The 119,808-nt window shown below is 37.2% G+C and overlaps 1 protein-coding gene across 2 annotated transcripts; it reads left to right on the top strand.

Moving 5' to 3' along the window:
- Positions 1-60,771: 60,771 nt before the first annotated feature.
- On the top strand, positions 60,772-95,732 carry LOC141497646 (ceramide synthase 4-like). Of its 2 annotated transcripts, XM_074200402.1 has the most exons (11): positions 60,772-60,887; positions 61,034-61,207; positions 65,053-65,170; positions 68,819-68,937; positions 69,167-69,224; positions 70,466-70,516; positions 88,482-88,574; positions 89,434-89,562; positions 93,998-94,104; positions 94,366-94,519; positions 95,001-95,732. In XM_074200402.1, exons 2-11 carry the CDS (start codon positions 61,035-61,037, stop codon positions 95,055-95,057), a joined length of 1,059 nt encoding a protein of 352 aa, XP_074056503.1. In that variant the 5' UTR covers positions 60,772-60,887; position 61,034; the 3' UTR covers positions 95,058-95,732. The 2 variants fall into 2 exon arrangements, with proteins under 2 accessions (XP_074056503.1, XP_074056504.1); XM_074200403.1 differs by having other exon boundaries at positions 60,772-61,207.
- The last annotated feature ends 24,076 nt before the right edge of the window (positions 95,733-119,808 follow it).

Here is a 119,808-nt window from a genome sequence, read left to right as displayed (position 1 = left end):
TTCCATCATATTCATGTACCACAACTTTTTCAGTCATTCTTCAATTGATGGACTTCCCCTCAATTTCCAATTCTTTGAAAAGGTGACTCTTCTAACAATAATTGCCCCTCCTCCCAAATCATCTCAGGGACATCCCTAGTCATGGAAAAAACGAATTATTACTAACAAAGTGAGCAACTCTTCTTATCAACCCATCTTTATAGACACCATTCTGGGGAGAAATTATTTGAGTGTTTAGAACAGTGTCAGAGTATTAAACTGGAAAAGCGAAGGACAATAATGGAGGGATCCAAATTTGATATTATGCATAACCCCAAATCACAGAAATATCAGGTCAAGATTTGAGAATGTTTTTGTGGCCCTAGTCTCTCATGGAATCCTTTGGTTGTGTGGCTCTGCTCTCTAGAAAGAAAGCACATCATTGAATTAATTATTCTGAAAAGGATTTCAATTAGTGGCCTGCAATATACCCATTGACCATCAGGTGACACTCTGTATAAGCTACTCACTCCGTTGTGGTAAATTGTTATGTTTTCCTAAGAGGTTGCATTATCTTATCTGGCCACCCGATGGCGATAAAATTCCAATCACCTCCCCAACATTACGTGTATAAATGAACATCAGTAGCACAGAGGCAAAAATAGTTTTGATCAAACCTTTAATAGGTCTCATTTGGATTCGATTCTAGGGTAGAAAATAGTATGTTACTCAAGATTTTGAAATATAAAATATTCCATCTCCCTACTTTAGAGCCCCTACTCTATGTTAGAATGCATGCTCTCAGGACACATCCAAATGTTTTCATTGATTTTAAGATATAGTAATAGCAATTTGAAGGACTTATTAAATGTTTATTATGTGCCCAACACAGTGTAAGCATTGGAAATGCAAATATAAGCAGGAAGAAAAGCAACCTTTCCCTTTAGGAGTTTGCAAAATAAGGGGGGAAGGAAGCAAATCTCTATAACTACCTAGGTTCCAGACATTATACTTTTTAAATATATACACTTATATTTGTAAATGTATAATTATATACTTAAATATATAATATATTTAAATGTATATAAATATGAAAATCATTTTATAAATTCTCATTTGATCCTCACAACAGCCCCTGAGAGATAGGTACTAATTATTATCCTCATTTTACAGTTGAGGAAATTGAGGAAAATAGAGGGTAAGTGACTTGCTCAGACAGTCAGTAAGTTTTTGACACTGAATTTGAATTTCAGTCTTCCAGACTCCAGTTCCAGGGTTCTGCCTATTGTGTAAGCTAGCTGCCTCAAGGCTCATAAAAGGGAGCTGAAAAACAGAAGTGGGGGAGAGAGTTACATGTTGGTGACCTCTGGAGAGTCAAGAGTGCAGTCCAGAGAGGAATGATATGGCTGGCTTGGACATTTTCTCTTAAAAAATGGAGGTTTGGGGGAGCCAGCCAATCAGAGGAAGAGGTCTCAAGAGTGAAAATGTAATTACAGAATGAGAAGTCCAGGTGAGAAGTGAACTTCAAGGATGAGGAAGATTCAGTGGTTTTAATATTTAGTATTTTACTTGGCAAAAGAAACCAGTACAAACATGCCTATTTGGAGACATTCTTGTCCAATTTCATTTATTAACTGTTCTCCCATTTCCCTCCCAGATCTTGCATTTTCCTTGAACAGGAAGCTACATCTCGCAACTCTTTGTCTTTTCATCAACTTTCCCCCATATCTGAAATTTTTATCCTCTTCTTCCTTCTCCTAGCTTCCTTTATGATTCAGTTGAAATCTCATTTTTCATCCAGAAACCTTTCTGGGTCCTCCCTAGGTCTTTCCTCTCATTTCTTCTGTTCCTATGCACCTGGTTATTTATAGCTTGCCTCTTCTCTAGAAAATATCATGACTTTCCCTAGCGAGATGATTCCCTGAGAAAGAGATTAGCTGAAAGGTCTCTAATAATTCTATTGTGTGGTTCTCTACTCTATACCTCCTCACTATATTTAGGTTCTGGTGAGTTTTTGTTTGTGGCAGAGAAAAAATAACAAGATAAAGTAAAAGGGCACTGTGGGCAGTGCATTTTCCTTTTTTCCTTTTTTGCTCTTCTTTTGCTTCCTTATATTTCCAGCTCCTGGGAAGAGTGATGGAGTGGTCCAACTTGGTACCAGGATGTCTGTCGCTAAGATCTCTCCTGCTAATAGAGATGTAGCAAGCAGAAAAGAAGCAACAATGATATTTTGGCCAGGGCTGGCCAAAACCAAGAACATTATGAGGGCACAGGGACTGAATACCAATATACCTGAGACATCTCTGGTCCTGGAATGCAGATTGGGACATACACTAAAGTGACAGAAGCAGTGTGAGCTGGGAAAGCTAGTACAGACTGAAGGAAAATATTCCATTATGTTCATACACCATAAATTGTTTACAGATTAAACAAATGATGGAAATCTATCTTGTTTCTAATTCTTTTTGTATTACAATCTGCATTGCAATGAATATTTTAGCATCTATTCACTTTTTTACATGTGATCTCATTAGGAATATATGTATTTAGCATTGATAGAATCATTAGGATAGAATCTCACAAAAGATCTTCAAGATTATCTCATCTTATCAATGGGATATTCAATCCAAGACCTCGTTTCATTGCTTCTCCTTCATCTTCCCTTTCCATCACAGTCTTTTCCCCCAGTCATCCATTGGGGCCCTACATTAACTTCTCACCAATTGACCCTTAATAATTACCTATTCATGCTTTACACGCTTATCATAACTCCCCAGACATTCAAAACCTTAAACAACTTAGATGATATACTATTAGGTTGCTTTCCCCTTCATTTCCCCTGGAGACTATTGACCTATTCCTAATTACATGTCATATGTTTCATCTTTTCTTAATTACTTTATTTTTTTGCTATGAATTTGGCCTACACCAATATATATATATATATATATATATATATATATATATATATATATTTATATGATAAGCCAAAAAGAATGGGAAAAGAGAATTTTGCATAAAGCCATGAATCTTCATTACATAAAGCTTGATTTTTTATAATATATTCAGTAGCTTAATTTCAAAAGTTTCCTAAATGTATTTCTTTTTGAATCTCCCTTTGTTTCTTCTGTACATTTAAAATACAGTGTCACTGATGCTTCTCTCATACTTTTTTGGAATCACTATCATTCCTCCTTTTCTCCTCCTCAGTTTTCCCCTTCCAAAGAAAATTAAAAAAACCCTTCCTTGTAATAAACATGAAAACAAAACAAGCCCACACATTACGCATTTTCACAAAAGTGTCTCTCCTTCTATACATCTGTTTCAGGAAGTGGAAAACAGATTTCATCATCTGTGCTCTGGAATCATGATTGGTCACTACATTGATCTAGTTCTGAAATCTTACAAAATTATTTTTCTTTACAATTTTTCATCATTGTTTAAATTGATCTCTTGGTTCTGTCCACCTCAGTCTATAGAATTTCATTCATATCTTTACAGGTTTCTCTACACCTGTGCCTTCATAATTTATTGCACTACATCACATCAATGTCTTTGGGGTATTTGCCCAGTAACAGAACTGCCTGATTAAAATATTGTATTTTCCCATGTATAAGAAGCACCCTTTTTTGAAAAATTTAGGGTCTAAAATCTAAGAACACCTTATACAGTGGTTGTAGATTTTTTTACTTGTATTTCCTTCTTTTTTCACTCTTGTCTTTGTGATCATTGTTTTTCATTTGTTACCAGGAAATTAGGTTATATTTTTTTCACATTCTGCACAGAAATGGCTCAGAAATGATTTTTGTACAGTGCTGAATTCAAGTTTAAAGTGACCCAGTTTGCCAAAGTGAATGGAGGTTTCTTCTTCCCAAGGCCAATCTCAGATGTTTTCTCCCTTGGAGGAGGAACAATTTGATATTATGCATCATAATTTCCATTCACTTTGGCAAAGTGAGTCACATTGAACTTGAATTCAGTTGATTTCAAGAGGGGATTGAAGAGCAAAGGGCAATGGGAATTCCCATGCAAACAAAGATGGTCCAGCAGGAGGCCAGAAGAATTACTGATGAAAAGAAGTTACTGATTTCAAAGGATGACACAATTGGTGCATTAGGTTCATGAAAAGGATTGGACTAGGTGTGCGTCCATGCATCAGATTTGCCCAGGGAGTGCTTGTGGTCAACCACAGATCAGAGCACAGGCAGGAAAGCAGTTAAAACCTCTCCTAAGACAGTGATTTGTCATCAAACACAGATGGGGACAAGCTAATGGATGGGAACTTTGATAGTGATGAGGAGTTGCATGAATTTTATGATGAATAAAATGAGTTCAATAACTTTATATAATTTTTATTCAAATTTCAGTCCTCAAAATTAAGGTGCATTTTACACTTGGGAGCATCTTATACTTGGAGAAATACTTTTTAAAATAGTTATACCAGTTCACAACTTCAGCAGCCATTCATATGTGTGTCAGTCTTCCAACATCCCCTCAATAATTGTCATTTTTCTTTTTTAAAATCTTTGCCAATCTGACAGTTGCAATTTGAAATTTCCAGTTGTTTTCATTTGTTTCTCTATTCATTAGTGTTTGAAGCAGCTTTACACATAGCTTTGAGGACTGGTTCTTCTTATTTTGAGAATTTTTTCATAATCTTTGACTCCACATATTTGATTCAATCAGTTAACTAGACTTTATTAAACACCCTTTATGAGTCAGATTCTGTGCTCAAAAAATCCACTTCCTGCTCCCAAGGACCTCACAATCTAATGTGAAGACTACATGTGTACAATAAGATACAAAACCTTAAACAGGAGAAAATCTCCAAACAAAGTCACTAAGATGAAGGAGGACTGGAAAGTTTTCTCACACAAGGTGAGATTTTATCTGAGACTTGAAAGAAACAGGAGATAGAAATAAGGAGAAATACATTCTAGGTTTGGAAGTCAGACAATGAAGATGCTCAGAGTTAAAAGATGGAGTATCTTTGTGAAACAGTAAGGATGTCAGAGTCACTGTTTCATAGAATACAACAATGGGAGTAAGTTGTAATAAAGTTGGAAAGGGTCAAGCTATGAAGGCTTTTAAACGCTAAAAGATTTTATATTTAATTCTGAAGATAATAGAGAACTATTACAATTCTGTTTAGTTTTGTTTTTAATGGGGAGGGAGATGATATAGTCATCCTTTTATTAAAGGAAGATTGATTTGACAGTTGAATGAAGACTGTTGGAGTGGGAAAATACTTGAGTCAGGGAAACCAAAAAACCAGCTATTGTGATAATTCAAGTGTGTGGCAATAAGAAAGGGAACATAGACAAGGAATATTACAAAATAGAAACAAGATTTGGCAACTGATTGGATGTGAGGTATAAGAATGAATTAAACCAAAGGTAAAAGAAAAGAAGAAATATTTTGATAATTATGAGTAAAAGAGTTCTCACCAAAGAAGAGAATAAGAGATTTACTGGAGATTAAATGGATAGTTTTAGTTAGATAAAATGGAAAAGTTCCTTAGCAAATAAAAATTCTATTAGAATTCAAAAGAAAACAATTAACCGAGAGAAAACTCTTTACAGAAAGTTTATCTAATAAAGATCTGATCATCCTGTCAGCATTATTACGATTTAGGTATGATATTTTAGTCTTAATTTAATTTCTATAAGACTCCTCTTTCTCTAGCAGTTTTTCCATATCATAAGTGTTTGTCCCAATAGTTAGGGATAGGCAGTTTATCAATCATTAACCTACTATGTTCATTTGCTTCTGGGTTTTCAGTTTCAAATTTACCATCAAGTCATCTTTCCTTTTTTTCTTTTTAATCAAATTATTTACTTGATTATTGCTTTATAATAAAGTTTGAAATATTGTACTTCTATAACTTCTTCCTTTACACTTTTTTTCATTATTTCCCTTCGAGAGATTTTCAAACATGTAGTGAACTATATCAAGATGTAGTCTATGTAATAATGGATAGTTATCTATTTTACCTTTGGTTTCACTGGAAAGGCCTTTAGCATTTCTTTATAAAATGCTGGTTCATGATTATAGATAAATTCTATTTATAATATTAAAGGAAAATCCACCTATGCCTATAATTTTTAATATTTTAACATAAATTAGTATTATATTATATCAAAGATCTTTTTTGAATCTCTTAATAAATAATTATAAGATTCAGGGTATTTTATTGTTAATGTGGTATATTATGTTAATAGCATTCCTATTTCCTATCTTCCTGGTATACACCTACATGATCATTGTGTATAATCTTTTAAATTCTACCATTATCTCTTTGCTAACACTTTATTCAATATTTTGACATTCATATTCACTAGGGATATTAGTTTGTAGTTTTCTTTCTCTTCTTTTTCTCTCCCTGGTTTAGATATCTAGATAATACACTAGTAGGAATTTAATTCCTACTTTTTCTATTTTTGCAAATAATCTTTATATAATGTTAAAGGTATTCTCAGTAACTTGGAACAAACTAAGTTCAGTTATTCAAGATTGTCATCTAACCCAGAGATAATAGATTCAGCTAAAAGCAGGGACTATATACATAAAGATATACATAAACTATATACATAAAGATCCCTATAGGCTGCATATTGCCTTAGAAAACCATATACTAACATTATCTATTTTTTTGTAATTTATTTTGTGAATTATTTTGCCATTACATTTTAACCTGGTTCAGCCATAATCATCAGTCCACCTGCTGCATATTTCTGCTTTTGCATTAAAATGTTTCCATTCTTTTCCATTTGCTATACAGGTCTTGAATGCCATCCCATGTCCTAAGAAAAGAGAATGTAAGACCATAGTATTGAAAGTTGTGGGGCGGCTAGGTGGCACAGTGGATAAAGCACTGGTCCTGGAGTCAGGAGTACCTGGGTTCAAATCTGGACTCAGACACTTAATAATTAAATAAGCTGTGTGGCCTTGGGCAAGCCATTTAACACCATTTGCCTTGCAAAAAAAACCTAAACAAAAGAAAGTTGTATAGTTATCCAAAATTAAGAAAAGCCTATCAGAAATTGATTAGATATTCTTTGAAAATGAAGGAGTTTGATTTAACAGCATGATCTGATATAAATATTTCTTTGCTTGCTCTTTGTTTTAGTACTGAATTGAAGTTAAACCCTAGACTAATGTTTGTGTCAGTGAGAAGGATTCAACTGCTCCCAATTTCTCTGTGAATTCCACCTACCTTGTGGTTCCCCATTCTAAGTGTCCAACTAGAAGTAGTGTGAAGTAACAGTGGACTTGGGGAGGATGAAAGGAATAAAAAAGGAGGGATGGAAGAGAGGAATGAAGGAAAAGAAATTGGGGGGATTAAAGAAGATAAGGAATGGAAGGAGAGAGAGAGAGAGAGAGAGAGAGAGAGAGAGAGAGAGAGAGAGCATGAGAGAGAAAGAACAAGAGAAAGCATTTTATTAAACTTTTACTTTATCCTAGGTGTCAAGAAGTCCTGAAATCAACCAGCTACTTACTTACTGTTTATATTACCATTTAACTCATCCACCAAATAAGGAACATAAATCCAATGGCCTCCAAGTCTTTCTAGATCTAAACCAATGATGTGGCGAACTATTAATTTTTCTCCCACATCATTTGTTGTTGCCTTTTTCTCCCTGTATGTCAACTAGTTTTATGTCTAAATGCAAACTAGTCTTGAATGTAATATTGGACAGGAAAAAAGAACAGACAATATGTTGCTATGCCAAGTTAGAAGCAAATATAAAATTCTTTGTTTGTATTTTTAAATTCTTCCTATTAGAGGTGAAGCCAAATTGGTGGAGTGATAGATAGTGAAATGATGGTTCCCTCTCCAAAAACTCCTCAGTAGAATCAGATCTAGAAAATTCACCAGACCAAATTCTGATAGGGAAATCCAGAAAAAGACATAAATTACTTGTCCAGGCTAGCTCAGTAAAGGTTAAAAGGGGAGACATATGCAAATACTGGTAACGAAAGCTGACCAGAAGCACGCTACAAAGCATTCTAGCACTTGCATCAAAGCAAGAAGTCTCAGAATCATATTGAAATTTATCAGTCATTTTTTTCTAGACACTGTAATTGGGACAAAAGTGAACTGGAAGCTTTGTCACCCACTTTCCAGTACCTAATTGCAAATCTTGCAAATCTAAGGTGGTATGCTGGTTAGGGAGATAATTAGTGGTGAAGCAAATAAGGAGGAAGTTCAGAAGTCAGAAGTAAACAGTATTGTGTTCCACACCCAACCACAGAGTAGGGTGTCATTTCTACCATCTAGTCCAGTCTGCAGAGGAATAACCAGGACAGGAATCTCAGACCACAAGGGAACCTACATTTCTGCTACTCTGAACTAACAGAGCTTTTCAGCTGGCTGATAATGGCAGAGTCCAATAGCATTCTATTCTTGTTCAGACCCAAACCCAAGTCAACAACTTGAAGAGCTCAGACAAGGAGGCAGAAATTAGACTTTGCCCTGAATCAGACCACTTTGGGAGCACTAAAATCTTACAGGTTCTCATCCTGTCCCTGAGATTTGGAAATGACACAATATTCATTACCTCCCCCCCCCCAGCCATGGCAATAGGATCAGCCCAGATGTTCCATAGACCTTATTTATCCCTAACATGAAATCTGAAGTCAGGAAGTGGGCTGGAATAAAGGGGAGAACCCACCATAATGAGTTATTGTGGGTCAGAAATATACTAAACAGAAATCCAGAAGATAGGATTGACTGTACAACATTTACAAGCATAGCCTCAGAGAAAAACACAGCATGAGAAAAAAAAATGAAAAAGAAGTGAGATGTATGGGGAAAAGAACTGGAAAGAGAATGAACTGCTTGGAACAAAGAGTATAAAACCTTGCCCAAGTACTAAACTCCCCCCTAAATTAGAAAAGACCAAATAGAAGCTAACGATTCCATGAAAAAACAAGAAACATTCAAACAAAGTCAAAAGGTTAAAAAGAAGATAAAAGAAAATGTGAGATATCTGATAGATAATACACAGATGACATGGAAAACAGATCTAAGAGAAAAAAGTTTAAGAATTATTGGACTATGTGAATGCCATTACTGAAAGAGATAATGAGACAGAAACAGAGACAGAAAGACAGAGAGACAGACAAAGAGAGAAAAACAAAGACAAGAGACAGAGACTCAGAGAGGAAGATAGAAATAGAGACAGAGAGACAGCCAGAGACAGAGTCAGAGAGAGACAGAGGAACAGAGAGTTTAGACCTCATATTTCAAGAAATCTTAAAACTGCTCATATCTCTTAGGACCAAAAGGGGGGGAAATCCAACAGTTACGTTTGGGGGGAGAAAAATAAAAACTACTAGGAATGTCTTAGTTAAAATTCAGAGCTTCCAAGTCAAAGAAAAAATACTGCAAGCTGCCAGAAATAAAGAATTTTAAATACTAAGATACTACAGTGAGTGATTTAGTAGCCAATACTACATAGGTGATAAGAACCTGGAATATAAAATTCCAGCAAGTAATAGGTAATGGTTTTACAATAAAGAATTACCCAGAAAAGCTGATTTTAATGCAATGGAGAAAATGAAATTTTAATGTAATAAGGAGTTCTGAGCATTTTTTATGAAAAGATTAGAGCTATGGAGAAACTTTGAAGTTTAAAAACAAAAGTAAAGAGAAACATTCAAAAAACCATGAATGAGGGGCGGCTAAGTGGCATAGTGGATAAAGCACTGGCTTGGAGTCAGGAGTACCTTGGTTCAAATCTGGTCTCAGACACTTAATAATTACGTAGCTGTGTGGCTTTGGGCAAGCCACTTAACCCCATTTGCCTTGCCAAAAAAAAAAAAAAAAAAAAACCCATGAATGAACAATGATAAAGGACTTAATATGGATAAATTACTTTTATTCAAATATAGGGAGATGATACACATGTCACTTCTGAACCTTATCATCAAAGTTCATAATAAAGAGTCAGAGAATCTGAAAGTGTTTCTATAGTATTTGTGGAATGAGAAAATATTAATAGGAAAACAAAAAGAGAAAGGAAGAAGACTACGTGGAGATGGGGGAGAGGAAAAGAAAGGAAGATTAGGAAAAATCATCTCATGATTAGGGTCTACAAGGAGAAATCAATACAATCAAAGGGAAGGGGAAAGGGGACCATTTAAGCTTGCACCTCACTCTCATATGAACTAGTCAAAAAAGGAAGACAAATATATAAAAATATAAATATATTATATATACATACATACAAACATACATACATACATACATTCAGAGTTGGATACAGAAATATATTTCACTCAAGAGGGAAATAGAAATAAAAAGGAAGACAACTGAGAGGGGATTTGGAAGTAGGCTACAATGAGGGAGGAAATAGTTCTAAGCAAAACAAACTCCAAATAGATAGGAAAATGTGCACAACTCTTTTCGGGTGACAAAGAATGGGAATCTCAGTAGGTACCAGTAAATTGAGGGCAGCTAGGTGACTCAGTGGATAGAATTCTGGACCTGGAGTCAGGAAAACCTGAATTCAAATGTGACCTCAGACACTTGGTAGCTCTATGACCCTGGACAAGTCACTTAACCCTGTTTACAATAGCTTCTCATCTGTAAAATGAACTGGAGAAGGAAACAGCGAACCAGTCTAGTATCTTTGTCAGAAAAAACCCCAAAGGGGATCATGTAGAGTTTGATGTGATTGAAATGACTGATCAAAAACAAACTGGTAAATTGAGGAATAGATGATGGTAAATAAATGTGATGGAATACTATTATGTTGAACTCTGATCATTATAAGGATCAACCAGAGGACTGATCTTGAAACATATTACACACCACCTGGAAAAGAGATAAGAAACTCAGAGCGCAGAATGAGAAATGTTTGGATATGACTAATTTGTTTGATTGAATACCTTTTGGTAATAGACAGTTTTTTGTGTTCTCAAGTGGTGGGGGAGGAAGAGTTGGAGTGGGAGATCTTCACTGATTAAAACAAGTGAAGATATATATATATATATATATATTTAAGAATTTAAGAATTGCTTTTAAATGTGTGTATATATATATATATAGACACATTTAAAAGCAATTCTGTTACCACCTCACATTCTTCAGATTGGCTACTGAAAAAAAGAAAAAATGACAAATAAGAGGAAAACTATGGGGAAATAATAAATTTAATGAACTATTAGTGGAACTATGAACTGATTCAACAGTTCTGGAAAGAAACTGAGACTATACCTAAAATATTATTAAAACAGGCACACACTTTGAACCCTTGATACTACTACTGATCCTTACTCCAAAGAAATCAAAGAAAGAGGATAGGGACCTATATGTTCTAAAATATTTATAGCAATATTTTCTATAGCAAACATGTGAAAACTGAGAGTATACCCATCAATTGGAGAATGACAGAACAAGTCCTGGTATATAGATGTAATGGAAGACTATTATGGTATAAGAAATGATGCAGAGGATGGTTTTAGAGAAATCTTGGAAAACAAGTATAAATTGATGCAAATATTGAGCAGGAGAATAATTTATACAAACAACAATGTTATAAGAATAATCAACTTTGAAAGACTTAGTGACTCAGTGATGCTATACCCAACACACTTCCAAACAACTTATGACGCTCTCTTTCAAGAGAAATGACAGACTCAGAATACAGATTGAAACACAGATGCTTTTCTATATTTTTTCCTTTGGGGGGGTATTTAACTGATACAGAAATTTATCTTGAATGAATGTACAGATTTGCTATGAATTTGCCTTTCTTGCCTTATCATTAAGTGGATTTGGGGAGGGGAAAGGAGAGAATTTAGAACTGAAAAAAAGTAAAAGTTAATTTAATGAAAGCAATAATGAAGTCAAGCTTTCAAACTACTGTAAAAAACTGCAATTCAGACGGGCTGGCTATATTGCTCAAATGCCAAATGACTAAAAGACTATTCTATGGAGAACTCACACAGAGCAAGTGCTCACATTAAGGTCTGAAAAAGCAATACAGGACACACTCAAAGTCTCAAGAACTTTCATAGTGATTCCATGACACAGGGGACAATGGCACAGGTGCACCCTCATTAGAAAAGTGCTGTGCTCTGGGAGCAAAACAGAACTGAAGTAGCTCCAAAGAAATGAGAAATACATAAATTTAGAGAATTCACTCCCAAATGATCATATGTACTATTTGTGCTTAGCCTGTGGTAGAGCATTCTGAGGCACAATCAGTCAAATTGTGATTTGATTCTAACATAGTAATGTCATTTTGGTCCTCTCAAAGGACAACTAACCAACTCATTACTTCCAACCATATACTCTACAATACAATGACATTGGCTTCCTTGCTGTTTCTAAAACAAAATAGTTGCATTTCTCAACTTCAGACATTTTCACTGGCTGTCTCCTCACCCCAATTTATTATATATATGTGTGTGTGTGTGTGTGTGTGTGTGTGTGTGTGTGTGTTTTATTTATGTGTATTATGTATACATATTCCTGTATCTTATTTGTACATAGTTGTCTATCCTGAGGGTGATCTGATTCTGCAGGCATTTTCCAACCATCAGGGGAAGCTAAGGAGCATTAGGTAGACTTCGGAGTCAGGAGAATTTGAATCCAGCCTCAGATATTTGACACTTACCAGTTGTGTGATCTTGAGCAAGTCACTTAACCCTGATTGTCTCATGTCCAAGACCATCTCCCCTCATCCTGATTCATATTTGACTACTGGTCCCAGATGAGTACAGAGGACAAAGTGAGGCTGGTGACTTAGTATAATCCCCACCCACCCATTTCATGTGCTTATCCTTGCATCATCTCACTGTTGTCACAGTCTTCTTCAAGAATGAAGAATAAGTTGTTATTCAGTTGTCTGCATGTTGTCCCCTTCATTTTTCCTTGAGATCAAGGATTGTTTTTTACCTTTATTTTTATCCACACAACTAATTACAGTGTCTGGTAACCAGATAATCTTTAATAAATGTTCATTGATTTTATTTATACAATAGTAAAATTGCAAAAATTATTCCCTTTGAGGATTAGACCAGACTACTGCCAGTCATCAAAGTCTAAGAACAGATTCTTCCATGGGTACAGCTTGAAGAAGGTATTAGCTGATCAGTGAGAAATATGAGCAGGTACCCCATTGTTCCAGAGAAGTGAGAGCACAGTATACATTGGCAAGATGGCAGGAGCCTCCAATCTAAGATTCCTATGTTTTATAAAATAAGAATAATTCTATACCTTATATGTACATCCACTGTAGACATGAATTTTGTACTTTCTTAAATAAATGGAACTTATATACTAGTTTACCAGGGGAAACAGTTTTCAAAACAAGGATCCTTTGTTCTAGACAAAAATAGAGCCTTTAAAATATTTTTCGCTGTAGGAATGGGTGGATGCTGGCAGTAGATGTTCATTTTTCCCCCTTTGATGTGTATTTGTAGTGGAGTCTGTTCAGCTAAGGAAGTGTTCAGGCTTAACAGATTTAGAGTCATTTTTTAAAAGAAAGGGGAGTTTTTCAGTGACTCTTAAAAACCCCAGAACCTTTGCTACCACTGCAATGTTATCTCATGCTTGATAAATTCTGCCCTGAGTGTGAACATTTTTGTCTTCTCTCCTCTTCATATTGGAGAGGAAACGTCTTGCAGCCTTACAAAAAAGGAAGTCTGGATTTAAGGAGAAGGGAGCAGGGAAGGAAGACAAATTTCTTCCACTGTAGAAATATTTTGGGGGGAGGGGAAAACAATACCTTTTAGCAGTATGAATGTGATTTGCCTTAACACATGGGCCAGTTCAAGTGATTTGGCAGAATTGAGTCATTCCCTAAATTAAACATGCACTTTATGTATATAAATCAAATTGTAATTATCTAAGGACCTAGAAATAAGTGAAAAGGAAGAAAGGGAAGAGATTTGAAGGCACCTTATAGTTATAGATTTGTAAGCAAGAAATCAAATTAGAATAATAACTCATGTTCCAAAATTTAAAACTGTGTAAAACTGGCAATTACCCTTCAGATGGCCTGCTCATGAAGTTATGTAATGAATTCAAGACTTTTCAAAAAGAGTAGAAGCTGTGTTGAGCCAAAATTAGATCACAACTGGAATGTGCAAAACATGATTGGAAACAGAGAAGTAGTAGAATAATCCAAGTTCCAAAGATTACTGATATGGGATGCTATCCCATATCAATTGATCAGCAGATCAATGCTCTGCACCTGTGTAAGGGATAGTGCAGAGTTGGCAAGAGTGGAATGGAGGAGAGCTCTTTAGGTCTCTTGAGTCTCTTCAAGTCTCTGGGCTTCAGGCACTTCTGACTGAGAGAAAAGAGGAATAATATCAAACCCACTTGGTGAAGGGAAAAGACTAAGGAAGAAGACAACACAAGAGGAATCTGCATTCTCCATCATGTCCCTATACCGAGTTTGCTCTGTTAGAAAATTCAGAAAATTCTGTTAGAAAATTTTTGTTCGGACCTGGCATTCTCTCTCTCTCTCTCTCTCTCTCTCTCTCTCTCTCTCTCTCTCTCAGTTGAACTGAATTACCTTACTCCCAATGAGATCCTTCACTCTGTATTATCTAGTGTGGCCAAGTTGATATGATGTTTGCCATCCAATAATTCCAGGAGAAATGCCAGGAGCAAAACAGAAGTCAAGTACAATATTGGTAACTCTGACCAAAGCCTTTGGTACTGTTAGTTGTAAGGCTTATGGAAAATTATGTCAAAATGTGGTTGTCTGGAGAAGTTTCTTAGTATTGCACATCAATTTCATGGCAGAATGCTTGCCCAGGTCCTGGATAGTGGACCATGCTCTAGCACATTACCAGTCACCAATGGAGTGAAATTAGACTGTGTCTTTGCTCCCATGCTTTTTGGCATGTTGTTTTCAGCCAAGTTGTCAAACGACTTCAATGAGAAGGAACACAACATCAAGGTTAGCTACTACACTAATGGTAAACTCTTCAACTTGAAAAGGCTACAAGCCAAAACCAAAGTGGAGGGAGTGTAGGTGCATGATCTTCTGTTTGCAGATGATTGTGTACTCAATGCAGCCTCTGTAACTGCAATATATCATGGATCAATTCTTGGCAGCTTGTGCTCATTTTGACCTAACAATTAACACCAAGAATACACATGTGCTCCATCATTCAGCGCCCTAACATCCCTATATGGAACCATTAGTTACAGCAAATAGAGAAATTCTGAGTACCGTGGATAAGTTCTTTTACCAAGGTATACTTGGTATACTGTTCAGTATACTTTCCTGGTAGGTACGCATTGATAATGAGATTGACACATATATTGCCAGAGCTAATTTCCAGTATTTGGGAGGCTTCGGAGAAAAGTGTGGGGGAGAAGAGATATTGGCCTGATTACCAAACCGAAGGTCTATAAAGCTATTGTGTTGGCTTTACTGTTGTGTGACTGTGAAATCTGGACAATCTACAAGCACAATATCAGGAAACTAAAGTGCTTCCATTTAAATTGTCTTAGGAAGAGTCTGAATATCACTTGGCAGGAGAAGATACCAGTCACTGACGTCCTTTCTTGAGCTCTTTTTTTTTAAGAATTCAAACTCTACTGTAGAGAGTGCAACTTTATGAGCTGGCCATCTTGTTTGAATGCCAAATATATGCTTGCCAAAAAAGACTTTTTTATGGAGAACTCACACAGGACAAATGCTCTCATGGTGGTCAGGAAAAAAAACATGAAAGGATATTCTCAAAGTCTCTCTTAAGAACTTTTGGAATAGATGGAATGATATAAAATTCACTGGCAAAGGACTGACTACCCAGCATATATGCCCTCATCAGAGAAGGTGCTGTGCTCTATGAGCAAAGAATAATTGAAATAGTTCAAATGAAATGAGAGATCAGAGAATTCAACCCATATGATCACATGGACTGTTTGTGCCCAACCTATGGAAGACATTCTGATTAGCCAGTTAGACACCCTTGACTATAATACAGTGATGTCATTTTGGTCCCCCTGAAGAATGAAGGACAGCAACTACTAACCAATCAATTATCTTGGGTATATTTTCCTATGTGTATTGATTTCTTTGATTTCTTTTTTCTTTTTAGGGGAGAGCTATCAATTTGGTTAAATAGGTCCCTTGGCTATGTGTGTTCACTGTGTAACTGATATTTGGTAGGAAGGGAATTAAACATTGCACATAAATCTTTGAGTCTTATTTCTTATTAATGAAATAGTCAACAGAAGTTTAAACCTGGAAACCAGAGTCTCTAAACTAATAATATTTAAGGAAGCAAATTGATATAATTTTTACCTTATTCCCAGGATGTGGGGGGGGGTGTTTAAGGACTAGTACCTTTATTGTGAGGGCTTGTTGAACATGTGCAGTAACCACACCCCAGTAAACTGTCTTGGTAAATGGACCAAATCAAATTGAGGGTAGCCCACAGACTGTCCTCCCTGTCAGTAAGTTAAGGGGATGTATACCCAGTGAAAGAATTCATGACTCTAATGTAAATTGATAAGATATGTATGAAGAATACTCCAACAATGTAAATTTCTCAGAGCACCCATTTTATCAGCAGATTCTGGCTTGGCAGTCAACAATGCACCTTAAAGTGATCAGTTCTGACGCAGTGGATAGAGCACTGGCCCTGGAGTCAGGAGGACCTGAGTTCAAACCCAGCATCAAACACTTAATAATTACCTAGCTGTGTGACCTTTGGCAAGTCACTTAACCCCATTGCTTAGTAAAAAAAACAAAACCCAAGGGATCAGTTTTTAACAATGTAGACATTCTTGTCCTATACTGTGCCTTTGTATGTTAAGTGAAACAAATCAAAAATTGTAGAAACTGGGGGGCCCAAGCCAAGATGGCACGTGAAGGCAGAATTTCCCAACAACTCTGACCCCCCCAAACCCCCAAAATACAAACAAATGAGGGCTCTAGTCTAAATTTACAGGGGCAGAACCCACAGAAAGACTGAGTGATACATTTTCCCAGTCCAAGATAAGTTAGAAGTTCCAGGGGAAAGGTGTGTTTCACGAAGACCTGAGGTGGGGAAAAAAGCCACTGTACAGCCCAGCCCAGCTCAGCAAAGCCCAGTCTAGCCCAGCCCAGAGATCACCAACAACAGCTTGAAGGGGAGAGGAGAGAACTCTGCTGCACCTGGGTGTGGAGCGAGGAGCACCGACGACAGAACCTGTAGCAAGAATGGGGAGAAAGCAGCCTGCACCCCAAGAGAAGGTAAGGGAAGTCTGCAGAGATCTCTCTGCTCTCCCTGGGGCAGGACTCTGCTGTTTGCCTACACTCAGACTCAGGGTGCAGTTTAGGCTTCCTTGCTAAGATAACTGGATCCTGTCTTATAGCCTCAGGGCAGAGGGCAGTGTTGTGGTCATCTACATATCAAAGCACGTGCTGGAGAGCTTAAGACCTTGGAAGAATAAAGGTCCCAGTGGGGTGTCCCCCCCCAAAAAAACCAACCCCAAAGCCTTGGAAGTTCTGTAAATAAGCCTTGGGCTGAGTAAATGAGTAAACAACAGAAAAAGAAGGATCTGACCATAGAGAATTACTTCAGTCCTATGGAAGATCAAAACACATACTCTGATGATGACAAAATTGAAACTTCTGTACCCAAAAACCTCCAAGAGAAAGAGAAAATGGGCTCAGACTGTGGATGAGCTGAAAAAAAAAGACTTTGAAAAGCAATTCAGGGAGGTGGAAGAAAAATTGGGAGGATAAATGAGAGCAATGGGGAAAAATCATGAAAACCAAATCAAAAGCTTGGGGAAAGAAATACAAAAAAATACTGATGAAAATAATATGTTAAAAACCAGTTTAGGCCTAATGGAAAAAGCAAAACAAAAGGCAAATGCAGAAAAGAATGCCTTAAAAAGCAGAATTGGCCAGCTGGAAAATGAGATAAAAAAGCTCTCTGAAGAAAGTAACTCCTTCAAATGCAAAATGAAACTAAAGGAAGCTGATGACTGCAAGAAATCAGGAAGAGATAAAACTCTTCCAAAAAAGCCGCAAATTAGAAGAAAATGTGAAATATCTCATTGGAAAAACAACTGACCTTGAAAAGAGATCCAAAAGAAATAATTTGAAAATTATTGGACTATCTGAAAGCCACGACCAGGAAAAGAGCCTAAACTTCATTTTTCAAGAAACTGTTCATCTCACAGAACTGTGGTTCTGTGCCCATAGGAGAGAGGGTTGATCATGACCCACCCAAATTTTAAATAATCACTTAGAATTGTTGTATTTGTCTTCCATTTGTGATCTTATAAGAAACCATTCAGGCCTTGTTTTGTAATCTACCTTGCCACTTGTGATTTATGCATATAACTTCTGCCTTTACAAGGGAGGGAGGGAAAGGTCTCCTCAGAAGAACTTCTCATTTGCAAACTATATTCCTTACTCTGAAATTAATTCATTAAACCACCATTTGATTTTGACAACCTCCTTCTGAAGATGCTTTATTTTCATCTTCAGTTTCTCATGGGTCAGTGACCAGTCCTGTCCAGGTTACATTTAAAATTTTTTTAATAATCCCAAGTAATACATCCCCTGATGGAATAAGTAGATGAGAATAATTTGTTCCAAAGACCATGAAGGAGGCTGAAGTAGACACCATGGAGCACTTAGAGCTTGGTCAGACATTAAAGATGCCAAGGTTATCCACTGCATCCCCAACCACAGAAAATCATCTTGACATTTATCTTACCACTCGAATTCAATGACTCTGGAAGAGAGAGTGGATCTGATGATTTTGCACAACTCTGCTTCAATTAAATCCAAACCACATGCAAATCAAAACATGACCCTCTGATGTCAATGAACTTTAAAAATGAAGGACGAAGAACAACAAGCTGGCAGCCCCCTCTTTCTTTCTCTTTTTTTTAGGCTTTTGGAAATATTTTATTTATTTTGAATTTTAAAATTTTTCCCCCAATCTCGCTTCCCTCTCCCCATCCCCCACAGAAGTTTGTCTGTTACTCTATATTGTTTCCATGTTTCTGAGTTGACTATGAGAGAGAAATCATATTCTTAAGGAAGAAAAATAAAGCATGAGAGAGCAAAATTACATAAGATAATGTGGTTTTTTTTAAAAAAATTAAAAGTAATAGTCTCTGGTCTTTGTTCAAACTCCACAATTCTTTCTCTGGATACAGATAGTATTCCCCATTGAAGAAACCCCCAAATTGTGCCTGATTATTGCACTGATGGGATGAGCAAGTCCATTATAGTTGATCATCATCCCTATGTTGCTGTTAGGGTGTACAATGTTTTTCTGGTTCTGCTCATCTTGCTCAGCATCAGTTCATGCAAATCCTTCCAGACTTCCCTGAGTTCCTGGTTTCTAATAGAATAAAAGTATTCCATCACATACATATCCACAGTTTGTTAAGCCATTCCCCCAACTGAAGGATATTCACTTAATTTCGAATTCTTTGCCACTACAAACAGGGCTGCTATGAATATTTTTGAACAAGTGATATTTTTACCCTTTTTCATCATCTCCTCAGGGTATAGACCCAGTAGTGTTATTGCTGGATCAAAGGGTAAGCATATTTTTGTTGCCCTTTGGGTGTAATTCCAAATTGTTCTCCAGAAAGGCTGGATGGATTCGTAGCTCCACCAACAATTTATTAGTGTACCAGATTTCCTATATCCCTTCTAACATTGAGCATTGAACTTTCTGGTCATATTGGTGGCCCCTTTTTTGGAAGAGAGTGAAGTAGCCAAGCCTCTGATTTCAAACTCTTACTTCCCTTTCTAGCAAAAAATTAGTAGTTGTAGTCATAGTAGTAGTAGTAGTAGTAGTAGTAGTAGTAGTAGAAGAAGAAGAAGAAGAAGAAGAAGAGGTTAGAGATGTACATTCTGCCTCTTTATTGAGTCATACAATGACACTTCATGTTCTCTGTTGAGAACAGCCCTCCAATATGATATTTAAAAATTCATGTGATTAATCCAAAAAAGAGAAAAGGAAACAAATAATTATTAAGCATGTGTAAAGCATTGTCCAAAGCACTTTAAAATATTATCTCATTTTATCTGTCCAACAACTCTGCTATTTTGAAACCCATTCTACAGGGGAGGAAATTGAGGGAGACAGTGAGTAAATGACTAAGTGCTCAATAATAAGTGTCTCAAATGACATTTGCTTTAAGAGCTTCTTGACTTCAGACCCAACCCTCAATACACCACGCCACCTAGCAGCAAAGTATCACATCAAAACGAAATGTAGGAACTTGCAATGGAGATGATCTGGGTTACAAGATAAGCAATGAGAGAGAGAGAGAGAGAATTCAAAGGAAGTTCGATTGGCACAACTAAGCTCAGTAAATGAGATGAAGGAATATATAGAAATTATCTAGTCACAAAAAAAGAAAATCCCAATAAACATCAAACTAAAAATTAAGGACAATGATAAGACCTGTGATTTTTATTGGTATTGGTGTAAGTGGACTGGATTGATTTTTCCAAAGAGATAGCTAGTGTAGGGAAGCCGTCAATGAGAAACACTCTAGCTATGTGGGGTAGCATCTTTATTGCAGTTCTGTGGTCTTAGAAAGATGCCTAGAACAGTTATTTCCAAAGTGGAGACAGGAGCTGTGGATTGACCCTAAGGGGCATGTATCAACAATTAGAAAGTGAAAAGGCATCTGATGCTTGCCCATTACAATCAATCATTCTACCATCTGCTCCCACCCCAGCTCATGTTGTAGATGTGATTATGTCCTTCAAAGAATAAACCTAGGGGTATTGTATTAACTTTTGTTAATACATTGTATTAACTTTTCCCTTCAAAACTGTTCTTCTGATAAACTTTCCTATTACCATCAGGAATGCCACAGTCCTTCCTTTAGCCTAGGTTCCTACAACTTTGAGAATTTTCTCATCAATCAGATGACAAAATTCCATTGTACCTAATCAGTTCTATATGTCAGTCTCTATACATCTTTCATATCTGTCTCTTGCCTTCACACAGTGAGAGATATTACATGAAGTCCTCACCTAGAATAAGAAGAAGTGAGTTCAAATCTGGCTTCAGAAATTTACCAGACATGTATTGAGGGCAAGGAATTCTGGGCAAATCATTGAACCTCTATTTATCTCAGTTTCCTCATCTGTAGGATGGGGGTAGTAACAGTATCTTCCTCACAGGGTTGTTGTGAGTATTAAGTGAGATAACATTTATAAAGGGCTTATCACAGTATCTGGCACATGGTAAGCAATAATGAGTATTTCCTTCCTTCCATCTTCCAAACCCACCACCCCACTACCTTTCTTGACTATAACAATAGCCCTCTAATTGGTCTCTCTTACTCAAGTCTCTCTCTACTCCAACCCATCCTCCTTGAGATATGAGATACCTCCAGTTAGTGGGATAACAAAACCCATAAGTTTCATTTGGAGGAATGCTTGTTTCAAATATGGGGTGACTATCTTGTAACAAGAATAGCCTCTACCACTCATTTGAAGCATATGAGAAAATCTAAAGCAAATTGGAAAAGAAAAGTTCCTTAAATCAATGAAAAGGGATATATCTATTTGCTAGAAACTGTCTCATATAGAATAATGTAACTGAAAACCCTTTTCAGGCAGTGGGAGAGACTTGATATTTTTAATGACTTTCAACCTCAGTTTCACCAATACTAATATCCTGATGTAGATTTGGAAAAGACAGATCCATGGAATAGTATTGAAGGGTGAGCAAGTCAGACTCTGATTCATATGATTTTTTGAATAACTGATTAGGAGCAATTAATTACTGAAAAAGGTTGTAATTAATGGATAATTGTATATAAATATATACATATTTATAATTATGTCATTGATGACTAGTCAATATTGGTTTTGCTTTTTGGGTTGTTTTCTTTTTTAATGCAATCAATAGGAAGTGGCAACATGGGGAAACACATGCATGGAGTAGTTTTCCTTTTCCATGCAGATAATTTGGAATTATGTTCAATTGAATTTATGTTATTGGTTCAAGGAATGGCAAAATTGGAATATTTTATGTTTGAATTCCTTATGAATGTTTTATGTTTGTCTTCTATCTAAGTACATGGAGGAGAGAGAGAGAGAGAGAGAGAGAGAGAGAGAGAGAGAGAGAGAGAGATTACACATCCTAATGACTTTGGGTCATCTACCTGGGGGCACCTTTTGCAGGCCATAATGAGTAGTAGATTTGCTGTGGGAATCCTGTCCTGCCCCTTTAGTGTCACATAATTATTATATAAGGACCTGAACTCCATAAGTCCACATTATTAACCAACAGGTCCTCCCACCGGGGGCAATAATTCCCTCTGCCTCACTGGACTTAATTCACTATCAAGTCACCTCCTATTTCAGCCCCTGACTAAGGATGGGAGACAGAGAAGAAGGACACCTGCTCATCTCCTAATAAATAAGTGCTAATACTTGGAGTGCAGAATGAAGAAGAGATATTAGGTATACATCTTCCTACCATTTTGTTTTGCTTGACCTTGCATATTTGTCACAAGGGTTTTGTTCCTCTTTTATCTTTTTAAATTGCAGGGTGGGGCTGGGGGGGCAAAAAATGCTTGTTCATTAAAAAAATAAATGAAAATAGTTTCTTAAAGGAAGCTGGTCTAAACTCCAAAATTAGAATGCTCTGTGGAAAGAGTTAGTCCTGAAGGAGTGCCCAAGGAAGAGATGAAAAGAAAGACAGTTGCCAAGAGTTCCCTGAGGACACTCTCAGCTCCCCCAGAGATTCTAACATCTGTTAGGGAGTGAGCTAGGGGAAGAAGAGGGGAGGGGAGGACAGGAAAGAGAGGAGGACAGGGAAGGAGGAAATGGAAGAGGAAAAGAAGGAAAGGAGGTGAGAAGGGAGAGAAAAGAGAAGAGGAGAGGTAAGGAGATGATAGGGAAGAGTAAAGAATAGAGGGGAGAGAAAGAGAGGTGGATAGGGGAGAAAAAAGAAGAGGAAAAGAGGGTAAGGAGGGGAGAAGGGAGAGAAAAGAGAAGAGGAGAGAGAGGGGAAGAGAGAGGAGAGGAAAAGAGAGAAGGGGTGAGAAGATAATTTCTTCACTCAATATCCCAGTCCCATCTCTTCTATGATGACTCAGTCTACAAGAGTATCTGCAATACAGCAGGAGGAAGTTAGGAGAAAGCTTGGTGTCTTGTAGCTGGGATCCTGCTGCTCAGAAGATGACAGGCCTCAGAGTTGAGATTCCAAGGAAACAGCCAAAAAATCTCTACATTGGTCCAAGGGTAGGGGCTCTGACTCCATCTTAAAGGGCCTAATTATTTCCTAGGCAAAGATTTTACCTTAACCTGAAATCAGACTTTGGACAACGAGAGAAGCAATGTAGCCAGCCAAAAGCAGGCCCTGCCAGGATGTTGCCCTGGGAGTCTCAGGGCAGGAGAAACATCAGAGGACATTGGCAATCTTGCCAGTAGGACATTTTGCTCTTCCACATGTGTTTCTCATGTGTAATTCCCTCCTGCTCAGACTCTGTACTTACTCACTGTCATGGTACAAACAAGACCCATGTCTGGTTCATTGCTGATGTTTATTTTCACAGCTCTGCAGCTGAGGGATTCATTCCTTGTAAGCAAATATAGTGATCTATTTATAGAGTTCCAGACCTGAAGGGGCTATGGCCTGGATGCTCTCCTCACCTCCACCTCCTGGATGCTTGGGATTCCTTCAAGGCTTACCTTATTCAGGTCTTTCCTAGTCTTCACCCCCTACACACACACACACACACACACACACACACTCACACACACACACACAGACACATACACAAACACAAACACTGCACCCTGACATTACCTCTCTGTTTGCCTTATATGTATCTAGTCATTTAAATGTCATCTTCCTCATTATTATGTGGACCCCTTGAAGACAGGGGTCATATATTTGCCTTTCGTTGTTTCCCAGTATAATATCTGGCAAACAGTTGAGTGCTTAATAAATACTTGTGGACTGAGAAACAAATGGGTTTAAGTAAAGTCAGGAACAGGGTGGGAGAGGGTGGACTTCAAGAATCCATCTAGAATACACTTCAGGATCCAGATTCCTGGGAATTGGCACCAAGAGAGGATGGAGACAAAATTAGATTAATCAGCAGCCAAGATGAGATGTAACTTTAGGCACTCAAGTGAATGGAGGGGAGGCAATTATATCTAAAGGATTTGCTCTTCAAAGGCAACATTTAAAAGGAATCAAATAAACTGGACCCAGTGGCCTTGAGGATTCTGGGAACGCTAGTTCTGCAAATTTTGTAAAATTTCTCATGAGATATTTTTAGTCTTTTCTCATTCCCAAATGCAATCAAGTCAACAAATATACATTAAGCACCTATTATATAAAAAAATAACAATTCTACCAAAATTTAGTACTAACTTAGATTGTCAAATTTATTGGCAGAGTTGGGCAAAACAACAGTTTTCCTAATATTGAACCAATGCTGCATTCCTTGGATGAATCCTACTTGGTCAAAATGTATTATCCCAGGGATAACTTGTTGTAATCATTTTGCTAAGATTTAATTTAAGATTTTTTCATCTATATTCATCAGAGAGATGGGTCTATAATATTCTTTCTCTGTTTTAACTCTTCTTGGTTTATGTATCAGCACCATATTGGTTTCATAGAAAGAGTTAGGCAGAGTTCTGTCTTCCCCTATTTTTTGAAAGAGTTTCTATAGAATTGGAACCAATTGTTCCTTAAATGTTTGGTAGAACTCACTTGTGAATCCATCAGGCCCTGGAGATTTTTTCTTAGGGAGTTCAGTGATGTCTTGTTGAATTTTTTTTTATGAGGTAGGGTTGTTTAGGTATTTAATCTCCTCTTCATTTAACCTGGGCAACTTATAGTTTTGTAATTATTCATCCATTTCACTTAGATTGTGAAATTTATTGGCAGAGTTGGGCAAAACAATTCTGAATTATTACTTTAATTTCCTCCTCACTGGTAGTGAGTTTACCTTTTTCATTTATGATACTAGCAATTTGGTTTTCTTCTGTCTTTTTTTTTAAATCAAATTGCCTAGAGGTTTATCAATTTTATTAGTTTTTTCCTAAAACCAATTTTTAGTTTTATTGATTAATTCAATAGTTTTTTGCTTTTCTTTTTATTAATTTCTTTAATTTTTAGAATTACTAATTTGGTATATAATTGGGGATTTTTAATTTTTTCTTTCTCTAATTTTTTTAGTTGCATATTCAGTTCATTCATTTACTCTGTCTCTAATTTATTCATGTAAGGATTTAAAGATATAATATATCCCCTGACAGCTGCTTTCAGTGAATCCCATAGGTTTTGGTATGTTGTTTCATTATTGTCATTATCTTGGAAGAAATAATTAATTCTTTCTATAATTTGTTTCTTGATCCACTCATTCTTTTTCTTTTAGGTTTTTGCAAGGCAAACAGGGTTAAGTGACTTGCCCAAGGCCACACAGCTGGGTAATTATTAAATGTCTGAGACTAGATTTGCACCCAGGTACTCCTGACTCCAGGACCGGTACTCTATCCACTGCGCCACCTAGCCTCCCCTTCCACTCACTCTTTAAAATGAGGTTATTCAGTTTCCAATTAGTTCTGGGTCTATTTCTCCCTGGCCCAATGTTGCATATGACTTTTATTGCAATGGGATCTGAGAACTATGTATTCACTATTTCTGCATTTTTGCAGTTGATCTAATGCCCTAGTACATTATCAGTTTTTGGATATGTGGCATGTACTGCAGAGAAAAAGGTATATTCCTTTCTATCTCCATTCAGTTTCCTCCATAAATCTATCATACCTAGTTTTTCTAACAATCTATTTACCTCCTTAACTTCTTTCTTGTTTATTTTATGGTTCGATTTAATTAGATCTGATAGTGTGAAGCTGAGGTTTCCAACTAGTAAAGTTTTGATGTCTATGTCTTACTGTAGTTCTTTAATCTTCTCCTCTAAAAATTTGGAGGCTATCCCATTGGGTGCATATGCATATATACATATATATATTAAGCATTGAAATAACTTTATTGTCTATGGTACCTTTTAGGAGGTTATTGTTAATCCATTCTGTTATTTGCTTGTGTTTTAAGAGAGAGTTCATCCCATTCACATTCAAAGTTATAATTACTCTTTATTGAGCTCCATGCTATCTTCCCTCTGTTTGTATTTTTCCTCTTTTGCCTCCCTTTATCCATATTCCCCAGTATTTTGTTTCTGAATATCGCTCCCTTCAGTGTGTTTGCCCTCCTATATCCACCCCTCCCCTTTCTTTCCCCTTTCTCCTTTCCCCTTTCCCTTTATCCCTTTCACCTTCCCTTCCTTTTGTTATTTCCCTTTTTCTTCCCCCTCCCTTTCTCCACCCCTCCTTCCCTTTTCCCCTTTTAAATACGTGAAAGGTAAGATGTTTTTTAAGTTAACTTAGTATGTGTATAAGTTAACTTTAAGCCAAGTCTGAAGAGAAGATGATTCAGGTGTTTCTCATCTCCTCCCTTCTTCCCCTCTATTACCATAGGTATTTTTTACCTCTTAAAGTAATGGGATTTACCATATTCAATCCCCTCTCTCCTCCCATCTCCTTCCTGTCCCCCTTTTTAAGGAGGTGTTTTTAAATCATTCTATCTGAGTCACAGAAAATTCTGAGTATTCATCTTTTCCAGCTAAATACATTCTATCTAATAGAGTTACAATTCTTGAGTTATTAGAGTCTTTCTCCCAAGTAGGGTTATAGCCAATTTCACCACATTGGATAACAGTCTCATGGATAAGTCATGAGTGTCCATCACTTCTGGCTAGGTATATTCTCTCTGTTTGAGTTATGATTCTCAAGAGCTGTGAGAATCATTTTTCCCATGCTGGTATATAGCCAGTTTCAACTTATTGAATAGCAGTTTTTTTTCCTTTACCCTCCTTTTTTTACCTGTTCATGTATCTCTTGAACCTCCTGTTTGATATCCAAATTTTTCTATTTAGCTCTGGTCTTTTCGTCAGGAATGTTTGGAATTCTTCCATTTTGTTAAATGTCCATCTTTTCCCCCTGAAGGCTCAGCTTTGAGGGATAGTGGATTCTTGGCTGCATTCCAAGCTCCCTTGCTCTTTGGAATATCTTGTTCCAGGCCCTTCGATCCCTTAACGTCAATGCAGCCAGTTCTTGCATCATCCTTACTATGGCTCCTTGGCATTTAAATTGTTTCTTTCTGGCTGCTTGCTGGATTTTCTCTTTTATCTGACAGTGCTGGAATTTGGCCACAACATTCCTTGGTGTTTTCATTTAAGGATCTCTTTCTGGAGGGGATCGATGTATTCTTTCAATAAATACTTTGCCCTCTAGTTCCATGATACCAGGGAAATTTTCCATCACTCAATACTGTAACATTAAGTCCAGGCTTTTTTTTCCTCTTTAATGTTTTCAGGAAGTCCAATAATTCTCAGGTTGCCCCCACTCGATCTATTCTCGAGATCAGTGGTTTTGCTGATGAGGTATTTTACGTTTTCTTCTGTTTTTTCTATTTTTTGGTTTTGATTAACAGGTTCTTCCTGTCTCATGAAGTCATTAGTTTCTGCAGACTTCATTCATTTTAAAAGAGGAGATTTCTTCATTTACCTTTTGCAGCTCCTTTTCCAATTGGTCAATTCTATTTTTGAAAGAGTTTTCCATTTGTCCAATTGAGGTTTTAAGAGCATTATTTTCTTTTTTGCATTTGCCCAATTGAGGATCTGAGAGAATTATTCTTATTGTATATATTTCCAATTGTATTTTCCAATGATTTGTTTTCTTGTTGCAAGGTGTTAATTGACTCTCCCAAATTTTCCAATTGATTTTTAAACTCCTTCCTTATTTCTTCAAGGAAGTATTTCTGTGCTGGAGATCAGATTATATTCTCCTCAGATATTCTAGGTCTCTCTGACTTAGGGTCTTTTCCTTCCAAGAATTTTTCTATGGATCTACCTTTCTACTAACCTTTCTTCATTTTGGTAAGACTTTGAGTTGGGGAGGGCTGGTTAACAGAGATTTGGTGTTGGGATCCCTAGAGGCTTTACTCATTCCTACTCACAGTAGGACATGCTGGTTGCTTTCTCTGTCATGACTGCGACCTTGATTAGGCCTTTTTCCTTAGTCTGGAGGGAGTGATTGAAGTTGTTAAATACTTTTGTCTTCAATCAGTGGTGGGCTTTCTCCTGGGGTGAGGTCATCCCTCTCCCTATTATCAGCTGGGCTGGTTCTTCTGCTCACACACCTGTGCCTGGGGCAGAAGAAGTCTGCAACTGTGTTTCTTCTGGGAAGAGGCTTCCTGGACTGCGAGTTCCTCAGACTAGAGGAGCCCAGGATGATGTCCACAGCTCTCCTGCACTGGAAATCTCCCCCAAGACCTGTTGGCAAGCCCCATTGGTCAGGGTGAACCCCAATGCCTCTGCTCCCTAGTTGACCCAAGCCCCCACGGTTGGCCAGGCTCTAGCACTGTGGATCAAGCAGATCCAGCTCTCAGGCCCTCAGTCTCCTGGTGATCCAACCCCACTGCTAATCAGGCTGATCTTCTGCTGATCCACCCTCTGTGCCAGAACTCACTCATGATTGCAGAAAACAAATCCTGAGTTAGATGTTCTTTCTCCTGGCTTTTCTTTCTGGGTTTTGTAGATTGGATTTCTGTTAAGAGGTTTGTTTCATATTATAGATAAGAAAAGATCAGGAGACTTTAGAACTGTGCCTGTATTCTCTCCACCATCTTGGCCGGAAGTCCATTCAAACTTTCAAAAATTATTTTATAGAAAAAGGAAAAAATGATAACAAAATTCATCTGGAAAAACAAGAGGTCCCAAATATCAAGGAAATTAATGGAAAAAATGCAAAATGCAAAAGAAGGAGACTTAGTTGTACCAAATCTAAAATCATATTATAAAGTAGCAATCATCAAAACATTAGATAATGGCTAAGATATAGAGTAATGGTTCAGTGGAATTGATTAAGTACACAATACAGAATAGTAAATGACTATAGTAAGCCATTGTTTTGTGTGGGATGAGTTTACCCACTTAAATAAAACGTGGAGGTTACTCAGTGTATGAAGAGAAAAGTTTTATTCACTTCTTGAGAATTGGACCCCTTGCTCTGCCTTAAACATGGAGAGAGAAAAAGGAGTGCAAGAGCAAGAAATCCAAGATCTATTTATCCTAAAGCAATTTTGCCCCCCTCCACTGACCCATCCTTGTTAGTGAGGAATGTGGTCTTCACAATCTATACATGTAAATTCCTCTAAAGTAAAAGCATATAGGGGCAGCTAGGTGGCATAGTGGATAAAACAACAGCCTTGGAGTCAGGAGTACCTGGGTTCAAATCCAGTCTCAGACACTTAATAATTACCTAGCTGTGTGGCCTTGGGCAAGCCACTTAACCTCATTTGCCTTGCAAAAAAAAAAGTAAAAAAAAGAAAAAGAAAAAGCATATAATTCAAACAGAGACAGGTTTCCCCCCTACAGAACAGGGAATGTAGAACCATCTAGATTTCAGTCCAGATAAGACAGGGTCAGTTTACTCTTTACATTCTGGGCATGGTAACATTAAATTGCTTGTCAGGGGAGGAGGGGCATAAGGGATATAACACACAGCTTAACTATTTCTTATCTATAATATTCTACTGAAGAAATCTCAGAGTGTGTTGCATTCAATCCCACATCTTTATTTTGATGAGATTTCTTCAAATTTCTGTAATATAGACTCATATTGCTGGACCATCTGATCATCATCCTCATTTTCCTTGAAAGTCCACATTAACTCATAATCATCGTTTCCCTTAACAAGTCCCCTTTTTGTGTATCTTTACAATGTATCCAAGTACCATCATTAATCGCACATGAGTCTGAGGTCACCTATCTCTAAGTTGTACAGTCCAGAATATATTTACCCTGATTCTGAATATGTCTAGATATTTGCTACTCCCCAGGCAAATATCCTGGCCAGTCAGTTATCAACAATAGTCACCCTGAACTGACTTAGCCATATGGCACTAGTGTTTCTCTCCTCTGGCTCAGAATTGGTTTTCTAAGTGAATTCTTTCATGTTTGCTCAACCCCTTAAAACTTTTAGCTGGCCACACTTTCCAGAGTAAAGGGGAAGTTACAGAAAATGTGTACATAGTTGAGAAATTGTGCTGATGAACTGAACTGGTCCAGTGTCTCTCCTCTCTTCTCTTCTCTCCTGGAGACATTCAATGTCCTTCTGCATCTTCTGAATCTGTTCCACAAAGTCCTTTCCAGCTCAGGTGACTGGTTGAGACTTTGTCTTCTGGTAAAGAAACTGCTTAACATTTTACTCAGATCAAAACACATGCTTTCTTCACAAGACAATGAGTTTTGGAGCCTATTGCAATTTACATTTTGCTTTATTGCCATACTGATACACATACTTCACTTTAACACAATAAACCTTCATTAATGTTGTACAATATGAGCAAACTCCCAATGAGAATTATCATACTGACTTAAGCTTGTAACATACATTCAACAATCATCTTAGTTCAGAGTACTCAGCAAATGGTTTAAAAATAAAACAATCTTAGCCTTTGCTCTTATTAAAATAATGGTTCAAACATCCTCAACCAAAATAAAATTTTTCAAAATATTCCCAAATATACTATTGATTTTCTTTTTCCTGATAGACTTATCTGACTCACATTCCTTTCCTTAAGCTAGGTCTTAAAATGTAATTATCCTAAGAATTTTCCATTTTTCTTCTTACCTAAATATCCCTTCTAAAAATTAAAGGAATTTAATTTCTATCTTAACATGTAGCTGTTAGCAGGTGTCAGAGCCACACACCTAACACACCTAACCTATTTCTGGCTATTAGATCCAATTCACCTAAAACTTCTTTTTTCTGTTTTGCTTAGTAGCCATAAAGATCCAGGACATCAAAGGGAAATTCCTTTATAGGTACTGAATATCAGTGTCCAGGCAGAGGTCATGTGGGTAGTCAAATGTCTTAGGCTAGATTTAGTCTTCCAGGAGACATTATCCAAATGTCATTCTGGGGAAATCAAGTGAAAAGGGTCCAACATCAGGCCATACTGAGAAGTCGCCCCTTTGACTTCCCATCCCAGTCACTTGACATCTTAGCTTCCTTGGCTGCAAGAATATGACATTTACCCAGTAGCATTTCCTTTTGCTGACCATCCTGGTATCTGATCTAAAAAGAAAATTGATCAAAAGTCCCATGATCTAAAATAGTTGTTTTACCTAATTAGATCTCCAAGTGAATCTACTTCACAATTTAGATTGGGGCAGGGGGTGGGGGTCACAATCATTCAGCTCCCTTCCTTACACATATAGCACATATGTCTACTCTGAATGTCCCTGTCATCAGAATACATTAAATAGCGTTATTTTCTAAACATTCAAAAAGCAGTCAAGTTCTCCCAGCATCTGGACTATTCCTTGAGAGATTTCAGCTGTAAAGGCATGGCCATTGTCTGACCTGATTCCTTACAGGAGGTCAAATCAGGAGGGGGCTCTGTTGCGGTCCACTCGGGGCAGCCGGGTCTCAGTTTAATTCACACAACTCTTCGGGGAGCTCCGCCGGACATGTCCCGCATGTTCAATAATGAAAGTAAGCCAGTGAGAGATAAGCAAGGAGTTTATTGCAGGTATATGCTACATCTCTGACTCACATAGTTGAAATAAGGGTATATATAAGCCTAGCCCCTTGTATCAGCATCCCTCATCTCCAGGCCTGTGGAAGTATAAGGGGCATGCCACAAAAGGTCTGTATCCTGGAAAAATGTGGAATCTTCAACAAGATAAAGATGAAAGGTAGAGAGATAAGGACTAGAACTCCTTCCTGGGACAGTTGAACAATATGAGGATGAAAGGCAGAGGGATAAGGACAAAAGGTCCTTCCTGAGAATATTCAACAAGATAAGGATGAAAGGCAGGAGAACAAAGAGAGAGAAGGGCCAGAGCTCCTTCCTGAGTTCAGAGCACTCTGGTATGGACATTCCTGTTGTCCCAGGTCTCAATGACTCTCAGGATGAACTCCTCATGGCCACATACTCTGTCTATTATCCCCTTACAGGGCTCATTCAGAATTTTTAAACTACTTCCAAGGCTGTTTCATTGGCTTCTACCCATTCTGAAAATGTGTCAACAAAAACCAAGAGATACTCAAAACCTGCTGCAGGTGTTTTTACTGTCTCTCTTTCTATTGTTTGTGAGATAAGAATTTTTCTGCCAATTCTCCACCATCCTCTTGCTGCCTTCTTCTCCCCTTTTTATTCAGTGAAGGAATCTTCCAAGGGCGACAGACAGGACCTGGTGACAGGGGTGGGGGATGGGGTTTGGGAATTCAGGGACTGAGATCTCTAAATTTAACAAAACAGTGAGAATTGTAGAATTAAGAACTAGATTTCACAAAATAATCTTTCCATTATTACAGTTATACCTGGACCTACAGATCTAGAGCAAGGTCCAAAACATCATTTAAAATTTCAGGGACCCCAGAGGGTCATGAGCTTTGCTAATTTCCCCCATTAACAATCATTAAGTCCAGCTTTAATATCATTACAGTAAAATACTTTATATTTCCAAAAGCAGATCATATGTTTGATAACACCCTTCAACATCTTACTTATTTTTTTTAGTTTTTTTGCAAGGCAATGGGGTTAATTGGTTTGTCCAGGGCCACATAGCTAGGTAATTATTAAGTGTCTGAGGCTGGATTTGAACTCAGGTACTCCTGACTCCAGGGCCAGTGCTCTATCCACTGCACCACCTAGATCCCCCAGCATCTTACTTATTGATAAGTCATCCAATTAGGGTTACATAATTTTTTATTTTCTAATCATTTTCCAAAGTCCCTCACATTTATTCAACATCATTAGAAGGAGTATCTTGCAGTTAAGATATAATGTAAACATTAAATTCTTAACCTACAATGAAACATAAAAGGCTGACATTTCATTCTCTTAAAGCAACATAAAACAACAGGTTCTCTTAAAGTTAAACTTATAATTAAGTATCTTTTACACACAAACCTCTTCTGAATTTTTGCTTTATAAGCTTCTTCCAAGTACACTTCTATTTTCAAAGAAAATAAGATCCTCTATCAATGTTAGTTTTATACAATAATTTCCAAAGCCCAATGTACACTTATTACCAATGACATTGTTACAGTTATATGTATAATTTCCTCTTTTTAACAGATAATAAATAAGCTACATTGATCTCACATATCAATATTCCCTTTTATAAACATGAGGTGAAAAACAAAGCCTTTCACAGATTTTCTGGGCCAAAAAGACCTTTGGGAAGGTATTCTCTAGTTTTTCTCTCATAATAAAATCTTTATAAATGTGATAGATGAAACTTCAATTCATTCATAATTTGTTATTAGAAAACAATTTTAAAATCTCAAAAAAGTATAGCTTAAATTGTTCTTATACAAAGTTTACTGATTGTATGCAGCATATTTCAATTACATGCGCTTTCTTACTCCCTAAAACTTTAAAATACAAAGAATTCTTAAGACCAATTGTTGCTAAAAAATTCCTTCTTATGACTACAAGATTTTATTTATAGTTCTCTTAAATTCCAAAAGTCATATTCAAATTAGCCTTAAATCATTTTCTTTTAAAAGTCTAAAATGTTTGCCAATTCTTTTTATCTTTATCAGGGAAATTCTAACTTCTCAATGCGCTCACTTATGAGAGCTTTCTATACTCGCTGACCAACATTTCTTAATATTAGAACATTCTATGTTCTGGGAAATGGAGATTCCCCACAATTTGAGATATCAAAGTAATATGTACTAATTCTTTACCTTTACTATTTATCATTATTCACTTATTCCAGATTTTTCCCAAAGACATGAACTACAACCCAATCAGTGTGAAATATTACCTTCCCCTTGTTTAGTTATTCTAAAGCTTAAGAACACAAAATTCACAAGGCAGCCCTGATTCCCATGACTCTGGAGAGGACATAAACCATCAGAATCCAAATTCAAACATTTTTTTAAATTATTTATTTATTTATTCTTATTTTTTGTAAGAATTTTTGTACAAATGGTGGTTTTTACACATTACTAAATTAGTGCATAATACCACCCTCCAAATATAGACCCACATGAGCAATAAAGTAAAGGAAAGATGAAAAAAATTAAAATTAATAATAATAATAATAAGGGCAGCCAGGTGATGCAATGGATAGAGCACCGGCCCTGGAGCCAGGAGCAAATCTAGCCCCAGACACTCAACAATCATCCAGCTGTATGACCCTGGGCAAGCCACCCCAACCCCATTGCCCTGCAAAAACAAAAAAACCCTAAAATAATAATAATAATATAATAAATAATAATAATAATAATAGTAGTAGTAGTAGTAGTAGTAGTAGTAGGGGTGGCCAGGTGGCACAGCAGACAAAGCACTGTCCCTGGAGCCCGGAGAACCCAGGTCCATCTCTGGCCTCAGACACCCAACAATCACCCAGCTGTGTGGCCCCAGGCAAGCCACCCAACCCCATTTGCCCTGCAACACCTTCGCCCCAAAATAATAATAATAATAATAACAACAACAACAATAATAATAATGATAAATGTGCTTCAGTCTGTGTTCCAACACCTCCAGTTCTGCCATGGATGGATCACATCCTTTATGATAAGTCCATCACGAAAGCTACTTCCATATTTTCCCACTGTTGCCATTGCTGATTGCAACTCCCTCCAATTGTACTTCCCTACTACCATATACTTTATTCTCTCTCTCCATTCACTCTGTCCCTCTTCTTAAATGTGCTGTAGGGTAGCTGAGTGGCGCAGCAGACAGATCCCCAGCCCTGGAGCCAAGAGGCACTGAGCCCACATACCACCCCTTAGGCTCAGCATCCAGACAGCCCTATGGTCCCAGACAGGCCATCCAATACCAGTCCCTTGCAAGAAGTAAAAAAGAAAATTTGTTATATCTGACCACTCTCCCCCCAATGGTCCACCCTCTCCTCCATCACTCACATCTCCTCCTTCCCCCTTCTCTCCTTCTTACTTTGTATATACCCCATTGAGTATATATGCTGTTTCCTCTCCTAGCCACCTCCAATTTCCATACTTAACAAATGGTTAAAAAAAAAGCCAAATGTCTCTGTCTGGATTTTCCTTCCAGTACTTTCAGAACCTCTAACTCAGACTATATAACTCACATGTTCCTCAATAAACTTTCCACCATTCTGTTTTCTTTTAGGTTTTTTTGCAAGGCAATAGGGTTAAGTGGCTTGCCCAAGGCCACAGTAGGGCTAGGTAATTATAAAGTGTCTGAGACTGGATTTGAACCCAGGTACTACTGACTCCAGGGCTGGTGCTTTATCCGCTGCACCACCTAGCCACATAGCCACCCCCCCACACCATTCCTTTTCATTAGCTATTCTTGACTTTAATTCATACTATTCTGAACTAGAATCACATAGCTTATACAGCTATATAAACCACAGATATGAATCAACTTTTCACAATACATTTTCCATTCCAGGGTTTTAATATTTAACATTTCTTGATTATAACTGCTAAAATCCTGGAGAAGGCAAACAGTCGTTCAAAAATCCCTTAGCCTAATTAGAATATTCCCTGCCCCCTTTCTTCAAATAAACTGAATAACTTTTATAGAGAAACTGTCCTAGATTCTTTCTGGGGGGGGGTGATCTACTATTCTTCAATCCTTACATGTCCCATAATTTTCTGTAATAATTAACAATATCTGAATCTATATTGATAGACTCCTGAAGCTCTAATGATGCCATATCATTCTGGAAAAAGATGAACTATTTAGTTTCCCCTATATGGACATATCTTGGTAACCACAGTATATACTTTAGGATTAACCAGACTCTCTTGTCTTTCTGAAATTTATTTTACATGTTTTCAAATTAAAATAGAATTTCTTACTTTAATAATTCTTCCTGAAGTAACTCTCTCTCCTGAAAGGGGGAGGGAGGGGGAAACACTCCGGCAGTAAAAAATCAAGGAGAATGGGGAAGAGAAGGGAAGATAAACAAGGAATGGGGAGGGGGCCTTCTCATAATAATAAAATAACAAGATGAGTAGTTTGGCCTCAGTCAATTTAACACCATAATCCATTCCTTTTTAAATAAAAAATTAAAAATCCCTCTAGGAAGTGCTCAAGAGACAATGCAGGGGTGAGTAGGGAAGAATCATATTACCCATTGTAACACAATCAGAAAGCAGGTTCAAGGGGAGAGCCACTGAGGGCATTAGATGCATAAAGACTAAAAATAAAGAGCAGCAATTTAAATGAGGCAACCCAAGGAAATTTTTAGGGGAACTCACTGACTCCCCCCCCTTTTCCCCCTTTTAACAAATCAATAGAAGAACCAAACACACAAGTAAATAGACAATCTAAACACATAAAGACAGATGAGGCACAAACACAGAACACACAAAACACAACAAAATTTTCCAGACTGACAATTTCAACACATATCAACAAACACAGGCCAATGGCAAATTCCTGACATGTCAGGAATGCCATCAGGGGAGATTTTAGTGTTGCATCTGACAGTCTCTCCCTTCCAAAGGCCCACCAAATATGTTCCTTCTCCTATATCCTTATTTCCCCATACAAGACATCAATACTTAATGATTTTCTTCTTTCTTTTCCCTTTTATATTTTAGTCTTATTTACCTTATTTACCATGGGGAAGGCTAGGACTGGGCTCCCATTTTAAATATTGACAAAGACCTCTCAGGATCAATTGCCCTTAGATCCAAGTCTCTCACACCCAATATGGCAGGGTCACCCCCAACCCTCAGTCACCCAAATAGTCCTGACCCTCCAGGAATCTAGCAGATTCCAGGGTCTTATCTTGGGCCCCATGCACAGAGTTCCAGACTGCTGTCCCCACTGATTGATCAGGTTTTTTTGTTTTGTTTTTTTGCTGAAGATTTGCTTTTCTCTTCCTACCGAGTCTCTCTTCTTCCAATCACTTGCACAGAGAGGAAATGAAGACTCCCAGAAAATGACAAATTTTGGGCAGGGGCGCCTTTTTGTCAAGTTCTGAGAGGGCAATGGTCCCCAATGGGCATATAATCCTGAGACGAGCCCCCAACTGTGTGGAATGAGTTTAACCACTTAAATAAAACTTGGAGTTTTCTCAAGGTATGAAGAGAAAAGTTTTATTCAATTCTTGAGAAGTGAACCTCTTGCTCTGCCTTAAACATGGAGAGAGAAAAAGGGGTGCAAGAGCAGGAAATCCAAGATCTATTTATCCTAAAGCAATTCTCCCCCCTCCACTGACCCATCCTTGTTAGTGAGGAATGTGGTCTTCACAATCTATACATGTAAATTATAATTATAATTCAAACAGACAGGTTCTCCCCCTCCAGGACAAGGAATGTAGAACCATCTGGACTTCAGTCCAGATAAGACAGGGTCAGTTTACTCTTTACATTCTGGTCAAGGAAACATTAAATTGCTTGTCAGGGGAGGAGGGGCAGAAGGGACATAACACACAGATTAACTATTTCTAATCAATAATATACTACTGAAGAAATCTCAGACTATATCCCATTCAGTTTGATTTACCCACAGACTCCAGCTTCTGGGCTAAGAATTCAGTATTTGACAACTACTGCTGGGAAAACTGGAAAACAGTCTGGCAGAAACTAGGTGTTGGACCTGTATCTCACACCCTATACCAAGATAAGGTCAAAATAGGTAGAGAATTTAGGGGTGATACCATAAGCAAATTAGGAGAGCCAGGAATAGTTTATCAGTTAGATCTATGGAGAAGGGAAGTATTATGATCAAACAAGAGATAGAAAACATTATGAAATGCAGAATGAATAATATTGGTTACATTAAATTAAAAAGGTTTTGTACAAAAAAATACAATCAAGATTGGAAGGAAAGCAGAAATATGGGGGAAAAATTTTTATAGTTAGTGTTTCTGATAAAAGCCCTATTGCTAAAAATATAGAGAACTGTATGTATAAACAAGTATATAAGAAAAAAAATCATACCCTAGTTGATAAAGGGTCAAAGGGTATGAACAGAATGGTTTCAGAGGAAGAAATTTAAGTTATCTATAATCATATGAAAAAATGCTCAAAAATCACTATTGATTAGAGAAATGCAAATTTAAACAACTCTGAAATAACACCTCACACCTATCAGATTTAACCAATAACAGAAAAGGAAAGTGTTAAATATTGGAGACATGGAAAAATTGGAACACTAATGCATTGCTTAATGGAGTTGTGAACCATTCTGGAGAGTAATTTGGAACTATGCCCAGAGGTCTATAACACTGAACATATCCTTTGATCCAGCATTACCACCATTACGTCTCTATCCCAAAGAGATCATAAAAAAGGGAAAAGGATCTACATATACAAAAATATTCATAGCAACTCTTTTGTGGTTGTAAAGAACTGGAAAATGAACGAATGTCCTTCAATTTCGGTATATGAATATAATGGGAAATTGTTCTATAAGAAATGAGGAGCAGACAGATTTAAAAAAAAAATAACCTGGAAAGATTTACAGGTACTGGTGCTGAGGGAAGCAAGCAGAATCAGGAGAACTTTATACTTTGTTCAATGATCAACTGTGATAGACATAGTTCCTCTCAGCAATAGGATGATCCAAGATAATTCCAAGACTCTTGATGAAAAATTTTAGCCACATCCAAAGAAAAAACTATGAAAACAGTTCAAAACATATTATGTTCACTTTTCTCTTGTTTTTTGTTCTTTTTTTCTTGTGGTTTTTCCTTTTCGTTCTATTCTTTCACAACATAACTAATGTGGAAATATGACTAACATGATTGTACATGTATGACCTACAGAAGATTAATTGATGGAGGGAGGGAGGGAGAAAAATTGGAACTCAAATCTTACAAAAATAAATGTTGAAAAATATATTTACATGTAATTGAAAGAGAAATAAAATACAATTGAGGAAAAAAGAAATTAATGTCTGCATGTAGATATAGAGCACCTCTTCCTTATCATGAATTACTCCAAATAATTGTTAAGAATTACTCCAAGTCATTCTCCCAAGTTAGAGAGACAGCTCTGTAAATATTCTGGGGAAGGGGTTGACGAGGTGTTGCACAGAGGTCAAGATAGCAGATATGAACATATGGATCTAGGCAGGGGAAAGGTTGATATTTAGTGACAATAGTCTAGCAGATGTCAGTTGAAAGGTGGTGCTGGGTGGATTCTTCTAAAGGCATTTGACATCTTCCCAGACAAGAAGAGCAAAGATGAGAAGTAATAGATTTTCTGACTCATATCTAGTGGATGGAATTACAAGGGAGATGAACTATAAGATTACAGAGTAATAAAAATTAGGAGATGAGACAGAGAGAGAGAAAAAGAATTTAACATTCCTCCCACAACATCTAGAGCGCCTTCCCGGTTTTTACAACCTAACCAATGAGCACCAGAGATTGAGGTAATCTGGTGTACATCCTCATGTAATTCTCCAAGACTTCAATCTACCCCCACAGATAAAATATTATAGAGCTCCCAGTCACAGGGGAATGAGCTGCTTGTTTCACCTTTGAGTTTTCTCCCCTTGTGAATTTTATAGTAATTAGAATTCTCTGCTTATCTCAATTAATAATATTATTTCAATTATATTCACCCCTGCACCTTGACTCCTTGCTCATGACTCTTGTGTAACAAGTATGACCTTGAGAAGAGGATGGGGCAAAGGTGTTTTGGTATAAGTTTACACAGGTCCTTAGCGTCCCTTAAGTGGGCTGTCTAAGACTCACTTGTTAGTTCCTTATAATAGACTCTATGCCCCACCTCAATTTCTTTGAACTAAAATTTGGTACATTCAACAATTAATTGTCTGATGTTTATAAGAAAATTCCAACCCTCAATCTCCATCTTTGTGGATTCAAGGATATACAAAGATAGTGAAATATAATAGAAGATATTCCTCAGTCAGAAGATTTTATTCTAAAAAGGGAAGTAAAACATGCCTATGTCAGCTTTGTGATTTGGTTAGAGGAAGGTCATCAAGTTTGTGAATGACTTCTCCATGAGACATGCTGAAACATTTTCTCAGTTTCATTTGATGTCAAAGAAAAGCATGAAAAATCATCTTCTAAGGGTGCCTTGCCTGAAAATCCTTCCTCAGTGAGATTTTCAAGGCTCCCCCAAACAAAGGGTCCATAAAAAGTTTAATAATCAAAGTGGGATACTCACATGGGGCAGCCGGGGGCAGCAGTTAGACAATTTTGGAATTTCTGCAAAAGACTCCTCAAAAGGTCTGTGGTGATTTTAGAAATCAGACAAAGGGAGGAGGAGTTATAGAGTATGTTAGTGTAGATTGGCTATTATTTCAGGGTTTATTCTGCGCAGAATTGGGTTGGGTCCCAGACACCTGGGTGCCCTATCAGTGCTATTTGGGCTAGAATCCTGGAACTACAAGTCTATGGACTGAACAAATACGGGTCATGTCCCAGTCATGTTCTAGTCAGTGTCTTCATTTACATTATTCATGGTTTCATTGATAGGGATTTCATATTATTATTACTATTATGGATTTTACCAATAGAAACTTTTGCCAGAAAATCCACATTATTCATGACTTTAACTTCTAGAAATTTTTGCTAGGAAATTCACATTATTCATAAATTTTACTGCTAGAATCTTTTACTAGGAAATCCATATTATTCATGGCTTTTACTGCTTAAGGGATTCATGTTATAGCTTTCTCCAATAAGAGCTCAATTTATAACTTCACCTTCCATAAGGGAATATGATTGCTGAGGCTTTCCTTTATCAGCTTTCCACCTTGAATCTAACAATGAAGCTGCCTGAATCCCCATAAGACAATCAAATATCACATTCAATTTATTGTCAAAGAAACTCCAGCTAATACAACCAGTTTTTTTCCCTTTAAATTTTTTCCCTTTATTTTTCCTAAACTTAACATCAAATGCAATGAGCATTCCATGTACACTATAGAACTAGCAGGAGGGAAAAATAATTTATTAAGTGACAGACACTGTACTCTGTTTCTTTACAAATATCGTTTAATCTTCACAACAACCTCGTGAGGCAGGCACTATTATAATTCCAATTTAACAATTTGAGGAAACCAAGGCAGATAGGGGTTAAGTGATTTGTCCAGGGTTATAGAGCTCAGGTCTTCCTGACTCTAGATACAACAATCTATACAGTTTACCACCCGATTGCCTATATGCCTTTGTAAACAAAGTGGGAGGGGGAATTGTACATGAAACTAAATCTTTATTATTTTTTTTAGGTTTTTGTTGCAAGGCAAATGGGGTTAAGTGGCTTGCCCAAGGCCACACAGCTAGGTAATTATTAAGTGTCTGAGACCGGATTTGAACCCAGGTACTCCTGACTCCAAGGCCGGTGCTTTACCCACTATGCCACCTAGCCGCCCTTTAAATCTTTATTAATTCAATTATGTAATTAATTCAACATGTAAAGTTATCTTTAAAAGTTACCCTGGGGGTGGATAGGTGGTACAGTGGATAAGCACTGGCCCTGGAATCAGGAGTACCTGGGTTCAAATCCGGTCTCAGACACTTAATAATTACCTAGCTGTGTGGCCTTGGGCAAGCCACTTAACCCCATTTGCCTTGCAAAAAATCTAAAAACCTAAAAAAAAAAGTTAACCTGATCATTTAACCTTCCTACTGATCTTCTATTTTCTTAGATTTTTTTTAAAAAGAAGGTTGAGGTAGGAACTCTACTCTTTGTCCCACCTTCCCTTTCCACTGTATTCCCCATTGGAAAAAAGAAAAAAAGTGAATGTAAAATTACAAAGAGTATTTTAAACATTACTCAATGATGAAATATGCAAAGATAGCCCATCTAACCTCTTTGCAGAAGCAGGAGGTCCTCAAAGATTGTACACTATACATATTTTCAGATTTTTTTTCAATGTATGGATCAGTTATGCTAATTTTTTTCCTTTTCTGTTTCTTTCTATCTTAACACATTTATTGTTATATGGGATAGTTCTCTGGGAGGGGAAGAGAGAGATACCAGGGGAGAAAACAATGGTATTAAAAAAACCTAAATGCAGCAATAAAAACTTATTTAAAGTAAAATAATCCTTGTAACTAAAGTATATAATCAAACAAAACAAGTTTCTATATTGGGTAAGTTTAAAAGTATATGTTCTCGAACTTCCTGACAAGATGGCAGGGAGAAGACAGGCACAGTTCTAAAGTCTCCTGATTTCTCCCCATCTATCATATGAAAAAAACCTCTTAACATAAATCTGACCCACAAAACCCAGAAAGAAAAGGCAGAAGAAAGAACATCTACCTCAGGATTTGTACAGCAGATGGGTGAGTCTGGGCTCAGAGGACAGTTCAGCCCTGAATCAGCCAGATTAGCAGCTGAAGTGTAGCCAGGAGTTTGAGGGCCTGAGAGCCAGACCTGCTGGATCAGTGGTGGGGCTAGATGGCAGGGGCTTGAGTCAACTAGGGAACAGAGGCACTGGTGTTGGTGCTGTCACTCTGAAGCTTGCCAACAGGGCTGGGGGGAGAGTTCTGGTGCAGGAGAGCTGCGAATGCCATCCCTGGGCTCCTTTGGTCTGAGGAACTCTGAGCCCACACCTCCCTTACAGCTGAGGCCTCTTCCCTGAACAAACATTTGCAAACTACTTCTGCCTCAGGCCCAGGTATGTGAGCAGAAGAATCAGCCCAGCTGACAATCTAGAGTGAATGACCTCCGACTACAGTAAAGCCCACCATTGATTGAAGGCAAAAGAATTCAATAGCTCCAACTCCTCCCTTCAAGCAAAGGGAGAAGGCCTCAATCAAGGTCACAGACACTCCAGAGGAAGCAACCAGCACCTTCTACTGGTCAGCCAGAGAAATTGCAATCAGTGAGTAAAGCCTTTAGTGATCTCAAGCCCCTGTGAACCAGCCCCTCCCCAACTCAAGGTCTTAGCAAAATGAAGAAGGGTCAGCAGAAAGGTGGATCCATAGAAAAATACTTGGAAGGGAAAGACCCTAACTCAGAAAGACCTGGAACTTCTGAGGAGAATACGATCTGGTCTTCAGCACAGAAAGACTTCCTTGAAGAAATAAGGAAGGAGTTTAAAAATCAACTGAAAAATTTGGAAGAGACAATTAATACCTTGCAACAAAAAAACAAATCCTTAGAAAATACAATTGGACAAATACAAAATGAGAATAATTCTCTCAGATCCTCAATTGGGAAAATGCAAAAAAGAAAATAATTCTCTCAAAACCTCAATGGGTCAAATGGAAAGCTCTTTCAAAAGTAGAAGTGACCAATTGGAAAAGGAGTTGCAAAATATTAATGAAGAAAATTCCTCCCTAAAAAAAAGAATGGAGTCTGAAGAAACTAATGACTCCATGAGACAGCAAGAGCCAGTTAAACAAAAATCAAAAAATAGAAAAAATAGAAGAAAATGCAAAATACCTCATCAACAAAACCACTGACCTTGAGAATAGATCAAGGAGGGGCAACCTGAGAATTATAGGACTTCCTGAAAACATTGAAGAGAAAAAAAATCCTGGACTTAATATTACAGGATTTAGTGATGTAAAACTACCCTGATATCATGGAACCGGAGGGCAAAGTAGTTATTGAAAGAATATATCGATCTCCCTCCAGAAAAAGACCCTAAAATGAAAACACCAAGGAATGGTGTGGCCAAATTCCAGAACTATCAGATAAAAGAGAAAATCCTACAAGCAGCCAGAAAGAAACAATTTAAATATCAAGGAGCCACGGTAAGGATCACTCAGGACCTGGCTGCATCAACATTAAGAGATCTAAGGGCCTGGAACGAGATATTTCAAAGAGCAAGGGAGCTTGGAATGCAGTCAAGAATGTACTATCCCACAAAGCTGAGCCTTCTCTTCCAGGGGAAAAAGATGGACATTTAATGAAATGGAAGATTTCCAAAAATTCTTGATGAAAAGACCAGAGCTAAATAGAAAATTTGCACATCAAACAGGAGGTTCAAGAGACACATGAAAGGGTTAAAAAGAAAAAAGAAAAAAAAGGAGGGGTGGTAAAAGGAAAAAAACTGCTATCCAATAAGTTGAAACTGGCTATATCCCAGCATGGGGAAAAAGATTCTCATAAATCTTGAGAATTGTAACTCTAACGGAAAGAATATATATAGCCAGAAATGATGGACATTCATAATCTATCCATGAGACTTCTATCTAATGGGATGTAACTGGCTTTAACCCCACTTGGGAGAAAGACTCTAATAACCTTCGAGAATTTTAACTCTATTAGATAGAATGTACTTAACTAGAAGTGACAGATACTCAAAATTTTCTATGACGCAGATAGAATGATGTTAAAAAAACACTACCTCCTTAAAAAGGGGGACAGGAAAGAGATGGGAGGAAGGAGGGGATTGAATGGGGTAAATCTCATTACACCAAGAGGTACAGAATACCTATGGTAATAGAGGGGAAGAAGGGAGCATATGAGAAAAACCTGAATTTTCTTGTCTTCAGACTTGGCTTAAAGTCAACCTACATATTCTCAATTAACTTATAAAACATCTAACCTTCCAAATATTAAAAGGGGAAAAGGGAAGGGGGGATGGAGAAAGGGAAGGGGAGTGGGGGAAAAAAGAGGAACCAACAAAAGGAAGGGAAGGGAAAAGGGAAAAAGGGAAAGGGGAAAGGGGAAAGAAAGGGAAGGGGGTGATATAAGAGGGAAAACACACTGAATGGGGAGGTATTCAGAAACAAAATACTGGGGAATATGGATAAAGGGGGAGAAGGGGGAAAATACAAACAGAGGGAAGATAGCATGGAGGGCAATAAAGAATTAGTAATCATAATTTTGAATGTGAATGGAATGAACTCTCCTTTAAAGCATAAGTGAATAGCAGAGCGGATTAAAAACCAGAATCCTATAATATGCTGCTTACAAGAAACTCATTTGAAGCAGAGAGATACATATAGAGTAAACTCAAAAGTTTGGAGCAAAATATATTTTGCTTCAGCTGAAGTAAAAAAAGCAGAGGTAGCAATCCTTATCTCAGACAAAGCAGCAGTAAAAATAGCATTAAAAGAGATGAGGAAGGAAACTTTATCCTCCTAAAAGGTACCATAGACAATAAAGTTATTTCAATACTGAATATATAGGTATCCAGTGGGATAGCATCCAAATTCTTAGAGAAGAAGCTGAAAGAACTGCAGGAAGACATACAGCAAAACTCTACTAGTGAGAGACCTAAACCTCCAACTCTGAGGTCTAGATAAATCGAATTATAAAATAAACAAGAAAGAAGTTAAGGAGGTAAATAGATTGTTAGAAAAATTAGATATGGTAGACTTATGGAGGAAACTGAATGGGGATAGAAAGGAATATACCTTTTTCTCTGCAGTACCTGGAACTTATACAAAAATTGACCATGTACTAGAACATAAAAACCTAATGATCAACTGCAGAAAGGTAGAAATAGTGAATACATCTTTCTCAGATCACAATGCAATAAAAGTCACATGCAATATTGGGCCAAGGAAATATAGACCCAGAACAAATTGGAAACCGAATAACCTCATTTTAAAAAATGAGTGGACCAAAAAACAAATTATAGAAAGAAGTAGCCATTTTATCCTAGATAATGATAATAATGAAACAACATACCAAAACCTATGGGATTCATTCAAAGAGACTCTCAGGGGATATATTATGGCTTTAAATGCTTACATGAATAAATTGGAGAAAGGAAATCAATGAACTAGACATGCAACTAAAAGAATTAGAGAAAGAACAAATCAAAAATACCCAATTAAATACCAAATTAGAAGTCCTAAAAATTAAGGGAGAAATTAATAAAATCTAAAGCAAAAAAACTATTGAATTAATAAATAAAACCAAAAGTTGGTATTATGAAAAAAACCCAATAAAATTGATAAAGCTCTGGTCAATTTGATTAAAAAAAAGAAAGAAGAAAACCAAATTGCTAGTATCATAAATTAAAAAGGTGAACTCACCACAAATGAGGAAGAAATTAAAGTAATAATTTGAAATTATTTTGCCCAACTCTATGCCAATAAATTTGATAATCTAAGTGAAATGGATGAATAGTTACAAAAATATAAGTTGCCCAGGTTAAATGAAGAGGAGATTAAATACCTAAACAACCCTATTTCAGAAAAAGAAATTCAACAAGCCATCATTGAACTCCCTCCCTCCTCCAGGGCCTGATGAATTCACAAGTGAATTCTATCAAACATTTAAGGAACAATTGATTCCAATTCTATATAAATTTTTGGAAAAATAGGGAAAGATGGAACTCTGCCTAACTCTTTCTATGAAACCAATATGGTACTATTGCCTAAACCAGGAAAAGTTGAAACAGAGAAAGAAAATTATAGACCTATATTCCTGAAGAATATAAATGCAAAAATCCTAAATAAAATCTTAGCAAAATGATTACAACAAGTTATCAAATGCAGGGTTGGTTCATTATTAGGAAAACTGTTAGTATACTCAATTATATCAACAACAAACCTACCAGAAATTATATGATCATATCAATAGATGCTGAAAAAACTTTTGACAAAATACAGCATCCATTCCTACTAAAAACACTAGAGAGTGTAGGAATAAATGGACTGTCCCTTAGAATAATTAGCAGTATCTATCTGAAACCATCAACAAGCATTATATTCAATGGGGAGAGGCTAGAGGCATTCCCAATAAGATCAGGGGTGAAACAAGGGTGCCCATTATCACTACTATTATTCAATATTGTATTAGAAATAATAGCTTCAGCAATTAGAGAAGAAAAAGAAATTGAAGGAATTAGAATTGGGAAGGAAGAGACAAAACTCTCACTCTTTGCAGATGACAAGATGGTCTAACTAGAGAATCCCAAGAAATCATCCAAAAAAACTACTGGAAAAAAATTAGCAATTTTAGCAAAGTTGCAGGTTATAAAATAAACCATCATAAATCCTCAACTTTTCTATATATGTCTAGCAAGATACAGCAGGAAGAGCTAGAAAGAGAAATCCCATTCAAAGTAACCTCAAACAATATAAAATACTTGAGAGTCTATTTGCCAAGACAGACTCAGAATCTTTTTGAAAACAATTATAAAACACTTCTCACACAAATTAAATCAGATTTAAATAATTGGGCAAGTATCAACTGTTCATGGACAGGTAGAGCCAATATAATAAAAATGACAATTCTACCAAAACTAAACTATCTGTTTAGTGCCCTACCAATCAAAATTCCAAAAAAAAATTACTTTAATGAGTTAGAAAAATTTTTAAGTAAATTCATATGGAGAAATAAAAAGTCAAGAATTTCCAGGAGCTTAATGAAAAAAGGTGCAAAAGAAGGTGGCTTAGCCCTACCTGATCTAAAATTATATTATAAAGCATCAGTCATCAAAACTGGTATTGGCTAAGAAATAGATTGGTGGACCAGTAGAATAGACTAGGTGTAAAAGCAGGAGATGATTATAGTAAGCTGCTGTTTGATAAACCCAAAGAGTCCATCCATTGGGATAAAAGCTCCCTCTTTGATATAAAGTGCTGGGATAATTGGAAGTTAGTATGGAAGAAACTGAGATTAGACCAACACCTCACACCCTTTACCAAGATAAGATCCAAATGGTTACAGGACTTAGACATAAAAAAAAATACTATAAGCAAATTAGAAAATCAGGGAGTAGTTTACCTGTCAGATCTATGGAAAGGGGAGCAGTTTATGACTAAGGAAGAGTTGGAGAACATCACCAAAAATCAATTAGATGATTTTGATTACATTAAATGAAAAAGCTTTTGCACAGATAAAACCACTGTAACCAAGATCAAAAGAAATGTAGTAAATTGGGAAACAATCTTTACAACTAATGATTCAGACAAAGGACTCATTTCTAAAATATACAGAGAACTGAATCATATTTTTAAAACAAAAAGCCATTCCCCAATTGACAAATGGTCAAAGGATATGCAAAGGCAACTTACAGATGAGGAGATCAAAGCAATCCATAGCCATATGAAAAATTGCTCTAAATAATTAATTATTAGAGAAATGCAAATTAAAGCTTCTCTGAGGTTCCACCTCACACCTCTCAGATTGGCCGATATGACCAGAAAGGATAATAATCATTGTTGGAAGGGTTGTGGGAAATCTGGGACACTATTACACTGGGGGTGGAGTTGTGAATTCATCCAGCCTTTCTGGAGAGCTATTTGGAACTATGCCCAAAGGGCAACAAAAATGTGCATACCCTTTGACCCAGCAATACCACTACTGGGTCTATATCCTGTAGAGATGATGAAAAAGGGTAAAAGCATCACTTGTACAAAAATATTTATAGCAGCCCTGTTTGTGGTGGCAAAGTATTGGAAATCAAGTAAATGTCCTTCAATTGGGCAATGGCTTAGCAAACTGTGGTATATGTATGTCATGGAACACTATTGTTCTATTAGAAACCAGAGCAATTTGCATGAACTGATGCTGAGTGAGATAAGCAGAACCAGAAAAACACTGTACACCCTAACAGCAACATGGGAGTGATGTTCAACTTTGAAGGACTCACTCATTCCATCAGTACACCAATCAGGAACAATTTTAGGCTGTCTGCAAAGGAGAGTGCCATCTGTATCCAGATAAGGAGCTGTGGAGTTTGAAAAAAGTTCAAGGACTATTCCCTTTTATTTGGAAAAAAAACAACAGATATCTTATTGTCCGATCTTGATACCTCTTAGACTTCTTGTCTCTTCTTTAAGGATATGATTTCTCTCTCATCATACTCAATTTGGATCAAGGTACAACATGGAAACAAAGTAAAGACTGACATATTGCTTGGGGGAGGGAAGTAAGATTGGGGGGGAAATTGTAAAACTCAAATAATATCTTTAATAAAAATAAATTTTAAAAAAGTATATGTTCTCATTCTGCATTATGAATTCATTACTTGTATGTGTTTGGACTGGAGCAGGGAAAAGATAGCATAGCTTCATCATCATCATTAACTGTAGTATGAATCATCACACATTAAGTTTCAGAATTTGCAATTAAATTAAAACACACTTTTCTTTGGAGCTACCACCAATACCATCATAAGTACCACCGATGCTACACTTTTAAACAATATGACATTTGTAAATGTCATTTCATATATATATATATATATATATGTATACATATACATATATATATATCCCTCTTTCAAGTTTGTTGGAGTTCACACAGTCTTTGAAAGCTGTGGTTTTCAGTTTCTTCCTTCCCTCCTTTTTCCCACCTGATATGCCTCAGGCTATTTTTGATGTAAAATGCTATCCAAAGTAAGCATCTGTAACATTGTGAACCTTTGCAAAGTAGTAAAAGTTAAGATTAGCAAAGTCTCCAAGACTACAATGACTATGCTGTTCTTGCCTCTTCCTGCAAAGAAGTAATTTGCATAAAGCAATCTGCCTCTCTGTTTTAATCCTTACTTCTAAAGAGAAAGAAACATCTTTGAATGTGGTCCTGAGGATCCAGAGTCGATGGTCCTGACATTTGACACCAGGACTAGTGATCTTGGAGTATCTGGTAACGATTCTTTGACCAAACTTTCCGAAAGTCTCACTCTTTCATGGTCTAGAATAGAAATTCTAGTCCTGAGAAAGTCTTTAACCTTAATGTAGTCATCTAAGATCTTCTAATGGGTGTTAGAAGTCACTATAAGATACTTATAAAAGGGGTGTGTGACTGGCTACCACCCATACTGAAACATTTCACTCTTCTCACGTTGTATCTTTGGAGATCTAAGTCCTCCCTAGGCTGACTTGACAATTCTAAACACTCTCATAATTCCCAAAAGGTTTATTTCCCAAAGAAGCACTATCTTTTCATGATTGCATTCAAACTCTTTCAAGGTCCTTGGGGTAACCCTTTAGTGGAGATATATATTCCTCTTACCATTGTTTTCATGTATTCAAACTATCCACTTACAATTATGATACTTTCTGCTTTTAAACATAACCATTGGGTGTGTCTAGGTGGCTCAGTGGATAGATCACTGGCCCCGGAGTCAGGAGTACCCGAGTTCAAATCTAGCCTCAGATACTTAATAATTACCTAGCTGTGTGGCCTTGGGCAAGCCACTTAACCCCATTGCCCTGCAAAAAAATAATAAACATAACCATTTACTTAATAATAAAGCAAAATAAATAATAACCACTAGTAGTTACATAGTAAAATAAATTCAGGAACAATAAATACATTGAAGTCCTGGATCACATATAACCACTAATGCATGTAGTATCTATGGAGGAAAGTGAGCACATCTTTATGAAAATTTATCACAAAGGTCATGAATGAAGAAAACTCAGGTAAAGCAAATCACAAATCTGGAACTAAAAACTTAAATGTCCTCTTTCTACCTCAGGATATTTCCATAAAAGTTTTCTGCAAGGTGATTTCTCTGATTTTATGCTTCCCAAATGGATTCAAATAAGCTTAAAGCAGAAATAAGCTAAGATACAAATCAACAACCTAATAAAATTAAGTTACCTCTTTCTTAGTATACTTTGTAAAATCATGATAATGGGCTGAAACTGATTATTTGGGGTTGGTCATGAATTTGGAAGAACTGAGATAAATATTGATTGATTTCATCTCTAGATCACTAAGAATATACATTGTTAAATACAATCCCAACTGAACAATGCAAGAGTAGCATTTATCATAAGAGCAAAAGACTTTAGTTTCACTACATGGATATACTTAGTTATAAATGACAATTTTCCTTTTGAATTCCTAGTAGATTATCTTCTTTTGAATTCTTAATAGATTATCTTCCTTCTTCTTCTTCTTCTTCTTCTTCTTCTTCTTCTTCTTCTTCTTCTTTTTGGTAAGGCAATGGGGTTAAGTGACATGCCCAAGGACACAAGCTAAGTAAGTATTAAGTGACTGAGGATGGATTTGAACTCAGGTCCTCCTGACTCTGGGGCCAGTGCTCTATCCACTGTACCACCAGACTAGCCCAGAGATTATCTTCTTAATGATATAGTGAATTACAGATCACATTTTGATAAATTCATTATATAATAACCAGAATTCAACATATTTTCTACATAATAGTTTAATTTATACACTTCAACCCTAATCAAGAAAACAAGTTACAATCACATAATTGAATTTTTATGCACAATATTTTTTAGAGTCAGGTCTATAATGGCTAGATAAAGCTCCTAGCAAGGAAAATATTCTAGAACTGAGCTCTGGTAAATGAATTTTATTGCTTGTGTGCCATCTAAAATGAATTAACTTTTCATAATTATCTATAATTATGCACAGCTTCAAATATATAACAGTAATAAACAGGAAAAGAGGGATGCAACTCTATTAAAGGATTAAATATTGGGGAGTACTTATATTTGTGTGATCCACATACTGTACAAGCAAATCACTTAATCTCTCAGTGCTCTGAGCCAGGGGTGTCAAACTCAAATAGAAATGTTGGTCACTAATCTGTACATGAGTATCCCTGTAGACCTCTTATTGACTTAGTTTTAAAATGTAATGTTATCTGTTTTGTTGTGTTTTTATTTATTTTGTAAAAATTTCCCAGTCACATTTTTATCCAGTTTGGGACATGCTACAGGGGCAGCTGGTCCACTATTTGACATTTCTGTTCTTTAAACCTTTAACCTACCTATAAGACTATAAGTTTAAAAAAATTGGAAAGAGGACAAAATGCATGTTTAGATAGAGCCCCCTCATAGAGTCATTCTCTATGCCAATGAAATCACAAGTTATTCTGATTCTTCCTACTGATGACAAGAGTTTTTCATTCTGCTAAGAAGACAAATACACTGTCATTTTAAAGCATGTAATAAAATAAATTTTCATGGAAGGCACAACAACAATGTCATATTGTTCAGTATTAATAAAAGTCAAATTCATAAATATTTTTCCCAGTAATTCCTTTCTCCTAAAATTCAGGGAATTTATTTGATAAACTGTGAAAACAAATATATGTGTATGTGTGTATATGTAAATATACATTCAATGTTAATTATCCTCAAATTCTATATTTGGGAATTCACTCACTTTATAAAATTTGCCTGTAACCCCACAATTAATACTTACAGTGATTTCATAGTCATTCACAGACATGTGCAGAATAATGAAAAATTTAAATTACCAATGCACAATTTCTCAATTGAGATAGAACAAGGTGACTTCTGCCTTGCTTCTGTTTGCATGCTGTTTCCTCTTTATTATCTATTTAGAACTACTTTTGCATTTTTGTTGGTGTTTTTGTAGTTTAAAATGACCCCATGTAGTGCTAAAGTACTGTTTAGCTTCCCTAAGAAGAAGAAAGTGTCATATCATATGCCTTATGGAAAAAAAATACATGTATTAGATAAATTTTGTTCAGGTCTTAATGATAGTACAGTTGGCCATGAGTTCAATGTTAATGAATCAGCAATATGGTACATAAAGAAAATTGAAGAAGGGGGCAGCTAGGTGGCACAGTGGATAGAGCACCAGCCCTGGAGTCAGGGGGACCTGAGTTCAAATTTGACTCAGACATTTGATTATTGCCTAGCTGTGTGACTTTGGGTAAGTCACTTAACCCCATTGCCTTAAATAAATAAAAATTAAGAAAAAAGAAAAGGGAATTCACTGATCTCTACTCAAGGTTGGTCCAGAAAGTGATAAAGTAAATGTTGTGACTAGAGGCTTCAAGAAACCTATATTTCCTTTGTAATACTGGTTCAATATTTGTTAATCCAGTGTTCATGGAAACTTTATATAACATGGCTACCACAAATGAAAATCAACTATCTAGCTGTCTTTCTATCTATCATCTATTTCTGTCTTTCTATCATCTATCTAAATTTTTATCCATCTAACTATACTCTATCTGTTTATCTATTATTCTTGAAAAATCCCAATACACCAGGGAGATGATGCCATGACAAGTAAGTGAATTGGATTTGAGTGAGGGGTGCTGTGCTAAGTCATCAGCCTCATTTTCTCCTCCAGAATCTTCTGAGTGCAGTAGACAGACAAATCATGACAACTGGAGATGACCCTGGATGCAGTGGGAGATGCTGACCTTTCTTTAAGCTAAGGTCTTTAACAAGTCTCACTTTTACTGTAACAACTATAGGCAGCTAGGTAGTACAGTAGAGTATTAACTCTTGAGTGAGGAAACTTGAGTTCAAATTCAGCATCAGACCCTCACTTGCTATGTGACCCTGGACAAGTCACTTAACCCTGTTTGTGTCAGTTTCTTCATCCATAATATGAGCTGAAGAAGGAAATGGTAAACCACTTCAGTATCTTTTCCAAGAAAATACCAAATGAGATCATGAAGAGTCAGATGCAACTGAACAACTGAACAACAACTATCTACATACACATAAGGGTTAGTTTTTTAGTCACTGAAAAAAGTCAATCTAGAAATCCAAGAGACTTGTTAAGCTTTTGAAGATTGGTTCACAAACATAAACTTGTCATCCTAGCAAGGTCGAATTCAGTTGAACAAGAAAAACAAATCTCAGCAAAAATGCAAAGCTCTTTAATATAAGGAAATCATTCTTCTAACACTTTGATGTGCTTTAAAATTTTCTCTTTGTATTTAACACATAGATTGGCAATCCCAAATCAAATCACCCTTGTGCATAGGCACAGGTCATCATTTCAAGATTACTATGTAAATATAATGGTAGACTGGACAATAAGCCCAGTTCTTACAAGCAGACAAAAACTGTATACTCATCTGATACAATCCTTATCCAGACTTTTTAGTATGTACTGATCTTCTGTAATTGCTTCTGGTTCACTAACCATGTGGTGAAGAGAAGTCTGTTTTGATCAACAAGCGTGTTATTCAAAAAGAATCATTTTTTGATGGTGGACTGTCAATTTTCAAGTGAAAAGGCAGGAATTAAGTTTTTGCATAGGAAAGATAACTCAGACATTTATCTCCTCAACCAGGCCATGGGTCTTGAGGGTCTTCAGAGTAAGATAATATTGTTGCTTCTGTCTCTTCTGTGTATTCTTTCTTTCTTTTACTTGAAGAAAATTAGATATGGCTCTAATGACAGTAGGAAGCATGAGAAATAAAAAAAGGATAGTCCCACTTTCTGTTGTATTTTATATAATACAAAGCAGTCACACAGGAAGTTAGGGAACTGGGATATGATTATGCCCAAGTTTCCATCTCTAATGATGTGCATTTTTCTTCCTATTCCTACTTCCTGTCTCCCAATAGAAAGAAGGTTTCTTGACTGAAGGTGAGAGAGCTGGGGTGGGGAATGGGGGTTGAAAGATAGGTCTCTTTGTGGTCCTCTTTGTATATGAAATAGAGCTAGACTGTGGTTAGTTATTTGGAAAGGAGAGAGTCTGTGAGTGAAAATCAGGGAGGATATCTGGTTTTAGGGAAGCCAGGTGGCTGAGTAGACTCCCAGAAGCATCCCAAGGGATCCAGTGGATGTGACAGAAGGTAACAAGGATATGGCTCCCTCCTTATTATATAACTGGAAACAGTCTGGCCCACATGGGATAGATGAGATCCAATGATGAGTTTCTTCTCAGAGCTCTTGGCACCCCAACTTCAGAACTTGACCAATCTCCTCCATCTTCCATTTCAGTCTCTTCTGAAGTACCTGTTTCTGATGCCTCCTCCTTCTTGAATCTTGATGCGCAGCTCTACCCCTCAAATTCATTTGAGAATTTCTTAGCACCCTCTCCTAAAAGGTGATGGAGGTCAGCCCCCTCAACCCTACAGTCCCCAGATATAGGCCCCATTCTCTCACCCCTAGAGCAATACCTGCCCTCCTCTGCCCTCCAGGGCCCAGGCCCACCCGGCCATGCTCTTCTTTGCCATTCTTTCCCAGACTTTATAGTTCTGAGTCCCCAGAACTCTCCAGGGTCTTCCAGTCATCTCCCATCCCTCTGGTGATTATTCATGGTTTATCATTTCTGTATCTTGTTTGTTCATAGTGATGTGAATGTCTTCCCTCCATCCCCATTAGACTGACATCTCCTTGATGGCAGAAACTGTTCTTGCCTTTCTTTGTGTTCCCAGAGCTGATACTGTTGGCTGACACATAGAAGGTGATTAATAAAACTTATTGAAGAACTAACTCCTACCCTAAGGAGTTCATGATCATCCTCCAACTCCTTCAACCTATCCAATGCCCAAACTTTACCTCAACCCTTCCCACCTTCCTTTGTCACTGCCTCTGAGAGGTAAGCAAAAGTTTGGTGATTTATAGGTTTGCTGCTCATAAAACTGGGAAGTTAACTTATAACTATGTGACTTGGAGTCAGACTCACAAAAACCCTGCACCAGCTAGACCAGGAGAGCCTCAGGAGACCTCTGTCCCAACATCTATCCATCTGTCTGTACAGGTAAGTGCATCCCCCTCCCTAAGCTAGATTCCTCCTGCCCATTTGACCAGATCTTTCTTGTCCAGGATAATTCTGCCAAAGGGAATGGAATAGTTAAAGCCAGTAAAGGTTTGTTCCATCAGCGATACACTCCCACCCAAGGGAGACTTTCTGGTAAATGTCATTATTTTTCATTCAAATCATTCCTTCCTCCAAAGGTCTTTTCTACTACCAACTTCCAGTCATCCAGACTCATCTACTTAAGTGTCATTATCATCTCTCCACTTTCTCTCATACCTAATATCCCAAAACTCATTAAATCTTGACCTTTCTATCCCTAGAGCATGTCCTCTTCTCTCCTCAGACACTGCAATGAACCATCAGCTCATGTTTAGATTATTTCATGGCCTCTTTTTGGTCTTCTTACCTTAAGTCTTTCCCCATTCCAATTTGTCCACTTCTTTGTTGTCCAACTGATCTTCCTAAATTCCCAATCTGACTATGTCAAACACTCCTTCACCTAGTTAATAAACCACTGGCTCCCTATCACCTCCAGGATAAAATATAAAATCTCCTGTTTACCTTTGAAAGTCCTTCAGAACCTTCCTTCAGCCCACCTTTCCCAAATTCTTTCACCTCACCCAGAAACTCTGGTCTTCTTGCTCTTTCCTGAATAAATAAGACATTGCTAACATTTTCACCCCTGTCCCTCTTGCCTGGAATTCCCTTTCTCAACTCTACCTCCTAGCTTCCCTGCCTTCCCTTAAGTCTCAGCTAAATTCCCCTTTGGAATTTTTTGGAAAAAAATTTTCTGGAGCCCCCTTAATTCTACTTCCTTCTCTCTGAGATGAACCCCAATTTATCTTGTCTATATCTCATTTGTAAGTAATTACTTGCATATTGTCTCCCTTGTTAGAAAGGGAGCTCCTTGAGAGCAGGAACTATCCTTTGTCTTTTCTTGTATTCAAAATGCTTAGTACAGTGCCTGGAAAAGGTACCCTACTTACTCTGTTTTTCCCTGTCTACCCTAATATTGTGCTAGTCCCAGTGATGTCTCTGCCTTTGTCTCTCTATCTCTCTGTCTCTCTCTGTCTCTCTCTGTGTGTCTCTCTCTCTGTCTCTCTGTCTCTCTGTCTCTCTGTCTCTCTCTCTCTCTCTCTCTCTCTCTCTCTCTCTCTCTCTCAATCTCTCACCCCCCACACACAAACACATACTTCTCTATCACACAGAAAACAATGTCAGGTAGCCCATATCATAAATACATCAGTATCAAACACACACACACACACACACACACACCCCTATCACACACATCTCTGTCACGCTTTGTCAAATTTAAAGAAGGAAAGAGACTACTCATGGTGACAGGAAAAAGTGAAACCTGGTTAAGAGAGAGGTAATTGTACAAAGTCAGTAGATAATAGGCTCTTAGTAAATACTTGTTGATTGTTAATTGAGGCAGATAGGTGGTGAAGTGGATAGAGCAATTCTCTGGATTTGGATTCAGAAAAACTAAGTAATAATAATAATAGTCTAATTCCTGGGACTTTTGTGAGGATAAAATGAGATTATGTGTTTAAAACGCTTTACATATCTTAAAGCACTTTTATTGTTGTTATTAGAGTCTACAGAATTTTCCTAGAGAAAGAGGTTTTGCTCTTGTCCAAGTGAGGTTGATGGGATTTGATATGAAAGAACTTTTTTGATTTGAGATCAACTGAAGCATTTGTAGTACAAGGTCTTTAATAAGTATTTGTTTCCTTCCCTCTCCTTTCCCTGTCTATTAATTTGACATTTCTAAAGTGGAACCTTGGCCCCAGGTTACCCAAATAAGGACTTGGAGGAAAATCAAGATAAAGCAGTAACCTAAGATAAACCGAGGCCATAAATAAACACGAATATTAATTGGGTCTATTTTAACATTTTTCAAAGAACAGAACAGTTAATCTATGAAATAAATGTCATAATCATTTTTATCTCCTATTTTATAGATGAGGAAACTGAGGCACAGAAAGGTTAAGTGAGGTTGTTGAAGTCTAAGGCAGAATCTGACCCAAGATCTTTCCAATGGCAATTCTAGCCAACCTTCTACCCTATCTTTTCCTCCTTCACCCCCTCCAGTGCACACCTCACATCTCTTCCAGGCTAAACATTCCCACTTGCTTCAGTAAATCATCATATAACATATATTTCAGGCCCATTCCCATCCTTGTTTCTGCTCTCTGGTCACTCCAGCTTATCCATTTCCATCTCTGTCTCCCATGCTAGGCTGCCTCAAGAGATGTAGAGTGGGGTATAAAGAATCAGATAGGACTGTTTTGAGGAGGGAGAGACTGGCTGAGAAGGGTGGAATATCCTAAACCATAAAATTGAAAGTTAGGAGGAGTTTTAGAGATTTTTCCATCAATCTACCTTGCACAGAGATAGAGCCTGAGGTTCAGAGAAGGGAAGTAATTTGTTTAAGGTCACATAACTAGAAATCAGCAGAATCTGGAATTAATCCATGTTCTCTGACTACAGATCTGTTTCTCTTTGCAATGAGCCTGGAGGGATTAGAGATGGTGGGAAGGAGGCCTTTGAAAGTCTGGAGACAAAGTTTGGATTGGAGACAATTTGACAGACCTTGAGGGTTAAGAAAATGTGGCTTCCAGCTGATTCAAAGAAACAATGTAATATGGTAAAAAGGATTTTGGAATTGGGGTGGGGGATAGGGTAGGAGAGAGAGATGGAGTAAGAAGACAGTTCTAATTCTTGCCAGGATATTTACTAGTTATTTACTAGCCATGGAATGTTGGTCCTCACATCCCCTTTCTTGTCTTTTCTTTTTAAATATATTTTATCTTTCCCCGGTTACATATAACAACAATTTCTTTTAACATTTTTAAGTTTCAAATTCTATCCCTTTATCCCTCCTCTCATCCCTCCCTTAGATGATAAGAAATCAGATATAGATTATAAATATACAATTCTGTAAAATCATTCCCATATTAGTCAAATTGTACAAGAAGATTCAAATGAAAAATAGTATGCTTCAGTTTGTATTTAAACAATTTGATTTCATTCTCTGGAGGCAGATAGTATGCTTCATCATTAGACCTTTGGAATTGTCTTGAATCATTGTATAGCTGAGAAGATCTAAGTCATTCAAAATTCTTTTATGTACAATATTGTTGTTACTATGTACAATGGTCTCCTGGTTCTGCTAACTTCACTTTGCATCAGTTCATGTAAGTCTTTCCAGGATTTTCTGAAATCATCCTCTTATCATTTCTTAATGCACAATAATATTCCATTTCTATAATATGTCACAATTTGTTTAGCCATTTCTCAATTGTTAGGCATCCTCTTGACTTTCAAATCTTAACCACCACAAAAATTGCTGCTATAAATATTTTTGTACAAATAATTCTTTTCCCCCCTTTGTTATTTTTGACATGTATAAAATATGAATAACCAGAGAAAGAGCATTTATTTTGAAAGATCTAAGTTCAAATGGTAAAGTTGTCTGTGATAGATAAATTACCTTAGGGCTTGCCACCTGGTTATTGTGGGCAGGATGCATTTGTATTCAATCACTTATTAATCATTAAGATATCATGGCCCAGAGACAAGTTCATTACTGCCCTCTGAGACTAAGGAGAACTGGTCTAATGCCTTTTCTAATTTGCAAAATTTTTTAATATCTGTTGACATTCATATCCTGTCATTCATCCTGTCCTTTCCTACTACCCCACCCCCAACATGTTTTCTGTTATCACACATCTCCAGACTGAACATCCCCAATTACTTCAAATTTCAGAGCCTGGTTCCCCTTCTCCAGTAACTCCAACTTGTTCATTTCCATATTCTTCCAAAAATGTGGTGTTTGAACTGGATGTAATACTCCACTTGTTTCTCTCCCAAACTGTGGGCTAGCCTTTCCGTTAGCTTAGCTCAGCTTAAAAGACAAGAGAGTCAGAGAAATACAGAGAGAGAGAGAGAGAGAGAGAGAGAGAGAGAGAGAGCTCTGTCATCTTGATCATTTATCATTTATCACAGGCTTAAACTCATTCTGAGCTATGATCTTCCTGAGACAAGTCTCATGTCTTTCAAATTCCTCCTCAGCTACACTCCCAAGATTCTGACTCTGGTACAGGAACTTTTAAGAGCCCATGTAGTTATGCTGAGATCACTGGGAAGCCTTCCCCTTTGTTTTCAGGTCATGGATTTAGAATTGGAAGATAACTTGAAGATGATCTGGTCCAATTACCTCATTTTACAGATAAGCAAACTGATCATCAAAACAAGAGCAAACAATTAGTGGGAGAGTTAAGATTTGAACTGACTTTTGATTCCAACTCTGAGTTTCTTTGCTACCACACTGTATCTTCCTCACCTTGAGCCATCCTCATTACAGAGTCTCCAACAAGATATTAGACGCATCTTTTCTCTGGACTTTGAAAATAGATCTTCCAAAGTCTGGCTACAACTCAGATAGACAAAAAATAAATAATACTTTACAAATATTATATTGTTTTATCCTTGCTATAATGCTGGGAAATAAGCACTATTATTACCTTCATTTTAAAATTGAGGAAATTGAGTTAAGCAGAAGTGAAATGACTTGCTCAAGGTCACACAGCTAGTTTGAGAATTTGAACTGAGATTTTCCTGATTCCAGTCTAGTACTCTCTCCACCAGCTGCCTGGAAGTAATACTACCAGCAAACAGTAGAGGGAGGGGCATTCATCCAACATAAGGAAAGTCAGGATGTTTCTCTGGCAGCCAGATGCTGGGCTCCCCAGTGACTGGTCCCAGATGTTTTTCTGATCTCACCACTTCTGGATATTTGGAGATATCAGGAGATTCAAGGGAAGGAGGCGCCTTGCAGGGAAAGTAAGGTCACAGAGACTCATATATTTGCCCCAGTAGCAGACCACAGAGGGGTCACTACACAAAGATGGTATAAGTACTCGGCAAGCCATAAGGCAAGCCTAGACTGCCAGTGCTGCAAGGACCCTCCAAAAGTGTCTGCTACCATCCTCATTTGAAACTGAAATTCCCCCCTAAAGCAAAGAAATCTCTAAGCTTTTCACAAAAAACTTTCAGTAATGGGGAGCTGACTGATTACTCATGGTAAGATCTATTTAGTTCTTGCTAACTCCACCAGTCTCCAAGTTCTCTAAGCTCTGACCATTGTGTTTGATGGATCCTCCTAACTCTGATATTCTGGGTTCCAAGGGGCCTTCTAGCTCTGACCTTCTGTGTCTGAGGGCCCTCCCAGTTCTGACATTCCTTGTTCTAAGGTTCCCTCCCTGGTTCTAGGATCTATTTTCCTGACCTGGGAGATGCCTTTCTCACCCCATGCTATCTCCCTATCCAACAGCTCTAGACTGGGCTAGGCCGGGGACAAATTAATGAGTAAAATATGAAACACCTGAGTCTCTTGCCAAGAAAGATTCAGGTATAGTCAATTTGTTTGAAATGTACCATCCAGCCAATTGCCTCCCTGTTACCTGGTGGTGGCAAGGTGGAGTAGAAACAATTCTGGACAGAAAGTCAAGTTGATCTGGACTCTGTGCCTAGCTCTTCCATTGCCTTGCCACTTGAGCTCAGGTAATTTCAGCTTGCACATGTGGAAAATAAGGAGATAGAATTTCCTTAAGACTGCTTGAAATTTGACATTGTCTACTTCTAAAATTGTTGATCTATGAAAAACCTCTTAGTCATCTCTACTAAGATTCTGGATCCTTTGTTCCCAGGATGCTGGCCAAATTGTACCAATGGTTTTGGAAGGATGAGTATTGGTTGCCTGCTGGGTACACATGGGCTGACAAGGAGGATTCCAATGGGGTCACATACTCTCACCCCAAGGACCTTCTGGCAACTATTCCTCTGGCATTCATCTTTGTAATCATTCGATATGGCTTTGAGAGGTAAGTCAACATGAGCTTTTCTCCTTTTCTCTCCATATGTATCTCTCCTTTTCTCTCTGCAACAAAATTAAAATTTTGTCAATCTTTTTTCTTTTAACACAAGTCACTAAGGGATATATTTGTTTCTCTCCCTCCAACCCTCCACAGCCCCAGATTGAGCCCTCCTATTGAACAACAGAAACAAAAAATATGGGACCATGTCTGACAGCAAATGTAATTAATATCCTAAAGTCATAGTTCCCCTTCTCTGTATTGGCTCATCTCTTCTCAGAAACCAAGACTGGGGCATTGCCATTACATAGCATTTGGGTTCTTGCTAATAGAACATTAGCAACATTAATAAAACATTTTTACTTAGATGACTGTAATTATCTCTTGGTTCCTTTTCCTTCCTTCCACTTCAGTTTATAGGAGTCTTCCCATACTTCTCTGTATTTCTTGTAGTATAATAATATTCAATTATATTGATATAATCAATGAAGATTTATTACAAACCTATCATCTAATTTGCTGCTGCATCTGAAAGACCTTCAGACTTTTCCATGTAATTTTCCATGTAACTTGCAAATTGAAATCTTTCATGTGTGTTATTTCCACCATTAAAATGGGAATGAGAATGACTTCCTGCTGTATTTATATCTCCAGTACTTAGCATATAAGTTTTTAATAAATTCTCTTTTCATTCATTTTTTCATTCATACTATGTGCTAGACCTTGGGTTAGTCACTTGGAATACAAAGGAAAACATAAAAATCTTTTCCCTTCAAGAAGCTTACATTCTTTTGGGATATACCACATGTTCACATAACACAAGTTTTATTTTCAATTACTGGGGAATCGCTAATGCTTCCAATTTTGCTTTCCAAAAAGTACTTTATGAAGATTTTATTATGTATGGGATCTTTTTTTCCTGCCTTGGAGTTCATTGGAATATATAACTAGTTAGTAATAGAGATATTTGGGTAAAAATTTATGCATAGTTAATGACCTTTCCCATCCAAATCCAAATTATTTTCCTTGACAGTTAAACAAATTCATAGGTTTATCAACATTGTATTAATATAGTTGTCTCTCCCTGGCCTCTTTAAAATGGAGATTTTACATCTTAGGTCATCTTTGCTAACTTGCTGGGTTTGAAATGCAAATTCAGAGATTTTTTTTTGACTTGCATTTCTCATTATTAGCAATTTGGATAATTATTTCATATAGCTTTTGATAGCTTAAAATTCTTCTTTTGAAAGGCAAAGAATTTGTCAAATGGTTAAGACATATCAATCACTGTCTACCAAACATTTTTGAGAATTATGTCCTTTGGCAATATTAGATATTGGCAAATTTTTCTTTATCATTAAGTATATCTTTTCCTCCATTTATTTCTTGTATATTGATTTTCATTCCCATCCTAAGATAAGATTATGTTCAGCCTACTAACTTGATCCTTGTCTAGCTTTTCTGGGTTTCTTCTTCTTCTTAAACTTAATAAGTATTTGTCTTAGTCCAGTCCCTCATTTGCTCAGAAAATTGAGCCCCAACAAGTCAAGTGAATTTATGAAATAAAATACTGATCCTTAGACTTCAATTCCATTGCTCTTTTTACTGAATCATGTTGTTTATTTTCCAAATTAAATCTTTTCAAATTAAGCATTTTTTTCTTTCCAAGATAACCAAAACCTATTGTGAAACATATGTATAGTCAAGTAAAACATATTCCCTTATTGGCTATATCAAAAAAAATGTGTCTCATTGGAGTGAGTCCATCATGATTCTGTCAGACTAGACAGCAAACTTCATTATCAGCCCTCTAGATTATTGATTATTTAATTGATAAGAGTTTTTCAAATTGTTTATTTTTACAGTGTTGTTATAGTATACATTGTTCTTCAGGTTCTGCTTACTTCTGACTGCATAAGTTCATATGAGTCTTCCCATATTTCTCTAAAGTTGGCTCCATCATTTCTTGAGGCAGAAGGATCTTCTCATATTCATATATCATGATTCCTTCAGCCATTTCTCGATTGATGTGTTCTTGAGTTTTCAATTCTTTTCCATCACAAAAAAGAACTGTTATAAATATATTTGTACATAGGAATCCTGTTTCTTTTATTTCTTTGGGCTATGCATCTAGTTGTGTTATCTCTGAGTCAAAGGGATGCACAGTTTATATATAAGGTGATTTAACAAAGCTTGCTAGGTTGACAGGGTATTTTCCTCATAATAACACTGTGAAATTGTGGCATATAAATATAATGGAATACTATCAAGTCAAGGGAAATATCATGTTCTATTTTCTAGCATAATAATAATAATAATAAATAATAATTAGCATTTATATACCACTTACATTGGGCCAATTACTTAGCTAAGTGCTCTTCAAGTATTCTTTGACCCTCACAACAGTCTTACAAGGTAGGGGCTATTGTTACCACCATTTTTCAGCTGAGGAAACTGAAGCAACAGAGAATAAGTGACTTGTCCAGCGTCCCAGTTAGTGTCTGAGGTTGAATTTGAACTAAGGTCTTCCTGACTCCAAACCCAATACTCTCCACTGTGCTGCCTAGCTGCCTCAACTGGATGATCCTGCGGACCTTACTCCCCTTCTCTCTAGACCTTTTACCCCATACACTCCTATAACCTTCTACTTCCTTTCCCCCTCCTATATTCTCTCTACCTGCAACTCATCTTCACCTGTTAAATTATGTTCAACCCTTAAAAGCCAAGTTCAATACTACTTTATCCAGAAAGTCTTTGCTGATCTGCTTTCTCTCCTTCCCACTATTGATAATGATCTCACCTATCTGAAGGTGCCCTTTTATCTTTGTGTATATGTGAATTTAAATTTTTACTTTAGACTTAAATAATAAATGAGAAAAGAAAGCACTGCCATATACATACCAGAACATAAGAGAGGATTCAATATAAAGCAATAAATTTCCATTTCAAGAAAACAAGAAAGCCTATATAATAACTACCATACACTGTTTTCAAAACTGCCCAGCTTTTCTTTGCTTCCTTGTAAGCTTCTTTTGATCTCTGCTATACACTTTTTACTATATTTCCCCTTCCTTGCACTCTACTACCCTAAAGCACACACACATATATATATATAAATTATATATAAGCACATATATGTGTATACATATACATATATAAATATACATTTATACACATATGCACTCAAAAATATAGTTTTCTTACTTACTATGCCACCTTTCCAGAATCCTTCCCTTTTATTTTTCAAGTGTTCTGGTGAACATATCTTGAAATATTATGAGTATCTATGTGGGTATCAAACTCTTCCCCCGACACACTTAGTAGACTGTGAACTCTCTGAGGACAAAAATGATGTCTATCTATATTTCCAATATCTCAGCATCAAGAACAGGATTATTTTATACAATAAGCACAAAGTTAGCTGGGTTTGAGGGGAGGAGAATATTGTCTCTTTGGCTGAGGCGCATCTTCTCAGGTGGCCTTTCTAATCAGGATATCATTTTCAGGGATGTTCCTACCCCTTCCTGAGAGTCTGAAACTCCCCACCCACCCATAAATAAGAATGATGACTTTCTTTTTCCCCAGATTCAGCACCCTATATGTGCTCCCATGGAGACACCTCTGGCCCTTCAAATAACCTCTACACATTTCCCCCACTCTCTATCTCTTAGGTTGTGCCAAGTTATCTTGATTTGGTCAAGTGATGGGTAAGATTGGAAAAAGGAGTTCCCAAATGGCTAGAGATGAGGTGCTGGGGTCGGGGTGGAGAGGGTTGACATGAGTTTCTGACTCAGAGATGATGGAGAACTGACGTAGGTTTCTGGATAATCATATCCTTCTCTCTCTTCCCACAGGAACATTGGTATACCTCTGAGCAGGATCATGGGTGTTCGTGATCACTTTAGATTAAAAGCTGCCCCAAACACCATCCTGGAATCCTTTTTCAAGACTCAGAGTCGAAATCCAAAAGAGGTGAGCAGGATTGGATGCCATTAAGGAATAAGAGATCCTCCAAATACCTTCAGGAGCAATTATTTTACTGAATAAACTTGAATAGGAAATTCCTTGAATAGAAAATCTGTGCCCAAGACTGGCTCAACCTGTACTCCTTATGATATCATCTTCCCTGGGAGGATTTAACTTTATCTAATTGACAACAGGGAGAGTTGCGATTTCCTAAGACCTGGGTTCTGTTCTCAGCTCTGCCATTGACTTGTCATGTGACTCTGGTCAAGCCTCTTCTCCTATCTAAGAACTAGTTTTCTCACCTGCAAAACTAGGGGGTTGTGGGGCAGCTAGGTGGTGCAGTAGATAAAGCACCAGCCCTGGAGTCAGGAGTCCCTGAGTTCAAATCCGACCTCAGACACTTAATAATTACCTAGCTGTATGGCCTTGGGGAAGCCACTTAACCCCATTTGCCTTGCAAAAACCTAAAAACAAAAACAAAAACAAAAAGAAACTAGGGGGTTGGACATCATGATTCCTAAAATCAACAGATCTGGCATTCTATTGCTGTGGATATGTTTTCTCATTAAAAGTCATCCTTGATTCTTCACTTTCATTGACCACCATATTCAATTAGTTGTCAAGCCTTGATTTCATACACTTTGAATGTTTTACTTCCTTCCCCTTCTTCCCACTTGTACCACAACTACCCTTATTCAGGTCTTCATTTATCTTCATTCTTGCAGAAGCTTACAGAATGATCTCCTTGCTTCTAGTCTCTTCCCTCTAGAATCTGTTCTCTACCAAACCGATATTCTTAGGACAGAGTTATGACCATGTCATTTCTTCATTTGAATAGTTTTACTGGCTTCCTAATGACTCTAGAATCAAATGAAAACTACTTTTGGTATTTAAAAACCTTCTTAATAGGGCTTCATTCTGTCTTTCAAGGATGATTACTCATAATTCCCACTCTTAACATTCCCACTCTTAACATTCTAGAGTCAAATGAAAACTACTTTTGGTATTTAAAAACCTTAATAGGGCTTCATTCTGTCGTTCAAGGATGATTACTCATCATTCCCACTCTTAACATTTAGAGTGTCCACTAAACTGGTCTATCTAATATTCCCCAACACAGCTTTCCTCTTCTCCTCTCCATCCACCTTTGAACAGTTAGTAATTCAACATTTATTAAGTGTTTATTCTGTATAAAGCATCTACTAAATCTAGGGGGAAAAATCTGTCCCAAGGAATTTACATGTAAAAGAGAAAACAGATAAATAACTGTCATACAAGATGACATTGGTACAAATGGATGGTAATGTCAGAAAGAAGACACCAACTGCTAGGGGATCAGGAAAGGCAGGCCTCCAAAAGTGTAATTTGAGCTTTGTCTTGAAAGAAGCCAACAAAGTTGGGAGGTATAAGTGAGAGGAAAAAATATAACAGGCAAGAAAATCATCTAATGCAAAAGGTTCAAAGTTAGGAGATGGCATTTTGGTTAAAGAATAGAACAAAGTGAAAAAAAGAAAAATAAATGTACATGTTTTATTATATATTTAAAGGGAATAGCAAGTTGTACATAATAGATCTGCAATTTTATGTGCAATCATCTTTTTATTATACTATACTATAGAAATGCTTATTTTATTTCAAAAATTAAAAGGAATTTTAAATTGAATCTTTCTAAATGGAGCCAACTTAGAAGTGAAAACAGTGAAAAAAATATAAAGATAATAATATAATTATAAAGATATAGAGCTTAAAAAAGAATAGTAGCAAAAAAACTAAAAAAAAGAATAGTAAAAAGGACAGTGTCACTCTATTATAAAATATGTTAAGTAGTGTAAAATATTGGAAGATTGGAAATACAGCAAGGAATCTGTCTGTGAAAAGTCTTAAATGTCAGAGGAATTTAGATTTGATCCTAGAGGAGAGGGCAAGAAGATTTTGACAAGCAATGTTGTGAAAATAAAAATAAAACTTGGCAATAGGCTGGATGTATGGAATGAGTTCAAGAAAGGAGTCAAGGATGAACCTGATATTTTGAGCCTGGGTAGATGACTGGCATGTAGAATGGTATTATCCTCAATAGTACATAGGCCAACATTTCATGATGTTTGGGAGCTGAGTGAAGGATGTTCAAGAAAACGTACCAGAAGGCAACTACAATACTTCTACAGGAAGCCTTCCCTAATCTCACTTAATTCTAGGGTTTTCATCTATTAATTATTTCCTAGTTTTCCTGTCTATAATTATTTGTATATATTTGTTTTCATGTATTTATAGTAGAACTTTGGTTTACAAATTTAATTCGTTCTCAGATTCAGTTTACCATGTGACTTTTTTGTATTGAAAAAGCAAATTTTCTCATAGGAAATAATGCAAAGTTGGATGATCGGCACCACATCCCCAGAAATAGTCATATAAAAACAAATACTTATAATTTTAAATGTTTTTTGTTCCTAATGCACCTGAAATATGATTAGTACATGATATAAACCAAAAATAAAACAAATTAATTTGCATTTTACCTTTGAGAAGAGTCATGGCTGGGGTGAGGGAGACAAGAGGAAGGAGGAAGGGTTATTGCTTGAAAGAAGAATTTCCTTCCATGAGCACATCAGGGATTTCAGCATTGGGTGTATTCTCTCTTATGCTATTTTCACTAAAAATAAGATTAACACTACCAGCCTTCACTTATTTTTCATTTTTTAGAAATACTTTCATGTTTTTACTCAGTGATTTTTCTTCCTTTATGTTCCCTTCTAAGAATCTGTCTAATGACACTTATTTTTGATTTTTTCAAAATCACATAGAAATGTGACATTGCATTATCATTAAAAATATTCATGATGCTCATTGCTACAGCCTTGTTTGAGTGATTTTTTCTACAAAATTTTGCACTTTTTCCAAACACAATGTTTGTATTGTGAATTTCTGATTATCTTGCAAGACGAATTTTGCAAAAAAATTTTCTTCTTCCAGAGCAGAATACATAAACCAGTTTACTCATAAACCAAGTTTCTAATTTGTTTGCATGTCTCCCCCATTAGATTGTATGTTCCTTGAGGACAGAGATCATCTATCACCTCTTTTTGAATTCCTAGCATCCACCATAGTGCTTTGTATATAGTAGATGTTTAATAAATATTTATTAAATGAATTCATTGAATGAGGGCTTACACAAGAGTGGTAACTGTGTGAGTGGAAAGAAGATTTCAACAAGCAATGTTGTGAAAATAAAAATAAAACTTGGCAATAGACTGGATGTGTGGAATGAGTTCTAGAAAGGAGTCAAAGATGAACCTGGTATTTTGAGCCTGGGTAGATGACTAGCATGTAGAATGGTATTATCCTCAATAGTACATAGGCCAGCTGACTTTCACATCATGTTGTCTATTCACCTCTACCTCTACAAATTTTTAGCTAGTATCACCCCTGATTTCCTCAGTAATTTATGTTCTTCCTAATTTACTTTATGTTTATTTTGCATTTTTTTTTATCATACATGTCTCCCTCCCCACCCCACTACCCCATAGCAAACAAGCTTGAAGAAAGAGAATATTTGATTTTGGTTTCACACCATACCCAGAAACAAAATGCACATTTGATGTTTGCCGAGTTCCCTGTTTACTGAAATTTGAAGTCTCCCCTTTCTATAATCCCTAGGCTCAGCTGAGTCACCTGGCCAATCAGTGTGGTTTCTCTGTGAGGCAGACCCAGCGGTGGTTTAGACGACGAAGGAACCAAGAGCGACCAAATCTGACAAAGAAGTTCTGTGAATCTAGGTAAACTGGGGTAGGGGAAAGAATTGGGGCTTATGAAAGATTGGCACCAGGTCCTGGACAGTGCAGGGAGCAAGTTAAAGTCAAGGAGCTTTGGGACCAGACTTTACTGGGAAAGTAGGGGATTCATTTGTTTGTCTGCCATTCTACTTCCCTATAATAGTGGTTCCACCTGGTATACCTTATCCTCACAAACTTCCTTTATCCCCTCTCTTTTGTTTTGTATTTCCAGTTGGAGATTTTCATTTTATTTTTTTTCTTTCTTTGGTGGCCTACTCTCCATTTATAATGTAAGTACATACTATCCCATCCCCACCATAGAGTCTCTCCATCCATCTCTGTCCTTTTATCCTCTGTTTTCATCTTCATATCCTCTTTATCCCTCTGACTATACTATGTCAGCTTTATTTTTTAATTATTTTTTCAATTAACATTTATTTTTTTTTCCTTCCCACCCTGGGATTTCCTCGTAACAAATATAATCAAGTAAAAATAATTACAAATAATCATGGAAAACAAATTCCTGTATTGGCCATGTCCAAAAATTCCCCTTTTATCCCTAACCATCATCCTCCTTCTTCCCATATCATTCTCTTGTTTCCTCTATTCCTGATCTCTTTGGTCCAATTCCTATATTTATCATGTGCCTTCACCTAGAAATTCCCAGGTTTCTAAACTCATCTCCTTTCTTGCAGCTTCTTATCTTATCTGAGCATCCTTTATATCTCTCTCCTTCCCCTCAATCCCCTCTCCTTTCTATACCCTTCGGTCATCACAGTACTCTCAATCTCCATCTTTTGATCACTCTCCATATCTCTCCATCCTGCTCTATTCTTCACTGCATTTTTATCCATCCCCACCTTCCCTCACCAACTTTATTCTTTCCTGAGTCTTTTCTATTAATAACTATTTCACTGATTTTCTTCCTTACTTAATCATAACCTTTTCCCTCAGACCACTCACATTGTCCTCCATTCTGCCATTTTTTCCTTTTCTTCAAGTCCCTTTGGGATGTGGGGATGTGGAGAATAGCAATATAGTGAAACTAGTTTATCTGACTAAAATAAATCATGGTATCCAACTACTCAACTAAGGCTTGCAGGGATGGGGGCAAGAATGGTCAGAACAGTGATAGACTTCCTCCAGAAGACATCATTTCAAAAGCCTTAAACAGATTTTGAGGAATCCCTCAAGCAGCTGAGCAGGCAAAGCACTGACTGAGGATAGAGACAAACTCAGCTTAGGTCCTAATGGACCAGAAGGAGGAAGAAACAAACAAGAATTGGAGCAAAACCTTCACCAGACTCTGTTGGTCAGGTTTGAGTCTGATTGTTTCCTGACCTGAGGAAGAGAAAGAAGGTAAGGCCAGAATAATGATAATGAATACTGCAAAGTGGGAATGGGATGATTCCAGTCAGGTACTTGGAGTTTTCTCGGGAATTAATGAGAGTACAGCTGATACCTATGGAGACTGCTAAGAGTTTAATTTGGGGTTTTTTTTCCCTGTGATCTGTCCTTTTTTTCCTCCCAGGACACATGGTTTTGGGGACTCAAGACAGGCTTCGAGGGATACCCCAAGCAGGTGAGCAATTCAGGACAAGGGTGGATATCAGAGTTGCCTGTCAAAATAGTTCTTAGAAGCTGAAGCCCATTCCTTCTTAGAATCAGATGATCTGAGTTGGAAGGAACCTCTGAAACCATATACTGCTGACTCTTCCTGAAGAATGTTGGAGAGGAAACTCCTCTACAACTAAGAAGAGTTCATTAAACTTCTACTTGAAGATCTTCTGGTAGGGAAAACTAATATTTCCCTAGACAATTCATGCCACTTAGGGACAGCTTTAATTATTAGGGAGGGTCTTTACATCATCTAAATTTATCTCTTTACAACTACTACCATTTGCATCTAATTTTATCTTCTGAGATAAAATTTAATTTCTTCCTGTTCCACATAAAAAACTTTCAGACACTGGAGAACAAATATCAGGTTCCTATAATGCTCTTCTCCAAGCTAAATCTTCCTAGTTCCTTCAGTTAGGTCAGGGTATGATATGATTTCAGTGCATTTCACCATCCCAAAAATTCTTCTATGGACTTCATCCAGAAAAATTTTCAAAGTGACCTTAAAATATAGCATATGAGGTTAAACAGAATAATTCAGAAGGAACAAAGGAGAGTGGGATTATGATCTTGCTTAAGTTGAAAATGGCTCCATTTTTATGCCACTTAAAATCCCATTAGCTTTTTTTGGCTGCCACATTATATTACTGACACATGTTAAGCATAAGCAAACAAACAAACTAGTAGACAAATTATTATATAGTCAATCTATCTCATAGTTCTGAACTTTATTTTTCTCTAAAATCTTTGATTTTATTTATTTTTTATTAATTTTTATATTTTAGATTATGAACTTCATACCAAATTGAGTATTTCCACATATATTAGAACAGAAAGAACTGAGCGGGAAACTCAATTTCAACTCTGTAGTTAGTTTTTAAGCATATTTAATTTATAAAAAGGACATAATTTGCAATTAATATATATCATATATATGTATGTATATATTTAAGATATAACTTTCAAAGGTATAATCCCTGTTTGTGACTCCCTTTAGCCATCTTTCTGTTCTCTTTTGTGCATTTTAAAAAATACTATAATGATCCTCTTTTCTTTATTTTATGGCAACTACTATCTTTAGCTCTATTCCCTTCCCATAAACTCTGGCCCCCCAAAAAGAAAATAAAGGCAAAACCCTGGTAACAGATATTCATAGGCAAGCAAAATAAATTCCTACATTGGCCATGTCTGGAAATGTGTGTTATTCTGTATCCTGAGATCATGACTTCTCTGTAAGAAAGTAGAGAGTATGCCACATATTTGGTACACTGGAATAGTGATTGATCATTGCATTGATCAGAAGCCTTCAAAGTTCTTTCTTTATAATGTTTGCTGTCAATGTATAAATTCTTCTTCTGATTTTGCTCATTTCATTTTACATTAGATCATGCAATTCTTCCAGATTTCTCTGAAACAGTTCATTTCATCATTTCATATATTCATATACAATTGATGAGCATCCCCTTGATTTCTATTCCTTTGCCACCAAAAAAAAAAGTATTTCTATAAATACATTTGCACATGTGTATTTTTCCTTTTTCTTTGATCTCTTTAAGGTATGAACCTAATAGTGGTATCTTTAAGCCAAGGTGTAAATATAGTCTAGTGACTTGGGGGTCAAATTTCTTTCAAGAATGACTGTACTGGGTGGAGCCAAGATGGTGACAAGAACGAATCGTGTCTCAGGCGCTCTCTCATAAAACTCATAAGCTAAGGACTCTAATTAAAGTTTCGAGAGACAGAACCCACAGAGGGACCCAATGAGGCAGTTCTCCTACTCAAGGTAACCTGGAAAAGAGCATAAAGGCTCTGCTCCCTGGGGTTGTAGGGGCCGCCCGCCAGAGGGGTGGACTGCCAGAGCGAAAGAATTTCAGCCTCCTGAAGGCAGCCCCAAGGAGCTGAGAGCCCTGGCTCACAACAGCGGGGGAGTTTCCTGAGCTACGCTCTGAGGAGCAATGAGCACAGATTGGGGAAACAGCAGGGGCACCTCTGCCAGAGTAAGCACATGAAGCCCAGCCCTCACTGCACGCAGCAAGCAGTGGCCAGCACAACTGAGTTCCAGGAAACAGAAGCAGGCAAAGCCGGTAAGCAGGAGCCCCCAGGGCATGAGCCCATTGAACCTAGGGAGGGGAGTGAAGAGAAAGAGACTGCAGAGCTCTGTCCTCTGCCCCTGGAACAGGATTCTGGGGCTCTGACCACATTCAGATTCTGACACACAGTCTAGGCCCCCCCATAGAACAGCAAGGGCCCCCCACTTCAGCCCCATGGCAGAGGGGGGCGCATATGGTCATTCACAGACCAGGAGGGACTCCCTTGTAGGAGTGTCCCAAAAGCTCAGGAAGCACCCCAAAACCAGGCTCAGGCTGGGAAAATAAGCAAGCAGAGAAACAAGAGGAACACCATTGAGAAATATTTTGCATATGAGCCCAAGAAGGATCAAAATATTCAGTCTGAAGATGAGGAAGCACAAGTTTCTGCATCTAAAGACTCCAAGAAAAACAAAAATTGGGCTCAGGCTATGACAGAGCTCAAAATAGACTTTGAAAATCAAATGGGGGGGGGCAGCTAGGTGGTGTAGTGGATAAAGCACTGGCCCTGGAATCAGGAGTACCTGGGTTCAGATCCAGTCTCACATTTAATAATTACCTAGCTGTGTGGCCTTGGGCAAGCCACTTAACCCTGTTTGCCTTGCAAAAAAACTAAAAATAAATAAATGAATAAATAAACTGAAAATCAAATGAGGGAGTTAGAAGAAAAACTGGGAAAAGATATGAGAGAGATGCAGGAAAAACATGAAAATGAAGTCAGCAGCCTAATCAAGGAAATCCAAAAAAATGCTGAAGAAAATTGAATGCTAAAAACCAGCTTAGGTCAAATGGATAAAACAGTTCAAAAAGGTATGGAGGAGAAGAATGCTTTAAAAAGCAAAATTGGCCAGATGGAAAAAGAGATAAGAAAACTCTCTGAGGAAAACAAATCCTTCAGACAAAGAATAGAACTCAGGGAGATTGATGAATTTACAAGAAACCAGGACTCAATACTTCAAAACCAAAAAAATGAAAAATTAGAAGAAAGTGTGAAACATCTCATTGAAAAAACAACTGATATAAAAAACAGATTTAGAAAAGATAATTTAAAAATTATTGGAATACCTGAAAGTCATGATCAAGAAAAGAGCCTTGACATCGTTTTCAAAGAATTACTACAGGAAAATTGCCCTGATATTCTAGAAGCAGAGGGCAAAATAGAAATGGAGAGAATCCACTGATCCCCCTGAGAAAGAGATCCCAAAAAACAAACCCCTAGGAATATTATAGCCAAATTCCAGAACTCCCAAGAGAAAATATTACAAGCAGCCAGAAGGACACAGTTCAAGTATCGTGGAGCTGCAGTCAGGATCACACAAGATTTAGCAGGAACTACATTGGAAGCTCATAGGGCTTGGAATATAATATACCAGAAGGCAAAAGAGCTTAGAATGCAGCCGAGAATGAACTACCCAGCAAGGCTGAATGTTCTCTCCCAGGGAAAAAGATGGACTTTCAATGAACCAGGGGAATTTCAAATGTTCCTGTTGGAATGGCCAGAGCTGAACAGAAGGTTTGATCTTCAGGTACAGGACTCTGGTGAAGCATAGAGAGTGGAGGAGAAGGGGAAAATATGAGGGACTTGATGATGAACTGCATGTATTCCGGCATAGAAAAATGACACTGATAATACTCATATGAACCTTCTCAGTTAATAGAGCAGGTAGAAGGAGCTTTTATATTTGAAGCACAGGAGAAAGCTGAATTTGAAGATAAAATATGGTGTAAAAATGGAATCAATAGAAAAAAGGGAAAGATAATGGAAGAAAGAAAAAGGAGAGGGAGAATAGGCCAAGATATTTCATATAATAAGGTTTTTCTTTATTACAATGATATGGAAGGGGGGAAGGCAAGGGGGAATGAGGGAATCTTCGCTCTCATCAGAGGTGGCTAGGAGAGGAAACAGCATATATACTCAATGGGGTATAGGCATCTGGAGTAAGAAGGGGGGGAACAGGGGGATGGGGGGAATGTGAATGAAGGAGGAGAGGATGGACCATGGGGGAAGAGTAGTCAGATATAACACATTTTCTTTTTTTACTTCTTGCAAGGGGCTGGGATTGGAAGGCCTGTCCAGGACCATAGGGCCAGGTGGATGCTGGGCCTAAGGGGTGGTAGGGGGGGCTCGGGGCCTCTTGGCCCCAGAGCCAGGTATCTGTCTGCTGCACCACTCAGCTACCCTACAGCTGAGTCAGAGTAAAAGGAGAGAGAAAATATAGTACATGGTAGTGGAGAAATACAAAAGGAGGGAGTTGCGATCAACAATGGCAACAATGGAAAAATATGGAAGTAACTTTTGTGATGGACTTATCATAAAGAATGTGATCCACCCATGACAGAGTTGTTGGTGTTGAAACAAAGACTCAAACACATTTTTTATTATTATTATTTTTTTTGGGGGGTGCAGGGCAAATGAGGCTGGGTGGCCTGCCTGGGGCCACATAGCAGAGTGATCGTTGGGTGTCTGAGGCCGGATTTGGACCTGGGTGCTCCTGGATCAAGGGCTAATGCTCTGTCCACCACCCAGCCACCCCTACTATTATTACTATTTTATTTTATTTTGGGTCTTCTTTCTTTTTTTTTTTTTGGTTTTTGCAGGGCAGTGGGGTTCGGGTGGCTTGCATGTCACACAGCTGGATGATTGTGGGGTATACGGAGCCGGGTGTGGGCTCGGGTGCTCATGGCTCCAGGGCTGGTGCTCCATCCATTGCAACCTGGCCATACCTACAATTATTACTATTATTTATTTTAATTTTAATTTTTTCTCTCCCCTTTACTTTATCGCTCAAGCGAGTCTATATTTATGGGGGGAGGAGGTATTTCGTTTATTCTTAAACAAGAATATTTTATTAATGTATAAAAAACATTATTTGTACAAAACAAGAATAAATATTAAATTAAAAATAAAATAAAAAAGGATGATTGGATTGGGACGGCTAGGTGGCACAGCGGATAAAGCGTCGACCCTGCAGTCAGGAGTACCTGGGTTTAAATCCAGTCTCAGAAACTTAATAATTACCTAGCGGTGTGGCCTTGGGCAAGAAACTTAACCCCATTTGCCATGCAAAAACCTGAAAGAAAAAAGAATGACTGGACTAATTCACAGCTCCACCAACAGCATATTGATGTATGTTTTTGTGAAGTTTCCAATAAGGATCATTTTCCTTATTATCTTTGCCAATCTAATGGGTATGAGATGGAAGATGACTTATTTTAATTTGCATTTCTCTGATTTTTAGTGACAACTTGCATGATTTTCTTTGAAAATTGTTTGTTTATATCCATTGAACACATATATTAAGAAATGGCTCTTCATTCCTCAATTGATAAGTGATCAAAAGATATGAATAGTTTTCAGATCAGATTATCAGTATCCTCTATGGTCATATTTAAAAATGTCTTAGTTTACTATTGATTGGAAAAATGCAAATTAGAACAATTCTGAAATATTACCTTATAACTATTGGATTGGTTAATAAGGACAGAAAGAGAAATGACAAATGTTGGAGGGGATGTAGGGAACTGTACTGTTTGATGTATCATTGGAGGTTCCTTCCAACTCAGATCATCTGATTCTGAGAAGGAATGGACTTCAGCTTCTAAGAACTATCTTGACAGGCAACTCTGATAAAAATAATTCAATTCTTCTGTAGAACAATTTGGAACTATGTACAAAGAGCTATGAAATCCTTGACCTAGAAGTACCACTACCAGGTTTGTATTCCAGAAGAGATGAAAAACAGAAAGAAAAAGGATCTGTAAAAGGTTATTTATAGCTGCTCTTCTCTGGTGGTAAGGAACTGGAAATTGAGCGGATGTCTACCAGTTGAGAATGACTGAACAAACTGTAGTATGTAATTATGATGCAGTGCTATTCTGCTACAAAAAATGATGAGCACAATGCTCTCAGTAAAACCTGGAATGACTTGCATGAGCAGATGCAATGAGAAATGCACTATATGCAAAGTAACAGCAATTCTGTGATCCAAGACAACACTCAAAGATTTATGATAAAGAATACTATTCAGGGGCAGCTAGGTGGCACAGTGGATAAAGCACAGGCCCTGGAGTCAGGAGTACCTGGGTTCAAATCCGGTCTCAGACACTTAATAATTACCTAGCTGTGTGGCCTTGGGCAAGCCACTTAACCCCGTTTGCCTTGCACAAAAAAAAAAAGAATACTATTCATCCCTAAAGACAGAGCTAATGATGTCTGATTGAAGATTGAAGCACATATTTTTTACTTTAGTTTTCTTAAGGTGTCTCTCTCTCTTTCTCCCTCTCCCCCTCCCTTTCTCCCTATCTCTTCCCCCCCCCCCCACTTTGGTGAGGCAATGGGGTTAAGTGACTTACCCAAAGTCACACAACTAATATGTATCAAGTATCTGAGGGAAAATTTGAACTCAGGTCCTATTGACTCTCCAGGGCAGTGCTCTATGCCACCTAACTGCCCCAGGTTTCTTTCTTTTCTTTTTTTTTTTTTTTTGGTGGGGGGTGTTGCTAAGTTTACTTTCATAATTATTTCATGACTATTATGGAAATGTTTTGGGGCAGCTAGGTGGTGCAGTGGATGGAGCACTGGCCCTGGAGTCAGGAGTAACTGAGTTCAAATCTGACCTCAGACACTTAATAATTACTTAACTGTGTGGCCTCAGGCAAGCCACTTAGCCCCACTGCCTTGCAAAAAAAAAAAAAAAAAACCTAAAAAAAGTTTTGTAGGACTGCACATTTTTAACCTATATCAAATAACTTGATTTCTCAGTGAGAGGAAATAGGGTAGGAAGAAGGGAGAAAATTCAGAATTCAAAGTTTTAAAGATGAATATTAAAACTTGTTTTTACATGTTAACTGGGGGGGGCAGACTAAGTTCAAATTCTATCTTTTGAAAAAGCCTTTCCTGGTCACCCAAGCTTCTAGCACTTTCCCCTCTAAGGTTTTCTTCCATTTATATTGTACTTATTTTATAACTACCCAGTTAGTTACATGATGGTTTTCTCATTAAAATATAAACTTCCTGAAGGCATGAACTATTTTTGCCTTTCAGTATATATCTCTAACACTTAGGATAGTGCCCAACACATTGTGTAAGTTCATAAAAAATGCCTCTTGATTAACTAAGAAATACAAGAATGAAGAAAAAGAGCTTCTAATTGGGAGCGGCCAATTTTTCAATTAAGAAAAAAGAAATATCTCTTATTCTTATACAAATAATAGCATTTGCATAAGTTTTAACATTTGTGAAGAACTATGCATGTTATTTCATTTGGTCTTCTTAGTATGTCTGTAAGATATGTCCTATTATTATCTTCATTTTACTGATAAGGAAACTGAGACAGCCAGAAGTTAAGTGATTTGCTAAGGATCATACAGCTATTAAGGGTCTATATTCAGATTTTTATTGGATTTGTACTCAGATCATTCTGACTCCAAGCACAACACCTTCTTGCTTCCTTGAAGCAGTTCTTTATATACCTTGGACATATGATGCCTTTCTTAGAGAAAATTACTGCCATTTTCCCTAGTAAACTGTTTCACTTCTAATTTTAACTACTTTGGTTTTGTTTGAGTAAAATTTTATATCATCAAAATTTCCCATATTATCATTTCTGATTCTCTCTGTTTTGTTCTTTGGTCATGAATGTTTTAGCTATTCATAGAAACAAAAGGTATTTTCTTCTTTTCTCTACTAATTTATCATATGACCTTTTATATCTAAGTACTATATTAACTTGGAATTTATCTTAGTATATGATGTGAGAATAGGTCTATATTCAGTTTCTGACAGAATGCATTACTATTTTCTGAGCAGTTTTTGCAAGATAATGAAACTCTGCCCTAATAGTCAGTCTCAGGGCTTATTGGACACTACTATATTGATTTGCATCTAAATGTTATATGCCTAATCTTTTCCATTGATGAACCTATCTTTGAATTACTAACAAGTGGTTTTGATGATGATATTTGTAGTAGATTGAAATCTGGTTCAGTTAATTCCTCATTTCTTTCCATTTTCATCATTTCTCTTTAGTTTCTTGACCTTTTTTTTCTTTTATATGGATTTTATTATTTTTTCAAGTCTTATAAAGTAATCCTTTAACAACTTAACTGACTTGGAATTTAATAAGTCAGAATAATTTTTATCATTCATTTTTATTACATTGGCATGACCAAATTTTTCTACAATTATGTCTAAAAATGTTTGATATTTGTTAAGATAAAGTTCCTGTGTGTGTCTTGGTAGATGTAAATATTATATATGTTTTTGAAGTTATTTTGAAGAGAATATCTCTCTACTAGGTTTCATTGCTAAAATCCTGAAAAGTTGGTGAGATATAGATTTCTTTTATATACCAAACATTTCTACTTATTTTAAAATAATTTTAGTTCACTAATTTAGGTTCTTGTCTCTTCCTTAATTCTTATTCATTCAATTTCTTTTTCCTGTTTTATTTCTATACCTAGTTTTTCTAGTATTATATCAAATGATATCAGTGATTATGAACAATGTAGCTTTATCCCCTGATCTTATTGGAAAGACTTCTAGTCTTTCTCCATTACACATTAAATTTCACCTTAGGTTTTAGATATATACTATCTAAGGAAAAATCATATAGTTTCTCTTTTCAATGTTTTTAAAAGAAAGTGTATTAGATTTGACAAAAAGTTTTACCTGCCTCTGTTGATACATCAATGCAAATTTTGTTATTTTTGTTATCACTCTTTTACTTTCTATAATTTTCCTAATAATGAACCATCCCTGAACTTCTGGTAAAAGTTCAACATGTTCATATTATATAATATTATTTTACAAATAATACAAAACTATCATCCTTTGATAAAGTAGCATTTTATTTATGTCTTTTGGTTTTACATCATCTAGATAGCTTTCTGTAGCCTTCCCAAAACCTCTCCCAGAGAACTTTCCCTTATAACAAAGAACTGTTTTAACAGGAAGATGAAAACTAGAGAGAAAAAGTTTTTAATACATAAAAATAAAATGATACATGTAATATTCTCCATCAGTGGACTCTACCTGTTCACTCACTCACCATTACAAAGAAGCAGTAGCTGTTTTTTTCATATTTCTTCTTTGGGACAAATTCATTCTTTATGCATTTGCAACATTCAGTTTCAATAATTTTGCTGGATTTGTTTCTTTGTTTACATTGTTGCAGTCATTGTTTTTGTTAATTTCTTGATTGGGCTTATTTTCTTTTGAGATAATTCCTATAACTCTTTCCATACTTTTAAGTATTTATCATATATGTTTCATACATTATCTGCTACTCCACATGTATTCAATTTGTTTAGCCATTTCCCAGTTGGAGAACTTCTACTTTGTTTATAATTCTTTGCTTCCATGAAAAATGCTTCTACATGTGTTTATTTTGGTATATATGGAGATTTTTATCATGTTAGTGAACTCCTTGAAGTGTATACACTAGAAGTGGAATCTCTAGGTCAACAGGTATGAAATTTTTATTCACTTTCTTCATGTAATTTCCAAATGCTTTCCAGAATATTCCTACTAGTTCAAGATTTCATCAACAATGTATTAGTATGATTTTCTTTGTTGTTTGTCCTTTGTTTTTAAATTTTTATATTATATTTTATTTTTCAAATTACATGCTATGAAAGTTTTTCAGCATTCAGCCACTTGCATATTTATAAGTTACACAATTTTCTTCTACCTTCCCTTTCCACCCCTTTCCCCTCAACGGTGAAGTCTTGTGAGCATTGTATATGTACATTTGCTTTAACACATTTACATCTTAGTCATTTTCTATATGAAGAATTAGGAATAAGGAAAAAGAAAGATAATGATGGGATAGGAAGGAAAAGCATAAGAGATTCTGTAGTTTTCTGGTTTTTCTTGTTTTTTTTCATCTAGATGGGATGGCATTGTCCCTAACAGGTCTCCCAGCGTTGTCCTAGTTCTCCGAACTGCTGAAAGGAGCTGCATCCATCATAGCTGATCAATTCACAATGTTGTGGTTAATGTGTGCAATTTTCTCTTGGTTCTGCTCCCTTCACTCTACATCAGTTCATATAATTCTTTCCATACTTCTCTAGAATCCAACCATCCTCGGTTTCTTACGGAACAAGAGTGCTCCATAACATTCATATGTCATAGCTTGTTCAGTCATTCCCCAAGTGACGGGCATCCCCTCAATTTCAAAATCTGTGTCACTATAAAAAAAGCTGCTACAAATATTTTGAAACATGTGGGACTTCTCCCATTTTTTATGATTTCTTCTTTATATAATATTGGTATTGCTGGTTCAAAGGGTATGATCAGTTTTATTGCTCTTTGGGCATAGTTCCATATTACTCTCTAGAATGGTTGGATTAGTTCACAGCTCCACCAACAGTATATTAATGTCCCAACCCTCCCACAACCTCTCAAACATTGATTGTTTTTCCATTTTGTCATCTTTACCAAGGTACGAGGTGGTACCTTATTGTTTTAATTTACATTCCTTTAATCAATAGAGATTTGTAGCATTTTTTCATATGATTATAAAGAGCTTTAAATTTCTTTATTTGAAAACTGTCCATATCCTTTGACTGTTATCAATTGGGGAATGACTTGTAACCTAACAAATTTGATTCAATTCCCCATATATTTTAGAAATGAGACCTTTATCAAAACTCCTAGCTATGAAAATTGTTTCCCAGCTTTCTGTTTCCCTTCAAATCTTGGCAGCATTAGTTTTATTAGTGCAAAATCTTTTTAATTTAATATAGTCAAAATCATCCCTTTTCCAATTTATAATGGGCTCTCCTATTTGGTCAAAAATGTCTCCCCTTTCCTCTAAAAGATAGAGTATATTTTGATCTATTAATTGGTGTCTTTTATGTCTGAATCCTGCGCCTGTTTTTTGTTTTTTTTTTAGGTTTTTGCAAGGCAATGGGGTTAAGTGGCTTGCCCAAGGCCACACAGCTAGGTAATTATTAAATGTCTGAGACTGGGTTTGAAATCAGGTACTCCTGACTCCAGCTCCCGTCCTCTGTTCACTGCGCCACCTAGCCGACCCCATCCTGTACCTATTTTGACCTTATTTTGATATAGGGTGTGAGATATAGATCTAGGGCATTTTTGCCATACTATTTTCCAATTTTCCCAACAGTTTTTGTCAAATAGTAAGTTCTTATCCCAGAAGCTAATGCCTTTGGGTTTGTCAAAAAATAGATTGCTACAGTCATTTACTACTATTTGTTTTGTACCTACCCTAATCCACCACTCCTTTTCTCTATTTCTTTACCAGTACTAATCAGTGTTGATGACTGTCACTTTATAGTATAGTTTTAGATGCAGTACAGCTATATTTTTTTGTCAGTTCCCAACCATACCCATATTCTCTGAGTACTATCCTTTCAACTACATTCAATCCTTTAACTATCCTAAGAGAAATACAATTCTCAAAAAGTACAAATGTTATCTTCCCTTTAGAAATGTTTACAATTTAATGTTCTTTACTAGCATTTGGTTTTTTTACCCCTTTCCATTTACATTTTTATGATTTCTTGAGTCTTGTATTTGAAGATTGAATTTTCTGTTCAGTTATAGTCTTTTCATCAGAAAATTTTGGGTGTCCTCTATTTCATTGAATATCCATCTTTTCCCTGACAGAATATGCCAAATTGTGCAGGGTAATAAATTCTTGGTTGTAATCCAAGATCCTTTGCCCTCTGAAATATCGTATTCCAGGCTATCTGATCATTTAATGTTCAAGCTAAGTCCTATGTAATTCTGATTGTGCTTCCTTTGTATTTAAATTGATTCTTTTTTATTGCTTATAGTATTTTCTCCTTTATTTGAGAATTCTGGAATTTGACTGATAATACCTGGAGTTTTTATCCTGGGCTCTCTTTCTGAAGATGTTCTGTGTATTCTTTCAAGTTCTATTTTGTCTTCTTGATCTGGTATATTGACAGTTTTCCAAGATAATTTCTTGAAAGATATTTTTAGGTTCTTTTTTTTAATCTAGGCTTTCTGATAGGTCAATAATTTGCAAACTCTCTCTCCTGGATCTATTTTCCAGGTTGTTTGTTTTTCCTGAAAGGTACTTTATGTTTTCTTCAATTTTTTCAGTCTTTAGATTTTGTTTGATGGAATCTTGGTATCTCATAGATTCATTAGTTTCTATTTGTCCAATTCTAGTTTTTAGGGTTTTATTTTTTTCAGTTGGCTTTTGTGTTTCCTTTTTCAGTTGGGGAATTTTACTTTTCAATGAATTGTTTTTCTTTTCCAGTTGATCAATTTTATTTTTGATAAGTTACATCCATTTTCCAGTTGGTTATTTTTGCTTTTTTTTTTTTTGCAAGGCAATGGGGTTAAGTGGCTTGCCCAAGGCCACACGGCTAGGTAATTATTAAATGTCTGAGACTGGATTTGAACCCAGGTACTCCTGACTCCAGGGCCAGTGCTTTATCCACTGCGCCACCTAGCTGCTCCTATTTTTGCTTTTAAAGAAATCAATTTTTTGGTCAGTTTTTCATAATTTTCTTCCATGACTCTCCTTTCTTTTTTTTGGCATTTTTTTCTTCCTCTATTCGTTGGTTTTTAACATCTTTTTAAACTCTTCTATGAGGTTTTGAATTTGAGTATAATTCATAAACTCTTTTGAGACTTCCATGTTTTCTTCTGCTTTCTTCTTCTTCTGAGATGGCAATCTATCTTCTCTATCTGAATAGTATTTTCTCTGGTTAGTGCTCTTTTTGATTTGCGGGGGGGTTTGGCTCATTTTGATTGTTGCATCAGCTCCTGGATTATAGGAAATATAGTCCTGAGCTTTCTATGCTGTGGTTGGGGTCTGATTCCTGGCTTATCACTTGCTAAGATATCGCCTATATAGCAGACTGTGCCTATGCAGAGATTTGTTTCCTCCTTTCTGCCTATGCAGTGATTTGTTCCCAACTCAGTCCTGTCAGTTGCCCCAGGGTTCAGATTTTTGTCTGGGGATTGGACCTTCCTTGTTGACCTGTTATCTAGCTGGCAGGACCTAGGCTGCACTGTGGCTAGAAACCTCCCACTGGCTTTCCCATTCTCTCACCTAACTGGACTTTACTTCACATTTACCCCTAAAGAGATAGTCCTTCACTTAAGATCCTCAACAATATCTACAGTTGAAAGTTTGTTTCAATCCTTTTTGGGGGTAGTATCTGTAGCTTTAATGTCTGTGAAAAGGCTTCATTTAATGTTGAGTAGGGAAAAGCTCTGAGAACATGCTAGCTTCATGCTGCCATCTTGACTCCTTTTCTTTAAGAAGGCCCTGAAATCAGAAGGACCTGAGTTCAAATCCAGCCTATGTCACCTTGAGCTTGCTATGTCACCTTGAGCAAATCACTTAACCTGATTGCCTCCCATCCAGGGTCAAATCCACTCATCCTTTATTCATATCTGGTCCCTGGACCCAGATGATTCTGGAGGAGAAAGTGAGGCTGATGATTAAGCACAGCTCCCCCTCACTCAAATCCAGTTCATATGCATGTCATATCATGACATCATCTCCCTGATCACATGGTCTTCTTCAAGAACAGAAGACAAAACATCATCAACATCATGTTTTTCTTTCCACATACGCTCCAAAATTGACTTTCCTATCTTATGTCATTTTTGTCCATCAGTGCAACTGAGCCTGATGCCATGTTCATCCTCAGTGAAAGCATTTGATAATATGGCTGACATCATGCTAAAAAGCATGAGAGCAAAGAAACAGCCTTGTTTCATTCCATTGGTGACTGGGAAATCTCAAGAGCATTGTCCACTATACAGAACCCAGGCAAGCATGTCATGAAATTGATGTACAATACTGATAAACTTCTCTGGGCAGCCAAATTTTGACATAATTCTTCATAAATCCTCACAACTGATGGTATCAGAGGCCTTGGTCAATTCTGCTTATGTTGTATACAGACCTCCATTCTGTTTCTGTCAATTTTCCTGGATTTATTGGGAAACAACACCATATTGCTTATTCCTCGACCCTTTATAAACCACACTGGCTCTCAGGGAGGAGACTGTCTATTAGGTGAAGGATCAGCCTTTTGAGAAGGACTCAGGCAAGAATCTTACCTGCAATGACTAAAAGAGAAATACCCCTGTGATTGTCACAGGGCAATCTATTCTCTTTACCTTTACCTGGCAAATTCTTCAACTTGAAAAGGCTATGAGCCAAGACCAAAGTGGAGGGAGTGTTGGTGCAGGATCTTCAGTTTGCAGATGACTGTGCACTCAATGCAGCTTCTGAAGCTGAGATGCAACAAAGTATGGAACAATTCTGTGCTGCTTGTGCTCATTTTGGTCTAACAATGAACACCAAAAAAAATTCAGGTGCTCCATCAGCCAGCACCAAACCATCCATGTGGAACCATCAATTACAGTGAATGGAGAAGTTTTGAGTTCTGTGGACAAGTTCACTTATCTTGGCCGTGTCCTTTCCAAGGAGGTACACATTGATAATGCAGTTGACACATGCATTGCCAGTGCTAGCTCAGTGTCTAGGAGGCTCCGAAAGAAAGTGTGGAAGGGAAGAAGTATTAGACTGATTACCAAACTGAAGGTCTACAGGTCCATTGTGCTAACCTCATTGCTATCTGCCTGTGAAACATTGACAGTCTATAAGTACCATGTGAGGAAACTGAATTGCTTCCATTTAAATTGTTTTAAGAAGATTCTGAAGATCACCTGACAGGAGAAGATACTAGATACTGAAGCCCTTTCTCAAACTAAACTGCCAAGCATTCCAACATTACTATAGAAAGTGTAACTACAATGGATCGGACATGTTGTTAGAATGCCAGAAGTATGTTTGTCAAAAAAGACTATTTTATAGAGAACTCACACAGGTATGCACTCACAAAGGGGTCAGAAGAAGCAATACCAAAACATGCTGAAGGTCTCAATGAAGAACTTTAGAATTGATTGTAAATAATGGGAGACACTTGCACAGGACCACCCAGCATGGTGTTCCCACATCAGTGAGTATGCTGCACTCTATGAGGAAGGCAGAATTGAAGCAGAGGAAGGCAGAATTGAAGCAGCTCAGGAGAAAGGTGATATATGTAGGTTTAGAATGGGTACTCCAGGTGTTTACATGGACTATTTGTGCCTGACCTATGGTAGAACATTCCGAGCTCATATTGGTCTGATTAGCCACAGTTGGACACACACTGTCATTTATCCCAACATAGTGATGTTATTTTGGTCTTCTTTGATAACAAAGGACAAGAACCAACCAACCATCTTTGTCCATTTACTAACTACAAAATTGGAATGAGATTTTGATTTGCATAGGGGGAAGGATGGTACCCAGCCAGAAAAGACAGTATGGAGTAAAGGGGTGGGGCAGTGCCCAAGATTCACAAGGATGTGTGTTTGTGTGTTTGTGTGTTTGTGTGTGTGTGTGTGTGTGTGTGTGTGTGTGCAAGCTAGTGGAAAGATCAAACTGTAGTTTCAGCTTCAGAGCTTGGCCTCACTCTCAGTCTGCTCTTCCAGCTCATCCTGTAGGGATCTGGGGACACTCATGACCTCCAGGTGATAGGCATCAAGGCCGGGCTCCTTGAGATCCAGGTGCAGGTAGCTGAGACCCTCCTTGTGCTGCATGCCAAAGAAGCCTCCCTCATTGCCATGAGCAATGATGTATAGCACTCAGTTCTCCAGGGCCTCCAGTGAAGGCAGAAGCTCCAGAATGTGCTCTCTGGAGCCCAGGTTGGAGAGGTTCAAGGCCATGGTCAATGGGGCTTCTGTATCTACATTGGCCAGTGGTGGAGGGAGAAAGAGAAGCCAAAGTAATTTGAGCATAGCCCTGAGGATCCCATAGAAAAGACTGTAGCCAGCCTTGGTCCCAGTCTTAGCTGTGTGAGCCTGAGGCAGATCACTTTCCTGTTGGGTCTCAGTTTTCTCTTCTATAAAATGGGCTGTTGTGAATGTGCTTCATACATTTCTAAAGCACTATAGAAATGGGAATTATCATTATTATTAACAGAATATGATATCATTAGTAATGGTAGTAGTAGTAGTAGTAGTAGTAGTAGTAGTAGTAGTAGTAGTAGTAGTAGTAGTAGTAGTGGACCTTAAACCTCTCATGTCCAGTGGAAACTGTGTTGGAATTATTGCTACTTAGGACCATAAGACACTGGGTAAGTCACTTGCCTTTTTTTTTTTTTTAGTTTTTGCAAAGCAATGGGGTTAAGTGGCTTGCCCAAGGCCACACAGCTAGGTAATTATTAAGTGTCTGAGGCCAGATTTGAACTCAGGTACTCCTGACTCCAGGGCCAGTGCTCTATCCACTGCACCACCTAGCCGCCCCATCACTTGCCTTCTTAACCTCAATTTCCTCTTATGTAAAATGGTGATCTTGCAGTTTTATGTTACAATAGTCTGTCTCTGTGCCTTTGTCAGCCTGTCCTCCCTTTCTCAAAAGCTCTCTCCTCATGTCTTTCTCTTCCTTCAAAATATCAACTCCTCCATGAAGTCTTTCCTGATTTTCCTCTCCCCTCAACAAAAGATAAATGAAATCCTTCAATAGAAGGTAAACTCCTTGAGGGCAGCAACAGTTTGTTTTTCTCTCTGATTCTCAGGGTCTATGATAGAGGAGATGTCTAATAGGTGCTTATTAATGAATTGAAAATTGTTAGTTTTAAAGTTGGATTTTCTGTTGTTATTAATAATTATAATAATTGTAATAATAATTACAAGTCTTCAGACTCTTATAAATGTGGGTTATTATTAACAGACTGTGGGGTCTACAAGGGCAGGGGTCAAACTTTCATTTCCTTCATGATTTTGCATGATTAGGCCAAGCTTAATTATGCTCCCCTGAATCCTAGGGACAGGGTTCTTCTGTATACAGTTGGTACTAAATAAATGCCTTTCCAACTTGAATTTCAATGTAGAGAATCAGATTCTAAACTATATAGACCCCATCCCACACTGACACCCTCATGAGACTGACCTAGAAACAATCTTCGCGATGATTCTGAATTACAACCAAAGGTCTTTTTCCTCTTCCCCTTAGTAAAGGTTTTTGGTGTCTTTGAGGACTGGAAGTTGTATTTGTAAATGAATCCAAGAAGAAAGATCATAAGGAGGTAGCCCAAGGTGGGTGCTAGGTAGGATCATAGACCTTGGCACAATTGAGTCCAGAGTTAAGACCCAGGGATGGTGATTTGTCCAAGATCAGAGGCCTCAGACATTTTACATATTAATACTTTCTGTGACTGCAGGGCATGTCCCTGAACCTGTTGTTCCTAAAGGGCTAGATGGTGCTCGGGTTCAAATCTGGCCTCAGACACTTGATACTTACTAGTTGTGTGACCTTGGGCAAGTCACTTAACCCTGATTGCCTCGCATCCAGGGCCATCTCTAGTCATCCTGGTTCATAGTGGTCACTGGACCCAGATGCTCTGGAGGACTGGTGACTTAGCACAGCCCACCCTCACTCCACTTCACGTGCTTGCGATAGTATACCTCCCTGATGTCATGGTCTTCCTTGAGAATGAAGGACAAACAACAACGATTCATTAGTCTCAATCTCTCCATATCTTCTTATATAAACAGCATTTTCCCTGCTCTACAAGTCTAGAAATTCCCAACAGAAAAAAAAAACTATGTTAGTCTGTTAGTCTCACCAATTACAAGTATCTGACTATGATCTCCAAATGGTTATGAAAAGAGAAGGTACAAGACATAGTCCTTGTTCCCATGGACCCTGATGAATTTTTGTCTCCTTTTGAGCCCTACAGTATTGGGTTTTGATGTTGGTTTTGTTTTGTGTTGTTTTTGGTGTGTTGGGTCTACCACATCATTTGACCATATAATGCTTTGACCCTAAGCCTCTGAAGACATATTTTTATTGCTGGTACCTGCTGGTGATTAGTTTCTACATCTCTCTGCTGTTCACGATCCCCTTTGATGTGAAAAGGAAGGTGAGCATAAGTAGAACCCATGCTTTAGGGGAAAATCCCTGTTCATCTTCTCCCCCACCCCAGATAGATGGGAGGAGAGATTAGGAATAAAGAAGGAAGGTTCACTTTCAAACCCTAGCCTCATAGGAAAATCTTGCTTAGCCATAGCCCTGAAGGTCAGTCCCTAGAACCATATACAGGATACCATGGAAGTCTCAGTTATATCTGAGATTAAATATACTATTCTATTTTGGCAGTTCAATGTCACAACCTGATGCCTCCCTCTCCCTACCTCCCTCTTGCTGCAGATTACTCCCTTCTGCATAATGTAGTCTGGGTGAGCTGGCATGCTTCTTGTTCAAATGGTACAACATCACAAGTAGTTTTATTAATGGAAAAGACATTAAGAGATACATTATCCTCTGTCTTACTTTTTCATCCTAAGGATCACTATTGAATCTAAGCTCATTTTGCTTTGGTGAGTAAGGTATGGGGTGTGTGGGAGTAGGTTAGGGAAGAAGGCTGGGAACCACATCAATTAAGTTTATTTTCTCAACCAGTATTTTTCTTTGAAGCTTATCTCACCAGACTATCTGAACTAGACTCTATTTTTCCTTCTATATTGTTTTTTCAACCACCTCTACCTTCATTTTCTGCTGTCACATATATCCTGACATCACATCTACTTCTGTCTCACTTAATGTGACTCTACCTCTCCTTGACAGACCTCAACCTACCCTAGAGGGTACCCATGTAGTTAAAGTAGAAGCAGTATGCACTATTCTAAAACTGAAATCTGAGTATAGATCAGATCCAACCCCGATCAAAGGCCAGGGAAGTATTTAAGGTTATAATATGATAATTGCCTTCCTCTTCCCAGGACACCAAGGAACAGGTCCTCCACCACTTTACCGTCATTATCTTGATGTTTCTCTCCTATTGCTGCAACTTTATGTATTTTGGTGGTCTGGTGTTATTGCTACATGATATAACTGACATCTTATTGGAGGTGAGTAAGCTTTTGACCTCATTCTTTTGTCAGAATCACTGCAGATAGGAGCAATATGAGTTTCTGGAAGCCTTGGGTCAAGGGTTTCTGTCCCAAAGAGGTTCACAGAGCATCTCTGTAGTATTGTGTGTAGCTTTAGACATCCACATTTTGGGAAAGATAGAGCAATTAGGTAGCATAGCAGACAAAGTGCTGGACCTAGAACAAAATATGTTTATTTTTTAAAAGTTGATAAAATCTCAGTAAACTGGCCATTGCATTCCCTTTGTATCCTAGCTTAGCAATCCTAGTTTGGCCTGACTTGTTCTTGACTAAGTCATTCTAGCTCTTTCCAGTTATCCTATTTGAAATATCATCTTGTTAATGATGCTTTCTAAAACTTTTCCCAGGAATGTATTTAAGTTTGCTGGTCCACAGTAAGCAGATACTGTTCCCTTCCCCCTTGTGAAAAAGGGGAGATCCAACCCTTTTGGGGTCATGTGATACATGCCATATTTTCCATAATCTTTCAAATATTACTGACAATGACCCAGCAATTACATCTGCCATTTCTTTCAGGACCTAATGATATAGTAGCTCTGAATCAGGTAACTGATATTAAGCAAGAGCAGCTAAGTGCTTCCTTACTTGCCCAGTATATATCTTGGGCATCAACTCCTTACCATTTTTGTTCTCTCTAGCATTTTCCTTCCATCATTTTTTGATGAAAAGGTGATTCTTTTTTTTTTGCAAAGGAAACAAATAGCAAAAAAACTCAAGCAGCTCTACCTTCTATCTGTTGCCAGTTTTAATCCATCCATCCCAGTCCTTCCTCAATACTCCTTTTGTTTCTGCCAACATAAAGGGCTCTTTATGTTATACTGGATTTCATTCAACAAACTCAGTTTATTCTTTAGCTTTCCTGATGGTATTTTTATAGGATTTCTCCCTGCTTTTTTATTCATTTTCTCTTAACTGGTCTTGCTTCCATCTTCTGCATATTTTTTTTTCTGAAATCTGAAATCCTTTCCTCATCAATCTTTTCAGCTAAAACTACTTTTTTCCTCTTCAACTAATTTATTTTCTTTTGTTTAATTAGAATTTAATTCCTGAATTCTCTGTATTTTTCGTATCATGTACCCTAATAGTCCATAACATTAACATACTGAAAATTGTTTCCCTGATTCACTGAGTATATTTTTTTGTTTTCAGATCTGCTGTAAAATGCTGCTATAAATATTTTGGTGTAAAAATAGGAGTTTAATATATGAACATTTCTTACCTTTCTTGGGCAAACTTCCCCATTGGATCCTATCTTTCTTCTGAATACTAAAATCTGCTTTCACCAGATCTAAGATATATGTCAGACTATACCTGGTTCTCTTCTTCTTCAAAAAGTCTAGGATGGGGGCGGCTAGGTGGCACAGTGGATAGAGCACCAGCCCTGGAGTCAGGAGGACCTGAGTTCAAATCTGACCTCAGACAATAATTACCTAGCTGTGTGGCCTTGGGCAAGCCATTTAACTCCATTGCCTTGCAAAAACAAAACAAAAACAAAAAGACTAGGATGGAGTACTCATCTTCTCCCAAGTTTTCTATCATTTCTATCATTCTCTGTTAATGAGAATCAGATCCAAAACAGAATTTCCTTTTATTGTTTCTTCTACTTATTGAAGAATAAATTATCACCAAGGCAAGTTAAGGAATCATTAACTGCTTGGTTTTTGGTAGAGAGAAAACCAACTGCAAATATATGGATAATTGAAATCCTCCACCACTGCTATGCCATACTCTGACTCAGGCTTAAGATCTATTTCCCAGCTTCTCATTTACTTGTTCCTAGCCAAATTATCTTTAGTATTCTCCAATGGCAAAATTACTTGTGTTTCTCCTTCCTTTTTGACTTCCACCCAAATACTGACCATCATGCTCCTTCCCTCTTTTGGTTCCCAGATTTCCTCACAAAAATATACCCTCTTAACATTTATCACTCACCTTTCTTTATATCTGGTTGCTGAGATTTTTGTTGTTATTTGTGTTGTGTTGTATGTGTGTGTATTTGTTTTCTGTGAAGCAATCAAAGTTAAGTGACTTGCCCGAGGTCACGTAGCTAGCAGGTGCCAAGTGTCTGATGTCAAGTTTGAACTCAGGTCCTCCTGACTCCAGGACTAGTGTTCTATCCACTGCATGACCTAGCTGACCCTATTTCTGCTTTTAATAAGGTAAACATCCAAAGCATGGTTCTGTTATTCATTTCACAGCACCAAGTTGAAATGATTAATGTCTATGAGTAATTTGAACCCCTTTAATTAAGGACCTTTACTTACTTGTTTGTTGCCTATAGGCTTGCTCCCCTATTATGTGTGTTTGTCTGTGTGTGTGATATAAGCATTTGTTTAGTGATTCATATCTTTGCTAAGCACTTTGCACACATTTGATCCTTCCAACAATCCTGAAAAGTTAATATTCCCATTTTATAAAGCAAACAAAAGTTTAGTGTCTTGTCCAGGACCACATAGCTAGTAAATGTCTGAGTCTGTTTCCAGGCCCAAAGCTCTGTACAATGTGCCACCTAGCTGCCTCAAATGTATAGACACTTAGGCCAAAGGTTTTGCTACTGGCTACTGTTCTGGGGTTGTATTCCCTTTGAATTTCTAGATCTCAACTACTATTTATATTTGTGATTATTCTGCATAGTATCAAATTTGGGAATATACAAAAGCATCTTTTTTTAGTTTAAAGTCCTTTTGATTAGTTTTTCAAAAGACCTGAAAATACAAGCCTTTGTCAGGTGTACTTCATCCCTGGTTAGGAATTTATTAATCTTGTATTGTTAATTATAACACAGAATTCCAAACCCCATAACCAGATACCACTTTCTTAGACATGTGTTCATTTCCCAAAATAGTTTTTCCCCCTTCTGAGTCCTTTAACTTCAACAGACAACAGTGAGGGCAACAGTATCTTTTTGGCTTTGTTTCTTACCCAAGATTTTATAATCACTGGCAGAACTTTTTAGTTTCCTTCTGTAGTATCATTTGTGCCCAAATGAATGTCAGTGCTTATCCATTTTTATAAATTTGGGGGAAATGTTTGCTATGTGGTGGGTACAATACTCCAGGAAAAGCATCTCTATTATAAAGGCAACAAATTCTCCTAAGAAGGGAATTATCAACTACTACTTCCCTTCTCTTCTTTATCTGCCCCTTTTAAGATGATCTCTCACCTGATCATGTCTTTTGCTTATAGCAGCTTCTTCCCTCCACCATACATTTTTTAGTTTAAAGACCTTTGCAAAAGACCTGACAAATGCTTCCTTTGCCATCTTTTTCCTTGGTTCTAGCCCTATCCTCTTATTCTCACTTCTCACTGTTTCTAGTCCTGCCCTCTAGGACAAATCAGATGATCAATCAACCTCACTGATACAGGAGGGGAAAAGATCATATTCAAGGGCGAAGGATTCTCATAGCAAAGACTATCAACAAAAGTCTTGTTAACAATCAAATCACAACAAGGCATGAAATGGTTCTGGCAAAGGCAAGTGAGAAGAATATCTTTGTACAACATTCCTTCGCTGTAATAAACAAAATTGTGCAAATCATGTCATCATGTATATGATGACATGTTCTTCTTCAATTACAAAGGATGAACATCAACATCATCATCTTTTGCCTTAGGACAACCAGGACTTCCTGAAGAACAACCTTCAGATTTATTTGTTAAGCCCTAATTGTATAACTGTCCTTTTCCCCTCTATATGACACTCTTCTGTGCCATATCATCCTGAAAAAGGTCAGATTTTCTCTACTCCATCTCAGATCCCCTCTTTTCCCCAATCAATGCCTTGAATCTGTTTCCTTTGAGTGTGTTTCATTCTCCCTATCAATCTAAAATATGTAGAGGCATTCTTTTACTCCCTTTACCTTCTTCTTTGGATGGGAAAAGTAAATTGGAACACAAATAAAAATCACTTACCATTGTCATTCATCCTTCATCCTCAAAGAGGTTCAATGATATCACAAGTAATGTGCTACCATACTAAAGTCACCTTGTATCCATGTCTTATATACCTACATAGGTATATGTTCTCCCCTCAAGGTGGACTTTAAAGTTACTGTTTTCAGTTTTGTCATAATAAATAAGTAATGGTTAATTGATCATCTGATTTGTCCTAGAGGGCAGAACTAGGAACAATGGGAAGTAAGGAGAAAAGGATTAGATTAGACTCAAGGAAAAATTTCCAAAAGATAAGCATGGTATGAAAATGGAATAGGTGGTCTCTTAGAAGTAGCAAATTTTCCTATTATTAGAGGTCTTCAAATGGAGATCAAATGACAATTCATCAAGGAGTTATAAACGATTCCTGCTCAAGTAAACATTGGAAGAAATACCTCCCAAGACCTCTCATAAATGAGATTTTATGATTTTAAGATTTTTCTTTCTCTTCCTCTCCCAGATCTGTAAGATGTTCCATTATGCACAGTGGAGATATACATGTAACATATTCTTTGTCATCTTTACTGTGGTGTTCTTTGTCAACCGACTCATTCTCTTCCCAAACCAGTGAGTCTTTTCCCAATGGATGGTGAGGGTTGTGGGAAGTGATTGTGAGTCTTGGGAACCCAAAGCCCTCCTCTTATAGAACCTTCTGTTGCCAAGAGTTGACCTTTAAAAATCTGACAAAATTTTCCACTTATGAAAAAGTTGGGATGGAGACCTGTTAAGGCTTGATGCTCTTCTTCCATCCCTGGGGTCTTGTGTCACTAGTGACCAAGAATTGCCTGGAAGATCCCCAAAGTGACCTAATTTTCTTTTTCTCCTCAGACTGATACAAATGGTCAATTATGCCACAGAGTCATTCAAGCCCTTCTTTGGATTTTATTTAGTCATTGCCTTCCTAATGGTTTTGCAGTGTCTACATGTCTTCTGGTCCTATTTCATTCTCCGTGTAATCTATTTGTTTATTATGAATGACATGGTATGTACAAATCTAATCTTAATCTTGGTTTCTGATCCTTCTATGTCTTGATGAACTCTCTGTTGTCTCAGTTGTCTCTTCAGCATCTCAGGGTTAAGTAAATAGGAATCCCAGTCTCAGAAGCTTTGCAGGTCTGTTTCTGGGCAAGTTCACAAATAGGGAGAATGAGGACTCCGGCCTAGAATTATAGTGCTTAATGGTCATCTAAAAAGTCCTGGAATAGTATAACCTGAACTTTGCAGCTTATTCCATTTTCCAGCTTCAGTTCTGCTTGCTCTCAACTCCATGGGAAACAAAAAGATGATTCCTAGTGTCCCACTCCCCTTCCAACTTCCTTTTCGGTATTATCTCCTCCAATAGACTGTAAGCTCCTTGAGAACAGGGACTTTTTTATTTATATGACCTTTGATTAGTGACTTTTCATCTATCCATCTCCTCTTTCTCTTTCTGATCTATTTTATTTTTGGCCTCTGGTTTTCAGGAGTGCAATGATGAGAGGAGTGACTTGGAGGAAAGAGACACAAGTGATGAGCAGTAGAGACAGAGACACAGAGGAAGAGGTGGCTCCAATCTGAGAATGACACCATTTCTTGCAACCTTCTCCAGGCTCATGAAGTTGAGGTTCCTAACTGATCAATCTACCTGTTCCAGCAGTGTAGACTGATCTAGCCTAAGACCATCAGATTCCCTACTTGAGGGATGAAACCTGGATGATGGGTCTTCTGAGATTTAGATCATTATGGGAAATTTCCTAGCTTCTTATTGGGCATGAATTCCACAGATCAAAACTGGTTCTCTTGCTATCTGTCAGTCTATCCCTACCTATGTTTAAACTGAGGGAAAAAGGGGAAGCAAGGCAATCTCTCAATGGAATTTTAGATTGGGTTTAATGACCTTCTTCTTGAGTCAATGTTCCTGGTTGCTAAGTATTGTTCTCATTTATTACAAGGCCATTGTAAGGGTTATGCTGGATAGGGATAAAGATTCTTTAGATCTTCCCCAATTTACTGGTTCTGTCTGAACTGTGAAGATACTTCTGAAGAGAGAGATAAGAAAGTTTCCAGATAACCCATGGAAGCCTAGAAGGAGCCATCATGTTCCTGAACAATGAGAAGGGATTCAAGTTATAAGCCTGGCACTGACCTAAGCTGATTAGGCTCTTTCCTTATAGATCCCAGAGAATCAGTCCCAGAGATGAGAATAATAAAATTTAAGTGACTACAATTTACTTTCTCTGAGTCCTTGACCTCGTTCATTATCATTCAGAATTCAGCCTTATCATTCTAACTATCTCTTTCAGAAATTTTTCATCATTTCAATTTTCATAATTTTTCTAGATTTAGAATCTTAGGATGTCAGAATTAGAAAGGACTTCTGAGAGCTCAACTGAACACAATGCCCTCTATAGCTTCTAACAAGTGATAATTTAATTTTTGTTTGAACTATCACAGAGGTAGAGAGTTATAGTCCATTCTACAGAATTGATTGCTGAAAGTTAGGAAATTATTTACTTAAATTAATTCAAAATTTTCTTAGTGCAACTTTTCAGATCCTGAGATGAGGAAGCTGACTTAGGGAGATCAGCTTTTAGGCAGATTGATCAAAGGCAAAGATAAATTGAACAATGAGGTCCCCAAGGATTTGGAGATCCTTCAGGAAGCAAAAAGCCCTCACCTCCAAATCACCATCTTTTAAGACTCAAACAGATCTGGGTTATTAGCAGTATTCCCCCTAATGATGAGACCACCTACTGTTCCAGGCATGCCTCAACAAACTGCCATTCTTATCAGAAATGGCCAAAAAGAAAAATAGTCACCACCAGGGAGGTGAAAAATCCCACACTTAAATTCATCAAACCTCAGGCAGGAGGGAGTCTTGGATGGAGATAAGGAACTGAAGGTGAGGTGGAGAAATTTGTGCCACCATTAAAAATTGAGAGTTGTTGAAAGTGAAAGAATTCACATCTAGCCCTGGAGTTGGAATAACTCAGGATTTATTTCATAAGCCTGCAAAGTTTATACTTTATGCTAGTAAATGGTGTGAGAAGAGGACAAATAACAAAGTTTTAGGCAAGGCTGCCTGAGAGTAAGGGAGGAAGGAAAGAAGGTTATAGTTCTCTAAAGGCCTAGGCTGGGAGCCCGTGGTCTAGCTTAGAGAAAAAAAGAAAATGTTCACCCTTGTAGGGAGAAAGAAGGGAGGAGAGAGCTTCTCTTTCCAGTCCCCTGACTTAAATGCATTTCCATAGAGGGTTGGACAAGAGTGGCACTTGGAAAGTGGTTTAGCACCTGGCTCCCAGGTACTGTCCAAAAGGCACACCCAGGGGGCTGTCCTCCAAGGAGGGGTCAGAAAAGCATTCATTGTACATGGGTGATACAATGACACACCAGTCCTTCCTGTTCCAAAGTACAGGACCTTTAAGTCCAGCACATCATTTTCTGTCTACCTCATCAAGTTTGGTCAAGGTAGGAGTGAAAGTCAAGAGGAAGAGTTTTCCTGTACCTATAATTCCCTGAATCAAAGGGATGCACCTTCTAGTATAACACCAGGTCCACTTTAGGGGGCCTAAAGAACATTAATCTAGAAGGAACATTATAGATAATCTAGTTTGCCATTTCGGACATGGTGAAAAAGACTATTTCACTATGTCCAAAATGGCAGACTAGATTATCTAGAAGTCATATTTGGTATCTGGAAATATCCATTGTTCTGTCCAGTATGGGTTGGAAGTCTCTTCAGGTGATTCTCACTATATTTTCTCCTACCTGTCCCTAGTGAAGGGGAAAGAAAGGCCTTTGAGACCTGATTTTTTTTCTTTTAAAAAAGGTCACATAGAAAGGAAAAGAGAAAAGCTCCCTACCATAATGCCCACCATGGAAAGACAGTTTCACGATGCTGTACTAATATCAAAGGAAAGGAAAAGAAATAATGATTAAACACCTATGATGTGCCAGGCACAGTGCTAAGCACTTTGCAAATATCTCATTTGATCCATATGAACATTCTGAGAAGTAGGTGATGTATAATTTTCATTTTATAACTGAGGAAATTGAGGTGGAGGTAACTAGATGGCACAATGGTAAGAGAATGGGACCTAGAGTCATAAAGACTCATTTTCCTGAGTTCAAATCTGACTCCAGATACTTATTGTATGACTCTTAAGCAAATCACTTTGATGTGGGGGGGGGGGGGGGGATTGGTGGAGCCCTCATAAAGATGAGAGTTCTTGAAAGTGAAAAACTTAGGACTAGCCCTGGACATAAAACAGCTCAAGAGAGACAAAAAGCTGCTTGAGGACAGGCTGAATAATAAAGGTCTAGGTGAGAATGCCTGAGGGAAAGAGATTCAGGAAAACAGCCATAAGAATTAACTAGGCTTAGAGTACAATGAGTCTGGCCACATGGAGTTGAAGCTATTGTTCTTCAGTGCCATTCAAAGAGCACATGGTTCTAAACTAGAGAGAGAAAGTGATCATACTGCAAAGAAGAGAGGAAATAAAGGAGAAAGAGAGAGAGAGAGAGAGAGAGACAGAGAGAGAGACAGAGAGACAGAGAGCACTCCACTCTGGAAAGCCTTGCTTAAATGAATTTCCATAGTGGGTCAAACAAGGGTGTGCTTGGAGAGTAGTTTAGCGCCTGGCTCCAGGTAATCTTCCATATGTATGCCATGGGGTGACCCTAAAAAGAGTGGCTAAGACAGTACTCATACAGCATGGGTGGCATTTTATTAAGTAGTCTTTCCTGTCCCCAAGGGCATGAACTTCCAGTCCAACATGGTCATTTCCTGTGTCCTGCTACATATTAACCTTATTTGCCTCAGTTTCCTCATCTGTAAAATGAACTGAAGAAAGAAATAGCAAAACACTCCAGTATCTTTGCCAAGAAAATTCTAGATAAGGTCACAAAGAAAAGGAAAAATTTCTTCAGAAAATTAGAAATAGCATGAGAAAGTTTTATGCAAAATATAGACATGATAAAAGACAAAAATGTTAGGGACTTCGATGCAGAAAAGATTAAGAAGAGGTGGCAAGACTATGCAAAAAAGATCTTAAATCTCACCAATAACCTCAATGGTGTTAAGCATCAGAGGGCTCTATTTGCTAAGCTGCTTATCTATATGTAATAAAATAAGCTTAAAATGGATATATAACCAGAATATTAAGGGCTTCAAGAATCTGAAATACTGTTTTCCTTATAGTCCAACTCTCATAGACATACACTGCTAAAAGAAAAATCATAGTTTTTGACACTCTGTCAGAAAGATGATGTCTGTGCTTTCTTGTTTGCTATCCAAATGTGCCATAGTGAGTGTCTTTTACTTTCATGGCTGCAGTGATCTTTGAGTCCAAGAATATAAAATCTGATACTGCTTCTTCTTCCTCTATTTTCCAGGAAATGATGGGACCCGTTGTCAAAGGTGGTCCAAAATGGTGGACTAAATTATCTAAAAGGTCCCTTCCAGACATTCTGGAGAATAAAATCAAGAGGGCCTTAGAAAGTATTGCTAATAATAAGGCTAATGGAGGTGAAAGAATTCCAGCTGAACTACTTAAAGTCTTAAAAGATGATATTGTTAAAGAGCTGTACTCAATTTGACAGCATATTTGGAAAACACAACAGAGGCCATTGGATTGGAAAAGATCAGTTTACATCCCAATCCTTAAAAAAAAAGGTAATGTCAAGGAATGTTCAAAGGCCAAACAAGTGCACTCATTTTAAATATCACATTATCTTCAAGATTCTGTTAGCTAGACTTCAGTCCTGTGAGAAATGATAATTACAAGAAGAGTAGGCTAGTTTTTGAAGAAGCAAAGGAACTAGAGACTAAATTGCCACCATTTGCTGGATTAGAGAGAAAGCAAGGGTGTTCCAGAAAAAGATCCGTGATTACTCCATGACTACACCAAAGTCTTTGACTGTGTGGATCATAACAAAATGTGGCAGATCCTCAGAACTGAGTCCACTAGATCATCTTATTTATCTTCTTGAGGAACCTGTATGTGAATCAAGGAGCAACAATTAGAGCCAAATATGGAGCAACTGATTGGATTAAGATTTGGAAAGTAGGATGACAAGACTGTCTATTGTCACTTTATTTAACCTCCATGCAGAATATATCATATAAATTTCCAGGCTAGATGAATCAAAGCTAGAGCTAAACTTTCCGGGAGAAATATCAATAATCTCGTATGTGTAGATGATACCACTCTGATGGCAGAAAGTAGAGAAGAATTAAGAATCTTCTTGTTGAGGATAAAAGAGGAGAATACAAAACTGGCTTGAAAATTAACATGAAAAAAAACAACAAACCTAAGATTTTGGCAACTAGTACTATCACTTCCTAGTAAGCAGAGGAAGAAGAAATGAATTTTTATTCTTGGGCTTAAAGATCACTGCAGCCATGAAATTACCATTTGGTGCCAGAAAACACAGATATGCTTTCTGACAGAGAACTGTATAGTCAAAGCTATGACTTTTCCTATAATAATGTATGGCTATAAGAGTTGGACTGTAAGGAAAACTGAACACCACAGAATTTGTATGGCTTTTAATATTCTCATTGCATATCCATTTTGAGTTTATTTGTACATATTGTTACATATTGAGCTTATTTTGTTACTGCTTGGGGAATAGAGCCCTGAATTTATAGTCAGGAAGACCTGAGTTCAAATTTGATCTCTGATACTTAACAGTTGTGTCAACTTGGGCAAATCACTTACTTTCTCCCCGACTCAATTTTCTTCATCTGTGAAATGAGATTAATAACACCTATCTTACAAAGTTATTTTGAAAACAAAATTATCACATGTAAATTGTTTTGCAAACTTTAAAATGCTCTATAAATGATAGCTACTAGTTAAGATGATTTTCTAAACTTAATTTCTGCCAACTGCTTTAGCGAATAGAATTTTTAAAATGGAGGTAATAGGAACTATAGGAGATGAGGTGGACCAAGACCCCATGCTAAAAATGAGGTCAAAAGGTTGGAATTCTTTCCAGTTCTGCATTGGTAAGCTAAGCAGTCTTATTGTTACTTTGATTTTATTGTGTCTTTGGTAAAATATTCCTTTTGACTCTAAAATGTCTCTAGAGTTTAGTTAGCCCAGGTGCAAAGAGGGTGATGGTAGACAGGTAAGGGCTTCTAGGACCTCCTAAAAGCCCCAGGAAGGGGCCCATATTTCCTAGGAGAATGCACTGGAACAAAGAGATTACTGAGTCTTCTGGGCCCTGCATCATGTATTTTAACTCACTAGGCTGATTCCTTATTGCCTCTTTGGAGCAGAATTCTTTCAGAAAGGGATAGGGAACTGAAGGAGGTTTATTTTCTATCCCTATAACCCTCATATTCTTAATGAGGCAAGGCTTAACTTCTCTCTATTACATGCTTTATTTTTGGATGATACCCTTGACTCCTGTTATTTTTCAAATTCCTCAGTGACCATATGCTATAGCCTGTTCACACCCCCTCCATATGCTTCTCCAAAGCTCTGTGCCTCCACACATAGGGAAATAACAGAGTCGATTCCCAGTGGTTAAATCAGAAAAGGATATGAACAAATAGTTTTCAAAAGAAAATCTGGCATCAAGTAACAGCCATACACACCAAAACACTAATAAAAGGAGAAATACAAATCAAAACAATTCTGAAATTGTATCTCACATCCATTAAACTGGCAAAAATGACAAATATTAGAATAATTGTTGATGAAAGGGTTGTGAAAAGATATACTAATACATAGTTGGTGAAGGTGATGATTGAACTAACAATTCTGGAAAGCAATTTGGAATTATCAATTGTGTATCAAGCATTTATGGCTTGTTTGCTGATCTATATGAGTTAAGTCACTTGACTTCTCTATCCTTGGTGACTCAGTAAATCTTTTGAATTGTTAAGTTTCACCTACATTGGTAGAGGGTGTTCCCACACAAATGAAATGTAGCCTCTGCACAAAATGGAACACACCCTTACTATCCAGTGCTGTCATTATATTAGGGGAAAGAATATGCCCAAATATAAGTACATCCCAAATAAAACACAGGGAGAAGGAATAAACTTTTGAATTTCATTATCACTAGGGTCTCCCAGGTGAGGAAATTAATGCCACTGATATAGATTGGCACTTAATATAGTCCTAGCTGCCTGAGACTTGAGAGATTAAGTGGTTTTTCTAGCATCACACAGACAGGATGGTCAGAGGTAGGACTCAAACCTGCGGTTCCCCAGGCTTTGAGATCAGCTCTCTATCCACTGCACCTGCTTCACTTCAAGCAGTCAAACCTCATCCCAGCAAGTCCTTCAGCAGATCACACCCTAGTAAGGATCCCTACAGAGAGAAAGACAGGGTAAAGAATGTGAAGAGTTGTCACTTCTTCCCTCCCTTACCCCTTTCCATCTTCTCCTTCATCAGAACTTCCAGTCCTGTCTCCCTCCCTCTTCCTCTCATGTCCCATAACACCCTGTACAGGACAACTATTTTTAAAAACTCTACAAGTGTTTATTAAATGCCTCCTCTGCATTAGGCCCTGGGGATACAAATCAGTCAACAAGATTTTTATTAAGCCACAGACCTTTTCCCAGCTGCTCATCCAGTTTTGATGACTGGATATCTCCCATCTCTCACCTGTGACTCCAAGATTAAGCATTTACAGTGGCCACACCCTAGTGAACCATCTCAGGCACACAAACTAAACCAGGTTGAGGGTTACCAAGGCACCTCAAACCTGTTGATGAACTGGGGGGGGTGTCTACCCTAAGCAATTTTACCAAATCTCTGGATGAAAGCAATTTGTTCCGTTGTCCATGAAGGCAACTAAAGCAGTCACTTTTGAAGTCCTTGGAGCTTAGTCAGACAACAAAGGCACCATAGTGCTCCACTGCAACCTGGATCTGGTCCAGGTATCCTGACTTTTGTCCTGCTGCAGGACTTCAATGGTCCTGGAGGAGAGAATAGTTTCTGTTTCTACTTAGCCCCTGAGTACTGATACAGTAGCAACCCTTCTTTAAATTGTACCTATGTAAACCAGACTTTTCAAAAGATTTCAATCAACTCTCTCTCCACCCCTTCCTGACTTCCAGAAGCTGGAAAAACATTATTTCCCAGAAGATTCTGCTGTAAATTGAGCCTACATATATTTTGTATTTAGTCTTCTAGGTGGCACAGTGGATAGGTACTATAATCAGAGTCAAGAAGACCTAATTTTAAATCTTACCTCACAGATTCACTAACTTTGTGATCCTGAGCAAGTCACAGCCACTCAATTTTTTCATCTATAAAATGGGAGTCATGTCCAGATCTTCATGTCCTCAATTAGGAATGGTTTTGCCATTTCCGTCTCCAGCTCATTTTACTGATGAGTAAACTGAGGTAGATCAGGTGAAGTAACTTGCCCAGGGTCACACAGTTTGTAAGTGTCTGAGGCTCGATTTGGACTTGGGAAGAAGAATCTTCCTGACTGTAGGCCTGTGGGGGCAGGGGGTGGGGTATATATATAGGTAGCAGAGTGGATAGACTGACTTTGGAGTAAGGAAGACAGGCGTTTGAATCCAGACTCAGACATTTGACTCTTACTAGTCTAGTGACCTTAGACAAGTCACTTAATCCTAACTGCCTTGCATCCAGGACCATCTCCAGTCATCCTGACTCATATCTGAGCACTGGACCCAGATGGCCCCAGAGGAGAAAGTGAGGCTGGTGATTTAGAACAGCACCCCCTCATTGAAATCCAATTGATGTGCTTGTCATGGCATTACTTCCCTGATGTCATGGTCTTCTTTGAGAACAAAGGACAAAACAAACATCATCAGAATATATGTTCTGTGGCATTATGATAGAAGTCAAAATCAAGCAATAATCATAAGCACTTATAAAGCACCAACTATATCTCAGATGCTGTGCTGGGTCCTAGGAATACAAAGACAAAAGTAAAAAAAATCCCAGTCCTCGAGGAGCTCACAGCCTAGGTAGGGTAGACAATACATCCATTTATGTGTAATAGTCATAATCCCTGTGGACCCAGAGAGCTTGAGTTTGAAATCTTCTCCTTTTCCACTAAGGAATCTCTTTCTCCTCTGGACCAACCCATGCAGACTAGTCTTGAGAACTCCGAACATTTACCTTGGACTGATATCATGGGTTTCTCCAAAGAACAGTAGAAATAGAACCAAAATGTAATCTAAAATAGCATTTATTTCTTCTGCACCAAAGAAATGCAAACTACAAAAGACTTATAAACTCTTTTAAGAACAACAGTCATAACACTTATATTTTCCCGGGAGGTTGAGATTTAAAGCCATTTAAACATAAAGCAGTTTGCGAGAAGACATAATCAACATTTCACATTTCATCTCAACTCTGTAGTATCCAAGCAATTACCTCCAGGTCCATATGTTCTAGAAAGTCAAGTTTGGGGTTGGATTTGTCCATGAACATGTGGTCTTCTCCCTCAATAATATCTATGGTGGTTAGAGAGAAGGAACTTTCCGAATCATTTGAAGACCCAGGACTTCTGGATGTCTGGAAATAAAAAACAACAAATCATACCCAGGCTTATAGTTAATAGAATTTTTACTGAGTCAATCTCTAATCTGGGCATGACAAAGTAGACCAGAGACAAGAATACCATTAACCAAGTAGCAGTTTAATTGCTCTCATTGCGAGGAACCAATTTGCAATTCTTGGAATTTCTCCTTGGCTGGAGCTCCACCTTGCTATAGTACAAGCCGATATTACATACCTGATCTTAAATGGGAAAGGAGGGGGAAGACAGATCATAAAACAATCAGTTTGCAGACTTGAATGATTTTCTCAGGGCAAAGCCCACAAGTGCAGGACAATGTAACAATGGCAGCAAGCTTTTGGAGTCATGGCCATCCAAGTAGGACAGCACAGGGGTCCTCAAGTCCTGTGGGAATGGTTAAGTTAATTGTATAATCCTGAGGGTACTTTCTTGGGTACAAAAGAAAGTATATTCTGATACACTTCACTTAACACAGGGAAGTCCGGGCCAGAGAAAGAATGTAGTCCCTGTCAGGAGTGATGAATCACGCCAGGCTGCTTTGTTTTCTCACTGATTCCTAGGTTTTTAATTGATTTTGACTTCTATCATAATGTCTGTGAAAAGGATCTCTAGAAACTAAATTATCATTATCATTATTGTTGTTATTATTATTATTAAATTCATTGTACATATAATATTGATCAATATGAAAATCATCTAACTCTTCTGACAGTGTTAGCCTTTAACCATCTGTTCTCTCAAGTCCATCAAGTGCTTAATAAAGGTTTGTAGAGAGGCTGATTTATAAGGGATCATTTAGTTGAATGTGGTCTAGTGGAAGGAATAAAGGCTTTGGAGTCAGAGATTCTGAGTTGAAATTCCCCCTGTTTGACACTGGCCAAGTCACTTAATCTCCTTGGACCTCAGATACCTCATTTATAAGACCAAAGGGTTATCTTAGAGCTAGAAAGAGGAGGTCTCTTCTGAAGCTATGATTCTCTAATTTTATATGAAAGATGCCTCCCCTTCTTCCTCTAAGAATTTAGTCACACTAGGGAATGTGATTCAAGCAATGGGTTCCAGGCTACTGGATGATGCAATAAAGCTTTATCTGCACCAGTTCACCAACTCTGTACAGCCTAGATAACATCAATCATCTAAACCTTACCAACCTTTATACCACAAATGCTTATTCCTTTTCTTTTTCCTTTCCTCTAATAACACGATGTACCTGCCATTATGTTAAGCTCTGGGGATACAAAGAAAGGCAAAAGGCAATCCTGGATCTCAAGGTTGATTTGAAGGTGACAGTTTGCCAACAGGCATAAATGATAAATGGTATAAATTGGAGATATAATCAATAGAAGAAAGGCATCAATCAAGGGGCAGGTTTTTTGTAGGTGTGATTTTAGCAGCTAAACAAAACCTGCTGTTCATAGCAAATTCATTCACTTAATAAGATGCTCATTAAGTGAATAGGCTAGTCAGCTCAGGGTCCCATCCAGCCACTCACTACCTTGAGTTGAATCGCTGTGAGTTTCGGTCTGCAATTGGAATCTCCAAGCACTTACTGAGTCCAACACTTTTAATGGGTGTGGTACCTAAAGATCTGGACTGCTCACTTAGCATGCTTTAGGAGAAAAGAGAGGAGTCTTTATGTATGTAGCCAAAAAATAGCTGTTATTAGAGTATGTGTAATTTGTACTTCCTATTGAACATATAATTAAGTGTTATCTTGCTTTGCGGCATATTTTTCTGATGATGTAATGTTTTTCAATATATGTTAAATGCCAGGTTATGCATTCATTAGAGCAATATCTACATGTAGTCTGTTTCTGCATGAAATCTATGCATTCAGTTCCTTTATACAACTTAGTTCATCATTTCACAGGATCATAGATTTTGAGCTAAGATATACATATATATATATATATTGAGCTAAGATATATATATGTGTGTATGTATATATAGGGGAGAGAGAGAGAGAGAGAGAGAGAGAGAGAGAGAGAGAGAGAGAGAAATATAGTTTCGCTTTCTCAACAGATGTGTTGTTCTGGCTTTGGTATTGCCCTGAAATCTTTGTTCTTAATTTAATCATGCTACTGATGATGTGCAAAGTGTTTGTCACTTGTACCTATGCAAGATGCATGCAATAGTTCTTTATTTTAAACTTTCTGTTTATATATTTTGTTTTCACATGACTTTTATTTCCCCAATATATTCTCTATCTGAATAACCACCTCTTATAACAAAAAAATACTAAAAAGGGGGAGGTCAGGGGAAAAGATGAATAAAGAGAAAGGAGGGATGAAAGGAAAAGTGGGTGAAAGAGGGATAGGTAGGGAAAGGAGAAAGGGAGAGAGGGCAGAAAGGGAAAGGAAGGGAAGGAGAGAGACAAGGGAAGAAGGAGAGGGGAGGGAGGAAGGAGGGAAGGGAAAGGGAGAGAAATAGAGGAAGGGAGGGGGAGAGAAAGAAGGGAAGGGAGCAGGAAGAGAAAGGGAGAAAAAGAAGGGAAAAGTGAGGAAAGGAGGGGGAAAGAGAGAGAAGCATTTCAATAATATCAGAGAACACTTCCCCAGCTGGCAATGTATGCAGTGCCCCACAGTCATAGTCTCCTGCCTATGCTAAGACAGAAGGAAGTCTATTTTCACATCTCCTTTTCAAAACCAAACTTATTATTATATGCTGTTTTGTTATTACTGTTATTCTTTCTCTTTGAGTTGTAATAGTAGATGCATGTATGTATGTGTGTATGTTTTTCCAAGCACTACTTGGAATCTGATGTGAATACCATTTCCCGTAATGAGATTATATGTCAATTGTTGTCTTGCAATGGATGACAGGATAAATGGTCTAGTAAATAGTGATCAGGACTGACTGGCTTCAAATCTGACTTCCCTCACATCCTGGCTATGTGACCCTGGCCATCTGATTTAATGTCTCAGTAAGTGCCTCCAGACAACTCTCTAAAACTATGCTGATTTGCCTTTGTAGAACTTCCTTACCAGGATTTGGCCACACTAATGAAATTTTGTGTCCATTTTGAAAAATTAATGTTAAAATGTAGTTTATGTAATGTGATGATTAAAAAATTGGGGGGGCAAAGAATGTAGAAAAAGAGTGGTGATTTTTATTGATTTTTCTTTTTCTTTTGGACTAGCCAAATTATAGTACCAAAATTAAAGGGAGGGGAAAGGGCTGCTGCTGAAAGATAAGCAATGAAAAAAAAATTTGGACCAGAAAGGTGGGAGACATTGACCTTACCTCCTTTACTGAACTTTTGTTGAACAGTTAGGTGACACAGTGGATAGAGCACTGGGTATAGATTTGGGAAAACCTAAATTCAAATCTGGTCTCTGATAGATTATTAACTATACGATAAGGCAAATCCTTTAATCTCTGCTTGCTTAAGTTTCCCCATTTGTAAACTGGGAATCATAACAAAATTCATCTCCCAGGGTTGTTTTGAGGATAAAACATATAATTAACCAATGTCTAGCACTTACTAAGTATAATATAAATAGGGTTTTGGGTTATTGTTCAGTCATGTCCAACTCTTCATGACCTCATCGATAGGACATCAGGTCCTTCTATCCTCCACTATCTCTTAAAGTTTGTTGAAGCTCATTTCTTTGCTTCCTATCTCAATCCTCTGCCATCCTCTTCTCCTTTTGCCTTCAATTTTTCCCAGTATTAGAATCTTTTCCAATGATTCCTGTCTTCTAATTATGTGACCAAAGTATTTATACTTTATTTATAGTATTTGACCTTCCAGTGAAAAGCTTTAGTTGATTTTTTAAGTACTGACTGAATTGATCTCCTTGCTATCCAAGGTACTCTCAAAAATCTTCTCTAGCACCTCTATTCAAAAGTGTTAACTCTGTGACACTCAAATTTTCCTTATAGTCCAACACTCATGGCCAATCATTGCTGTTGAAGAAAACATAATTTTGACTATACAGTCCTTTGTCAGCAAGGTAATGTCTGTGTTTTCTAGTCTGTCCAGATATGCCAGAGCTTTCCTTCCAAGGAGCAAGTGTCTTTTGATTTCATGCCTGCAGCTATCTTTGAGTTCAAGAATATAAAACCTGATATTGCTTCCACTTCTTCCTCTATTTGCTAGGAAATCATGGGATTAGTTATCAAAATCTTGGGTTTGGGATTTATGTTAAGCTTCAAACCAGTTTTTATACTCTCCTCTTCCACCCTCATCAAGAGGCTTCTTAATTATTCTTCACTTTCTGACATCAGAGTGGTAGCATATGCATATCCTGAGATGGCTGATATTTCTCCAGCAAGTTTAATTCTCACATTTGAGTTATCTAATCTGGCAATTTACATGATGTCTTGTGTATATAAGTTAAATAAATAAGGTGGCAATAGACAGCCTTGTCATAGTACTTTCACAATCTTAAACCAATCAGTTGTTCCATGTTTGATTCTAACTACTACTTCTTGACCCACATACACATTCCTCAGTGACAAATAAGATTATCTGGCACACCTATCTCCTTGAGGATCCACATAGGCTTTGGTGGAGTCAATGGAGCAGTCATAGATGTGTTTTCTGGAACTCCCTTTCTTTCACCCTAATCCTACAAATATTGCCAATTTGATCTCTTGTTCCTCTGCCTCTTTGAAAACCAGTCTGTTCTTTTGGTAATTCTCAGTTCCCATATTATTGAAGCCCAGTTTGCAAAGTCATCAGCATAAGCTAGAATTTGAAATTAATACAATTGTTTGGTCATCTGAACATTCCTAGGCATTGACCTTTTATAGGATCTTTTCCTGATCTTTTTCAATGCACTGGTCACTGTTGCATTTTCCAAACTGGTGTGAAAATTGAGTGTAATACTTTAACAGCATCATCTTTTAGGGTTTTTAAAAATATTTCAGTTGGAATTCTGTCACTTCTAGCAATACTTCCTAAGGTCCACTTGTATGCATTTTCTAGGATGTCTGAGTCTAGATCAGTAACCCCATCACCATGATTATCCTTGATGTTAAGATTCTTTCTTTTAGACATTTTTGCCTCCTCTTCTTCATCTCTTTTACTTAAGTCCCTACCATGTTTGTCTTTATCAAGCCCATTTTTGCATGTTACACTTCCTTAATGTTTCATTTTCTAGAAGAGATCGTTTATCTTTTTCATTCTATTGTTTTCTTCTATTCTTTTGCACTGTTCATTAAGAAAATATTTTTTATCTCTCCTTGGTGTTCTCTGAAATTCTGCTTTAGATGAACAAATCTTTTCTTTTCTCTTCTACTTTCACTTTATTTTCTTAGCTACTTGTAACACGTTGGTCAGATAGCCATTTTGCTTTCTTTCTCTTTTTTCTTTGGAATTTTTTTTGTTGTTGCTTTCTATACAATATTGTGAACTTCTGTCCATATTTCTTCAGACACTCCATCTACCAGAGATCTAATCCATTAGATCTATTTATTTTTTCCATGCCTAATTCATGAGGGAAGCTGTTTATATCACATCTATAAGGTCTGATGGTTTTCCTCATTTCTTCAATTGAAATCTGAATTTTACAATAAGAAGTTCATTATTTGGGATACATGCACCTCTAGGTCTTATTTTAACTGACTATATATAGAGCTTCTTCTCTTTTTGATGCAAAATATCGATCTGATTAATGAGGGAAATTAATTTTGTACTATTATATTAATAACCAATTATTACTTTGTGATCCATTTTTTTCTCCTATTTTTGTCAAGCTCCCATTCCTGAAAAGACCAGTCAGTCTCTGATGGGCATGACCTAATAATATGGGCCCCAAAGTATTTGCTTATTAACTAGTCTGGGCTGTACCCCACCACAAACAGACTTATGCATGCTTAGTCCCTTCATCAGAGTTTGGGGTACCCTGGCTTGAAGAAGAACCAAGCCAGAAATATTCAAATAGGGTGCCCAAATTGCTAAAGAAGGCTCAAAACTCATAACCTGATCACATTCTCAGCTGACTTCCTTCCACCAAAAATAAGTACTCAGGAATAGTTGAGAGCTCTTAGCTCACCTCCTCATTTAATATACATCAATCCAGAGTTGCTTTTCTCTGGTCAGGGGAGTTCCCAGTAATTTGCTATTAGGGAAACAGATCTGAATTTATTATACTGGTGAAGGATCTACCTTAATATTTTTAATTACAGAGAGAGAGAGAGAGAGAGAGAGAGAGAGAGAGAGAGAGAGAGAGAGAGCGCACTGGTCATCAATGTATTGATTACTGGTCATCCTAATTAATAAATTGATTTTAATACCAGAAAACTTTGCCTCTAGAAATTTTAATTGTGACATTTTGATATTGACCATCTGCTAATACCCATGTGTAGAGTCACCGTTTTATGTTGTTGTAAAAGAGTGTTTGCTATGACCAGTGAGTTATCTTCACAAAAATTTTATTAGTTTCTTCCTTGATTCATTTTATATTCTAAGACCAAGTTTGCCTGTTATTCCAGTTATCTTTTAATTTACTACATTAGCATTCCAATTCCCTAAGATGAATGTGACAACTTTGGGGGGATAATGTTATTTGACTTTATCTATAAAATTCTGTAAGTCTGTAAGACTTTAACATCTTAGGCATCAGTGGTGGAAGCATAGACTTTTATTACTTTGACAATGAATAGTTTTACTTGGATTAGATATAATTTTGTTATTTTTGAAATTAGATCTCAGTACTGCTTTTCTCACCCTCTTATTGACTATGAGGGCATCTCCATTTCTTCTAAGGAATTCTTGCCCACTTGAATTAATAAGTTCTCTGACACCCAAGATGTTATGGTTTAATCTTTCCGTTTCCTGTTTGAACTGTACCAGCTTAGCTTGATTCATAGATCTTACATTCCATGTTCATGCAATATTCAACTTAATTGACCAGACTTTTCTTGCATCATCAGATACATCTACAGCTGAGCTTCATTTCAGCTTTGGCCCAGTTGCTTTCATTAGTTCTAGAGCTACATGTACCTATCCTTCATTCTTCCCCAACAACATGTTGAACCCTTTCCAGTCTGAGGGTCTCATCTTTTAACATTTTAACACTGTCCATGAGGTTTTCTTGGCAAAGATACTGGAGTGGTTTCCCATTTCCTTCTTCAGTGAATTACCTTTTGTCAGAACTCTCCACTATGACCTTCTATCTTGGGTAATCCTGTATGGCATAGCTCATAGTTTCATTGAGTTACACAATCCCCTCCACTACAGGTTAGTTATTATTATCTGTCCTGATTCAAATTCATTTGAGAGTTAAGCCAGAAAAGAGACTAGGAACTTCTAATTCTAAATCAATTATTTACTTAGGACAATAATTTAGAATGCAGCTACAGATTTGAGGAATTAAAAGAAAAAATTAATCTGTATCTAGAAGCACTCTGCCTGACTTTATTCATAAGTCTCTTCTCTAGTGACTCATAAATTCTAGTCATAAGTAAATATGTGTCAGATTTTCCTTATTAAAGATGCTTTATTGTCTACTTTGTTCTAACAGACAGGAATTGAAATAAGCAGCAAATGAACCCTAGAAGTGAAGCTGATAACAAAGAGCAATACCCATTGTTGGTCATGATATGAATGGACAAAAAATTCAAAGGAAAACATCCCAAGAAAGCAGCAAAGAAAAACACCATAACATTGCAAGATAACATCATATCCTTGTAGAATTGGAAGTATAAACTGCCATAGCGAAGAGAAAGAGACAAAATGGCAGCATATAGGCAGCAACTCAGCTGAACTCTCACAATATTCCCTCTAAAAAACTTTAAAATTAGCACCATGAATTGAACACTGGAGCAGTAGTCAACAAAAGGTTAGAATGAAACATTTTTTCAGCCCTAAATAACTTAGGAGGTTATCAGGAGTACTCTGTGACATAAGGGTGGTAGTTGACCTGGGGTATAAACTAAGCAGTTACAATACAAGCAGCAGGTGAGATCTCAGCTCAGAGGAAAGGGTAGCAGATCAGACAGCTGATCAGAAAAAGATTATCAGAGACCCTTTGTTGGCCCTTGATTCTAGGTACTGTTGCATTACCTATTGCATTACCTATATGCAGATCCACAATGGAAAGAAGTAGGACTTGTAGCCCCAGGGGAACAGGGGCCCAGGCAACTAACAGTCCAGAGTCAAGAGGAGCAATAACACTTAGAGCTGTGGGAGAGCAGGAAACCTGGTCACAGTTCCAGGACCAATAGGAATACTAGCACTTTCAGGTGTAGGGGAGCAAGATTCTATCAGAACTAGACCATGAGAGCTGTGGTCACATTTCTCTTTGGATCATGATACTTTGGAAACACCAAAAACAAGTTCTGAAAACAGCAGCATAAAAAACCTAAAGCTTGGGGTAGTGCCATCTCCATCCTCTGAGCAGAGTCCAACTGTAACATAAAGTTCAAAGTCAAGAAATAGTCTGGGAAAATAATCAAACAACAACAACAAAAAAGGAACCTGATCATAAAAAGATACTATAGTGACAAGGAAGATCAAGACACAAACTCCGAAGAAAACATGATGTCAAAATAATTATAAGTAAAGACTTAAAGAAAAAAACTAATTGGACACAAGTCCAAAGGAAGAATTCCTGGAAGAAGTCAAAAAGGATTTCAAAAATCAAATAAGCAAAGTAAAGGAAAGAAATGAGAATGATACAAGAAAATTACCAAAAAAGAGAGTCAACAGCTTGCTAAAAGGGGAATATAAATATTGAAGAAAACTGAATTCGTCAAATTAAAAACTGAATTGGTCAAAAGAGACATAAAAATTCATTGAAGAAAAGACCCTCTTAAAAAGAAGAATTGGACAAGTAGGATCTAATAAGTCCATAGGACAGTAAAAATCAAACAGGGGTGGTTAGGTGGTGCAGTGGCTAGAGCACCTGCCCTGGAGTCAGTAGGGCCTGAGTTCAAATCTGACCTCAGATGCTTAACAATTACCTAGCTGTGTGGCCTTGGGCAAGGTACTTAACACCATTCCCTTGCAAAAACCTAAAAAAAGACAAAAGAATCAATCAAACATTATCAAAATAATGAAAAACAACTGATTTGGGCCACCACCCACCATATTTTATTATGGAAAACTGTCCCAATATTTTAGAACAAGAAGATAAAATAGAAATTGAAAAATCCACTGATTGTCTCCTGAAAGAAATCTCAAAATGAAAACTCCCAGAAATATTATTGCCAAATTCCAAAGCTCCCAGATAAATAATAAAGTATGTCAAACTGCCAGAAAGAAATAATTCAAATATCATGGAGTCATGGTCAGGATTACACAAGATTTGGAAGCTTCCATGCTAAAATAGTGGGAGGTTTAGAATATGATATTCCAGAAGGCACCTATCCAACAGAACTGAATGGGATCCTTCGGGGGGGGGGGGAAATGGATTTTTAATGAAATAGATGACTTTCAAGGATTCCTGATGATATGACCAGAACTGAATAAAAAAATTGATACAAAAACATACAAGACTTGAGAGAAGCATTAAAGGTAGACATGAAAGAGAAATCACAAAAGACTCAATAATGTTACACTGTTTATATTCTTACCTTGAGAAGATGATACTCCTAAGAAGTTTTTTTTTATTAGAGGAGTTAGAAAGTGTATTCATAGAAAGAGGTAATTGTAAGTTGACTCTAATAGGTTGAGGTAATAAAAGTGAAGGGATGAGAAAAATAGAGATGCATTGAGAAAAGGGGCAAGGGAGAGGAAGGAATGGGGAAATTATCTCAATTAAAAAAGGCAAGACAAATCATTTCCCAATTCATAAATGGTCAAAGAATATTAAAAGGCAATTCTCAAATAATGCTATCTATAGTCATATGAAGAATACTCTATATCATTATTTATTAGATAAATGAATATTAAAACAACTCTGAGGTACCATCTCACACCTATAAGACTGATATGAATAAAAAGGAAAATGATCAGTGTTGGAGGGGATGTGGAAAAAGTGGGACATGAAGGTATTATTGGTGGAGTTGTGAATTGATCCAGCCTTTCTGGAGAGCAGTTTGGAATTATGCCCAAAGGACAATAAAACTGTGCATGTCATTTGATCCAACAATGCCACTACTAGGTCTGTATCCCAAAGAGATCACAAAAAAGGATTAAAAAAACCCCACATATATAAAAATATTTATATCATCTTTTTTGTAGTGGCAAAAAATTAGAAATTGAGGGGGTACCCATCAATTGAGGAATGCTGAACAAATTGTGGCATATAAATGTAATGGAACACTAATGTTCTACAACAAATTATGAGAGATGGGATTTCAAAATAACCTGAAAAGACTTTCATGAACTAATGCTAAGTGAAGTGAACATAACCAGAACAACATTATACACACTGACAGCAATTCTGATGAACTTGTTCATTTCAGCAGCGTAATAATCAAAAATAATTCTAAAACATATCCAGAGTTGAAATACATACCGAAGCTTACTGTCTTCAATTTTTAAAAACCGCCTTAGGTATTATGGTTTTTTCTCTCTAATTTTTTTCCATTTTTATTTGAATCTTCTTTCACAATATGATTAATATGGATCTTTGTTTAGCATGGTTATACAAGTATAGCCTATATTAGATCACATTATGTTGGGGGGAGCGAAGAGAAAAGAGAGAGGGAGAAAAATGTAAAACTCAAAACCTTGAAAAAAATGATTGAAGTTGGGAAAATAAATAAATAAATAATTCCCCGCCGAAAAAAGGGGGGGGGGCATATAAGGAAGAATTTTTACAATAGAGGGGGAAATGAGGTGGGATAGTGGGTGAGATTCAGATTGTTTTTGAATTGTTTTCTTACTGATTGTTTGTAATTAGTTGATTTTATTGTGCAACTGCTTTTAATTACTTTAATTTCTTAAGCCATGTTTCTTTGTCTCTGAACTTGGTTCAGAGATTTAGCCGACCTGTAATGGATTATGTTTAAAAATCCAGCTCTCTTGGTATATTCTTGCCTCAAGGAAGCTGACATTGGAAAAAATAAGTGGAAAGAAAGGGAGTCAGAACAAAAATCTTTATGCCACTACACTATCATTCAAAGATGTCTAGTTTGCTGTTTGCATGTCTAGACTTCTATCTTGAACCTGGACTTAAACAATAAGAGGGGAGGGGAGGGGATCATTGCTAGCCCCCATTACCAAACTTTCAACCAATCATGCTGCTTCCTGCTCCTTGGCTCTCTAATCAATCATGTTGCCCTTCAAGATAATGATGTTGGTCCTTCACAATTGAAGACAATCATGTCATCATACTTGCACAATCATGTTTATTATAGTGAGGGGAATGTTGTGCAAAGACAGCCTTATTTGCCTTTACCAGAATCATTTCACCACATGGCCTAATTTGCCTTTGAGTTGGTTTCTCTTCTTCCTGTGTCAGCAAGGCACCTTGGTGCTATTATCAACACTGGGCAAAGTATCAGTATGTGATATCTGATAACAAGATGGTGACTCATGACATTTCAGCAACTTTGGGCTGGGACAATAGGGCTAAACCAAACCTGTCTCTCATGGGACTAATCATCAGTCTGGTTTTTCCTTTCAGACCTTCAAATAGTAGAACAATGTCAATTTGCCATTCACAGGGCTACACTGCTCCATTGTTAGGATACTCCCCAGATTGTGCAGCATGGGAGACACCGGCACAGGACCACTCAGCATGGCATACCTTCATCAGAAAGGGGACTGTGTTCCATGAGGAAGGTAGAAGTGAAGTAACTCAAAGGAAAGGCAATATACTTAAGTTTAGAGTAACCACCCCAAGTGTTCACATGGATTATTTGTACCCAACCTGTACAGAGCATTCTGAGCTCATATTGGTCTAATCAGACATAGTTGGGTATACTGTAACTCATCTCTAACACAGTGATATCATTTTGGTCTTCTTTGCTATCAAAGGGCAAAAACCAATCACTCCCCAGAGCTTGAGCTCACCAGACAATACCAGAATCATGATGCTTTCCAAGGCTTGGTACCCTCTCTCAGGGTTCCATTCCAGGGCAGCTCTGCCCTTTACAAAGAAAAGAGAAGTCTCCTTGGAGCTCCCGTCAGCTTCTCCAAATCAGTCAGGTTACCTTACTAGATACCTCACAATGACTGCCTCTGCCACTCGGGATTCAGGGATCTAACTACCTTTCAGTTGGCTGAGAGCAACAGAGGCCATTGCCATCCCTTCAGAATGGCACTTGCTTATCTCTCGGGGTCAACTGACCCATGTTCAATTGTTATTCAAATGGAAACTGTTGCCCTTAAATTCATGCTGTCATCCACCCTCTTTTGCTCTTTGTTCTGGACTCCTCAAAACCTACTTAACAAAACTTTCCTCAGGGTCTTTGACATAAATGGAGACATGTTCCTGATATTAAATGTGATACTGAACAAAAATATGCCTCATTTTACCATTTTGTTAAACTTAAATCACAATATGGAATATGCTTGGACCTCACTCTACTTAAAATTAATTTAGAAAGAATAGCATACCCACTCAATTGTGTATAGAAATCTATCTTATCTAACAAAGAACTCAATTGGGAAGGCATAAGACAAAGGAGGGGACTGATAGAAAGGAGGCTGGATTAAGTGAGATAATAACTAAAAATAAAACAGATTTTTTGAGGGGAGGAGAGAGAGAGAGAGAGAGAGAGAGAGAGAGAGAGAGAGAGAGAGAGAGAGAGAGAGAGAGGAAAATAGACTAGAAGGGAAAGCAGTAAATATAAACTAGATGAACTCATGGAAACAGGACAGAATAGATTAGCAACCAGAATCAGATAGTGTTGTTTAAAAGCAACATATTTGAAACAGATATGTGTAAGGGGCTGGAGCAGAATATATGGTACTTTAGTTAAGGCATAAAAGGCAGGAGTAGCAAATATGATATCAGACAAAGAAAAAGTAGAAATAGAGCTAATTTTAAAAGATGAGCAAAAAGTACCATCATGATGATGCTTGTCCTTCATTTTCAAAGAAGATCATGACCTCAGGGAGGAGAGCCATGATAAGCAGGTAAATTGGATTTGAGTAAGGATGGTTCTCTGTTAAATCATCAGCCTCATTTTTTCCTCCAGAGTCATCTGGGTCCAGTGACCACATATGAATCAGGACAACTGGAGATGGCCCTGGATTTATGAACAAGGTCACAGAGCAAGTAAGGATCTGAGACCACTTTTGAACTCAAGTCTTACTGACTTCAGGACTGGCACTCAACCCATTGCACCAGTTAGCTGCCCCTCCTGATTTAAACAACAGCAAGAACAAAAGGTACCAAAGACAATGAAGTCCCCATAGCTATAATAAACACGTGTACACCCAAATTCTTAAAGGACAAGTTAAATGAGTTACAAAAGAAAATACCTGAAATATTTTCAATAATATTTAATAATCAATCATAAAATAATATTAATGAGAGACTTCAGTTTTCTCCTTTCAGAACTAGATAATCTAACCATAAAATAAATAAGAAGTTAAGGAAAGGAATAAAATTGTAGAAAAGTTAAGATATGATAGACTGCTAAAAATTAATTGAAAATAAAAAATGCTTTTTCTCAGCTGTACATGGCGCCCCTACAAAAACTGCCCATGTATTAAGGCATCATAATGTATATACCTAAAATACATAATATAAAAAATAACATTCAATAAAGGACTATGGAAATATAGATTAAAAAATTGATGGGGGGGGGTGGCTAGGTGGCACAGTGGATAGAGCACCAGCCTTAGAGTCAGGAGTACCTGAGTTCAAATCCAGCCTCAGACATTTAATAATTACCTAGCTGTGTGGCCTTGGGCAAGCCACTTAACCCCATATGCCTTGCAAAACTAAAAAAAACACACAAATTATTAAAAATTGATTGGAAGCAGCTTGGTGTAGTGGATAAAGCACTGACCCTGATGTCAGGAAGATCTGAGTTCAAATCCTGTCTCAGACATTTACTGTTGTATGAACTTGGGTAAATTGCATAATCCTGTCTTGAAACAAAAACAACAAAAAAAAGATTGGAAACTAAATAAATTAATCCTTCAGAATGAGTGGACCAAAGAACAAATCATAGAAATAATAATTTCATTAAAGAGAATGACAACAATGAAAAAACATAACAAAATTTGAGAGATATAGTATTTACAGAGAAATTTTTATAGTGTTTTTTCATAGGAATGTATGGAATAACTATAACTTTCCTTTAAATAAAAGGCAGTATCTGTCTTTTTGTTTGTCTTTCATTCTAGAAGAAGATCATGACATTAGAAAAGTGAATGCTATGACACACAAGTGAATTGGATTTAAGTAAGGGAATGCTGTATGAAGTTAATCAGACTCATTTTCTCCTTAAGAGCCATCTAAGACCAGTGGCCAGATATGAATTAGGTTGAATTGGAGATGACCCTGGATATGAATTAATCTGGGTTAAGTATTTGCCAAAGGTCACACAGCTAGTAAATATCTGAGACCAGATTTGAACTTAGGTCTTCCTGATTCCAGATCTGACTGTATCCACTATATCACCTAGCTGCCTAGTAGCTATCTAAAACCATCATCAAGCATTATCCGTAATGGAAATAAGGTAGGAGCCTTCTCAGAAAAATCAGAAGGGAAGCAAATAATGGATATAATCACAATTAGTATTCAATATTATACTAGAAATGCTCGATTTATAACAATAATAAAAGAAAATGAAATTTAAGGAATTATAGTAAGCAATAAGGAAACGAAACAACTCTTTTCAAATGATATGATGGTATACTTAGTAGAAATTAGGTTTAGACCAACATCTCACACTGTATACCTAAATAAGGTCAAAAATGACATGATTTAGATATAAAGGATGATATCAAAAGCAAATTAGGAGAGCATGGAAATTTTTACTTGTTAGATATGATAAGGGAACAAATTATGGCCAAATAAGAGAGAGAGAGAAATGATTATAGGAGATAAAATGGATAATTTTGATTACATTAATTTAAAAACAGTTTGCACAAAAAATATCCAATGCAGTCAATGAGAAGGAAAGCAGGATACTGAGGAAAATTTTACAACAAGCTTATTTAATAAAGGCTAAATTTCTCAAATAAATGAAGAACTGAGTCAAATTTATAAGACTATGAGATATTTTCAAAGGGCTATAAAACTGTGCTTGCCCTTTGACCCACCAATAACAATACTAGGTCTGAATTCCAAAGAGAGCAAAGAAAAATGAAAAGGACCTGTATATACGAAAATATTTATAGCAGCTCTGTTTGTGATAACAAAGAACTAGATTATTGAAGGGTGTCCATCAACTGGGAAATGGCTAAACAAGTTGTGGTATATGATTGTGATGGAATACAGTTGTGCAGCTAGTGGATAGAGCACTGGCTGTAGAGTCAGGAGGACCTGAATTCAAATCCAATCTCAGACACTTAATAATTACCTGTGTGTCCTTGAGCAAGTCACTTAACTCCATTGCTTTGCAAAAAAAGAAAAAAAAGAAAATGATTGGCAGGATAGCTTCAGAAAAACCTGGGAAAACTTAGGTGAACTCATGCAAAGTAAAGTAAGCAGTACCAGGAGATCATTGTACACATAAGTCATATTGTAAAGCTGATCAGCTATGAATGGTTTAGCTATTCTCATCAATACAATTCAAAGGACTTTTGATGAAAAATGCCATCCACCTCCAGCAAAAGAACTGTTTAGTCTGAATGTAAATTGGAGCATATTTTTTCACTTTTTTCTTGTCTTTTTTTAAGTTAATAGTTAATTTGGAAATGCGTTTTGCATGATCACTTGTATGATTGATAGCAAATTTCTTGTCTTTTCA

This window comes from Macrotis lagotis, chromosome X, assembly GCF_037893015.1.
Source record: "Macrotis lagotis isolate mMagLag1 chromosome X, bilby.v1.9.chrom.fasta, whole genome shotgun sequence".
Lineage (NCBI taxonomy): Eukaryota > Metazoa > Chordata > Mammalia > Peramelemorphia > Peramelidae > Macrotis > Macrotis lagotis.
The sequence above is the reverse complement of the archived record's forward strand: the minus strand, read 5'-3'. Positions and strand labels throughout refer to the sequence as shown.

Excerpts from the sequence above, each read along its gene's own strand:
- LOC141497646 (XM_074200402.1), top strand. The coding sequence starts at position 61,035 with ATGCTGGCCAAATTGTACCAATGGTTTTGGAAGGATGAGTATTGGTTG. Across the intron at positions 94,105-94,365 it reads CTCATTCTCTTCCCAAACCA|ACTGATACAAATGGTCAATT; the intron begins GTGAGTCTTTTC and ends TTTTCTCCTCAG. Across the intron at positions 94,520-95,000 it reads TGTTTATTATGAATGACATG|GAGTGCAATGATGAGAGGAG; the intron begins GTATGTACAAAT and ends TCTGGTTTTCAG.